The 137,219-nt window shown below is 58.9% G+C and overlaps 10 protein-coding genes across 14 annotated transcripts in view; 5 read left to right on the forward strand and 5 right to left on the reverse strand.

Moving 5' to 3' along the window:
- Window positions 1–4,157: 4,157 nt before the first annotated feature.
- Window positions 4,158–41,649, forward strand: TCF20 (transcription factor 20; the record flags this gene model as incomplete). 2 transcript variants are annotated; one of them, XM_084255770.1, is made up of 4 exons in its annotated part: window positions 4,158–9,794; window positions 30,239–30,332; window positions 36,999–37,048; window positions 41,632–41,649. In XM_084255770.1, the coding sequence occupies 4 exons, from the start codon at window positions 4,158–4,160 to the stop codon at window positions 41,647–41,649; spliced, it is 5,799 nt and encodes a 1,932-aa protein (XP_084111896.1). The 2 variants fall into 2 exon arrangements, with proteins under 2 accessions (XP_084111896.1, XP_084111895.1); XM_084255769.1 differs by lacking the exon at window positions 41,632–41,649 and adding an exon at window positions 37,801–37,884.
- Window positions 41,650–46,311: 4,662 nt separating this feature from the next.
- LOC311184596 (cytochrome P450 2D17-like) lies at window positions 46,312–50,248 on the forward strand (the record flags this gene model as incomplete). The annotated part of the gene is made up of 9 exons (XM_084254732.1): window positions 46,312–46,500; window positions 47,123–47,294; window positions 47,950–48,102; window positions 48,173–48,333; window positions 48,599–48,775; window positions 48,895–49,036; window positions 49,246–49,433; window positions 49,848–49,989; window positions 50,070–50,248. 9 exons carry the CDS (start codon window positions 46,312–46,314, stop codon window positions 50,246–50,248), a joined length of 1,503 nt encoding a protein of 500 aa, XP_084110858.1.
- Window positions 50,249–59,847: 9,599 nt separating this feature from the next.
- LOC311185183 (cytochrome P450 2D17-like) lies at window positions 59,848–63,870 on the forward strand (the record flags this gene model as incomplete). Of its 2 annotated transcripts, XM_084255687.1 has the most annotated exons (9): window positions 59,848–60,036; window positions 60,666–60,837; window positions 61,371–61,523; window positions 61,594–61,754; window positions 62,068–62,244; window positions 62,404–62,545; window positions 62,755–62,942; window positions 63,370–63,511; window positions 63,592–63,870. In XM_084255687.1, the coding sequence occupies 9 exons, from the start codon at window positions 59,848–59,850 to the stop codon at window positions 63,768–63,770; spliced, it is 1,503 nt and encodes a 500-aa protein (XP_084111813.1). In that variant the 3' UTR covers window positions 63,771–63,870. The 2 variants fall into 2 exon arrangements, with proteins under 2 accessions (XP_084111813.1, XP_084111814.1); XM_084255688.1 differs by lacking the exon at window positions 61,371–61,523.
- A 2,961-nt stretch (window positions 63,871–66,831) lies between these two features.
- NDUFA6 (NADH:ubiquinone oxidoreductase subunit A6) lies at window positions 66,832–69,165 on the forward strand (the record flags this gene model as incomplete). The annotated part of the gene is made up of 3 exons (XM_084256252.1): window positions 66,832–66,970; window positions 68,334–68,449; window positions 68,981–69,165. 3 exons carry the CDS (start codon window positions 66,832–66,834, stop codon window positions 69,110–69,112), a joined length of 387 nt encoding a protein of 128 aa, XP_084112378.1. The 3' UTR covers window positions 69,113–69,165.
- Window positions 69,166–70,365: 1,200 nt separating this feature from the next.
- Window positions 70,366–72,932, reverse strand: SMDT1 (single-pass membrane protein with aspartate rich tail 1; the record flags this gene model as incomplete). Its single annotated transcript, XM_084256404.1, has 3 exons — window positions 70,366–70,470; window positions 71,419–71,559; window positions 72,747–72,932. The coding sequence occupies 2 exons, from the start codon at window positions 72,930–72,932 to the stop codon at window positions 71,422–71,424; spliced, it is 324 nt and encodes a 107-aa protein (XP_084112530.1). The 3' UTR covers window positions 70,366–70,470; window positions 71,419–71,421.
- A 2,244-nt stretch (window positions 72,933–75,176) lies between these two features.
- On the reverse strand, window positions 75,177–75,956 carry PHETA2 (PH domain containing endocytic trafficking adaptor 2; the record flags this gene model as incomplete). Its single annotated transcript, XM_084254937.1, has 1 exon — window positions 75,177–75,956. The coding sequence occupies one exon, from the start codon at window positions 75,954–75,956 to the stop codon at window positions 75,177–75,179; it is 780 nt and encodes a 259-aa protein (XP_084111063.1).
- Window positions 75,957–80,484: 4,528 nt separating this feature from the next.
- Window positions 80,485–86,450, forward strand: NAGA (alpha-N-acetylgalactosaminidase; the record flags this gene model as incomplete). Its single annotated transcript, XM_084254887.1, has 9 exons — window positions 80,485–80,500; window positions 80,942–81,122; window positions 81,558–81,729; window positions 82,105–82,282; window positions 82,567–82,661; window positions 83,356–83,517; window positions 84,511–84,708; window positions 85,401–85,544; window positions 85,906–86,450. 9 exons carry the CDS (start codon window positions 80,485–80,487, stop codon window positions 86,038–86,040), a joined length of 1,281 nt encoding a protein of 426 aa, XP_084111013.1. The 3' UTR covers window positions 86,041–86,450.
- A 5,905-nt stretch (window positions 86,451–92,355) lies between these two features.
- WBP2NL (WBP2 N-terminal like) lies at window positions 92,356–104,890 on the reverse strand (the record flags this gene model as incomplete). The annotated part of the gene is made up of 6 exons (XM_084254888.1): window positions 92,356–92,382; window positions 92,524–92,711; window positions 101,144–101,236; window positions 101,433–101,574; window positions 102,886–102,994; window positions 104,829–104,890. 6 exons carry the CDS (start codon window positions 104,888–104,890, stop codon window positions 92,356–92,358), a joined length of 621 nt encoding a protein of 206 aa, XP_084111014.1.
- Window positions 104,891–108,531: 3,641 nt separating this feature from the next.
- On the reverse strand, window positions 108,532–120,263 carry SEPTIN3 (septin 3; the record flags this gene model as incomplete). 3 transcript variants are annotated; one of them, XM_084255875.1, is made up of 10 exons in its annotated part: window positions 108,532–108,597; window positions 110,583–110,676; window positions 110,955–111,006; window positions 112,741–112,837; window positions 114,471–114,566; window positions 114,783–114,900; window positions 116,044–116,181; window positions 117,169–117,250; window positions 117,656–117,784; window positions 120,077–120,248. In XM_084255875.1, 10 exons carry the CDS (start codon window positions 120,237–120,239, stop codon window positions 108,532–108,534), a joined length of 1,035 nt encoding a protein of 344 aa, XP_084112001.1. The 3 variants fall into 3 exon arrangements, with proteins under 3 accessions (XP_084112001.1, XP_084112000.1, XP_084112002.1); XM_084255874.1 differs by having other exon boundaries at window positions 112,741–112,840; window positions 120,077–120,239; XM_084255876.1 differs by lacking the exon at window positions 117,656–117,784 and having other exon boundaries at window positions 112,741–112,840; window positions 120,077–120,263.
- Window positions 120,264–137,171: 16,908 nt separating this feature from the next.
- The window catches only part of SMIM45 (small integral membrane protein 45), a gene marked incomplete at its 5' end in the record, with an annotated part of 439 nt that continues 391 nt past the window's right edge, over window positions 137,172–137,219 (reverse strand). The window contains one exon of the mRNA XM_084255071.1: window positions 137,172–137,219. This exon is cut by the window's right edge and continues 391 nt beyond it.

Genomic DNA, 137,219 nt, shown 5'->3' on the forward strand with positions numbered 1-137,219 from the left:
GCCCTGCGCGCCGGGTCCTGGTGGGCACGCGCGGCCCGCTGGGGCCGGGGCGGGAGCCCGTTGAAGTGTATCATTCAGGACTCAGCTAGGAAAAGGGAAGCCTCGGCTCAGGCGTGGAGGGCTGGCCCCCCCGCGGGGGGATCCGGGACGGTCGGGACTCCTTGCCTCTCATTCTGATGCACCTGCGAGTGGTTCTCAGGCACCTGGAGGCCGCTGTGGATCCGCGTAGGCTGCACCCCCTTCCAAGTCAGCCACTCCTTTCCTCCTGCCCTCCAAATCGCTCTCCCACTTCTCTGCAAACTTGAACCCAGCACCCTGCTGGAAGGGGGTTCTAGAAAGCTCGCTCCCAGCGTGTGACTTTACAAAGAGGGTGCTCGTGATGCTGAGCTGGCAGCTCGTGCTCTCGGGACACCAAGCCTTGGTGGCGAGAACGGCATCTCCCCAGAGAGTGGAGAGGAGCCGTGACTAGCCCGGGCCTGAAAGGCACGAGGAGGAAGCAGCCCCAAACCTGGGGAGAAAGTGGGGGTGCACTGGCCAGCTGGAGCGCGGCCACCGGTGGGAGGCCCCGGCAGCCTCAGTGACGGCAGGGACACGGCCAGGAAAGCCAGTTCCTCCCTCTCTCCGGCCTCTTCCCAGCCAAACTGAGCCAGAAGCCAGAGGTCCATGGAGCTTCTTGACAGTCTCTGTGGTGCCGCCTCCCAGGGCCTCGGTGGGTCGGAGGGTGAAGAGTGAGCCTGGGCAGGCCGCACGGCCACCCGACGGGGTGTAACTGGGAGTCTGTGGGTGGTTAGTAGCTTGAGGATGAAAGTATTTTTGTCGAGGCAAGGCAGAAGAACGAGCAGAGAATCAGTGGTGAGGCCTGAAATGAAAGAGGCGGCAGCTACTTGAAAAGATGAGAAGAAACTATCTCGAAGGCAGTTTGGAGAAGGTTTTCAAGAGGAGACTGGGCTGGGGAGCGGGACACACACGGGAGGAAGGAAGAGAAGGCCCAGGCTGGCTCTGGGCGCCACCAGCACCCGCCGCGGGCCGGAAGCAGTGGCTGCCGACGGGACCCCCGGCCTCCCGGGCCTGCAGCCCGGCCGCCGTGGCCCCTGGGGTGGGTGAACCACTTCCGCGCGTGCGGATTCCTCCCAGGACCGGCTTCCTTCCGAGTGTCCCATTTTCTCCGGTCCCGTCATTCAAACAGGGACATCCAGGAGGCCCATTCATCACGATGCTCTGTAGCCGTGACCGGGAGCTCTTTGCGCTCTCCCGTGACAGGGCGTCGCTCGCGGTCGCACCAGCTCATCCCGGACGCTAATGCTGATGCCCCGGATACTCCGGGGCTACATTTTGTTGCGCTTAGGCTTGGTTCTCCTCATTGTTTCACTTGGAACTCCTGAAAAAGATGAAACTCGCGCCCACTTTCAGATTTACCGGCTTCCTTTTGGAGGCATTGGACTGTGATTTTTTTTTTTCTTTTGTTCCATAAACCAGAACTCTAGCTGTAGGAAAGAAGGTCCCCTTGTAGGCCAGGGGCTCCCCAGGGAGGGCCGCCGGCAGACCTGGCGGGAATTGCACCCCCACCCGTTTCCCTCTCGGAGGTGGGGCTCTGGCCCGAGCCCAGATTCGCTGACGCTAAAGTGGCCTTTAGTGCGTAGTCCTTGGCAGCTCCTGTTCGGGTCACCTTGGAGCAAGTGGCCCGGTTGTTTACACCCCCCCCCCCCTTCTCAGAAGCCTGATTTTATTTACAGAAGAATTAATGAAACAACATGTGAAGTGTTTGTTTATGGAGAGATTGTCACTCGAGGAAGCTTTTCATCAAACTGCCAGCTTTCATCTTTTTTGTTCCGCCACCTTTTATCAGGCAGAGAAGCCGCTGGCTTTGAGAGCTGGGCAGACACCACTCACAGGGAACGCGCCGTGACAGGGTCGTCCCTGACAGTCCTGGAGATAATGAGAGAAGGGGCACGCCTCACAGCGCTGGGGGTGGCCACCGCTCTCGAGCTTGGCCTCTGGCGGGCAGTGGCAGCCGTCTGCTCAGAGGCCCTGGGGTGGAGCGCTGGGCGTGGCTGAGCGGGCCCTGCTGCCCGGGCGCCGTGACGCAGGCTGGGGGCGCTGGGCGGAGACCCAGGCTGCTGCCGAGTGGGCGCTGCACCTGCCCTGTGGAGCCGAGACCTGCAGGGCAGGAGGAGGTTTCCTTCAGGTGCTCAGATGCTGGGGAGACTTTGGGTCAGCTGATTCCATAATCACACTTCACGTCACAGTAGTAGCCCATGTCTTTAGTTAAGATATTTCTGGAAGAAATGGGTCTTCAGGTTTGGAGTTCCCTTCAGCAGTGGCCCATGTTGCCTCCCTGAAGTCTCCTAGTGCTCTCAGGTGAACTTTGTAGGGTATTTTCCCCTTGAAACTGGTCCTGCAGAAATTTGCAGGCAGGCCCTGGAGCGTGTTCCAGCGCCGCTGTGGGTCGGTCATACTGTTTCCTCTTCCGCAGCCCCGTCATCCGTGCACCGTGCTCCCACCCCTGAATGCGGCTAGCCTACTTCTCGAAGGCCTAGTTCCTTTCCCACTTACTGATTCCCAGAATGTCTGCCGTCTTGTCCTCGGCATATCAGTGACCGAGACCCGCAGCAAGGAGCCGCTGTGCCCGCAGGGCGTTGGCCCCGAGCAGGAGATGCCGGCACACAGGTAGCATGTCCGTCTGTTGGGAGTGAGGGCTGAGGAGGAAGCCAAACAGGCGAGGGAGAGCGGGAGAGCCCAGCAGGGGCAGAGCTAGTGGGATTTGGAGGCTGGCCGGGAAGAACTTGCCGTGGGGGACAGTCTGCCCAGAGGCGGAGAAGGAAGGAAGGAAAGGGGCGAGCGTGTGGCCCTGGGGAAGGGCGTCGCACAGTTCGTGAGGTCCCTCTAAGTGCTCTGGCCACCCGGAAGACGGGGCCAGGGCAGGCAGGCAATGGGAGGTCAGAGGTAATGATGGGGAGCCACGGCAGAGCAAGGAACCCCAGCTTAACTCTTAAGGAACCACGGACTTTCCTGCTGGCAGCCCTGTTTTCAGGTACCCCTGAGGGGACAAGAACCCAGCTTCGTAAACTGTGGGCACCTTCGTTCGTGACTCCGCGCGTCATCTGCGACCCTGGCTTCTTTCAGAAGCACTTGATTATTCTACAGTGTGTGGGTGTAGTTTGGCCTGGTTGTGTTCGCTGCTGACTCTGAGGAGGAGACGGGCCCGAGCAAGACTTTGGCGAAGGGGGAAAACCCAGCCCTCGGTCGTTCCAGGAGCGCTGCGCTCCAGACTGCACGGGAAGGGCAGGAGCGCTGGGCTTGGCCGAGTCCTCCCCGCCTCCTGGTCACTTCCTGTGCCGTCCTCTCTGCTGTTCCCTCCCCTCCTCCAGAGGAAGGGCCGGTGCCAGCTTTGTGAGTATTAGGTTGGCAAATAAAAGGCCTTGGGGTTAGCAGTGCCGGAACACAACGCCGACCAGAACCTGAAGAACAGTCGCTGCTGTTCTGACTTGGGCCGCCCCGCCCTTCGTGCCTGAGCGGGTGCCGGGGTGCAGTTGGGGGCTGCAGGAGGCCCATCCTGAGTCCGGGCATCACCACAGCTAGTGGAACCTGCGCTGGGGTCAGAGTTGAGCATCTTGGGGTGGTGATGACAGCCACCCTCCACCATGCGCCCCAGACTTCAGGGGCTGCTTTGTCCCTGGGCCAGTTCTGTGTCAGGAGGGGTGGCGGCGGGCGGCCTCACCGGTGACCAGTGCGACAGGAAGGAGCACCTTTCTCCCCTGCCATAACTGGGAAATGTTGTAAATTGTTGCTTTTATATTAACAGTAAAAACACAACCCCACATTTTAACCCAAATGAATTTTGGGGACTCATTCATCTAGTAATGAGGTTTTCACTGTTCTGCACTTGTATTTGCCCAGAGTGTGCGTCATATTCCCGTAGACGCCTGCCTCGCTCTTCAGGCTATTTCTCTGCTGCTTTGCAGCTTTGGAAGTGGGTCAGAAATAAAAGGCAAGGAAGCAGACCAGTCAGCTTCATCTGGGCATCTGAACCACAGTGTCCTCTCCGGCATCTGGGCTTGACGTTATTTGTGCTGCAGAGACGCGTGTCTAATAATTTTCCTTCTCCTTCTCTTGGTTTCCAGGAGGGCTGCTGGCCTGCTGCTGTGCTGCTGAACAGTATGCAGTCCTTCCGCGAGCAAAGCAGTTACCACGGAAACCAGCAGAGCTACCCGCAGGAGGTGCACGGCTCGTCCCGGATCGAGGAGTTCAGCCCTCGTCAGGCCCAGATGTTCCAGAATTTTGGGGGTGCAGGTGGCGGCAGTGGCAGCAGCAGTGGTGGGGGACGACGAGGCACAGCGGCTGCTGCAGCGGCGATGGCTAGCGAGACCTCTGGCCATCAGGGCTACCAGGGTTTCAGGAAAGAGGCCGGGGACTTCTACTACATGGCAGGCAACAAAGACCCAGTGGCGACAGGAACCCCGCAGCCGCCTCAGAGGAGGCCTTCTGGGCCTGTGCAGAGCTATGGACCCCCCCAGGGGAGCAGCTTCGGCAATCAGTACGGGAGCGAGGGGCATGTGGGCCAGTTTCAAGCACAGCACTCCACCCTGGGGGGGGTGTCTCACTATCAGCAGGACTACGCGGGGCCTTTCTCCCCAGGGAGCTCGCAGTACCAGCAGCAGCCTTCCAGCCAGCAGCAGCAGCAGGTGCAGCAGCTGAGGCAGCAGCTCTACCAGTCCCACCAGCCCCTGCCGCAGAGTACCGGCCAGCCGGGATCCAGCTCATCCCACCTGCAGTCGATGCAGCGGCCCTCAACCCTGCCCTCCTCTGCCTCCGGTTACCAGTTAAGAGTGGGTCAGTTTGGCCAGCACTACCAGTCTTCTGCCGCGTCCTCCTCCTCCTCCTCCTTCCCCTCGCCGCAGCGCTTCAGCCAGTCGGGACAGAGCTACGACGGCAGTTACAGCGTGAATGCTGGGTCCCAGTACGAAGGCCACAACGTGGGTTCTAATGCACAGGCTTACGGAACACAGTCGAATTACAGCTATCAGCCTCAATCCATGAAAAATTTTGAACAGGCAAAGATTCCACAAGGGACCCAGCAGGGGGGGCAGCAGCCCCCGCAGCCACAGCCCCCGCAGCACACCATGCAGTACCCCAGTGCTGCCCCCAAACTGCCCCTGCAGAGCCAGGTGGGGCAGTACAGCCAGCCTGAGGCGCCCGTGCGCTCCCCCATGCAGTTCCACCAGAACTTCAGCCCCATTTCCAACCCCTCCCCAGCTGCCTCTGTAGTTCAGTCTCCAAGCTGCAGCTCCACCCCGTCTCCTCTTATGCAGAGTGGGGAGAACCTCCAGTGTGGGCAAGGCAGTGTGCCCATGGGTTCCAGAAACAGGATTTTACAGTTGATGCCTCAGCTCAGCCCAACCCCCTCGCTGATGCCCAGTCCCAATTCTCATGCAGCCGGCTTCAAAGGGTTTGGACTGGAAGGGGTGCCCGAGAAGCGCCTGACAGACCCTGGCTTGAGCAGTCTGAGTGCCCTGAGTACGCAGGTGGCCAATCTCCCCAACACTGTCCAGCACATGCTGCTCTCTGACGCCCTGACCCCTCAGAAGAAGACCTCCAAGAGGCCCTCCTCATCCTCTAAGAAAGCAGACAGCTGCACCAACTCTGAAGGCTCCTCACAGCCAGAAGAACAGCTCAAGTCCCCACTGGCAGAGTCGCTGGATGGAGGCTGTTCCAGCAGCTCCGAGGACCAGGGCGAGCGGGTAAGGCAGCTGAGCGGCCAGAGCACCAGCTCTGACACCACCTACAAGGGGGGCACCTCCGAGAAGGCCAGCTCCTCCCCTGCACAGGGTGCTCAGAACGAAGCCCCCCGGCTCAGCGCTAGCCCTGCAGCCAGAGACGAGGCCGCCTCGCCAGGTGCTAAGGACGTGGCCTTGTCATCCGAGGGCAACCCAAAAGTCAACGAGAAGACGGTTGGGGTGATTGTCTCCCGGGAAGCCATGACAAGCCGGGTAGAAAAGCCTGGTGGGCAGGAGAAGGGCTCCCAAGAGGATGACCCTGCAGCCACTCAGAGGCCGCCCAGCACCGGCGGGGCAAAGGAGAGCAGTCACGTGTCACTTCCTCAGCCAGAGCCTCCAGGAGGAGGGAGCAAAGGAAACAAGAACGGAGACAGCAGCTCCAATCACAATGGAGAGGGCAGCGGCCAGAGCGGGCACCCTGCCGTGGGCCCCGGTTTTATAGGCAGAACTGAGCAGAGCAAGTCTCCCGGGAGCCTGCGTTATAGCTACAAAGATAGTTTTGGGTCAGCCGTGCCGCGGAACGTCAGTGGCTTTCCTCAGTATCCTACAGGGCAAGAGAAAGGAGACTTCACTGCCCACGGGGAGCGAAAGGGTAGAAATGAGAAGTTTCCCAGCCTCCTCCAGGAGGTGCTGCAGGGCTACCACCACCACCCAGACAGGAGGTACTCCAGGAGCACTCAGGAGCATCAGGGCATGGCTGGGGGCCTGGAGGGAGCCACCAGGCCTAACGTCCTAGTCAGTCAAACTAATGAATTAGCTAGCAGGGGCCTTTTGAACAAAAGCATTGGGTCCCTGCTGGAAAACCCCCACTGGGGCCCCTGGGAAAGGAAATCCGGCAGCACAGTTCCTGAAATGAAACAGATCAATTTGGCTGACTACCCAATTCCCAGGAAGTTTGAAATAGAGCCACAGTCCTCAGCCCACGAGACTGGGGGCCCCCTCTCCGAGAGAAGGTCAGTGATCTGCGACATTTCCCCCCTGAGGCAGATTGTCAGAGACCCAGGCGCTCACTCGCTGGGGCACTTGGGTGCCGACGCCAGACTTGGAAGGAACGAGCGTCTCAACCCCAGTCTGAGCCAGTCGGTCATTCTTCCCGGTGGGTTGGTGTCCATGGAAACCAAGTTGAAGTCCCAGAGCGGGCAGATAAAGGAGGAAGACTTCGAACAGTCCAAACCCCAGGCCAGTTTCAACAACAAGAAGTCCGGCGACCACTGCCATCCTGCCAGCATCAAGCATGAGTCTTACCGGGGCAACGCCAGCCCTGGGGCCGCGGCCCACGAGGCCCTCTCAGACTGTGGCCCGCAGGACGGCCGGCCCGCGCCCATGCGGCGCATCCCTGGCAGAGTCGGTGGTCGGGAGGGCATGAGGGGCCGATCCCCTTCTCAGTATCACGACTTTTCAGAAAAACTGAAGATGTCTCCTGGGCGGAGCAGAGGCCCAGGGGGAGACCCTCACCACATGAACCCGCACATGACCTTTTCGGAGAGGGCCAACAGGAGCGCGCTGCACGCCCCCTTTGCTCCCAACTCGGAAAGCCTGGCCTCTGCTTATCACAGCAACACGCGGGCTCATGCTTATGGGGACCCCGGCGCGGGCTTGAACTCCCAGCTCCATTACAAGAGACAGATGTACCAGCAGCAGCAGGAGGAGTACAAGGACTGGGGCAGCAGCTCTGCTCAGGGAGTAATCGCTGCCGCGCAGCACAGGCAGGAGGGGCCGCGCAAGAGCCCCAGGCAGCAGCAGTTTCTGGATAGAGTACGGAGCCCTCTGAAGAATGACAAAGATGGGATGATGTACGGCCCGCCCATGGGGACTTACCACGACCCCAGCGGCCAGGAAGGCGGCCGCTGCCTCATGTCCAGCGACGGTCTCTCTAACAAGGGCCTCGAACTGAAGCATGGCGCCCAGAAGCTGCAGCAGGAGTCCTGTTGGGACCTTTCTCGACAGACTTCTCCAGCCAAAAGCGGTGGGCCCGTGGGAATGTCCAACCAGAAGAGGTACGGGCCCCCCCACGAGGCCGACGGGCATGGGCTGGCCGAGTCTTCTTCGCAGACCTCCAAGCCCAGTAACGTCATGCTGAGGCTTCCGGGGCAAGAGGATCATTCCTCTCAAAACCCCCTCATCATGAGGCGGCGAGTCCGATCTTTCATCTCTCCCATCCCCAGTAAGAGACAGTCCCAAGAGGTGAAGAACAGTAACGCTGACGACAGAGGGCGCCTGCTCCACCCTTCGAAAGAAAGCGCCGACAAATCGTTCAATTCCTATGCCCACCTCGCCCACGGTCAGGATATCAAGTCTGTCCCTAAGAGGGAGGCTGCCAAGGACCTCCCGAGCCCGGACAGCAGGAACTGCCCTGCTGTCACCCTCACGAGTCCTGCTAAGACCAAAATCCTGCCCCCCCGGAAAGGCCGGGGGCTGAAGCTGGAAGCTATCGTTCAGAAGATCACGTCTCCGAACATCAGGAGGAGCGCCGCCCCCAACAGCGCAGAGGCCGGGGGGGACACCGTCACGCTCGATGACATTCTGTCTCTGAAAAGCGGCCCTCCCGATGGCGGGAGCGTCGCAGCCCAGGATGTGGACCTAGAGAAGAGAAAGGGTGAGGTGGTGTCTGACCTGGCCGGGCCGGCGAACCAGGAGCTGAACGCAGAGAAGCCCCTCGCCAGGTCTTCCGAGGAGTGGCGCGGCAGCGGGGACGACAAGGTCAAGACCGAGGCACACTCAGAAACGGTTACTGCCGGGAAGGAACCCCCCGGTGCCACGACGTCCGCAACCTCACAGAAGCCCGGGAGTAACCAAGGGAGACCAGATGGTTCCCTGGGGGGGGCAGCACCTTTAATCTTCCCTGACTCAAAGAATGTACCTCCGGTGGGCGTCCTGGCCACGGAGGCCAACCCCAAAGCCGAAGAGAAAGAGAGCGATACCGTGACGATTTCCCCCAAACAAGAGGGTTTCCCCCCAAAGGGATATTTCCCATCAGGAAAGAAGAAGGGGAGACCCATTGGTAGTGTGAATAAGCAAAAGAAACAACAGCAGCCACCGCCACCGCCTCCTCAGCCCCCTCAGATTCCAGAAGGTTCTGCAGATGGAGAGCCAAAGCCAAAAAAGCAGAGGCAAAGGAGGGAGAGAAGGAAGCCTGGGGCACAGCCCAGGAAGCGGAAAGCCAAGCAGGCCGTTCCCATCGTCGAGCCGCAGGAACCTGAGATCAAGCTGAAGTACGCCACCCAGCCACTGGACAAAGCTGACGCCAAGAACAAGTCTTTTTTCCCTTATATCCACGTAGTAAATAAGTGTGAACTTGGAGCCGTTTGTACAATCATCAATGCTGAAGAAGAAGAACAGACCAAATTGGTGAGGGGCCGGAAGGGTCAGAGGTCACTGACCCCTCCGCCCAGCAGCACTGAAAGCAAGGCGCTTCCCGCCTCGTCCTTTATGCTGCAGGGACCTGTGGTGACAGAGTCGTCTGTGATGGGGCACCTGGTCTGCTGTCTCTGTGGCAAGTGGGCCAGTTACCGGAACATGGGCGACCTCTTTGGACCCTTTTATCCCCAAGATTATGCAGCCACTCTCCCGAAGAATCCACCTCCCAAGAGGGCCACGGAGATGCAGAGCAAAGTGAAGGTCCGGCACAAAAGCGCTTCCAATGGCTCCAAGACGGACACTGAGGAGGAGGAGGAGCAGCAGCAGCAGAAGGAGCAGCGGAGCCTGGCTGCTCACCCCAGGTTTAAGCGGCGACACCGCTCGGACGACTGTGGTGGGGGCCCTCGGTCCCTGTCCAGGGGGCTCCCTTGCAAAAAAGCCACCGCGGAGGGAAACAGCGACAAGACTGCTCTGGACTCCAAGGCCGCCGTGCCCACCGCTCCGGAAGGTGGCCCCGAGCTGGAGTTACAAATCCCTGAACTACCTCTTGACAGCAACGAATTTTGGGTCCACGAGGGCTGTATTCTCTGGGCCAATGGAATCTACCTGGTCTGTGGCAGGCTCTACGGCCTGCAGGAAGCGCTGGAAATAGCCAGAGAGATGGTGAGTACGAGAAGTCCGTTACCGGCTTATTCTCTCGTTACCTCGTTTTGGTTCCATGTTTTCCACCTTTCATTACTTGTAGCCTTGCTTTTTATTTGTGCGTATCTCATGCTGAGTCCTCCAAATTAAAGCCTCTGTAGACCCAAATGATGGACAGAAAATCAAGTAATTTGCAAAATGTGTTTAACTTATTTTTATCAAATGTTACATGTGGGCGCTAGCTAGCATGAAGGCAGAGGTGCCGGCCCCTCCCCACCACCTGATTCCTCATTCCCCTGCTAAATAATTTCCTCGTACTGAGTGATAAGCTTTCGTTGCTGTTTGTGTTATTTCGCAATCCTTTCAATTTTCCACCATTCACTGCTTGTACTATTTATGAAGTGTGCTGTGTTGTATTTCTCCTGAAAGTTTTCATCTGTAGAATTACAAGTTCATGGTTTTATTTTCTTGGACCACGTCTTTCTAATCCAGGCTTATCCATCAGGATATTTATTTATTTATTTATACAAGAACCGGGGTACAGGCCAGATGTGGGGGGGTGAGAGGATTCACCAGAGACAGAGTGGGGAAGAGAACAGGCAGACTGACGAAATACACTGCTGAGGGGAGCAGCAGGTGAGGCAGGAGAGGTCTGTCTCGCCATGTGGGACCCTCGCCGGTGGCTGGGAATCAAACTGGCGCTGCAGAGGCTGTGGACACCTTCACGGCACTGCACTCAACCACCTGCGCCACCAGGGGAGGCCCAGGATATTTGTTTCTTTATGTCTGTTTCCTGACTGTTACCCTGGGGCTTTCGTCATAGACGACATCATTTACTTCCTCTGTTGAATCCTTTTCTCCTGGATCCTGTAAACCTTCCCCTTCTTCATATGAGCCCTCATTTAATGGAATGTGTCATTCTTAGTCATCTCTGGCATAAAGGTGCATGGGAGGTAAACAGATTGAGATCACATATATCTGAACATGTTTAGTTGAGTCCTGGGACGGGTATAGGATTCTAGATCTGAAATAATTTCATCTAGTGTTTACTCCTGGCTTGTCTTCTACCTTCCAATGTTACATTAGAGAGGACTGGAACTGTTCTGATTTCAGTCCTTAGTATGTGTCCTGTCTCTCTTCTGGCAGATTGGAGGGTCTTCTCATTTTCTCTGGGATTCTGAAATCTCAAAATGGTAGGCCCGATGGTAAGGTCTCTCCATTCATTGTGCTAGCCCCGCTGAGCTCTCGCCATCTGTAAACTCATGTCTTTCAGTTCAGGAAGTTTGTCATGTGTTGTTTCTTCTTTGATACTCTGTTTTCTCTGTTCTCTCTTGGAATTTCAGGAGGTATTCTACCTCCTGGGTTGATCCTGTGGCTTTATATTTTTGGCTCAGTTCTGTGTTCTACTTCTCTGCCTTTTTGTTCTTATTTCTCCAGCTTTCTTTGATGTTATTGTCTAACCTTCTTCTACTGATATTTTAAGAGCTTCTTCTTTTCTGAATGTCTGAGGGGAGAAAGTTGCCTGGTTGAATTGGGTTGAATTAGGGATCTACTCCTTATAAATTTGGAGCTATTGCCCTGGTTTCTGCCTACACACCCCCTCCCTCCCGACACACACATACACCATTTCTATGCCTTCCCAGACTATGCCTCAGGTGGTTGGCTTTCTGGTGGCTTCTCCACTATACACATTTCCCTCTGCTTCCTTTCATTTGGCTGAGTCACTTACTCTCTCTATTCAACTTCCACCTTCCAGAATTTGGACACTTCTTGTGTGTTTTCTGCTCTCCTATTCATCGTGTCCTCATGAATCAGCCATAATAATAGTACTGGACAGTACTTTATACTGTCCTCCCCCTCCCCCCAAAGCACTGTTGTATTTTCCCCAGAATTTGCAACAGTATCTAGCAGAAGAAAGCACTCATGAACTATAGTCAAACATACAATGTGACATATTTTTGAAACTAGAAACATTTTTTTTTTAAAAGATTTATTTATACAAGAACTGGGGTACAGGCCAGATGTGTGGGAGGGTGAGAGGATTCACCAGACACGGAGCGGGGAGCAGAACAGGCAGACTGACGAAATACACTGCTGAGGGGAGCAGCGGGCGCAACAGGAGAGGTCTGCGTGCCATGTGGGACCCTCTCCGGCTGGCCGGGATGGAACCAGGCGCTGCAGAGGCTGCGGACAGCTTCAAGGCGCAGCGCTTAACCTCCTGTGCCACCAGGGGTGGCCCATAAAACTAGAAACATTCTAATTCAGCCTCACAAGAACTTGCTCTTCTCTCTAAGACCCACCCCCCCTACACATACTCTTTTTTTCTCCTTTCCCTTTCTCCTTCATCAACACTATTCCCAGACCAAGTTTGAGGTCTGTTTACTTTTTAGATACAATGACATTTAAAATGCAAGCTCTAAAGGGACAAAGCCCGTAAGGCCTTAAAGTACAAAATTCTTTAAATAGCCCTGATCACTCAGTAATCCATTAATCATCATCTTACCCCCGTGGATGATCTGCTCACCACCTTTCCTCTGAAAGTTATGGTTCTTAGTGGGTTAGTTCGTTTTTGTTTGTTACTTTCATGTATGCCCCTGTCAGCTTGCCAGTGTTTCAACATAAAGTGTCATTAACGTCTCAGTATAATTTTAATGTGTGAACTTTTGAACATTCTGTAGCAATAATTGGTAACCAGCAGCTATGGTCACTTCTACCCAACAGATCCTAGAGCTTGTGTCTCAGTCCAAACCTAGTTCATAGAAGTAGAAGCCCCTGAGTCACAGCTCCCTCCTTCCCCAAGCGGCTGGTGAACAGCGGGGCTGCCTTTTCAACTCATCAGGAATGCATGTCTTCAGAAAGTGACAATGTGGTCTACTACTTGTCAGCTCTACCCCAAAATAAAATCTGGAATGTTATAATTGGAACAAATACACAGTGTGATAAATCGGTCTTTCTCTAACCCATCCCCCAGAGCTTTACCCAACTAAATGGCTAAAATAACATGAAGCACTTTAGGTAGAGAACGTTGAACGTAGTTTTGTTTTTTAGTTACTAGTTGAAGCATCAACTGTTTTAAAAGTACTTCAGGTTAACTATGTTCAAAGGGACAGAAAAATTGGAATGTTTCATTTAAAGGTGAAAGGTATAAAAAGCAGGTGATTTCACCCCTGCGCTTCCTGTCCAGTAGAGGCCCTAAGCGTAGATTTTTGGGCTTTACAGCAGCTTCATCTGGGCTGTGGATTCCACCAACTCCTTTAATAACAGCTTTCAGAATACAGTTGACTAGTCTTTAAATACAGTTCCTACTGTAACTGTAAGGTTATTTCATTGTACGGACAGTCCTGACTTAAGATGGTTCCACTTACAATTTTTTGACCTTATGACGGTGTGGAAGCGGTGTGCACGCAGTGGAAACCGCACTTTACACTTGGAGTTCTGCTCTCTTCCAACATGGGGGGCGGCGGTCGCTCTTCCGAGGCGGGGCAGTGGCCCAGAGCAGCAGCTCCTGGCCAGAATGAGGTCACGAGGGCTACCTCCTTTCTGCCAGCTGCTCTGCAGCCCCCTCAGGAGAGAGGGAAATTGAGGGCCCTGCTGCTGTGCTGCTGTCACACGCAGTTCACTGGCGTGCAGCGCTCGGTGTGCATTTGCACCGTTGCACTGACAGTCGTTCTGTTTTCACGGTTGGCATCGGGTTCAGGAATTATGTGGGCTACTCACTGCTTTTTCACAGAATAGGCTGTGTGAGATGATTTTTCCCAGCCACATAGGCTAAGGGGTTCGGAGCACATCGAAGGCAGCTCTGGCTAGGTATGCTGTCGATGGGGTGGCTGGATTAAATGTATTTTTGATTTCGGGTATTTTCAACCTCAGCTGAGTCGATGGATGTCAGGAGTCAAGGAGGGTCAGTTTTGTTCTGACTGTGCCAGAGCCCTTTAAAAAAGACTAACCTGGGGCCTCCCCGGTGGCGCAGCGGTTGAGCGCTGGGTTGCGAAGCTGCCGGCGACCTCTGCGGCGCCGGTTCGATCCCCGGCTGCTCCCCGGCCACCAGAGGAGGGTCCCACATGGCGCGCAGACCTCTCCTGCCGCCCGCTGCTCCCCTCAGCAGTGTACTTCGGTCCTTCTGTCTGCTCTGCTCCCCGCTCTGGCTCTGGTGAATTCTCTTACCCTCCCGCGCTTCTGACTGTACCCAGTGCATGTATAAACAAAAAAACAAAAACAAAATAAAGAAAGAAAACATGCCTCTATAAAAAAATAAAAATAAAAAAAAAGTTAAAAAAAAATAAAAAATAAAAAAGACTAACCTGGGCCTCCCTGGTGGTGCAGGGGTTAAAGTCTCAGCGCTATCAAGCTATCACCAGCCACTGCTGCAAGAGTTTGAGCCCCAGCCAGGGAGCTACATGGCGCAACAGACCTATCCCTCCGCTGCTCCCCTCAGCAGTGTATTTCAGTAGATCTGCTTGTTCTGCTCCCCACTCTGTCTCTGGTGAATCCTCTCACCTCCTGCACCTCTGGCCTACACCCCAGTTCTTATATGCGTAAATAAATAAAAATAAATCTTTAAAAGATAATAAAAATAAGGACTTTCTTATCCCTCAGCTTCAGTCTACTTACTTTACACCCCTCTTTTAAAAATAGGATACTAGCTTTAGATGTGGAGTTTAATTTTTCATACATTAGCACATCTGTCTTATTCTCACAAGCCCCCCAGTGAGATAGGAAGAGAAAAAGCCATCCCCTGACGCTCAGAGCCTTTAGTGACTGACTCGTGCTCAGGTAGTCGAGTCCAAGGATGTTTTGATCTTAAAAACTACTTAAAAAGTTACACTTCTTAGTAAATCAATAAGCTTTGAATTTTTTTTAAATCTCATTTTGTCCACCACGTGCCTGCGGGGATGCTGCCTTGAGGGGTTTGTCCCAGCGAACGTGTCCGCGCGTCCCTCAGAGAGCACGGCCCTCGGAGGAAGGGTGAGGCGCTGGGCAGGGAGAACGAAACTTAGTGATTCCTCTAAGTTATGCTTCTTGGTTCTCTGCGCTGCCTGGTTATTCGCCTCGCTTTTACCCCTTTTCTCCGTGTACTCAGGACAAATTAAAATCACACGAACTTGCCTTTTCTTGAATCTGATAGATGGCGTTGAGCTTGTCGGGGCCGCACCGCGTGCAGGTGGTCTTGGGCCGTGGCCTGTGCCCTCGCCGGGGCGAGGCCGCACGTGTTTCCTTAGAGAGCCAGCCCAGCCCGCGCGGCCAGCGTGCCCGAGCAGTAGAACACGGAGCCCTCGCGCGACGGCAGCTCCTGCCCCGCTGAGTGTCTGTCACACTGCTCCGGAAGTTGCTGGAAACTGGAATGTTCACGCACAGACAGCCTTCCCATCCCCTTCTGAGTGTGGGCCTTGTCCCGGCTCTGCGGAGTCCTCTTCGATTCTCTGCCCTCCGCGTGTTTACCCGGGTGCCCTGACACGCCAGCCGTTGGTGGCCGCCCGCTGGGTGGAGTGACAGGAAACTGCCTCTGTCAGCAGTCGCGCTTTCACCCGTCAGTCACCTTGACACATTCAGGCCTGTGAGTGAGGGCTTCAGGCTGGCTTGGGAGGCAGGGACCTGGGGTGTGCTGGAGCCCCACCCCCAGCTTGCCCTCCTGGCCTGCCTTGCTCCCGTCCCCCGCCCCCCCCCCCCCCGCCCCGCCAGCTCCTGCTTTGTTTTTAAACCCCGTAGTAGATGTTAAAGCTGGTTAATTTTTTTGGATGGGCCACTACATTAAAGACTGTATTTAAGGCTTATTTTTAATATAAGCTTAAACAATGGGTAAAAATTTCCCTGCTGCTTCTGATGGCTAGCATCCTGGATTTACTTTAAATTGTGACAAAAGCACGAGGTGACAGGTGTAAACACATTACTAGAGCGACAGCTCAGCCCAGCTCCCTCTCTGGCTGCCCTTAAAACAAAGGCCTTATCCCTGATGAATCCCACCCCTCTGCTCCCTCCCTGTCCCTGGCACTCCTGTCCCTGCGCCCCCTCCCCCAGCCGCCACAGCCTCTCTGCCCTCACAGTTCTCCCAGGCCCACGCCAGCTCCTCTCTCTGTGCCCCTGCCTTTTAGCAAAAAAGTTGCATCATTATTACCTGCTTTTTCTTGACATGTGCCTGTGTGATCTCTCTACACCCCTGCCTGATGGCCTTGAGACTAGCTCTCCAGGGCAAGTGTTCGTTTTCTTTCAAGATTAAATTTAAGGACTCATGAAATTTTCAGTTGTGAATTTTATTGCAGATACTGCCTTACAGAATAAGTCATGACAGATTAAAAGGCTGAGTTTGTCTACAATCTACTTTTTTTTTTTTTTTTTTGAGGGGCAGAGGGTTGAGGAGAGAAGCGTTGCGCCTGATTTTAAAATAAAGCTCACAAGGAGTGACTGTCCACTGAACGCGCCGAGGGCCTGAGCAGGAACGCGGGCCGGTCACTGTGTGCTTTGAGCCAAGTAACTCATCCCCGAGATGCTAAACTTTTTTTACTATGTTACACCTGCTGATGTGCCCAGCACGAGGAAGTCGATCTTCATTGCAGTCCCACACGCCCGAGGGTCCTTGGGGGAAACCTGCGGGTCCCCAGCCTTCCGGGGGTGGGGCCGGGGGTACAGGGCAGGCAGGAGCAGCCCCTTGCCCACGCGGCTCCTGTGGGGCTTGGGTTTCCCAGGAGATGCAGCGCCCTGGTCCCGTGGCCAGAAAGGGAGCCCCTCCCCCCGCCCGAGCCCGAGCAAGACCTGCCGGCGGTCTTCTTCCGGCCGTCTTCTTCCCACCGCCCGTTTGTTGGGAAGTGTGGTGGGGAAAACCCAGTTCAAGAGCTGCCCTCAGAGGTCCTCCTCCCTCTCAGCCTCTGCAGCTGCGTAGGGGGGGCCGGGTGCAGGGCCCCGAGTCTCCCTGCTGCTTCCTGGGACACTCTCTCAACCTCTGTCCATCACCCTCCCCTGCAAGACACAGGAGCTGGTAGATAGCACCCTGGAAGAGGGTTGTGTGGGGTTAAAGGCTTACCCGCTGGCGGTGGGGGGGTTTCGCTGAGCCCCTGGGCCCGCCGCCTGGGAACCCGTCCTCGCACTCCCGGGGCTGGGATCGCCCTCGGCCTGGGCCGTGTCCGCCCCTCAGACACTGACCCTCTCGGATAGGAGAGTCGGGTGGGTGTGAAACAAGCTTTGTCGTTTTCACTCCTGTGTGCGATATTCGTTTCCATCATAGAGACGTGGGCGTTGCCTTCTTCAAAGAAGGGAAGCAAAAGGGAGGGAATGAGATCTGCTCTCACGGTGGCCGCAAATGTGTGTGATGGCCCTGCCAAGGGCCCCGGGGCAGTGGAGAGGTGCGGTGAGGGGGGATGTGCGGGCTGGGGTGTGCGGGCCTCCGCGGGGTGTGCGCTCCCCTTCCCCTCGTGGCATCGTGCGGCTGCCAGTGATTCCTAAGCGCGGGAAGGAGGTCAGGGGGCGCGGGCAGCCCACGCACCCGAGAGGCTGTGGCGATGGTGCGGCGCGGCCAGGGCCGCGTGGCGGCAGTGGCGTCGGAAGGGTGGCTGGGAAGGAAACGGGAATTACAGTTGATACAGTCCGGAAACTGACTAGGTGGGCAGGTCCCAGGAAGTGGCAAGGGCTGAGGTTTCTAAGGCAGCCAGCGAGACACGAGACACGGCAGCAGGGGCGGCGAGGCAGGAGGGCGGCTTCGCAGCGGGCGGGGAGCCGGCCGGAGACGAGGAACCCTGGCGGGGAGAGGTGGTGGCTCCAGGCCGCGTTCTATGGGCTGGTGCCGCGGCGGGCGCTTCGCTCCTAGCCCAGGCTGGTTGGTTTTCATCTCGCTTTCCTCTCAGGTTTCACGGAGGTGATTTAGATCCACGTTCTAAGAAAATGAGAGGGAACTAGGAAACGACATCTGTGTGTTGTTACTTTCTCAGCCACACAGAGCTCTGAGCAGGCATCGGAGATGTTCAGTTGTCCCAGTTCTTGCCTGAAGTGGGGCAGGGTGGGCGAGGAGCAAAGGGAGCTTGCTGTCTTGGGCTTTCGGATTTTGTTGGGGCTCTGCTGGTGACCCTTGGAAGTCGGAAAACAAACCTTGGGTTGCGCTGGAGCCTGGAGCCTGAGCCCCGGGGGTGCCTGGAGCAGGCCAAACCCCATCACCGCTGTTCACAGGGGCCCGCTGGCCCCGGCCCCCGCAGGCAGGCAGTTCCCGTCGCTCCTTGCGGCGCCCAAGGCTGCACCCCACCCCACCCCCCCCCCCCGCCCTGGGCAGAGGCAAGCGGCGAGAGCGTGCTGTCCAGAGCGTTTCTTTTCCAAGGCCTGTGATGTTGGGAATTATTTGTGAAAACACTGGTTAGAATTTTAATCTTTGTATAAAAAACACCTGCGGAGGTGTTACACCGTAACAAGGGTTCCAGGGGAGAGAATGAACCAGAGGTGGGGGTCAGCCTAGCTAGACTGCAGGCCAGAGGGGCTGGTGAGGCCAGCGGGCCGGGCCGGGCTGCCTGTGTTGCAGGGGCGCCGCACGAAGTTGGCCCCGCGTGCTGTGGCGCGAGCTCCAGAGGTGGGTCACCTCAGGGTCCTCACGCTGGTGACTGTCTAGACTGGGCTCTGCAGGACAAGACCTCACCACACTCTGGGCTCAGCTTCCAAAGCTTCTCCCCAGCGAATAAGCCTCACCCCACAGCAGACGTGCCGGCCTGCGCCCTCCCTCGGTATCCCCGCCCCAGCCAAAACCTCAGGCGTCTGAGACGCCCTCTGCCAGCCGTTCCTCCAGGCCTGGCATGTCCAGATCGCATCGCTTTCTTTCCAGATGAGATCTCTCGTGCCTCCCTTGTTCTCCCCCTTGGTCCTGATCGCCATCCCCGCCAGCCACAGCATCTTCCCTCGTCTCCCCGCCCTGAGTTCACATGACAGCGTTTAAGTGGACGGGTTCCCAGACACGAGCTGCTCACCACAGCCCTCCCGAGGGCCTGCCGGCCACAGCTTGCCCTGGCGGCCTCCTCGGTCCCCGCCCTGGTCTCCATCCTGGTCTCCACCCTGGCCTCCTTCAGCGCGCCCCCGAAACCATCTTTCTAAAACTCAGCTGTGACCACGCCAGAGCCGGCAAGGCGACGGGTCACCGCCCCCACACGCCTTCCCGCAGCCAGCGGCTGGCCGGCGTCGGTTGCTTGCCAGGAACAAACCTGTGCACATCATTAAAGCAAGACAGTGTGTTAGGCGCAGGGCTGGCGGCCGATGAGGAGGTGGGTTCCGTGCCTGCTGAGTCTAAGACGCCTCTTAGACACCCCAGGAAGTGTGACCCAAGCAGAGTGAGTTTCTGATGTTTCTCACAGCGGAGAGCAACCCCAGCCCCACGCAGATCATGGACCTGAAGACGCAGTCTGTGGCCCCAACACGCTGCTCCTGACATGGACAGGGGCGTCAGGGAGGCCTCCCCACCCAGAGTCGGGGTACATTTGGACTTGCCAATGTAAGGGGTGCCTGGAGAACAGACCCGAGAGCCACCAGGCCCTACTTTCCCACGCTCTTTGACCTAGTGGTCTCGCTGCTGCCCCCCACCCATCCCCATGTCCCCCACGGGTGGAGGAACGCAGCTGTTCCGTTCAGCGCAGCGCGGCGTGCCCCCCAGAGGGCTCTGACAGGTGCCAGGGCTATTAGCTGTGCGTGCACAGCAGGGTGGGAGCTTTTGCGAGGTAGGCACTTAAGGGGGACAGCTTTTGCCTTGTAAAGCAAAGCACCTCCGAGGGGCTGCCTCTACAGTGAGGGAACCGCACCGGTTGCTGACCCACATTCCCTTCTCCAGGCCCTTCTGACCCTGCCCCCTCCTTCTGGACAGAGAATTCCATTTAAGGCGACCATCTTGGTGCACCCACATCAGCCGTGTCAAGGTCCTGTTTCTCGGCTCTGGAGGAGGCTGCGTTCGCGCCCGCCCCTTTGGCTCTTGAGCCCCCAGAAAAGATCAGGCCCCCACACACATGCACACAGGCCCTCGAGGGCCTGAGACCACCGGCAGGACCAGAGCTCGGTTGCCTGTAGCGCCTTCCTCCTCTGACTGGGGGCTCAAGAAGCCCCGCGGCTGTTGATGGCATCTCTAGCCATCTCCGTGGCATGGCTGAGCCCGTCTTCTGCTTCCCGCCTGCATCTTGCTCGCTCATGTAGGAAACCGCCCTCCCCCTTCCACTAGTTGTTCACCTCCCCGGGGCAAGCGGCACCGGCACGCTGCCCCGTGAGTCTCTGCGGGCGGCCGGTCTGCGCTGTGGACGCGCGTCAGGTCAGGCTGGCACAGGTCAGGCCAGGATCAACCCTGAGCGCGTGGTGTGGAGCGGGTGGGTGCCGTGGGCGGGCTTCCGGACCGGGTTTGATTCGGGGTTTCGACCAGGGTTCTCCTTCCTAGGGCAAGGTTTCAGGAAGGGAAGGCTGGAGGGTTAAACAGCGAGACGGTGTCCATGGGGGTGACGTGCAGTGTCCTGTGAGGATTCCCACACCCTGTGTGGCTCCAGGAGGCCTGGCTGGGAGCCCTGGCGGGTGGGGAGGCTGGCTTCAGAGGCGCGGCCCATCGCTGTGGGTCGCTGCCTGGGCGGGAGCTTAAACACCCCAAGACAGCCTGGTGCTTCAGAGCTCCCCTCTGCTGAACTCCACCCTGCCTCGACAAGGTTGCTGCCTTAGGGATTGGGGGCTGCCTGGCAAGACTTTGACTTGTAAATCGATAGCTGAGATGAGTGAGCGTGAAGTGGCCATGGATGGAGGAGGGAAAGGATAAAGGCGAGGAGGCAGAGAGGCCGCAAAGATAAGGAAGACACCCCAGAGCCGAGCGCCTGGCGCCCCGGGGAGCTTCCGTTGAGTGTAATCGGGCAGCAGCACCGTCTTGCTAAAGGGAACCAAGGGGAGTGTCAGAGCAAGTTTGTTGTTTCTGCTACTAAGACCCTAGCGGTTAAGTAGGGCGCCTCGAGGACAGCGGCTTCCGCCCCTGACCGCTGGGAGCCTGGAGCCAGTGCTGGGCGGAGGCCGTGGGGAGACGCCCCTTCCCTGGCAGGCATTTCTTAGAAAAGATGCCTTTGGGGCCTGAAGCTGCCCGCAGCCTCTGCAGGACCGGTTCGATCCCCGGCTGCTCCCCGGCCACCGGAGGAGGGTCCCAGATGGCGCGCAGACCTCTCCTGCCGCCCTCTGCTCCCCTCAGCAGTGTCCTTCGGTCCTTCTGCCTGCTCTGCTCCCCGCTCTGGCTCTGGTGAATTCTCTCACCCTCCCGCGCCTCTGGCTGTCCCCAGTGCTTGTATAAATAAATATATAAATCTTTAAAAAAATGTAAAAAAAAGATGCCTTTGTAGGTGCAGACAGCACAAGAGGTAGTCATTTCTGTCCGTAAGCCAGTGCGCTGTTTGAGCAAAGGGTAAAATAAAAATAAGTTAGTGTGTCGTCTCGCACGACTTCAATTTCAGTGTTTTAAGCCCTGCCTCTGAGCATTTACCTCCCTGCCCGGAGGAGAGCCCTTCTGCCTCCCAGGCGCTGCGGGCCCCGCCCCGGCCCCTGCTCCACTGGGCTTTGCCACTTTGGGGGGCATGGAGGGGCTCCGGCACTCTGGGGGGAATGGAGGGGCTCTGGCACTCTGGGGGAATGGAGGGGCTCCGGCACTCTGGGGGAATGGAGGGGCTCCGGCACTCTGGGGGGAACACGCTGGTCGCTCCTCAGCCTCCTGGACGGCCCCTCCTTTCTGACTTCTTAAGGGGCACAAATCCCTTTTCTGCTTAACGTGTAGTGACTCCCCTAGACGAAATATGTCATGTGCTCAACAAGGCCACCCAGCTTCCTTCTCGGCTGTAAAGGAAGCCCTGTGATCGATTTTAACGGCGTGTGTACCTGTGGGTGAGACCGAACACGAACTGTTTTAAGCAAAAACCCAGGTCTGGTGCGCGCAGAGCACCTCCCGTGGAAGCGGGCCGGCCCTCCGAGGAGGGGCGCGGGAGGCGTGTGTGTTGACACCATCCACGCTGCGCGAGAGGAACCTCATTAGCCCAGAGCCCGACTTCGTGACGCTGTAATATTCTGGAAGGGTCTGAAGACTGGTTTTAAATTATGGCCAGTGGATGGATCTTGTTGGGAAATTGCTTTGGACTGCCTCCATAAATTTACCGTTGAGCCTAAAAGACTGTAAACCTAGGAGGAGTGGAGTAAGGGAATCAAGGAGCATTTAAAGCCCAGCGAGCGGCCCTAGCCGGGCAGCCACCTCAGCAGCTGAAGTTCATTTCGTGCGTGATACTTATAAACGGAAACGTTCAGCTCGGGGGCACCTTGGTAGGAAGAATTGCTGGTGCCTGTGCTAGGACTGACACGTTTGGAGAAGGCTGGCAACACCGAGGGGCGAGGAGCAGCCAACTACGGCCCGGGCTTGTGTGCAGAGGCCAGTGTCCCGATGCTGGCGGGACCGCGCTGGTCACCGCCCGCGGGTCACCCCCATGCTGGTGCTGCGAGGCCTCCCCGCCTGCGCGGGCCCAACCCCTCCCGCCTCTCAGGCAAGCCTGGAGGGCGCTGGCTGTTGGGGGGCAGCCATTTCACGGAGCTCCTTGCTGGCACTTTTTTCCTTCTGCTCTTAGACAGGGTGTCTCAGAGGCACCCTGCGTGTCATTTCCCCTTGCCAAGCCTCTTCAGGGCCTGTCAGCTTTGCCCTCATTGCGTGTCTTAAAAGAGTCTCCACTCCCCTCCTCCTCCCAGCTGCCATTTCCCCATCTCACAGCTGAGAAAGTTGAGGCTTGAATCAGTGGGCTGGCTGAGGTCACCCAGCTAGTCAGGGGGCGCCCCAGAGAGCACCCCGCTGCTGCTTGGGCGCACAGCTCAGAGGAGAACCTCCTGCCCAGCTTCCTCGCTGTTTCCTCAGTTCGTGTCGAGGCTCTTCAGACCGCTCTATTTGGGGCAGGAACCAAGAAAATGGCACCTCCCTGACTAGAAGGAGGCCGACCGGGCGCCGGCGGCTAACTGGAGCGTGTCTCGACTGCAGCGTGCCCTGCCCTGCCCTCCTCTGCCCTGCAGGATAAACAGGAAAACGATACGGGGCAAACTTGCCAGCGGGGCTCCCCCTCTTGGTGCTGTCTCTGATGTACATCGCCTGCATTCCCCGCTGTTTGTCCATTTAAAGCAAGTTTTAGGTTCTGTCTTGAACTTATTTTCTCTAATAAAGCCTGGTCTCTACCTAGTAGCTTATAAAAATGTTTCTAGTAATAGAATCATTCCTCTGAGAATGACTAGTTTAATTCAAACTGGTGTGAGGGCCTCCCTGGTGGCGCAGCGGTTGAGCGCTGGGTTGCGAGGCTGCCCGCAGCCTCTGCAGCGCCAGTTCGATCCCCGGCCACTAGCGAGGGTCCCACAAAAAAAAAAAAAAAAAAAAAAAAAATTCAAACTGGTGTGGACGAATGTGTTCCAGAACGGTTGTCTAGCTTTACCTGCAGTTGCCAGAAGTCATCGTTGGCACTTAACCCACCCCGGGCCATTCCACTTGAGCTTTTGCTTTAAGTCCAGGACATTTTATTCTACCACTGGGATGTTTCTAAGAGCAGCTTTCAGAGCCAGGCCCCAAGTGTCCTCTTCATCAGCACCCCGATGCCTGAAGCGCCCCCTTTCCTGGGCCATTGCCCCCACCTGATACCAGCTCTTGCCAGGCTGATCGCCACAGATCTCTAAATGCAGCCTGTTGGGTGTTCCTCCCCACCCCGCCTCTTCCAGACCTCCCTCACCCGGAGGCAGCCGTGGTGGGCCCCACCCCCAGGACCGAGCCTCGCTCCAGCCCTTCCGTCCCGAGTGCTGGGTCCCACAGGGAGGATTGCTCGGGTGCCCTGGTGTCCCCCTCCCCTTGGCCTGAGCGCCGAAGCACTGAGGACTATTTACATCATAACACTTTGAAGTTTGGGCCTCTTAACTGGAGCCTCTGGAGAGCCCGGCAGGTAGAGGAGAGAATGAGTAGAACTGACAGTGAAGACCAGACTCATCCGAGTTCTTGATAATTTTCCTCCAACCCATTTTCAGTTTCTGAACTTGGAGTTTTATGCTGTAGACTCGGAATCACCTGATAATCAGGCAAGTTGACAGTCCCGTGAACTAGCCCGGATCCTGCCGGCCCTCCCTATTCAGCGCTTGGCGGCCCTGGAGAGCAGCACCACGTGGCTGCTCACCTCAGCCAGCAGCCCCTGCACGGCGGGTGGCGCTGCCCTGTCTGCTTACCCCGACACTCCCGCCAGGCGGAAATCTGGATTTGTAAAGCAATAGAGAAATGTATGCGATCGGGCCTTCGAGGAAAGACACCCTTTCCCAGCTCGCCTTGGGCCTGACCACTCTTCTTCAGAAGCCAGAGCGAGTGAGCCCGCGGCCTCTGCCCTCGATTCTCCTTTGTGCCCCACGCTGTGGCTGAACTGCAACCTCTTCTGCTGGGCGGATGAGGAAAGACAGTGAAGAAGGAAAAGTCCTTCACCCCACACCTCCCCTGATTCAAAGCGTCCCCACTTCACTGTAAACCCAGAGGCAGTTCGAAGGGGACTTGGGGTGCAGGTTTTCCTCGCCCGCGGAAACAGAAGGCCCAGGAGACGCGCTGCCAGGCGCCCACAGAAGGCCCAGGAGACCGCCGCCGGCTCCCTGCACTCCCTGCCGGACTGGATGCCCCAGCCCCCACCCACTAGGCCAGAGACACTTTCTAGGTTTATGCTGCGGGTTGAAAAGCTCCCTAGAGAAAACAGTGTTTTTCTGGGTCAGCAGCAGACCCACTTTCTGGGTTTATAGAGAGGAATGGGGGGGAGGGAATCTAAGAGGGTGATTTTATTCCAGATTATTTTTATACCCAAAAGATACTTATCAGATTAAAGAAAGTTTGCACATATATGGTTTTCACGCCTGGTTTTGATGGGAAACAGGTGCCAGGGTGCCAGGAGGCAGAGCGGAGCTGTCAGACTCCAGGTGTGCTAAGGAGCAGCCCCACCTGCTGGGTCTCAGCCCACCTGGCAGCCGGGACCAGAAGTGGGGGGTAGAGACGATTATAGATGATTCTGATGTGAGCGCGAGGGCTTATGTAACCAGGGCAGGGAGGCCCTGAGTGAACCGTGGCTGGAAACCTGAAGCCTCCCAGGAGATGCCGTTATGGGTGACGCCTGGGCGCTTCGCCTCACTCTCTGCTCAGCGTACCTCGTGGGGTGGTTTTCTACGCTTTTCGTGTCCTGCTGAGTGTTTGGCTCATACTGGGTCGTGTAGCTCACTATGTAGTGCCTTTCCTTCCAGCGTAGGGATGCTTCTCACGTCTTTCAGGATAGTTCCCACACACCTGTATGGGTCAGACAGTGAAGGCAGCAGAGAGGTGCCGTGTTCAGAGACATGGCCCCAGGCTGACCACTCACCCCCTGCGGGCCCAGCGGCGGAGCCGACAGATGGCCGCAGAGCGGACAGCCAGGCCCACGAGCGCCTGCTTGTTTTGGGGCTTATCCTACAGAATCAGTTCCAAGAAACAATTTCTTATTTTTTAGTAGAGTAGGCCCTACTGGGTACATGCTGTGTCCCATTTTGACATCAGTAAGTGCCAACGATAGGACACATTGTAGAGAAAAGTTTTATCTATTTTTATATAAGCCCTAAGAGTTACATCATTTTCTAGTTTATAAAACACGTGCTTGTTTCTTTCATGCAACTGTATGAGGAAGGCAGAGCAAAGGCCGTAGCGCCCACTGTGCAGATGATAAAGTCAAGGTGATTTCTCCGGCTCTCACGCGAGCTCACGCTCGGATTCTGCTCCGCTGGCCCTTCTGCTGCTTCTGCCTGGGCAATATTCACATTGTTCGGCCACGGTCATTCTGGAGAGCCGGGCGAGCCTGCAGCTCTCGTCTCGGAACAGATGCCCAGCTGTGGCCGGGACTGCCGCTGACATGAGCCATGCGTCTGCCCTGGCGTCCCCGTCACTAAGACGTGTGTGGAACGGATTCCGTTCCTGAAGTCGATGCATGTGCGGGAGCAACTACGAGGCCGTATGTGCAGCTTTTAAATCCCTGACACGAGCTGGGCACCCAGGGCTCTAAGAGGCTGGCGTGGAAGTTTGGGGGTGCACTGGGCTGTGGTGTAGGTTTCGGGGGCTCTTGCCCAGCCCTTCTCCTGAGTCGGTGAGAATGAGGACCCGCAGCAAAACACCTCATCTGGCTCCCGAGCCTTCGTGCGGGACCGTGAGGAGATTACTTAGTCTAAGGAAGCCAGGCTCCCACACGGAGTTTCGTGGGTTGCGTTGGCCAATACCTTGAGGTGCTCCTGAGCGAAAATGAATGGGGTGCAGAGCTGCATCTAAGAAAGAGGCTCCTGGGGCCTGAAACGAGGCTCCCTGTGTGTAGACACCATGTGGCTGGGCGGGCAGCAAAGGCTGCCGGCCTAGATAGCGGGAGAGCTCTTGCTGGTGGCCGAACACACACCTTGCCCCCATCCTGCGACCCGCCGCTCAGCCCCGCACCCCGTGGGAGGGCGGCTGCCTCCGCTCCTCCACCTCGGGCTTGCCTGCCGTCACGCTCTCCCCAACGCCTCGTCGCAGGGCCTACGGCGTGCGTGCACCAGGCCTGGGGATGCAAGAATGAATCTCACAGCTGGGGGAGGCGGACAAGCACAAATAAGCAATTACCATGAGCATGAGCGGAGTGCGAGCAAAGCGTGTGTCCCGGGCAGCGCGGGGTGTGGCCTGTCCCGTGGAGCCCGGTGTGGGCAGCCTTCCTTTGCTGCGTCCGTGCCAGGGAGACTAAACCACTGCTGGCGGTTCGGCCCCGCCATTCCCCTCTGCGGCTGCCGGCCCTGCCCCGCTTGGTGACAGGGCGAGGACGGACAGCGCCACGCAGGCTACCTCCTGTTCAGACTTGTGCCGAGACTAAGAGTACATTTATTCTTTAACTTCCCAAGGTTCCAGTATCAAGAGATGTAGGATTCTTGTTAGAAAACCTTAATAAAAACCTTTATTTCCTTTTATAGTCAGTAAAAAATTCACTGGAGAAATTGGACTGTTGTGTGTTTGGAAAATGATGCCCCACTGTGTGTCTCATTTGCGTGGGAAACCGCACTGCGTGGATCTGCCTCTCCTAGGAAAGGACATCATTGGGCTTGAGGCAGTGGCACCCACAAAACCAGGGAATTCTGTGCTGGATGCCTGTTGTCTCTGCAGTATGGGGAGGGATGGGGCGCATCATTGTTCCAGGTAAAGTTAAAGAGTAACATCTCGCTGGACGTGGCCTCGCCTGGGCATTGATTTTGGAGATAGAAGGAGAGAGCAGAAGCAGGAGACTAGAGGGGAAAGTTTCATGTTCTGTCTTGGGCACCTGGACGTACCTTCCAAATGTTGAGGGGACTAGAGTGCAGCTCTGGTATAAAGACTGTTGAACTTGGAGTTCAGGGAGAAAAGCCTGATCTCCTAGGTTGTTTCTTCTAGTTATGTGACCTTCAGGAAGTCACATTTCTTCTAGTCTCTTGCTTCAACCAGAAAAAGCGTGTTGAGAAAGACCCGTGTCCCTCCCAGTGCAGCAGCCAGAAATTTGCCTCATTAAAAGGGAGTGAAATTGTGGGTGTTTCTGTGAGGGAGAACTTTGTATCTTTGAAGAATGTGAAAGGAAAATGAAGTAAGAGTCACTGCTCTTACTGTAAGATTCTCAGGGCCTCCTTCCCTTCCTTACTAGTTTTCTGTCACTAGCAACACATTACTGCAAACTTGGTGACTTAAAACACACACTTGTCAGCTCTGCAGGGCCATGTGGGTCTCACCGAGTTTAAATTAAGGTGTCAGCAAAGCTGAGGCATTTTCTTCTTAGTGTTTCTGCCTCTGCAGGCTGCCTGCATCGCTTGGCTCATGACCCCTCCATCCATCTTCAGCCAGCAGCGCTCCATCTCCCCGGCATGCTCCCAGGGGTCAGCGCCCTAAAGCCACAACTCCGCCTGCCAGTGCGCGAGGCTGCACGTGTGGCCTCCGTGACTAGACTGGGCCACCTCGAAGCCCAGCACACCCTCCCTGTCTCACTGTCCTTGATTAATTTTATCTGTGAAGCCCCTTGGCCATGCAAGGTCACGGGTGAGGGATGAGGCTGGACATCTTCGACACCAGGGGGGCGTTTCTACACCGCACACCTCATGACCTAGACTGGCCTGTGTGGGGGGACAGCAGCATAGAGGCAGCGCTGAGTGGCGCCTGAGAAACCTGGAATCCTGGTCCAGCTGGTCCCTGCCTCTTTCAGGGGCTTTGTTTTCCTCATCTCAGAGGCCGGGGGTTGAAGTTGAACCAGCGATTTTCAAGCTGTAACACATATCAGAACTGCCTGGGGCCTCCCCGGTGGCGCAGCGGTTGAGCGCTGGGTAGTGAAGCTGCCTGCAGCCTCTGCAGTGCTGGTTCGATCCCCGGCTGCTCCCCGGCCACCGGAGGAGGGTCCCGCATGGCGCACAGACCTCTCCTGCCGCCCGCTGCTCCCCTCAGCAGTGTCCTTCGGTCCTTCTGCCTGCTCTGCTCCCCGCTCGGCTCTGGTGGATTCTCTCACCCTCCCGCGCCTCTGACTGTACCCAGTGCTTGTATAAATAAATAAATATTTTAAAAATTAAAAAAAAAAAAAAACTGCCTGGGGACTGGTCACAGCACAAATTGAGGTGGGACTTGAGACTAGGCCTTCTATTAATTTTTTATGTGGTAAAATGCATTTAACCTCCCTACCCTGTCTAATTCCTGCAAGCAGGCCGAGGTTAGCTGCTCCAGGGTCACGTATACACCTGCCACCGGAGCGGGAGGGGGTGGCGAGGAGGTAGCTGCTACTCTCAAAACCATAGATGACTGAAAGTGATCCTGATCTACCATCCAAGTCTTCCCCTGGAAAGCTGCAAGCCTTCAGCAGCCTCCAGAGTTCCAGAACAGAGCGTCAGACAGGTCCTGTCCGTGCAGTTGTTGTCTAGGGAGGAACTTCTGGTGCTGCGTTGCTCCGTCTTCCCAGAACCCCCAGAACTTGCATTTCTAACAAGTTCCCAGATGTTGCTGGTCTGAGGACCACACCTTGAGAACCACTGAGGTAAACATTCCCTGTAAAGTCCTTTCTGCCACGCAGGGCGGGTGCAGTGCAATAAAGGAATTGGGCCTCTTAATTAGAAATTTTAATTGATGTAATTTCCTGGTGGGGGCCATTTTGCTCTTTTTTCTTTTTTTCCCCTTGATTTTGCTTTCTCGTGAAGAAGACGAGACTTGTGATCCGCGGCTGGTTCAGAGCAAGGGAGCACCGAGGAGCCCTGCCGAGAAGAGGGGCCAGTGTGGAGGGAGGAGGCCGTCGGCCGAGTACGGCTCCTCCTTTGCTGGCTGCAGCTCCAGTGGTGGCAGGGCCGCTCTGCGCGTGGGGTGCCTTTTGTGGGTGTCAGAGTGGACTGTCTAGTGTGTGTCTGGCCCTGTCGTTTGGATCACACTTACTGAGCACTTTTGGTCCAGCCCATTTGGGCCTGGGTCAGCGCGTCCTCCCTCCGACAGCTGTGGGGGGCAGGGCTGCGGGGTCCTGCGCTCGGGCTGTGGGAACACGAGTACCTGGGAAGGGGGTGTCACTCAATGGGGAGTTTTCAAAGTCCTCTCCTGCAAGTCACACTGACCCCTAGGGCGGCCTGTGTGTGGCACGAGCACCACCCCTTTGTCTCTTTGTCCCTGGGGGGTGCGGGGTGCACGACTCTCCACCAGTGTGACGCTCAGGACTGCTTGCCTTTCAGTGTTCGTAGACTTGGGAACAAGTGTCTGCCTCCCGGAGAGGCTTCTGGGTGCCTGGCCACCTGGAGAGCTGCCCTTCCGAGCAGGTGGGGGTGACCTGCGTGATGGCCCCTGGCAGGACAGGGTGCAGCACTCCCAGCCCCACGCTCGGGGTGAGACGTGTGCCCGCTCTGTGAGAACCTGCCCATATAAGGGGGAGCATCTGATGACAGAGCAACGTCTCCCTTAGCCAGAAATCCATGGCAGATTTCCTAGTGCATTTAAAATAGGATTTGTGTGTAAAAATACCATGTGCACACAGCCCATATTCTCCGAAAGGAGAAATACACTTGTATTGGGCATTTGGGATAAGTAGAATAAAAATAAAATCTTACAAATACGAGAATTGAAACCAAATTCCACTTTTGAGTCTGTAGGTTGATATATAACTCTCCTGTCCTCCCCCTGCCCTCCGCCCACCCAGGCTGCACAGCGCGTACAGTGGCGGGCCCTGAGGTCACTCCGGCCTGGTGAGGAGTGAGACAGGCTGGGGGCCCGGGTGGGCGGACACAGGATGGTGAGGGGCAGGCCCTCCTTGCCCCTGCCTTGTTCTGTGTGATTTCTTTGTGAATGATTATGGGGCAGGGCCTGGAGCCTTCATGCTGGGCCCCTCCAGGGTGTGGGCAGCTTGTGGGGTGGGGGTGGGGGGGTAGAATCAGCGGGTCGTGGGCTGGGCTGGGCTGGGAGGGCCGGGGAGGCTGGGGCCGGCTGCTGACGTGCCTGACTTCTTGCTTCCTTCCAGAAATGCTCCCACTGCCAGGAGGCAGGTGCCACCCTGGGCTGCTACAACAAAGGCTGCTCCTTCCGGTACCATTACCCGTGTGCCATTGACGCAGGTAAGAGGCAGCCTTCTCCCCCCGTGGGGTCCTTCTTGCCTCTCCTGGCCCTCTTCTGTTGTCAGTGCTCACGGAAAGCAGAGCGGAGACTCTGGAGAGGAGTGCAGTGGGGTAATACTCTCCTAAACTTCTGTTCAGGTCGCGCGCACGGTGCCCCCCTTCTGTGTGCAGCTCAGTGGTTGTAGCTGGTCCGGGGTTGGGCACCTCATCACACTAAATCGTAGAACATTCTCATCACGTAAAAAAACTCCCGCTCGCTGGTGGTCACCATGCTCCCGGAGCACCTCCCCGGCAGCCAGGAGTCTGCTTGCTGTCTGGGGCCGGCCTGCCTGGGCCTCTCACAGGGAGGGCGTCGGCCGCCTGCGGGCTCCGGACGGGCTTGTTACCCCGTTGGCAGCCGCATCAGTGCTGCTTTCATTTTTAGGGCCCAGCAATATTTTATTATGAGGCTGTGTCATTTTATGGTCACTCATCAGTTGATGGACATTTGGGTGATTGCTGCTGTTGGACAATGAACGAAGCGTTGGGCTGTGAACTTGCACGTACAAGACCGCGAGCGGGTTTCATGTTTTCTGTCTTCTTGGCTGTGAACCGGGAATGGAATTGCTGGACCCAGTGGTGACTCCGGTTAACCTTTTGAGGCGGAGCCAGACTTTCCCAGGTCACATCTGGCCAGCGGCGGGAGGACTCCGGCCACTCCATGTCCTCACTGGCCCGTGTCCGCGTCTGCCCCCCTCCCACTGTGACCAGCCCGGGGCCGTGAGGTGGCAGCTGTGGCTTGGGTCGCGTTTCCCGGGTGGCTCGTGGCGCCGAGCACCTTCCCGTGGCCCGACAGGCGGCGGGTGTCTCTTCTTTGAGGAAATGTCTCTTCCAGTTGCGTTATTTTAACTTGTGAGCTGTAAGAATTTCTCTGTATTTCTGGATCCAACCCCCTTATCGCGTACATGACTGGGAAATGTATCTCCCGTTCCGAGTCGTGTCTTCCCTTATCTTGATGGTTTCTTTTGCGGCACAAAAGTGTTCAATTTGGGGAGTTTATTTATTTTTTTCTTTGGCCGCTTGTTGCTTTTTCTTACATCTCGGAAGCCGTTGCCGGACCCGGAAGCGTGGCTGTCGTGCCCAGTTTTCTCTTCAGAGTGTTATGGTTTCGGCGCTTCCACCTCGGGCTTTGGTCCCTTTGAGCTAATCCTCGCACGGGACGGGAAGCGGGTCCAGCTCGTTCTTTCCCGCCAGGTTCCGCTTGTCCCGGCGCCCTGGTGGACACTGGCCGTGCGTCCTTGATGGTCCTGGCTGCACGGACCACAGCGCGGCTTTGTCCTCGACTCCCCCGTCCCAGTGTCTTAACTTGCAGCTTTGTGGAGGATTTTGAAATTGAGGAACGTGAGTCCTTCAATGGGTCATTTTTTTCAAGATTTTTGTTTTCTTTCTGAATCCTGCGCTAGTCCTTGTGGATTGTGGGCTCGGCGTGTCCGTTTCTTTAAAACGTGCCGTGGAAACTTCGGGTCGTGCAGACCGCAGATCGCGCACATCGCGCAGTGTCTCGGCTGTATCACCTCCTCCACCTCACGATCCCGGGCTGCCGTCCCTTTTCCTTCAGCCTTTTGTTTCTCCTGACCTTGTTTTGTATTTTTTTGCATTGTAATTTTGCACTTTTATTACATTTATGTCTGAGTATTTTGGGGGGCACTATCGGGAATGGAATGGCCTTCTTAACTTCTAGATTGTTGTGCATAGAGATGTGGTCATGTTTTGTGGGTTGATCTTGTGACCTTTAACTGCTTAACTCGTCGGTCGGGTCTAGTCGCTTTGAGTGAATTTTGTGTCCAAGGCATGTCGCCTGGTCGTTGACTCCTCCTTACAAGTCAGACACTTCAGCTTCCCTCCCGTGGCTGCCCCGGCTGGACCTCCACAGCATGGACGGGGTGGCCAGCTCGCCGCCCCACCTTGTCTTGGCCTCTCACTGTGATGGAGGCAGTTGCGGGCTTTCACACGAGTTTGACGCAGCCGAGAAGCCCCTCCTGCCCCTAATTGGCTGGTGTCTTTACCGTGAAGCACTGTTGAGTTTTGTTGCTCCTGTGTCTGCTGGGGGGGCACCAGGGTGATGTCCTGGGTGTGCGGTGACTGTGCAGGGCGCACGCCCACTCGGGCTTCGGCAGCCTGGAACAATCCCTTCTTCCTCCAGACGCATGTCTCTGGGTGGATGTTTTCACCGTTACTTTTTGAGCCTCCCTTCACCGGCCTGCACAGTGCTCGGCCAGGCTAGAGGGCCGTTGCCGCCACCTGCTTCTAGGTGCTGGGGGGTTGGGGCTGCCTCGGAGGCAGTGCCTGTCTCTCAGGTGGGTGATGTGGAGTCACGGGGCCAGGCCCACCACGCGATGGAAATGGACAGAGGCCGTTGCTCAGGGAGCAGGACCCAACCAGCCTGAAAAAAGTTGAGCTCATCTGGCCCCTGTGTTCACACACCCCCTCAGGTGTCTCTCCCTGCCTCCCTCTTCTTTTCTTTCCATGTTTCTGGAGGTGGGAAGAGCAACTGCAAAGAACAAGAAAGGTACAAGGTACAGGAGAATGCCCGCCGGAGCTGGATCTCGCGATGCTCCCACGCACGCGGGCTGAGCGGCCCTGCGGACCGGGGTCGTTAGTCTGCCGTCCTCGCCTCTTGCCCCGTTGTTGTGTCCCAGTTGCTCTAAGCCATGGCCTGGGGCACAGCCTGGGATCCTTCTCCCCTGTCCCCGCAGGCCTCAGTTTCCTTTTCGTGATACTGCCCTTACCTACATCAGAATGTTTGTTTTCTTTTTCTAGTTTCAGCTTCCTGGTTTTTATTTTTGTTTTTTTAAAGATTTATTCATTCATGCACACAAGAGCTGGGGTACAGGCCAGATGCGCGGGAGGGTGAGAGGATTCACCAGAGACAGAGCGGGGAGCAGAACAGGCAGACTGACGAAATACGCTGCTGAGGGGAGCAGTGGGTGAGTCAGGAGAGGTCTGCTGCACCATGTGGGATGCTCCCTGGCTGGGGATGGAACTCGTGCTGCAGAGGCTGCAGATAGCTTCATAGGTTGCATCTTAACCCCTTGCGCCACCAGGGAGGCCCAGCTTCCTGGTTTTTAGATGAAGATTTTTTGAGGATTAAGTTTGGGGCAGTGGCTTGTAGGTTCTGTCTGGGGATCACACACAATTGGCCGCCCCGAACAGTGGCTGGTAAGATATGGCCTCCTGGCCACAAGGTTCAGCGAGCAGCAGGGCTGTCCTGATCTGCGCCCTGCAACACAGAAGCCGCAGGCCACGCGCAGCCACCGCCCGTGTCACCACCGCATGTGGGGCAAGTAGACATGAACTTTTTTTGTTTTCTAGAAATTGATTTAAACTTAAATTTAAGTGGCCGTGTGTGCTCGTGACCAGGAAGCAGGGGCTCCTTTACTGCTAAGGGGCAGTACATCAGTGGTGTTTGTCAGCCTGTCATAGGTGGCTGCCCCACAGCTGTTGGCAACTGTTGGTCAGCAGTTGCTAAGTAGCCAGTGCCAGGAGACTGCCTGGGTCAGTAGAGGTCAGGGCCCAACGCTAGGTCCTGCCCCAGCTTTGCACCCCGTGTGGACCTTGGGGGCCCAGGAGACGGCGTCACCGGGTGGCCGCTATGAGCCAGATGCCTGGCCTGCTCACGGGCTGGCAGCGGGTGTCTCCCCTGCTCACTGCTCTCCTCTTGAATGCCCTCTGCGGAGCTGGGTCTCTGTGTCCAGGGGAGGCCCCCCTGACTGGCCTTTCCAGCTCTGACAAGTGGGGTCCCAGAAAGAGCCGCATCTGTGGGGTAAGGAACTGTTGGCATTTTCGTCGCAACCTCACTGTTAACCATGCAAACCTTTAAAGAGCCATTGGAATTTCAGAGCAAACTTTTATTACTGGGGACATCTCCATGGAAGCGGAATCTTTGTTTTGTGAGCCTCTGTGGCTCCTGCGCTTGCCCGCCTGATGTGGGTCCTGCATCTGTGATGTCACGTCGGCTGGTCTGCTCCTTGTGTCGTGGGCACAGGCCACGCCCCAGGGGAGTGCAATCCCAGGCACCGTGCGCTGGTTAAAAAAAGAAAGGCTTCATGTATTTAATACAACGCCACAACAGTCAGGACCAGAGGACGGTCCACGGAGCAGCTCATGCATAATTCCGCTGTGCTGGGAGAACCTTGCCGCGGGCTGTCTGCTTTCCCCTCCTGAGGAAACGGCTGGGAGTTGGCGTTCTGAGCCCCCCTTGCAGCAGCCGCTGCGTTGGAAAGCTGCTCTCTGGGGTGCAGGCTTTGATCTTGCAGTGGCAGGTCCAGGGCCCTGGAAAGGTCGTCATGAGTGACCAACGGCCTGGCCCTCCTGGAGGTTCTGCCTCCTACCCACGTGGGCCCCCGAGCCTGAGCCTGCCTCTCAAGCAAGGTGGCGTGAGACTGCCGCCCCCTGGGTCCCAGCATCCCAGCCTGGTTTGCCTCCATAGCTAGTTAGTGCAGGCCTGAGGCAGGGTGTGGAGGAGCTGGAGATAATGACTGGTGCAGGCAGACCCAGGGGACGCGGCGCCATCTCTCCTGGAGCACCTGTTCCAGTGTGTGCTCACGTGTGGGTGCCAAGCCCCATGTCGCTTGTTATGTGGCACTCTGCAAAAACCCACCTTGCCTAGACCTCAGCTTCAAGAGAAGCGTGAACACAGAGCGCTCTTCCCGCGGGTGGTTGTGTCCCGGAAGCCATCATGTTGACAGGACGGCCTGGGAGATGACCCAGCATGCCGTTAGCTTTGACTTCACGGGCTGGAAGTGCTGACCAGGCCCCCTGGACAGTGTGGGATTTTGCCAGGAGCTCAGAGAAAACAAGTCGAGAGACGGGGCGGCTGGCTCTGGGCCTGGCATTCTTCGCTCTTCCCCCCGCAGGGCCTGGCTGAGGCCGCCGAGAGCCTCAGCTGTGCCCTCGCGAGTAGCCAAGCTCTCTGGCTGTGGCTCTCGCCCGCCAGGGACATGAATCACAGCTCCCGGTGCCTGTGGATGTTACAAGAACAGCTGCAAGCCTCTGTCTGCAGCATTCCTGCCAGAGGCTGGGCTCCCGACTCCGGCGGGTTCACTCAGGAGACTGCCGCTTCCAGAAGTCCCTGCCATTGGCTCCAGGGTGCCTTTGGGCAGACTTGTGTTGTCTTATTTCTTTTCTGCTCTTAAAGGGGAGGGCTGTGTCCCCTGGCTGTGGACACGTGTTGCTGGTGGCGCTTCATGGCCGGTCACCGCGCCTGGGAGGGGACTGGCCACCCCCGCCTTCCCGTGGCACCTCTTTCAGCTGCCCGGCCCCACTCTCATGTTTCTTTCAACCCTGTGGCAGAGGGTGGCTGAGCCCCACAGCGCTGTGCAGCTGCTCTGTGGCCTGGCGGGAGCTGCCAGCGAGCGGCACCGGAGCAGGTAAGAGGGCGCTTCTGAGCCGCAGCGCACGCCCGGCTGCTGTTCGTCAGCTCTGGCAGATTGGAGCAGCGGGGGACCTTGGTCACGCCACGTACTTGTGGGTTTTAAATTAACATGTTTCATTTACTGCCGTGTTACTTGCTTGGGAGGGCAGGGCAGCAGGTCCTGCTGCCTTCCTGGGCCGCGGGCTGGCCTGGGGCAGGGGCAGCCTCTCCAGGAATTCGGGGGCTGCAGGGAGGGAGGATGCCAGCTTGGCCAGATTACCAGAGGGTCTTTTTTGCCTCATTTAGGTACGGAAGGGCCTCGAAGGTTTTCGTTCGTGCGTTCCCTTACTTATGACTCCCTCTCTTGAAATCTGCACGTCCACTGGCAGCTGATGTGGACCTCAGTTAAGACCTGAGTTAAATTGCAGATTTAACAAGGCTAAGTAGCGTGGCTGCCTCCCGCCACGGCGCCGGGGAGCTCGCTGAGAACGTGCCATCAATATTTATTAGCATCCTGCCTCCGCATCTTGCACCGCTGACCCGGCTGTCGGTCTGCGGGCGCTGTGGTGCGCAGGGTGAGCGCGTTAATTACATTTCCTCCCTGCCTTGCACACCTGCCTGCGCCACAGGCCGCTCACCTGGGGCGGAGGTCCTGCCGCCGCCGCGCCGCTGTCCCCTGATCAGAGCCAGACTGACTCATTTTCCTCCGGGATGAAGAGCCCCGCGTGGGTCTCTGTATCCTGGGAAGCAGTCCGGGTGGCTCGTGGGGGAGCTGCTCCCGGGTCCCCGGGGCCCAGCCTCGTTCTGTCACTAGAGCCCTTGTTCCAGGCGTCCCCGCAGGGAGCTTTGACGTGGGCCTGGAGGCCCTGACCTGGGATGGGGGGTTTAAAAAAATGTGTCTGGAGTTGTAAGAATATGGTATCATGGGGAGGCAGGGATCCCCTATAATCTTGCTATTCAAAGAGAATCACTTGACGTCGGTAGGTTTCCTTTGTTTTTATTGCACATGAGGCATCTTTGTGAACTCAGGCCCGTGTGCGTATGTGCGTGTGTCCTGGTTTCCCAGCAGCCGCCCGTCCCGAGTGGTGAACTGGTTGGAAATGTGGGCTGCTTAAGGGACTGATGCTCTGTCGTGCTGAGGTGCCACAGTTATATGTGGGTGTCTCTGATGGTTCCTGTCGGAAGTCAGAGTAGGGGGCTCCATCTCCACATCTGACCCCGTCTGGCAGCGCGAGCCCACACCCCGGCTCTGACTGTCCCCTCCTGTCTTGCAGATTGTTTGCTGCATGAGGAGAACTTCTCGGTGAGGTGCCCCAAGCACAAGGTGAGTCAGCGCGAGCGCCTGTGTCCCCCTGGGCTGGGGGTGAAGGATTCCCTGGAGGGTGCGAGAAGGTGGCTTGGGGGCAGGGCAGGCCCCTCATCCTGCCCAGTTTAGGGGCTGGGAGAAAATGGGGGGCCGTGTTTGTTCACTAAGTGATATGAGAGCAAACTCAGTGAAGCTGCTGATTTCCACCGGTTTTGGGGGCCCCTAGAGGCGAGTCTGTCTGAGGATGAGGCCGGTGGTCGGCTGCCACCCCCTCCTCCCGCAGCTAATTCAGGAGGCGCCCAGGGAACTGGAGAGGGGGCGCGGGCGGGCGGGCTTGTTCTGAGGCGCCGTGGGCCGGCTTGCGCCGAGCAGGGGACGGGCCTGCGGCGCTCCTGGCTGGGGTCACACTGACACCTGGTGGTCGCTGGCCACTCGGGCTCCATGGTGAAGCTGAGCTAGAAAATACTAGAAAGAGGTCATCCTGACAGCTCTGCCCTCCGAGCACTTGGGAGAGATGCTTGCTTGTGCTTTTCTTTAAAAATGGTTTCCAGAGACGGATCTCGCCGCATTCTCTTCATTTTACTTATGTTTTTTTAAACTTCCCATTTAATGGTCCCATTTTGCCTCAGAAAACCCTGTCCGAGCACGTCCCGTTTGTCTTCAACACTGACTCTCTGCTTTTTCTTTCCTTCTCCATGTGCCGCTCCGCTCCTCCCCCGCCCTCCCCGCTCCGCACGCGCCCCCTCTGTCTCCCGCCTCTGCGGCCTCAGCCTCCCCTCCCGTGCCCTCTCCCCCCGCTGCAGAACAGGACAGCGAAAGGCAGCCTCAGCACAGAGCAGTCGGAGCGGGGGTGAGGGGGGCAGTGCGCGCGGGATGGAAAGTACAGCAAGCACAGGTGAGTCGGCGCAGGCGCCCGTCCCCCTGCCAGGCCGAGCGGGGCCGCCTCTGCCCGCCCGCGCCCGCCACGATGCCCACGCCAGGCGGAGGGTTGTCCCTTAGCCGCTGGGTTCCCTGGAGTGTCTGGGAAGGCGGGGGCCTTCAGCACGGCCTCGGAGCCGGCCTCGCGGGGTCCTCGGGGGCCGGCGCTGCTGCCCCTGCCCAGCTCCGGGCGTCCCGCGGCGGCGGCTCCTCCTCCACGCCGTATCTGCTCAGTCCATTTTACTCCAAAGCGCTGAGGCGAGCGGCGCTGAGCGTGTGCAGGGAAGCGGGATGGCCCGCCCGGCCCTCGCCCTCGCGCAGCAGTGAGGGGGGCGACCGCAGAAGGAGCCGGCAGCCGGCCGGGCCTCGGGCTGTCTGTTAGGGCTTCTGTCCTGTGCAGCCCCCGCCCCGGCGCTGGAGCCCGGCTGGAGGGGCCGCTTCTCCTCCTGAGTATCCAACGGCTGTGAAGACTGTGTCTCCCAATGTCGTTGTCCTCCTCAGTGTGGGGGTCCCTCCCTCCTGCTGTGTGAGGGGCGGGGCTGGAAGGGAGGGGCCGCGCTGGGCAGGGGACTGCATGGCGGGTACCAGCCACCAACCCAGGCTGCGTGGGGGACCATGTGCAGCGGCCAGTGGGCTTCCAGCACCTCCGGGCCCCCTGACTCCACCCCTCGCTGCTGAGCAGTTCTCAGGGCAAAGAGCATTTTGGGTGGTTTTCGGTGGAAGTGCCGGCTTGCTGTGCGCTCCGGGCGTGGCCCTGCCTGGCCTGGCCCTGCCTCTCCCGTGGGGCCCTCTGCCTGGCCCGGAGGCGGGAGGCGGGAGCCGTTCTCAGACACGGTGTTCCCAGAAGGAGCTCAGGAGGCACCGGCAGTTTGGTTTCATCCTGGTACGCTACCTGTGTCTGAGAGAACTCTGGGCCTGGGCAGCCTCCCGGGAATTGTGCTCAGCATCTCTGTCCTCCGCTCACCGCTCACTTTGCTGTTCGCCACGGGGAGGCTGTGGTCCTTGTTCTAGTTGATTCAAAAGAAATGCAGGCACCGAGGGGGGCTGTTTTCCCTCCTTTGCAGCTCAGGTCGGTCACCTCGGGAGGGAAGGAAAGGACGGGCATAGTGCACCCCCTCTGCCCACCTGCGTGTCTCTCCCCTTATTGCCCCGAAGCTGGACCCTCACCCTGGGTGATCTGTGGGTTTCTGTGGGCGATCACATTCTGCAGCCCATGGGACTGGAGACTCCAACCTGCCCCCGGAACACTTGTCTTGGGGTCCGTGCCAGGGCCGGGCTGTCAGGTGCCCTGGCAGGGCCGGGGAACAGAAGATAAAGAGTAGCCGCCCACTCGCACCGCGCTGTGGGAAGTGCTGTGTGACCAGGCTCCTGTCCCACGTGTGAGAGGAGCAGCGGCCCACCCGGCAGGCAGCGACGGGGCAGGGCCAGGCGGCCACTTGCTGGCCTGGCCTGCTGCTTGGCTGAGCATGACCGGAGCTGGAGGGGTTGAGGCTGCCAACTGGGCAGCGGTGCCTATCCAGCCCCAATCCCAGGACTCTGGGCTGTGCACCTCTGCCATCGCCTGTTGGATGGGCCTCCTGCCCATTTCTGGGAGCAGCTGGCAATGTGGCCAGCCGTGCGCTCCTTGTGCTGGCTCTGGGTGGTGGGCAGGCTCCAACAGTGAGCCCCGGACATGTCCTGTGGCAGAGAAGGGCCCCCCAGGGCTCAGCCTCCTCCCAGCAGTGTCTGTTTGCCGCGTTGGAGGCTACACACCCCAACTCACATGAAGAGATTGCCCCGACCCCACAGTCGCTACTCTGCACAGGCCCAGCCTCTCAGGACCGGAGCGCCACCCCAGCAAACATCCCTCCCGTCCTGCCCCTCCTTTCTTCAGAGGTTCTTGTCAAATTTAGAATCAAGTCCAGACTCCACGGTGCCTCTGAACCCTCAGAAGTCTCTGGAAGGCTCAGATAGGCCGGGCTTCCTCCCCAGGACTAGTGCTTCAGACCTCTGAGCTGGTGCTGCTTCGTCTTCCTGACAGACGCCACCTTCCCCGAGTCTCCGCTGAAACGGCCCCGCCCGCTCGTGCCTGTCTACTACCGGGCGTCAGGCACTTGTGCTTTGTCATCCAGTTGGTTACTTGTCACCTGGGTCCACTCCCAGTGGCCGCTGGCTCCCCAGCATCTGCTCCCTGCTCATGCTGGGGCTCCTGTCCCGCTCAGCTGGGGGACAGGACCACATAGCCGCTGAGGAGAAGCGCAGAGTCCCTGGAGCCCGTCAGGGAGTTTACCAGGGGGATCCTGTCCCCCTCTGGCCAGCCATGCACCTCACCTGGCTTCTGCATCTTCACTTCCGAGATGGGGGGCAGGCCCGACAGTGCCTGGTGCTTCATAGGAGCATAAAGAACTTCTTGCCATTCTCCCTGAGGAGTAGTTTTTAGAGTTCCATAACTCAGTAGTTTTTATAACTCAGAGAAGTTCGGGTCCCGTTACATCCAGGGATCGTGTGCTCAGAGCAGTCTGATGGGGATGCAGACCGGAGACTGCTGAACACGGCAGGGGTGGGGGGTGGGGGACTGCCCTGGGGCTCCCTCAGAGCACAGTGCTGTGGGGCCTCTGGCCTCTGCACCCTAGGGACTGTCTGGTGCTGCCTGAGGCCCTCCATGCTCCCCACCCTGTCAGCACCTTGGCAGAGAGTCTTGGCTTGCTGGGGGGCAGGGGGGAGGTGGTCAGAAGGCCGCTGTCCCCTTCACACTGGCAGCCTGAGCCTCAGCAGCAAAGTGTGGCCGTGGTGGGTCTCCCTGTGAGGGGTGCGGGGCCTAAGCCGGCACTAGGGCCTCCACCCCCGAGGACAGGCCGGCCACTGGCCACGTCCCCAGGTGGGCTCTGCCTGTACAGGCCTAAGAGTGAGCGACCTCATTCTGCTGTTTCTGCCAAGCGCCTTCCTACAGAGGTGCGTTTTCTGCTGAGCAGTGAGGGCGGTCGCCTGGGCACGGGCGGGAGGTGTGTGCTGCCAGTGGCCTCAGCTCAGCAGCACACAGCAGCCTTTATCTTGCCTGTTAGTCGGTTTTCTGAGGTACGTCTGTTGGCGAGGAGACCCGCCACACCAGCTCCCCAGAAAGCCAGTGCAGGCGAGGCTGCCGCCGCCGCCCTGGGCTTCTAGTTTATTCTCTTTGAACTTAATTCCTTGGAAATGCCGTCTCCCTGAGACTTTGCCCACGTGATGACCAGGAAGCATCGAGGAGGCCCCTGCTACAGCCTCCACATGGGCTGCTAGGACGTCTTCCAGGTCCGGAAGAGGAGATGCTGGAGGCAGGGGCCACCTGGAGGGCGCGCCCGAGGACAGCTGCGGTTGCTCTCTCCCCTGCTCCCCGGAGGAGCGTTAAGGGTGCAGAGTGGGTTATCAGCTTGAAGCTGCAGTGGGGGGTTCCTGTGAGGGGGTCCTGACGGTTCTCACAGCTTGACTAGGCAGCCGCCGGGGCGGGGCCCTGTGCCAGGCTTCCTGGGAGCGCGGCCCGTCCCCGTCCCGCAGCCCTGCCCAGCTCTTGTCCCTCCATGCGCTGGGGGCAGGCAGGCGTGAGACCTGGCCCGGAGCCACCCCATCCCCCCCCCCAAGAGGGGGCTGCTGCCTGGGAGTCCTCGCAGCGCCCGCGGGGGCCGGGAGCCGGCCCTAGGACCGGCACCTACGTGTGCCCTGTCTTGCAGGTGAGACTGTGGAGATGAGAAGGTGGTGGACACTCGCCATGGAATGGGATCGTCCTACTGAGCAGCCGCCCCCGCCCGCCCCCGCCGTGCCTGCCCACGCCAGCGCCTCCTTCCTAAGTTCTTACATCACACTCAACCCGGTGACACCACAGCAGAGACCCAAGAAGTCGGGATGGCTGTTTCCATGGACACAATCTCCATAGTGACAATGTGGGGGGAGGGGGGAGGGGAGGGGAGACGGGAAAGGGTGGGGGGAATGACAGGGAGGGATAAAAATATATATATTATAAATCTATTTTTAGTCTGGAAAGACTTTGTCTAATGAAAGGTGCGCTATCCCTTTTGATTCTATTTTAAAATGACCCGGTGGAGAATTCCAAATTCGCTCCCGCAACAGTGAAATCTGAATACGAAATTGAAGGAACACACTCATCTCCCGAGGACGCGCGTGGCGGCGGCCTGGAGCTCGGCTCCCTGCCCCTGCCGGTGCCCGGCCGCCGCCCCACCGAGCGGCCCTGGTCGTAGTCGGTTTGTCACAAGTGGGGTGCTTGGGGGGGGGGGGACTCCATGTTGCCCGGCGTGAGAGGATGATGTTTCAACACAAATAAATTTTTTTCATTTCCAGAAACACTATTTATTTATTATTTTTTAAATTTTTATCTTTTGGGGGAGATGAAATTGGCAGATGCCCCAAGGCCACAGCTGTGTCCCGGGTGACTGTCCAGTGAGCGCCCCGAGCGCCCCGAGCGCCCCGCCGGGTGGGCGGGAGTCCGAGCTGGAGCGGGGCGCGGGGCGGGCGGGTGGGTGAGCGCGCCGGGGGTGCCCGGGGGCCCTTTTTCTTTTCGCTTTCGTTTTTGTAAGGAAAGGGGGGCCTGTCTGCGGAGCAGCCCCTCGCCACAGGATTCTTTATGTTGTGCTGTTTTGTTTGTAAATTGTATAATTTTTAAATACCTGAGTTTTAAAAAAAGAAGAAAAAGTACAAAAAAATCTTGTTAAGGCCTTAAGAAGGGGTTAGTGCATCTTTCACGGGTCACTCGGCCATGGGGAGAAAATAGCTGTTTCACAAACAGTTTTATTTAAAAAAAAAAAAAATTCAAAAAAATAATAAACTTCATTTTAACCTTGTTTCCTTTTCCGTGTAGTGTGACGTGCGCGCGGCCCTCCCCGCCCCCGAGCCCCCCCAGGAGGCTTGGCTCTGCCACCCACAGCCCCCCGGCCTGGCGGGTCGGCCCGGCGCGGGCCGTGGGCGCAAGGCCTGGAGCGGCGGCGGCGGGTCCCCCCCGCCCTGGGAGGCCTTGTTTCCCGCCAACCTGACTTTAAAGGTTGTAAAACAACAATGCGGCGCTAGTGGACTCGCGGGAACAGAAAGGCTGGCGGGGATCTTGGGGAGCCGGGAGAAGCCAGCGCCGCGGCCCCCTCCTCCCGCGGGGCCCCTCGGCGCCCCTTCCCACCCCCCTTGGCGCCCACACCGGGTCAGCGACATGGACGGTCCAGGCGGCGGGGAAAATGTCCGGAGGAAAATATTTCCCTGCCAGCAAGTGCGTCCTGGACGTGCCGCCTCGCCCTCCGCCCGGGCGCCCCGGCTCGCTGGGGCGCAGAAGGGGGCGCGGGCCCGCGCGGCCTCGGGAGTGGCTGTCCGCGGACAGCAGGAGCCCGCCGCAGCCCGCGTGCCCTCCTGCGCCTGCTGGTTCTGACTTCATGGAATGTTGAGGGGCTTTCTGGATTTTTGGAGCCATTTTAGTGGGGAGCAGAAGGAACGCGGCCTGTGCCCCCCGCCCGCACGTGCACAGCCCCCCACTGCGCGGGGCTGGGGGCCCGGCGTGGGCGTGAGGCTCCCCTCGGGCCGTCCGCGGGTGACCGGCCCACAGCCCGGGCCCTCGCGCCGGCCCAGCTCGCCCCTTGCGGAAGGCGGGCGCGGCCCGGGCCCACTCGGCGGGAGGCGCCCCCGCTCTGCGCCGCCTGCAGGGAGCCCCGGGCGGGGGAGCCCGGCCTGGCCGCGGACCTGCCCCTGCCCCTGGGAGGTGTGATCAACCGAAGAACACGAAGCCGGCGGGCCCGAGCGCCGCCTCCCGGCTCCGACCGCTCCTCGGCCCGGCCTGGGCCCCGCCCCGGCCCGGCGCCCCCGCGCCCGCCCGCCGGCCCCCGCCGGCCCCGGCCCCGGCCCCGTCGCGGTCCCCGCGCCGACGAGCAGGTGAGGCCCGCGGCGCCGCGCCCCCCGGGGCTGCGGGGGCCGGGCCCGTCCCGGGGGGGGCGGGGCTTCCTCCGGGGGGCCGCGGGGGGGCCGGGGGGGCCGGGCGGGCGGGCGCGCTCTTTCCCGGCGCCCCCGCGGGGGCCGCCCCGCGCCTTGGGGGGCCCGGGAGCCCGCCGGGGCGCTCGTCCGCCATCTTGGCGGGGCCGCGCGGGCGCGGGTCTGGGGGCGGTGGCCGGGACCCCTCGGGGCGCCCCCGCAGCCCCGGCGGCCGCGCCTGACGAGCCCGCGGGGCCTGAGCGTCTGGGGGGGGACGCTCGGCCGCTGGCCCGGGGCGCGGCGCGGGCGGCGCGGGGCGAACTTTGAGCCGGGCCCGGCGCTGCCGAGACTCCGCCCGCCGAGCCGCTCCCCGCGCTGGCGAGGCCGCGGCCTGGAGGACCGGCTGTCGGCGCCCCCGGCCGCACTCCTTGGGGTGCGCGTCACATTTCCAAGGCACGGGTCACGGGCCTGACAAAAACGCACGCCCTCCGCCAGCCGCCCGCAGCCCCGGCCCCGGCCGTTCTGGGGCCGAAGTCGCCGCCGGCCGGGACAGGAGCTTGGGCTCAGGCCCGGGGAGAGGCCGCAGGCTGGCCCTGGAAGTCCCTCGCGGGCCGGTGGGTCTTGCCTTCCCGGTCTGTGGAGTGGCCTCAAAACTGGTCTCCCTGCTTCCCAGGGACCCCAGAATCCCGTCTTCCCCGGATTCTTGCAGAGCCAGAGTGTCCAGCTGCCTCCCCCTCTGCCCGCGTTACCCCCTGCACAGGCCGCCGCCAGGCCAGGCCAGGCCAGGCCATCTTAACTGCCGGGGCCGGGCCAGCTGGTCTTCGCGGCTGCGGACCCCCAAAGCACTCTCCTCACTGCTGGCCTGGCCTGGGAGTGCCCTGGGGCAGGGCCCAGGGGTCCCCCCACCCCCAGGCCCAGGCCACGCCCGTCCCTGGGGCCAAGGCCAGCTGCAGGAAGGGCCAGGACAGGAGACGCTCCAGCTGTCTTCAGAATAGAGCTTGTCTCCCGCCCGGGGCTGCGCAGGCTGGGGACGGGCCCTCCGCCCTCGGCCCGCACCTCCCGTGTGAGTGGGTTTTGGCTCCAGAGTTCCCATCCCTTTCGGGGAGGAAGACTCTGCCTCCGATCCCCCCCTGTCCAGCTGCAGGTGGGTGTGAGGCCGGTGGCCGCGCCCCTGCCCTTCATGGTGCGGTCAGCCCCCTGCTTGGCGGGAGCAAGAGGCCGAGTGAGAGGGACAGTGGGGCAGGCACGGCTCTAGGCGGGAGGCGGCGCTGGCTGGTGTGGCTGCAGGGAGGCCGCTGGCCTTAAGGACCACAGAGGCTGAAGGGAGGGGGCTGGAGCAGGGGACCCCAGCCTGGGAGGCGGGGAGGTCCGGAATCCCCTCTTTGTGGTCCTCAGCCGGACCAGGAGGGCACAGGAAAGGACATGCTCCCCGCTGGATTCCCAGCCCCTCGCCTTCCAGAGTTTGAGGGGCTGATGTTCAAGCGCAAATGGTCAGAGGAGGCGGCAGCCGCTGCTCTGAGGTCAGACACCCACGCCCGAGCTGACGAGCTGACGGCTGCTCAGCCAAGGGAGAGCCCCCCAGCCCCACCCGGCGCTGAGTCTCCTCACAGCCATGAGATCCCGCCCGGGGTCCGGGGAGCCCAAGGCCAATCTGCAGCAACCCTAGGAGGGTATCAGGGTGCCAGGGCCTAAACCGCCCTACTGCCCCCACCCCCAGAGTCATCCTTGCCAGGACCAGGTCGGCCCAGTGGCAAGGCCAGCAGCCAGGGGGGCACCCGCACCTGCAGCCCCAGGAGAGTCGGGGGGCAGAAGACCAGTGCTGCGGCTGCCTGAGGGGCGCAGTCTGTGGCGCGGGATGAACGTGGAGTCAGCGTTCCCGAACGGGCCGTCCTGGGTGTCGGTGGACTGGGCTGCGGAGCTGCATCAGGGAGTCAGTGACGCTGGGAGGTGAGGGGACGCCAGGAGCTCTGCCCACGCCCAAGCCTCCATCACTGTCGCCCCCTGCAGTGACCAGGCCGAGCCAGCAGAGGAGGCGGGAGACCGATGCCGGACAGGGCTGTTTTCTGGGGACAAGGGTAAAGCCACTTTAGGGTCCACGAGCCTGGCGGGAGGTTGGGGCCAGGTCAAGTCTGAACACCCCTTCTCTGAGCACACAGGCCAGGAGAGTGGGGTGAGTGACCTGGGGGGGACTTGCCTCTTTCCCCCACTCCTATCCCCACCTACGCGCTCCTGGGCAGGACTGTGGGACACCCTGCGCCTCCAGGCCCCTTTTTCATCTGGCTGCCAGTCACCCCCACCGTTGGCTCAGAGCAAAGGCCAGGCTCAGCTCTGTTTATAGAGGGCCTGGCAGGGCGCCAGGTGGGGTGGTGGCAGGGCCTGCCTGTCCTGGTCCGGGTGCCTGGGTGGAGACAGGCCAGCGGTGCCCGGAGGAGCCCGGTGAGGCCCGAGGAGCCATGGCGCTGCTGACCGGGGACACGCTGGGGCTCCTGGCCGTGGCCGTGGCCGTGTTCCTGCTCCTCGTGGACCTCATGCACCGGCGAGCTCGCTGGGCCAGCCGCTACCCGCCAGGCCCCACGCCTGTGCCGGGGCTGGGCAACCTGCTGCAGCTCGACTTCAATAACATGCCGTACTCCATGAGCCGGGTGAGGAGGGGGCGCGTCCTGGGGCCTCTCGAGGGGCAGGCCCGGGTGGGGAGAGGCCGCGGGCTGGACAAGGACTGGGCCCACAGGGGCGCCAGAGGCAGAGGCCCCGGGAGGCGGGCCCTGGTGAGGGCTCAAGGACACGCGCAGTTTTCCAAGGAAGGTCAGAGAGGGCAAAGGCCTGCGTGGGGTGGACTCCCCAGCTGGCCAGGCTGGCGTGGTGTGAGTCGGGTCTCTTGGACTCTGTGGGGGCGAGGACAAGAGAATGGGGAGAGGACGCCCCGCTTCAGCACCTGTGACGTCAGGGGAGAGAAGTGCCGTGACCGGTTCAGACTGTGCGCCCGGGGGGTTCTTGCTCCTCGCTGCTCATCCTGCGGCCCTCGCTTGCTTCACCTGTAACATGGGCGCAGGCACCGCTCGGCGACCCTGGCCTGCAGCCGGCGCGCGCCGGTGACCAGCCCCAGCTGGAGGAGGGATGCACCACGCGGGATGCGATCCCAGGCTTGGGGTTCAGATGGAGCCCACGCACCCCCTGTCTAGGCAAACCGGGGAGCCCCGGGACGAGGAGACCGGGACTAGAGCAGGTGGGCTCAGGCCCGCCTGACCCCACGACCCTCGGCTGCAGCTTCGGGGCCGCTTCGGCGACGTGTTCAGCCTGCAGCTGGGCTGGACGCCCGTGGTGGTCGTCAACGGATTCGCGGCCGTGCGAGAGGCGCTGGTGGACCGCGGAGAGGGCTCCTCCGACCGCCCACCTGTGCCCTTGTTCGAGCACCTGGGCTTCGGGCCGCGCGCCCAAGGCAAGCGGAGGGGGCAGCGCGGCGGACCCCGTGGGCCCAAGTGGAGGCCGCGGACAGCCCCGGCGGAGCGTCTGCTGCGGCCCTGCGGGCTTCGGGGAGGATCGGCGGGGCGGGCCCTATCGCGGGTGGGCGGGGCTGACGGCGCGGGCGGAGCCTTGTGGGCGGTGCCCGAGGTCACTGGGGGCTCTTCCTGCGCCCCAGGATTCAGGGGGTCGGGAAAGAGCAGAGGGGCGGGCGCGGCCTCCTGATCAGCTTTTTGCCGGGATGGTGACCGCCGCGACCACACTGGCCTGGGCCCTCCTGCTCATGACCCTGCACCCCGATGTGCAGCCTGAGCCCAGCCTGGGGACAGGGGGGGTGTGCGTGAAGGGGAGACCCAAGCGCGCGAGAGCTGTGGCCCCCGGCGCGGGGCTCCTGCCCGCGGGAAGCAGAGGCGGGGCTGGCGTGGGCGGGGCCTGGACGGAAAGGGGAGGGGCCGAGTGGGCGGGGCGGGCTGGGAGGAAAGGGGTGGGGCCTGGACCGAAGGGGCGGGGCGGGCTGGGACCTCGGCCAATTGGGCACGTGGGGGGGCGGGAGGAAAGAGGGATGAGGCGGGGCAACAGCGCGCGGGGGGCGGGGCCAGCGCTCAGCCCCGCCCCTCCCCACCCCGCCCCAGGGGTGGTCCAGGCGCGCTACGGGCACGCGTGGCGCGAGCAGCGGCGCTTCTCCGTGTCCACCCTGCGCGACTTCGGCCTGGGCAAGAAGTCCCTGGAGCAGTGGGTGACCGAGGAGGCCACCTGCCTCTGCGCCGCCATCGCCGAGCAGGCGGGTGAGAGCTGGGGGCGGCGCGGGGGGCCGGGCGCGGGACGAGGCCCCCCCTGACCTCACCGCCCCCCCAGGGCGCCCCTTCAGCCCCGGCTCGCTCCTGGATAAAGCGGTGGGCAACGTGATCGCCTCGCTCATCTTCGGGCGCCGCTTCCAGTACGACGACCCGAGCTTCATGAGAATCGTGAACATGATGGAGACGGCCCTGAGGGACGACAACATTCTCCTCCAGCAGGTGCGGGCGGGGGGCCAGCCCGGCGGGGGGACAGGCGCGCCCCAGGACTCCTGGGCCCGAGCTAGTTACACCTGGAAGAGCATTTCTGCACACGAGGCGGAACAGGAACGTTGGCAGCCCAAACAGTTCAGAGTTTAGGTCTGTCCTGACAGCTCTGGCCCAGGAAAGAGGGCCGGGAAGGGCACTTGGGGGAACAGGTGGACGGTGGGTGACCTGGAGGCAGCGGGGCTCATGGTGCAGCAGGACCCCAACCCTGGCCCCACAGCTGCTGAACTCCATGCCGGTGCTCCTGCGCATCCCCGGGCTCGCGGCCAAGATACTGGAAGGACCGAAGCTCTTCATGAGCACCCTGGGTGAGCTGCTCACTGAGCACAGGCTGAGCCGCAGCCCAGACCAGCCGCCCCGAGACCTGACCGACGCCTTCCTGGACCAGGTGGAGAAGGTGAGGCGTGGGTTGTGGGCCCAACGCCCGGTGATCAGGCTCTGAAATGGTAGGGGAGAGCTGGAAATATTTGGGGTCTCCTACCTCGGCCCTGAGCCCACCCTCTCTGCACCATCCAGGCCAAGGGGAACCCAGAGAGCAGCTTCAATGAGGAGAACATGCGCATGGTGGTGTCTGATCTGTTTTTTGCCGGGATGGTGACCACCTCGACCACACTGGCCTGGGCCCTCCTGCTCATGATCCTGCACCCCAATGTGCAGCGTGAGCCCAGCCTGGGGCCCTGGGGAACGGGGAGATGCATGGTAGTGGGAGCATCTATGCCCCCAGCTTGGTTCGGCCTCCGGGAGTTCTGATCAGAGGCCCACAGCTTAACCGGTCCCCGTGGGCCCAGTCCCCTGTCCGGGGTCAGGAGGAGGTGGGCGTGGGCCTGTGCCGGGTGCTCACAACTGTGGGGACGCTTGTCTGTCCAGGCAGAGTCCAAGAGGAGATCGATGAGGTGATCGGGCAGGGGCGGCGACCAGAGATGGCGGACCAGGCCCGCATGCCCTTCACCATGGCCGTGGTCCACGAGGTGCAGCGATTCGGGGACATCATCCCTCTGGGTGTGCCCCACATGACTTCCCGAGACATCGAAGTGCAGGGCTTCCTCATCCCCAAGGTTAGGCTGCCCCTGCTCACCCCGTTGCTGCCAGCCGCTGACGCGTGGCCAGGCGGCACCTGGACTGCTCCCGAGCTGCCCAGTCAGAAATTCCATTGGACCCGGTGTGCAGCCTGGTGGGGATGAGAGCAGAGGCGGGGCCTGCCCTGTCCACACCCAGCCCCAGTCGGGTGGGGAGACAAGCTGAAGCTGCCAGCGTGGGGGAGCCCCGGCACGCAGGACAGGTGGCAAGGACGCCTCTGGGGGCAGGCTGCTCACCGGCTCTATCTCGGGGACACAGAATCTCCTAAGTTTCCTGGAGTGCCAGGTGTAGTGACCAGGAAGCAGCTCTGTGCCCCGGGGATTTGGCGGGGGTGGGGTGTGGTATCTGGCTCCCCCAGCCCAGAGCACACCCATGCCGGGCCTCTCCCCCAGGGGACAACGCTCTTCCCCAACCTGTCCTCGGTGCTGAAGGACGAGACCATCTGGAAGAGGCCGCACCGCTTCCACCCCGAGCACTTCCTGGACGCCCAGGGCCGCTTCGTGAGGCAGGAGGCCTTCATGCCCTTCTCAGCAGGTGCCCGGGGAGCCCGGCCGGCCGAGGGACTCGGGAGGTGGGGGGTCCCCTCTCGGCTCACCTGCCCCATCCCGCCACAGGCCGCCGCTCGTGCCTCGGGGAGCCGCTGGCCCGCATGGAGCTCTTCCTCTTCTTCACCTGCCTCCTGCAGCGCTTCAGCTTCTCCGTGCCTGCGGGGCAGCCCCCGCCCAGCGACCGTGGGGTCTTTGCCATGCTGGTCACCCCCGCCCCCTATCAGCTGTGCGCGGTGCCCCGCTAGCGGGGGGCAGCCGGCCCCCACCCCACTCCTGTGCCGGGAACCCCGCTGTACAATAAACCAGCCTGTGGCTCCGGCCTGACCTGGTGGGCCCGCACCCCCTCATCCTGGAGTCACGGGGCCTCCGCAGCCTCCCCAGCCAGCCCACCCCTGCCGCTTGCGTCTGTCCTGACCTTTGCGCTGTTCCGGGGTGGCGACCTGAGCCCGGGCCGCTGTCACTCTCTGCCCCGTCACGTGGAGGCCGGCGCGGCTGTCCTGGCGGCTCACGGTTCCACGCAGGAGTCTTCCCCGGGAGTCGGGCAGAGCAGAGGACTGGAGGGACCGAGGGAGTGGACACGGACACCTTGGGTGTGAGGGGCTGTGGCAGAGTCCCCAGAGCTCCCCAGATGTGGGATCCCCCGCAGGTCACGCTCAGCAGGCTGATGTCGGGGCGTCGGTCTCAGGGACAGGAGGTGGCCGGGCTCGACCAGGCCGAGGCTCGCATCGGCCCCAGAGCGACGTGGGGTCAGCACCTAGCCCGGCGGTGACATCCTACTGCAGAGGCCATTGCTCTCCAGGAAGCGCCCTGGAGAGGTCATGGTTTGTGGGGTGCGGCTCCTGATGCCAGCGCCCCGGGCTGACTCGCCGGCCTTGTTGTGTCATCATGGGATGGGGCCGGACAATTATCCCAAACCGGGCCAGGGCGGGGGTCACCGTGCCGCCAACCACGGGTCCCGGTCCCCGGCGCAGGTCCCCGGCGCAGGACGGTGCGCCGTCCCATTTGGATGAAGTGTTGAGGAAGCTCCGCGCGGTACCCGCGGGAGCCGTGTCCGGTCCATCCCCCCAGCGGTCCGGTAAAGGTCCAGGGCTCCGGACCACGCGGCACTGCGGGGCTCTGTCCGTTGCCCGCAGCCGTGCTCCGGGGCGTCAGGGGTGGCCCGAGAACGCCGAGCCTGCGCTGCCGCCCGCCCCTGGTCTCGGAGCAACGTCTCCTCGTGTAGACGTGAAGCCCGTCAGTACAAAACGGATGGGGGGTGTTTCCTTCTGTGACTTTTGGGGCGTGTGTTTTGTTCCCTGACTGTCTGGCGTTTCGTACGCAAGTTGGGTCTGGCTCTTCTGAGACGTGATTGGCCGGCTCTCCCTCTCTGGGGCCTCTCGTCCTCTGCTGTCCTGTAGCCGTTCATGTTCACGAAGTGCAGTTTCTCGGCGTTTTCTGTCTCTGTGCAGGACCATGGCAAGAAATTATTTCCAAGCAACAGTTTGCTGCCTGACCTGTGTAGAAACGAAGCACTAGGGAGCCAGCTCTTGAGGAAAGAAAGTGAATGTTCTGCCCTGACGACCCTGCCGGGAGAGAGAAGGCAAAGCTCCAATGTGTCTCCCCAGCGTGGAGGCCAGGACAGGTTTAATACAAGTGGGGGCTGGAAGGAAGAAAAGGAGGAACCCGAGGGTTATGTGCTTAGAGTTTGCACCATGGTGGCAAAGTGATCCTCGCTAGATCGCAGCAGACACAGCCAAGGCCCCGAGGGAGGGACAGAACCGGAGCTCATGCCAGGACCAAGCCTCTGGCAGGAGAAGCCGGAAATACTAAGTGAAAGTGTTTGTAGCGATTCAGGGGCAGCATAGCCCACAGAGGGGGGCTGGCCGCTGTGCAGGCTCAGACACGTGCCAATACAGGGGTTCTCATGCCCAGCGCTGCACTGGTAAGGGGGCCTGCAGACTCGGCTTGTAGGCCAGAGGTTGCACTGCCGAGAGCTTTAGGGATCCGTGTGCAAAACAAGGAAACTGGTGCATCCCGAGGCCCAATACGGAGCAGCTGCAGCCTGCGTCGGTGCCACTGCTATGAGGCTTGGCTATTCAGAACCCCTGCCCTGCCCATCTCAGGACAAACCAAAACAATGGCACGCGCTCACAGCATGGAGTTCGCCCCTGTTATGCCAAAGGGCACCCAGGGCAGGGCTAGAGAAGATAAGCTAGCAGGCTGTGACCTCATTCCAGCAGGAGCACATGCCCAGCGTTGCATCTAGTGGTCAAAGGTCGCCTAGCGTGGAAGTGGGCACTAGACTATGAGCCGATAAGACGAGAGATAGCATGCAGAGGGGCCCCTGAGCACCCACTACAACTCTGGTACCCAGGCCCGGGAGGGGGACTGACTCCCTGACACCAGAGAGGGCCCGTCGGTGCCCTCCTGCCCCAGTCCTCATTTATCCTGTGCCCTCGCCCATGCCAATTGTCTGATACTCCCACGGATGCCAGAAAACAATCTGACAGTTTATCCCTGTCTATAAAAATTTTAAATGTGAAAGTAGAATATGCCACAACTGCTGGGGAAAAAAGAGAAAGTAAACAGAATACAACTGCAGAATATGACAAAGGGCACTCGAAGTAACAAATTAGTTGAACGCCTCCCTGGTGCGTGGGGGTAAAGTCTCAGCGCTATCAAGCTATTGCCAGCCTCTGAGGCCTGGGTTATCCCCTGCCAGGGAGCAACCCACATGGCGCAGCAGACCTCTCCTGTCTCCCCGCTGCTCCCCTCAGCAGTGTGTTTCAGTCAGTCCACCTATTTTGCTCCCCACTCTGTCTCTGGTGAATCCTCTGACCTCCCACCCCCACCAGCACCTCTGACCTAAACCCCAGCTCTTGTATGCATAAATAAATAAATCTTAAAAAAAATTATAGACCAATATCCTTCAGGAACGCTGATGGAGAAATTCAACAAATGCTAGCCAATTACAATTAATGATTTATCACAAAGGTCAAGTGGAATTAATCCCAGGTATGCAATAATTGTTCAATATACATAAATCAATCAATGTAATACATCAACAAAATACAGATAAAAATTATATGATATCCGGCCGCCCCTGGTGGCGCAGTGGTGGAGCGCTGGACTGCGAGGCTGCCCACAGCCTCTGCAGCGCCGGTTTGTTCCCCAGCCACCGGCGAGGGTCCCACAAAAAAAATAAAATTATATGATATCAATTGATACAGAGCAAGCATTTGATAAGATTCAACACCCTTTACCTTAAAACCACTAAATAATATGTGAATATGGAGACCTATCTCAACATATTAAAGGCCATATATTACCAAAAAAGAACAACCAAATAATACTTAATGGTGAAAAACCAAAAGCTTTCCCTTTTATTTAGGACAAGATGAAGATGTCCACTGTCATTGCTTTTTTTTTTTTTTTAAGATTTATTTATTTATTTATACAAGCACTGGGTACAGTCAGAAGCGCGGGAGGGGGAGAGAATTCACCAGAGCCAGAGCGGGGAGCAGAGCAGGCAGAAGGACCGAAGCACACTGCTGAGGGGAGCAGCGGGCGGCAGGAGAGGTCTGCGCGCCCTGCGGGACCCTCCTCCGGTGGCCGGGGAGCAGCCGGGGATCGAACTGGCGCTGCAGAGGCTGTGGGCAGCTTCGCAACCCAGTGCTCAACCGCTGCGCCACCGGGAGGCCCCACTGTCATTGCTTTTTAACATCAGAGACGTGGCTAAAGTCTTCAGACACTGACAGGAAATAAAGGGACTCTAAATCAGGAAAGAAGGGAATGATCATGAATCGCAGATGACATACAGAAAATCTTAAATACTTGGCCAAAAAGCTTTTGGAAACAAGCTATTAGATGCACACAACAAAATGGCAGGCAACAAAATCACCATGCAACAACCCACAGTCTTTTTTTTTTTTTTTAAACTGTGTTTTTCTATTTTATTTTATTTATTTTTTTTAATTTTCTAGAGGCATGCCTTATTTATTTATTTTATTTATTTATTTATTTGTTATTTGTTTGTTTGTTTGGTTTATACATGCACTGGGTACAGTCAGAAGCACGGGAGGGGGAGAGAATTCACCAGAGCCAGAGCGGGGAGCAGAGCAGGCAGAAGGACCGAAGGACACTGCTGAGGGGAGCAGCGGGCGGCAGGAGAGGTCTGCGCGCCATGTGGGACCCTCCTCCGGTGGCCGGGGAGCAGCCGGGGATCGAACCGGCTGCAGAGGCTGCAGGCAGCTTCGCAACCCAGAGCTCAACCGCTGCACCACCGGGGAGGCCCAACCCACAGTCTTTTTTATACAAACAATAAGCAAAGGAAATTAAGGAATACCTCCATTTATAATTGCTTCACAGAGAATCACATACCTCAGAATTAACCTACTAAGATAAGAGACCTATAAAGTGAGAATTACAAAACGTTACTAAAAGACAATGACATAAGGAGATGGAAGGATATCCCATGCTCACGGATGGGGAGAATCAATATAATCACGATAACTATCTTGCTGAAAATAATATATAAATTTAATGGAACCCCCCATCAACATGCCAACAATATTTTCCAAAGAAATTGAATACAAAATATAGGCTATATATGGAACCAAAAAGACCTCAAGTTGAAAAAGTAAAGCTGAGGAAAAGGGAGAAAAATGAAGGAATCCTACTGCTTGAGCTCAAATGTTACACTAAAGCAACACTGCTAGAAACAATATTGTATTGGCACAAAAATAGATACACGGATCAATGGAACAGAATTGAAATCCCAGAAACACACGCACACACATTATGTCTGTGATAAAGCAGCTATGGGGGGAAACGACAGTCTCCTTATATTTTTTAAAAATTTTTAAAATTATTTATGCATACAGGAACTGGGGTACAGGCCAGAGGTGTAGCGGGTGAGAGGAGTCACCAGAGAGATTGGGGAGCAGAACAGGCAGACTGACTGAAACACACTGCTGAGGGGAGCAGCGGGGAGACAGGAGAGGTCTGACGCGCCATGTGGGTAGCTCCTTGGCTGGCCGGGGATCAAACTCATGCTGCAGAAGCTGCGGATTGCTTCACAGCGCTGTGCTTGCGCCACCAGGGAGGCCCCCGCCTTTATCTTAAACATGTAAAAATGGAAATACTGTGCGGCCCAGCAGCCCACTGGACACCATGTGGACATGAAGCCACCAAACACCGCACCCGTCCGTTCCGCAGCGTGCTCAGCTGTCACGCCTGACGGCTCAGACGAGGAAGGCGCGCAAGTGCCCAACGAGGGGAGGCTCCTCACGGAGACCGGCTCCTCCCACCGTGGATACTGCTCGGCCATAGGAGAGAAGGAGACGCCGCCATTTTCAACACAATGTGAAAGGTCCATGCAGGGGCCAGGAATGAGGAAGCCCACGCAGAAAATAGCAACATGGCCCTGGCACCAGGACCACTGACACCATCAAATGCTGCACCTCCCCCTGCAGTGACCTTTAGGGCTAACCGTCCCTAGGTCCGGCTGGGCAACCAGCGCGCAGGGGGAGAACAGCAAAACCCTACCTGCTGCACCTCTCCCCGCAGTGATCTTTAGGAATGGCTTTCGCCACGGTCCCTAGATCCGGCTGGTGCCCAGCGCGCGGGGAGAGAACAGCCTGAAGCAGAGGAAGTGCAGCGGAAGTTCCCTGAAAAGGCAGAAGCTTATCAATAGATAATGACCACCAAGAACCACTACAAGAATGCTAAAAAATCTTATCCCAAAACTTTAATCCCTTATCTGTCTTTCTAAACTTCCTCCTTTCTTCTATAATGGTCATTGTTTGTTATGTAGATCACCTCCCTGATGGTGATAGGCTGAGCCCATGAGCAAGCTAATTTCTTTGATATTCATTCCTGTGCTTTTGGAAAACATATATATACTGGTCACAAACTCAAAGAAAATCACACTCAGATTTTCACTCTTGAAGTGTGTCTGTGTGTCATTTCTTTCGCCGACGCCCTGACCACCCTGCACGCTTCTCTCAACCCTGAGGTGGCCTCATCGTCTACTGCTGTGCTGGTCCGCGGCAATCAAACGGAAACTGACGCCATAGACAGCAGAAAAACAACTCGGCTCCACGAGAAACAACCTTGTTCCGCCTAAACCTGCTTCCCCCGCTGCCAACCCAGTTGTCCTGCCTCACCTCTCCTCACCCTACGAAAGGGCATTTCCCCCCACAACAGACTCCCTGTGGGGGTCGGCGAATCTCGCTCGGGGCCCAGTAAAGTTTCTCCCTGTTAGAAACTGGCCTGGCTTCCTCTTTACCGCGCCGAACATTTCAAAATGGAGGGGGTCTGGGAGAATTATTTGTAGTAAAGCAATGCAAATAATGCAAACAAATAGCGGACATTTGCAGAGCAGATAATTTCACAGCCTAAAATGCTGTCCAAAGTCAGGGGTGGCTTCTGGTTTCAGCGGGGCCTCAGGTGCCCACAGAGCAGGAGCCGCCGGGCCGGGAGGGTCGCTGGAGGCCCAGAGCCCTGCCTGAGGACCAGACAGGCCCGTGTGCCCCCAGGGGCAGGAGCTCAACTTTCGTGGCTGAAATAAATAATCGAGGTAAAGACAACCAATGAGAGCATCTGCGTCTGGGCCAGCGCCGTAGACGTTCCCCGGCCGCCAGGCGCGCACGGATGAGGTCGGAACCCGCGGAGCGAAGGTCAGGGGACTGCTGGGTTTCTCCTGCTCCAGGGAGGATGTCGGGCCGGGCGATGCCGCTTCCCCACCATGAATGTGCTGTGAGGTGGCGCTGCAGGCTGGGTGCCCTGGTGACCGGCGGGGGCATCAACTGACTCTAGGCCGAGGCCCCGCTTTGGGGAGGGTGGTGGAGAGGGGCACAGCCTGGCTTTTCTGCATGATCCAGGGGGGTGCGGGGGGCTCTCTCCGCCCCTTGCACCTGCAGGACCTGCAGTCTCTGCCACACCCTGGGGAGGAGCACGCGGGGGTGACGGCAGGTGACAGTGGAATGCCTTGTGCGGAAAGCAGAGGACAGATTACTGAGCAGCGTCAGGACCCGAGCGTAGGACCCTTTCCACTAGGGAGGGCTTGACCCTCCCACGTGGGAACTCCAGGGACGTGGGGCCATGACCCGCCGCCTTCCCGACTGCTCAAAGCAGGAGCTGCCAGGATTGACCGCTGTGTGCGGAGTCAGCAAGTCAACGGTCAGCTCCGCGCGCCTCACACAACAGACAGCAAATGCGCGAGGTCCAGGACTGGGGGCGAGTTCGGTGCCAGCCACGGCCGCCCCCTCGGGGTGTGTTCTGGGCAGGCGGTGGCCGCCAGCCTTCCCTCCCCAAGCAAGCTCACCGCTGCCGGCGAGGGCACCCGGGGGCACACCCAGCAGTGCCCGAGGCTCCCGAGGGGCAGCAAGAGGCCGGAGTGAGAGTCCGACCTGGAGGAGGGGGTGACGCCGGGACCCGATGTTGCACCCACGGCAAGGCCAAGAGCAGCAGACGGATGAGCAGGAGCACAGGCCCGCCATGGCGAAGCCTTGCGAGAGAGTATAATTTGTGTGGAGCGAGCTGACCCAAGAGCTCTGAGTACCTCGGGATAACAGCATCGCTGACGCTGGAGACGGCCCGGCTGCAGCTCTTGCCAGCATCCTGGAGGGGAAGTGCCGGAAGCCTGTGAGTTCATCGGGGCTTCACAGAAGATCGTGGCCTCAGGCTCGCGCCAGGCCCCGCCACTGCATTCAACACTGCGCTGCAGGCGGTGATCAGGTAGATCCTCAGCTGCGCTTCCCTGCAGGACATGTTGCTTGGTTTGAGGTCACTGCCAAGAATAGTTGGGAACCCGAGAAGAAGAGGCGGCAGGAAATGCGAGGAAGAGGGTCCTAGGGAGACAGACTGCCCTGGAACCCCAGTGACGACTCAAGGAGAGACGGGGTGGCTGGACTCCCCGGCAGCCAACGGGGAGGGCCTGCCCCCTTGGCAAGGGCTGAGGGCTGGCTCCTGCTCCGGGGGCCGGGGGCTGGGGGAGCACTACCAGGCCCAGGCCCAGGCCGCCAGCAGGCAGGTCAAGTGCGCCCTGTGGGAACCTTCCCAAGTGCGCACTTGGGAACCAGTGGCCGCTGCAGATCGAGGATGACCCGCGCAGCCGACCCGGAGGAGGCCCAAGAGGAGGCCGGCCGCGGGGACACTTGCAGACGCCGCAGGAAGGGGAGTGGAGATGAGGACGGAGAAGATGCAGCTGGCACCCCCGCTCCCCTGGACGCGCCCCGGCTCGGAGATGTCCGGCTCTTCCGGCTGGAGCCTGCGAAGGGGCCCCGCGCCCACCTTGCTCATGCTCTGGTTCTAGACTGTTCCCCGCTTCAGAGCAAGACCCCGCTCCACCCAGCTCAGCTCAAGAACCTGTCAGTGTGGCCGGGCTCGCCAGCCCCGGGCCAGGAATCCTTCCCCCGGGCATCATGGCACGGCCAGAGGAGGCGTCCTCCTGGCCCCAGAGGGGAGGATGACCTCCCGGCCCAGGGCTGTCTGGACTAGCGGAGGGAACCCCTGCCGCTGCCCCCTCCTTCTCCAACGGATTGTTCTTTCAGGAGTTGGGCTGACGGGCCGGAGAGCGGGTCTGCAGCGGGATGGCGGGGTGTGCCTGCCACAGCCGGGAGCCCCAGCGTGTCCCTGGTCAGCCGCGCCGTGGCTCCTCGGGGCTCACCGGGCTCCTCCGGGCACCTCTGGCCTGTCTCCACCCAGGCACCCGGACCAGGACAGGCAGGCCCTGCCACCACCCCACCTGGCGCCCTGCCAGGCCCTCTACAAACAGAGCTGAGCCTGGCCTTCGCCCTGTGGCCTGAGGTAACGTGGGGGCGACTGGGCAGCAGAAAGATAAAGACTTTCTGTACAGACACAAGTCGGGTGATGGCGCAGGCAGTATCCGGAAACAAAGTGGACAAATGGACAAAGCAAAATAGGGCAAGGCTGTCGCCAGGTGGGGTGGTGGCAGGGCCTGCCTGTCCTGGTCCGGGTGCCTGGGTGGAGACAGGCCAGCGGTGCCCGGAGGAGCCCGGTGAGCCCCGAGGAGCCATGGCGCTGCTGGCCGTCACGGGGAGGTGGCTGGGATGGGGGAGGGGGACCCATGTAGGAGACGCAACCCACAGAGGCCCCTTCAACGACTGTCCCCCCACCCGGCTGCCAGGTTGTGTGTGTGTGTGTGTGTGTGTGCGCGTGTGAGAGAGAGCCATGTACCTTGAGTGTGAGTGTGCGTGCCGGTGTCTGTGAGGGAGGGGGGCGGGTGTGTGTGTGTGTGGGTGTGAGTCCCCACGGTGGTCGCGTGGGTGGTGTCTGGAGACGGTGAGTGTGAGACGAGCGTGTCTGTGCTCTCGGCGTGCAGTGTGCGGACAAGGGGACAGGTGGAGACGCGCAGACCCGGAGTCCGCTCCCCTCACCCGGGCCAGGGCCCTGTATACTCAGGCAGGTGCCGGGACGTGCCAGGTGGGCCCTCGGGGAGGCAGGGAACCTGAGCAGGGAGGGCGCATTCTGGGGCCGGAGAGGTGGCCGGGACAGGTCTCAGCACGCCGCCTTCGTCCTCAGACACGCAGCCCAGGGGAGCGAGGTGGGTCAGGGGCGGAGGTCCTTCCTGTCTGCCACCCCAGCTGTCAGCTCCCCGGCAGGCAGGAGGGCGGGACTGTGGGACACCCTCTCCCCTCCTGCCCCTTTTGATCCTCTGGCTGCCCAGTCACCCCCACCCTTGCCTCAGGGCACAGGGCAAAGGTCAGTCTCAGCTCCCTTTATAAAGAGGGCAAGGCTGTCGCCAGGTGGGGTGGTGGCAGGGCCTGCCTGTCCTGGTCCGGGTGCCTGGGTGGAGACAGGCCAGCGGTGCCCGGAGGAGCCCGGTGAGGCCCGAGGAGCCATGGCGCTGCTGACCGGGGACACGCTGGGGTTCCTGGCCGTGGCCGTGGCCGTGTTCCTGCTCCTCGTGGACCTCATGCACCGGCGAGCTCGCTGGGCCAGCCGCTACCCGCCAGGCCCCACGCCTGTGCCGGGGCTGGGCAACCTGCTGCAGCTCGACTTCAATAACATGCCGTACTCCATGAGCCGGGTGAGGAGGGGGTGCATCCTGGGGCCTCTCGAGGGGCAGGCCCGGGTGGGGAGAGGCCGCGGGCTGGACAAGGACTGGGCCCACAGGGGCGGCAGAGGCAGAGGCAGAGGCCCCGGGGGGCGGGCCCTGGTGAGGGCTCAAGGACACGCGCAGTTTTCCAAGGAAGGTCAGAGAGGGCAAAGGCCTGCGTGGGGTGGACTCCCCAGCTGGCCAGGCTGGCGTGGTGTGAGTCGGGTCTCTTGGACTCTGTCGGGGGCGAGGACAAGAGAATGGGGAGAGGACGCCCCGCTTCAGCACCTGTGACGTCAGGGGAGAGAAGTGCCGTGACCGGTTCAGACTGTGCGCCCGGGGGGTTCTTGCTCCTCGCTGCTCATCCTGCGGCCCTCGCTTGCTTCACCTGTAACATGGGCGCAGGCACCGCTCGGCGACCCTGGCCTGCAGCCGGTGCCCGCCGGTGACCAGCCCCAGCTGGAGGAGGGATGCACCACGCGGGATGCGATCCCAGGCTTGGGGTTCAGATGGAGCCCACGCACCCCCTGTCTAGGCAAACCGGGGAGCCCCGGGACGAGGAGACCGGGACTAGAGCAGGTGGGCTCAGGCCCGCCTGACCCCACGACCCTCGGCTGCAGCTTCGGGGCCGCTTCGGCGACGTGTTCAGCCTGCAGCTGGGCTGGACGCCCGTGGTGGTCGTCAACGGATTCGCGGCCGTGCGAGAGGCGCTGGTGGACCGCGGAGAGGGCTCCTCCGACCGTCCGTCTAGCCCCACCTACGAGCACCTGGGCTTCGGGCCGCGCGCCCAAGGCAAGCCGAGGAGGGCGCCGCAGGGGCCCACGACACGCAGATCCCAGCGGAGCGGGTGGTGGACAGTCCGGGGCGCGTGGGTGGGTGTGAAGGGCCCGCGGGGGCGGGAGGCTCCGGCGCGCTGGGCGGGCCTAGGGCGCGCGGGGTCCTGTCCTGCCGCTCGGGTTCAGGCTGCAGGTAGAGCAGCTGGACATGGGGAGCAGAGGGCGGGCAGCGCCTCCACAGCGAAACCCACAGCGGGCCAAGCCCAGACCACAGGCGGGAGCGGGGGCAAGCGGGGTGCCCGGCAAGCCCCGCGCAGGCGCGGAATGAGAGAGGGTGCGGGCGGCTGGCGGGTGTGGGCGGGGCCTGGACGGAAAGGGGCGGGGCTGCGGGAGGGGGCGGGACCGGAGACGGCCAACTGGGAGCCCGCCAGGCTAGGCCTGTCCAAAGGGTGTGTAAAGGGAAGAGGCGGGGGGCGGGCCGGGCCCCAGCGAGGGGCGGGGCCAGGGCGGGGCGGGGTCAACGCTCAGCCCCGCCCCACCCCGCCCCAGGGGTGATCCTGGCGCGCTACGGGCACGCGTGGCGCGAGCAGCGGCGCTTCTCCGTGTCCACCCTGCGCGACTTCGGCCTGGGCAAGAAGTCCCTGGAGCAGTGGGTGACCGAGGAGGCCACCTGCCTCTGCGCCGCCATCGCCGAGCAGGCGGGTGAGAGCTGGGGGCGGCACGGGGGGCTGGGCGCGGGAGGAGGCCCCCCCTGACCTCACCGCCCCCCCAGGGCGCCCCTTCAGCCCCGGCTCGCTCCTGGATAAAGCGGTGGGCAACGTGATCACCTCGCTCATCTTCGGGCGCCGCTTCCAGTACGACGACTCTCGCCTCAGCAGACTGCTGGGCCTGGTGGAGCAGTCCCTGAAGGAAGACAGCAGTTTGCTTCGCGAGGTGCGGGAGGAGGAGCCCCGAGGCTGGGAGGGGTGCTCTCCGCGGCCAAGAACCCCGAATGCCACCGCGTGTGCGCGGGGAGGATTTATGCAGAGGAGATGGGGGTTTGGGCCCGCGGCTGCCTGATGGAAGCGGGAACCATTCAGAGTTTAGGTCTGTCCTGCTGGCAGCTCCGGGCCAGGAAAGAGGGTCAAGAAGGGCACTTGGGGGGAACAGGTGGACGGTGGGTGACCTGGAGGCAGTGGGGCTCATGGTGCAGCTGGACCTCATGGTGCAGCTGGAAGCAGCAGATGCCCCATCTCTGGCCCCACAGGTGCTGAACGCGATCCCAGTGCTCCTGCGCATCCCGGGGCTGGCTGCCAAGCTGTTCGCAGGGCAGAAGGGCTTCATGAACATCCTGGATGAGCTGATTGCTGAGCACAGGATGAGCCGGGACCCAGACCAGCCGCCCCGAGACCTGACCGACGCCTTCCTGGACCAGGTGGAGAAGGTGAGGCGTGGGTTGTGGCCCAGGAGGTGAGACCGTGGGAGGCGGGGCCTGTGTGACACCTGACTCCGTGGTCAGACACCTAGCATTGGGTTCAGAGTGAGAGGCCATTTTGGGGTCTCCTTCCCCAGGCCCTGAGCCCACCCTCTCTGCACCATCCAGGCCAAGGGGAACCCAGAGAGCAGCTTCAATGAGGAGAACATGCGCATGGTGGTGGCTGATCTGTTTTTTGCCGGGATGGTGACCACCTCGACCACACTGGTCTGGGCCCTCCTGCTCATTATCCTGCACCCCGATGTGCAGCGTGAGCCCGGCCTGGGGCCCTGGGGAACGGGGTGATGCATGGTAGTGGGAGCATCTATGTCCCCAGCTTGGTTCGGCCTCCGGGAGTTCTGATCAGAGGCCCACAGCTTAACCGGTCCCCATGGGCCCAGTCCCCTGTCCAGGGTCAGGAGGAGGTGGGCGTGGGCCTGTGCCGGGTGCTCACAACTGTGGGGACGCTTGTCTGTCCAGGCAGAGTCCAAGAGGAGATCGATGAGGTGATCGGGCAGGGGCGGCGACCAGAGATGGCGGACCAGGCCCGCATGCCCTTCACTATGGCCGTGGTCCACGAGGTGCAGCGATTCGGGGACATCATCCCAATGGGCGTGCCCCACATGACTTCCCGAGACATCGAAGTGCAGGGCTTCCTCATCCCCAAGGTAGGCCTGCGCTCTCCTCCCCGATTGCACCTCCTGTCCCTGCTGGCTGCTGGCGGGTGGCCAGGCGGCACCTGGACTGCTCCCGAGCTGCCCAGTCAGAAATTCCAGTGGACCCGGTGTGCAGCCTGGTGGGGATGAGAGCAGAGGCGGGGCCTGCCCTGTCTACACCCAGCCCAGGTCGGGTGGGGAGACAAGCTGAAGCTGCCAGTGTGGGGGAGCCCCAGCATGCAGGACAGGTGGCAAGGACGCCTCTGGGGGCAGGCTGCTCACCAGCTGTGTCAAGGGGACATGGAGCTTCCAGAAGTTTCCTGGAGTGCCAGGTGTAGTGACCAGGAAGCAGCTCTGTGCCCCGGGGATTTGGCGGGGGTGGGGTGTGGTATCTGGCTCCCCCAGCCCAGAGCACACCCATGCCGGGCCTCTCCCCCAGGGGACAACGCTCTTCCCCAACCTGTCCTCAGTGCTGAAGGACGAGACCATCTGGAAGAAGCCGCGCCGCTTCCACCCCGAGCACTTCCTGGACGCCCAGGGCCGCTTCGTGAGGCAGGAGGCCTTCATGCCCTTCTCAGCAGGTGCCCGGGGAGCCCGGCCGGCCGAGGGACTCGGGAGGTGGGGGGTCCCCTCTCGGCTCACCTGCCCCATCCCGCCACAGGCCGCCGCTCGTGCCTCGGGGAGCCGCTGGCCCGCATGGAGCTCTTCCTCTTCTTCACCTGCCTCCTGCAGCGCTTCAGCTTCTCCGTGCCCGAGGGGCAGCCCCCGCCCAGTGACTATGGGGTCTATTCCGTGCTGGTCACCCCCTCCCCCTATCAGCTATGCGCGGTGCCCCGCTAGTGGGGGGCAGCCGGCCCCCACCGCCCCTGTGCCGGGAACCCCGCTGTACAATAAACCAGCCTGTGGCTCCGGCCTGACCTGGCCTGCCGGGCCCTCTGCTCCGTCACGCGGCTCTAGACCTGCGTGCAGGGCCGCGGTGGCGCTGGGTGTTCCTCGTGGCCAGTAAGGCTGTTTCACCAAACACCCTCTGGGCTCTCTCTGCTCTGACCTCCTAGATTATAACCCTCTTCACCTAGAACCCTTGCCCAGGCGGGGCCTCCTGCTTCCTCCTGTTCCAGCCCGCAGTGCTGTTCTGGTCCCAGCTTTTCTTTTTCCTGAGTCACGGCCAGTTCTTCTTAAATAAGACACAAAATGCCTATGCCACATATTTAAATTTCTATACTACAAAGTCATGAAGGTGAAGACAAACAAGAAATAGGTATTTGCAGTCTATGTGGCAAAGAATTACTACAGGGACTATTAAAAAGCATTCCTACGAATCGATAAGACAACAAATGAAAGAGGGGCAAAGAATATGAAGAAATGTAAGCGACCACATAAATAGCTCAATTTCATCAGTAATCAAGGAGCTATTATTTTCTCCACGTAAATTGGCAAAAAAAAAAAAAATTGAAAGTGACAATATTAAATGCTGAAGTGGATGAAGGAAACCAGTGTTTTCACTGATGAGAGGGCAATTTGGAAATATCTATTAAAATGCACATCCCTTTGCTTCAGCAATTCTATTTCTATTTATCTCTTGCAGAGAGCCTATCACAAGAAGGCATAAATGAAGCATGAGCGGGGATGTTCCGCATTTTTAACGCAGAGTTGGAAACGACTTACGTTTATGAAAACACTATAGGGTTATAGGACAACCTCCAACTAAAATGAGGCAGATCTAGATAAACTAACAGAATAACCTTGGAGACTTTCTAGTGGAAAAAGTAAGTGGGTTTAGTAGGACTCATATGTAGATATCAGTTCTCCCAAAAATCTCAGCCTAGAAACTCAACCAAAAAATGGTAAATTAGCACATTTTTTAAAGAAGATTTATTTATTTATACAAGCACTGGGTACAGTCAGAGGCGCGGGAGGGTGAGAGAATTCACCAGAGCGGGGAGCAGAGCAGGCAGAAGGACTGAAGGACACTGCTGAGGGGAGCAGCGGGCGGCAGGAGAGGTCTGCGCGCCATGTGGGACCCTCCTCTGGTGGCCGGGGAGCAGCCCAGGATCGAACCGGCGCTGCAGAGGCCGCGGGCAGCTTCACAGCCCAGCGCTCAACCGCTGGGCCCCCGGGGAGGCCCAACACATTTCCTGCTGGTTAAGAGACATGTTTAACTCCAAGCCCTGACCCACCAGGTGGGTGGGGAGAGACCATGAGGAGTCCCGAGGCATCGCGTCCCGTGCACGCAGGTTACTGTGAGGGGCCCGGGGCTGGTGTGGCGCTCGGGCCGCATCCCCGCACGCCCGGCCTCTGGATCCCGGGGGACAGCGGGTGGGGAGCCCCGCCCGGGGAGGCCGGGCGCAGTCCCGGCGGGCGGCAGGGCAGGGCGCCGGGCTGCCGTCCACCGCGCTCTGCTCCTGGAAACTTCGACGGAGGTTCATGCCCGGCAAGGCCGCTCTCCCGGGGCAGCAGCCGGAGCGCCAAGGTCGTCGTGGGGGCCGCCTCCCCGGGGGACCCCGCGCGCCCCGTCCTCCGGGAGCCGGAGCAGACCCGGAGGAAGTCGCAGCTCCGACGCCGGGAACGGGGAGCCCCCTGCGCAGCGTCGCGGCGGGCGCCGGGGAGGGGCGCAAAGGAGGCGCCCCCGTCCTTGCCAGCCGGGGATGGAGGGAAGACCGGTGAGACGCTGCACCCCGCTCCTGCTACTCGGCAATCACCCCGCGTGGCTGCGCGAGAGCCTGGGGCCCGGCCCGGGGAGGCCCCCGCCCGCCCGCGCGGCCCCGGGTCGGGGGTCAGAGGGGCCCCCACCCGGCGCTCGGGCCCCCACGCCCGGCGCCCGCGGAGCCCCCGCGTCAGCGGCGAGGAGCGGCGGCAACCGAAGGCGCAAACCCGGCCCCTGGGCCCGGCGGCGGGCGGCGGCGGCGGCCGAGGCCGCTGACGGGATCCCGGGCCCGAGCCCTCCCGGGCGTGCGGGACGGGCGGGGCGGGGCGGGCTCCGCGCTGAGGCGTCGCCCGGGAGTTTCTTTTCATTCATGAGGCGGATTCGGGTGAGGGCGCGGGCGCGAGGATTCCCCGGGGAACAGGCGGGGCCGCGGCGCCCAGGCCGCTGGCTCCCAAGGGCGCGGACGCCTCAGAACGCGGCAGGGGGCCGCTGACCTTTAACCTTCCAAGGGGAAAGGCGCCCCGCCCCGCCCCGCCCCGCCCCGCCCCGCGCGCGGCCCGGCAGAGCCCCGGGGGCGGCGCCGCTCGGCACGGCAGGTGCGGGGCCTGCGCCGGCTCGGCGGCCCCGCTGAATGGGGTGCTCCAGCGCCGGGCCCGCCCGCGGAGGCGCCTCGGGAGAAGGCCGGGAAGGAGACACCTCGGGGACCGTCACGGAGCCCCCCGACGCCAGACCAGGGGCTGCTTTTCGCAGAGATCAGAGTCGGGGTGCCGAGGTCCCCGTCCGGAACGGGGTGACGGCGAGACCCGCCCCCGGCTGGGGAAGAGCCCCAGGAAGGGCACGGCCAGGATGCGGCCGTGACGCCGCGCCGCCGCCGCCTCCCCGGGGGCACTCGCCAGGGAGAAGCGGCTGAGGGCCCGGCCGGCGCCGCCACGCGGGTGGAAGCTCCGCGAGCCCGCGAGCCCGCGGGAGCGCCCCGAGGCGCGCCCGGCGTGCGAGCGCCCCCTGGCGGCGCCGGCTGAAACGGCCGCCCAACGGCGTCGCTCGCGTTTCCTCAGACGAGCACGCGCGGCTTTCCCGGCCCCGCTCCTCCTCGGCAGAGGCCCTTCAGCCAATCAGAGGGCCCCCAGCTCTCCTCCCTCCCACCCGCCGGGCTCGGGGGCGTGGCGTCCAATTTTAGCCAATGAGAAAGGACCTCCGCCCCTCGGCCGCGCTCGCGGGGCGCGAGGGGTGGGGCCGGGAGCCGGCGTCGCGAGCAAGATGGCGGCGAGCGGCCTGCGGCAGGCGGCGGCCGCGGCCAGCACCTCGGTGAAGCCCATCTTCAGTCGGGACATGAGCGAGGCCAAGCGGAGGGTGCGCGAGCTCTACCGCGCCTGGTATCGGGAGGTGCCGACCACTGGTGAGAGGCGGCGGCGCCGCGGGCCCCGCAGGCGGCCGCCCAAGGTCGCGGCTGTCGCGGCGCCGCGGAGGTCACAGCCCGGGGCTGGGGGCTCCGCGCCGGGGAGGAGGGTCCCCGCCTTGGCGAGCCCGGCCGGACGGCGGCGTCGGGGTCAGACAGCTTGTCCAGCGCCCGCCCCGCGCTTCTAGGGGCCTTCGCCCGCTCCGGCTTGTCCCAGTATTTTACCCGGCCCGGACGCAGAGCCGGGGCTGTCATCGACGTGCCGGCCGCAGGAGCCGGGCCAGGGCGCAGGGCCAGCCGTGGCGGGTCTGCAGCCCAGCGGCAGTCCGAGCCCCTGACCATGGCCGCGGACGCCCATTAGGGGCCATGAACAAGTGGCTTGGGCTTGCGTGATCATCGGGTTCCCACATGCCCAGAGAAGGACACATTTCCCAGAGAAGTGACTTTCCCGAGATCACCCAGTGGCTCAAGGGTGCTTTATCCAGTTCTTGCACGTGAGGTGCCTTACCTCGCCCCCTGTGCTCTCCCAAGCCTCGTTCCCTCCTTACCTGCCCCTGAGTCCTCAGGAAGCCCCCCCTTCAGCCCCCCCCCACCTGCCCCTGCTCCCCTGCCCCTGCCTTCACTGAGATATCAGAGAACTAGCCTGTTCACCTGAAAGATGAGAATTTAGCTGCCCAGGTGCAGACGTGTTGTCATCTTGGCCCCCCTCAGCGCTGCCGTGTTCTGGATGAGAGAAAAGTTGGGGCAAATCCCATCTAACTGTCAAGGCCCTACAAATGTCAGGGACTGCCACCATTTTGATTTGATTTAGTGTGCTCGGAGATTGCTAGTCTGAGAGGGAAGGTGTTTTGAAGGGAGCTGGAGCTTCACAGCCGCCTTCAGCACAGCCACTTCCCTGTGTGTGAGAAGCAGTAGAATGTGATGGGCCCATGGATTTGCTCCAGACTCTGCTCCTTACTAGCTGTGTGACCTTAAGCAAGTTATTTCATCTGGCCAGGCCTCAGTTTCCTCATCTGTAAACTGAGGATAATATTAGTACCTTCTTCAGAGCGCTGCCTTATTGAAGAGGGTGATCCGTCTAGAAAGTGCTTAGCATAGGGCCTGGCACTTAGGTATTCATTAAGAACAATTCGCCCGGGTGGAAGCGTAGGCTGTTCCTATTTGCCTCCCTCAGCCTTTCTGTCTCCCCAGATGAAATGCAAGCTCTTGAGAGCAGGTGCCACGTCCCGCGCTCCTTCACGGCCCCCAGGGATCCAGCAGAGGGCGAACGGGATGATGGGGAGCCCACGCATTCAGTGAATATTCCTTTTTAAAAAAAAAACATGTTTTATGTCATTTTCTCCGCATCATGTTTGCTCTTCAGTGCACCTGTTCCAGCTAGACATCACTGTAAAGCAGGGGCGGGATAAAGTCCGGGAAATGTTTATGAAGAACGCCCACGTCACCGACCCCCGGGTGGTGGATCTCCTGGTCATTAAGGTAACTGACCCTGACTGACTCTGAAAAGCAGCAGCTGGGTCAGCAACTGTAGTTCAGTGGGAGGTAATCACCTGGTTAAAGGGGGAAACTCCACCAGGGCTTGCATTTTCAAACTGAAGAGACATGGAGGAAAGTGGGAACTCTTGCAGCCTTGCCCCTGAAATCACTGCTTCACCTGGTTGCCAGCTTACAACTGGCAGTTGGCCAAGTCCTGTGTAAATGGGATCAAATCCGGGGCCGGATTCGATCTCTGCTCAGCCACGTTAGCATCACTGGGCACTTCACCCTGGTGTTCACGGGGCATGCTGACCACAAGTCCCCTCTCCGAACTAGTACGGCACAGAGTTAGAGACTATTTGAAAGGCCTCAGGTACCATGTAGTCCAACTGTCTCATTCTCCAGATGAAACTCTGGTCTGGGCATGTTACTCCACAAATCCATGCCAGATCAGGGGACAGAGCCCTGACCATTCAGCACCACATTCTTTCCCCTCCACTGCGCTGACTGAGACCTCTCCCCTCCCTTGTGCAGGGAAAGATGGAGCTAGAGGAAACGATCAAGGTGTGGAAGCAGCGGACACATGTCATGCGGTTCTTCCATGAAACAGAAGCGCCAAGGCCACAGGACTTCCTGTCCAAGTTCTACGTTGGCCATGACCCATGAAGCCACTCAGCAGAAAGGTGCATGTTGGTTTCAGTATTTTACAGCACAAATAAACTCGCTTCATGTAGAATTCTATTGGTGAACCAACGGGAAGCTCTACTTTGTCGTCTCTCTCTTTTTTGCCTGAACAAGTGTGGCCTTAGTATACACACCACCTGTTCTCTCCCTTTTCCTGAAGTGCGCTGTTTCCTGTAAATTAGATTCTCTTTTCTCAGAGCCTCGCGTGTCGGTAAACAGGAAAGATGAGGCCATCTGCTCAGAAACTGCCACACTGGGTATGAGGCTGGATGACTTCGTTAATTTAGCTGTGTTTCTACAGCCTCCAGAATTGGATAGCTTGGTGTGACGGCACAGACGATCCAAAATTAGCCAGTTCTTGCTGTGAGAGAGGGATCAGAGCAACACTAGAGGACAGAAGTAAAGCCGACAATCTGGGCTATTCTTCCCTGGGCTCCGAGAAAACGGCTGCTCAGAGGCCTGGCCCCTCCGCGTGCACTGGTCCCTGAGAGGAGATTAACTTCTTACTCAATTAGGCATCTTGCTTAGGGGCCCAGCTGCATAGTGCACACAGAGAGCGGAAACATTCCTGCTGTTTTTGCAAACTGGGGCGTAGTTCCAGCCACAGGAGAAAACGTGTTGACAGGTTAAATACCAGATATTTACTCTGGATGGTGGTCCCTGCTCTTCCTTCCTGGACAGTCTAGATGCGGGACTGGGGTTCTTCAGGATCTAAGATACGGCCACCCTTTGGAATCCCAAATTTTTCAGCATCAGCAATTCCATCATTATCTTTTTATCTATAGAACCCAAGTTAATCATCCTAATAATGACATCTCTTGGACTTTTAAACTAACAAAGTTCATGACTGGCCTGTGATACCTAAGTGGTGTTACTCAAGGCAAAGCATGAGGCTTAGTTAGCCGACAAAGCTTTACTGGGGGAAAGCAGTTTCTCTTGGGCTTTTGTAAATAATGAAAATGGCCCCAGTTTCCTATAATTACACTGTGGATCCACAGGCGCCTGGAGATCCCAGATTGTAAATCAAAGGCTGCGATGTTCAGCTGATAGAGAAAGGACAGCAGGAACGAGAAACTGCCTATTTGTACGGAGAAGCTTGAACCGTCATTCAGTCAAACAGCTAATAATTATTACATTTATTTATAATTTAGCACATCTCAGGGAACCTCCCAGACCTTAAAAATCTGGACAACAGTCACAGACCACACAGGGGCCTTCACTGGAATTGGCAGGTTGGGGGCTTTCGGGGACCCTTCTGCTGCTAAGAAAGGAAAAGCGGCTGCAAACATCACCAGTTTTCTCAAGGGAGGGCTTTCCCCTTTCTGCACCTGCTCCATGCCCTGTAAAGAAGGAAACACCGATGAGTGAGGCAGCACAGCAGCCCTGGATCCACACACTGAGTGGGGTTCCAGAGCGGCCCTAGCAAACACGGCAGGAGAGAGGCAGGCCCGAGTATGTTTGATGACTCAGTCATACATATTTACTGACCGTCCCAAGCACTGTTGGGGGCACAAGGGTATAATATGTTCCCTGCTGGCCAGCAGCTCATGGTCTAGCAGAGTTTGTGTGTGTTTAAACATTGGCTACTGAGGGTCACAAGAGGTGAGTGAGGGGTAGAGCAGCATTTTCATTCCTGTATATGCCGGAATGAAGGAAGACTTCTAAGAAAGCAGTGAGAAGCAGCCTTCCAACTAGGAAAAAAGGGTCACTGCTTAGGGCTTGTAGTGTGTGTAATTCAAGAAATAGTGAGTTCTGGAAGTAGGTGTGGTTGGGAATGTGGTAAATGAGCCAATCCAGGTGTGGGTCTTGGGTGTGAGCACATCACGGGCATAGCAGAAGTCTACAGATGCGGCCAGATGGGGCGCGTGTGGCGGCAGGTGGGAGCTGCATGGGAACCAGGCCTTTGTACAGACTGCAGAGCTGACTGGTGAGGACCTCGGCTTCTAAATTTCAATGTCGAGCTGCTAAATTGACGCTGTTTGTGGTGGGTGTGTGAGCATATTAAAGTGATGAGAAAATTCGTGGGTTGAAAGCATGAGGGTACATAAAAGGCAAATGAAAGGCTGGCTGGGATCTGACCTAGTTGGAAGACACCCCAGTGAATTTTTAAGTCACTAGGAGAGCTTTCCTCATCCAACAGAGAAAAGACGAAACAGAAACTTTAGCCAGCAAGTGAGTGCTGCTGCCTCACTGTGTCCACACTGCTGCTCCCAGGCCAAGCCACATCACAGTTCAGACACCTCACCCCCTTCCTGCTTCAGTCCATGCAAGGGAAAGGCAAGTCTCACCTGCTAATCATCGTCGTCGTCATCCTCTGGGACAAAAATGTCATGCTCCTCAAGTAGAGCAGCAAAATTCTTGCTAATGAGGGTCCCGACATAGAGAAAGGGGATCACGATGGAGAACACACGGAGAAGGCCAAAGGACATCTGGAGGGGTCAGAGCGGGACTATGAGCTCCAGAGCTCTGGCAGGACCACAGAAGGTCTGGCCGTTTCAGGGGCAGTCCAGTCCCTCCTGTGGACCCCAGACCCATCATAACCAAGTGATTTTTAAATTCCTGGGAAAATTCAGGGCCATTAAAATGCATATGGGAAAGAAAAGTATGAGAGATTCAACATCTAAAATCAGGGCACAACCTGGTCATTACTTGCAAATACCTATAAACGGTGAGAAAGTACTAAGAGCTGGACTGTGACATAATCTATACAGTTCTTTAAGTAACAGGTTCCCTGGTGCCTGAGAAATTTGATTTTTACCACATTAAACAGTGAAATCATCTGTATTTTGAAAAATGATCACGGTGTAAGGTAAGGGAATTTTGATAAAATCTCACCATTTCCTTTTATCCTACAAAGTTGGGGTTTCAAAAATTTTTTCCAGCTATGCCTTCTCTTCCTCAACATGCACCCTGCTTTTTTTTGCTGTCGATGGGAGCTAACAGGCCAGACTAGTTTAAAAGAATTCTGTTTTGCTTTGTAACTCTCACGTAGCCCTGGAGCCGAAAAGAAGCTTGTTTGGATTTAGAAACTGCATTTTACTTACACAAACCCCAGGAGACAGATGGCACGTGAGAACACTCGGTGTTGGGACCTGAATTCCAGAACCTAGTTCGGCTGCTAGCTTTGGACACTGGCCTAACATTTGTAAAAACAGTAATGGAAGTAATTCCCTGCACGTCTCTGAGGACGGCAAGTCAACGGGAATGAAATACCAGCTCAAAACTCATGAAAAATGTAAGCCGTCCCACATACCCTCTGTTCACAAAGGCCTTTCACCTCATCCACTGAGGTAGAGCAGAGGAGCCCAAGTTTTGTCTGTTCCACGGAAGGCTGCGGGCATCTCGAGCACCCCGCTCCCCGTGACAAGCTAATGCAAAATACCGTCTTTCTCAGCTCTGTCTCCACCGCCCCCGCTCAACCCTCGGACCTAACCCGACCCTTTCCTCCCACCTGTCAAAATAGGCTCATTAGCGCAAAACCGTTGTCCTTATTCGGCCTTCCGGCCTAGGGCAGTTGACGATTGGCCTCTGCTCCTATCAATCAGCGCGACCCGCACACACGCCCTCCAGTCATTGGCCTCGGCCCCCTTCGCCCCACCTCCAGGCCGAAACTCACTTTCACGGGCTTGGGCAAAATGGCGCCGCTGCGAGTAACGATGACTGACCTCGACGGAACCAGGCTCCCACCTGAGCCGCCCTGTCCGGCGGAGACATCGCCTCCTGGCCTCAAGGTCGACCCGCTCCGGAGGACCCGGGATCGGACGGGGACCAAGGCCAGCCAGCGAGCGGCTCCAGACGCCATCTCCTAGCTCCGCCCCCAGCCCAGCCTGGGTGACGCCCTCGGAAGAACGCCGGCCCCAGCCTCGCGAGACTTCCAGGACCAGACGAGAGGGCCAGCCCTCGCACTTGCGCAGTGCGCCCACTTCCTGAAGCCGTGGGGTAAGGCCTCTGTCACAGACGCGGCGGGGTGACGTCACAGGGACGCCTGCGCTCTCGCCGCCGGTGGCGCCGTCCGCTCGGGCGGGTCGGGGGGCCGCGGTGCCTGCGTTGGTTCCGCGCCGGGCACAGCCTGCGCTTGCGGAGCCGGTGTTTGGTGAAAGGAGAACTGACTCGACTTGTCCCTCAAACACTTGTATTTTTCTGACACTTTAACGACGTGATTCAGAGGCGTCGGCCGTAGCGCCGTTACTGGGCAGCCCCGATATTGAGCGGGTGCCCGGCTGTGGGTCCTCACCCGCGCGCTTACAAGGACTTATGAACACTCCACTGCAGGACACACACGAAAGGTTCATAAAAGGTTTATTTACAAGGGAAAAGGAAATAAGGAAAATGGACAACTCAGGGGGAAAATAGGGAAATAAAGTCTTTCATGCGTCCTACCCGATCCGCCGACCTGGAAACCCAAAGGCCCTCTCCGAGCTGGCCGGACGCTGCGAGCTGGCGGGGAGCCAAAATGGGGGACCCCCCCAAAGCCCACGTGTCTGGCTTTATACCCACCTGGCTGCTGAACCCCACCCTCAGGTCCCAGCCACCTTCCCTTGGGTGGGGATGGGATGTGGAGTTCCCAGTGTCTTTGGCTTTGGCCTGGGGTGGGGGTGGAGTCCACACAGCCTGTATGGAATCAGCTTTAGGACATCCTTTTCCCCCTAACACCTCCAGAATGTTTTGGGGTTTATTTCAGGCCAAGGTGTATATGACAGGCCAGATGGAAAATACACCTTACAGGAGAGACGGAAGCAGGTGGTGGTTGCAATAAACTGTGGGAACCCAGAGGAGTAGAAAACTGCGTTAATCTTATAACAAGTGCCGCAACCATAAGAAAGGCGACTCGTGCGCATAAGACAGGTGTGGCGGCGGGTCCTGGCCCCGGGCGGCAGCGGGGCCTCCTGGACTGAAGACACTGCGGGCCTCTGGCTCTAGACCTGGCCGCCCAGACAGCCCAAGGCCCCAGTAAGGGACAGGGAGGCTAGAAAGGGAAAACTGTGTAGAGGGGAGGGGGGGCGCTTCCAGCCCCTGGCTCTGCCACCCCCACCTGGCCACATCGCCTCCCAGTGCAGGGAGGAGGGAAACACTGGTGAGAGGAGCAGTGAGGTCTTGGCAGATACCCACTGGGTGGCAAGCTGGTCTGTGAAGGCGCTCCCAGAGGGCTCAGGACCAGGAATACCTCTTGGGGAGCCCAGTCAGGAGAGAAGAGTTTATCAAAGGGTTCTGGGAATTCTGTGCCCAGATTCCTAGAAAGCCCAGGGCTGAGAACCCACCCAACAGCCTGGCTTTCCCAGGAGCCACACCGCCTCTCGCTTCTTCAGCTTCCCAAGGGCAGCTCAAGGAGCTGGTGATGAGGATAGGACAGGCTTTCTGATGACCCAGGAAAGCCACCAGCCCCTCCTGGGCAGAGAGCAGCACCATCCGTTGGCAGGGCAGCTGGGTGGGGGTGCGCGACATGGCAATGCTTTCTGAGCAAAATAAATCCCACTTTGTTGGCCAGTCTCCCTTCCTCTAAAGGGCCCCTCCAGATCGTAGCATGGGGGCCCAAGCCCAGTCTTCCTACCACTCAGGAGAAAATGGGCCCCTGAAGCCTCCATGACAATAAATCTTTCTCTGGCAATGTCTGCAGCATCCCTCAAGTCAACACGCAGCCAGCTTTGGTGCTTAAATGCACGCGTGACTCCCCATGTTGGAAACTGGCTGTTGAGGTGCGTAGGGTGGCTGGCAGGGCTGCCTGTGGCCGTGGGCCAGTCCCCTCTGGCTCCGCGGCACTAACATCCCCCAGCAGGGCAGCTGAGTCCAGGCAGGAGACTCGGTCTTGCTCCGCGGTGCTGAGCAGGCTGCCTCTCTTCGCTGGGCCTCAGGAAGTAAAGGGCTTTGAAGGGATGATTCCTCGGTCTCCTCCAGGCCTGAGGGGGGTCTGGGACGTGGAGGAAACCTAAAAAGCACGAAGGAGAGAACCCCTCCCTCAAGACAGCAACTTTAGAAACGAGTAAACATGAAACTGAAAAAGCACTGGCCCCGGGTCCTGACCAGCAGGACAAAATCCGAAGGCCCCAGCTCAGGGCCTGGCCTGCCCCTTGAACGCTGGCTGCCTCTTCTGGGCCCTCTGCAGCCACCCCCGCCTGAGCGCCACGATCTCCTGGCCGTACCACTCGTGCAGGGTAGAGAAGCAAGAGCTCTCAGGGGACACAGGGCTCTGCCCCCTGCCCAGGAGGAGGCTGGCAGCGCCCTGCAACTCGCACTCTACCGAGCCCCGCCCAGCTGGCCTGCTGCCCCCTTCTTCAACCAAGCCCATGGGGCTGCAGTCCCTGGAGAGGGAATGGCCGTTCTCCAGGCCCAGGGGCCAGTGGTCAGGAGGCTGGGGTTTGCAGCGGCTGCTGACGGCCTTCCTGGATGAGCGGCGGTGCCAGGCCAGGCGGTGGCGGGCCTCCCGCAGCTGGCTTTCCAGCTCGGACACCACCAGGCGCATGTAGCCAAAGCTGGCCCTGGACAGAGCCTTCACCCAGGCCTCCTGGGCCACCGGCCCATCTGCCGCAAGCAGTTGGGGGCGCACCCCGGGGGCATCGAAGCGGATAGCGAAGGCAAACTCCTCGGGCACAGGCGCCTCGGCCAGCTCCACCGTGCAGCCCTCCAAGACCACCAGGCTCAGCGGTGCCCGGCCCTCCGGACTGTCGAAGGAGAAGAGCAGATTGCCCTTGAGGACAAACCAGCACCTCCGTCCACCGCCACTGGGCGTGGGAGGCGTGCCCGGGCCCCCCCAGGTGCGCAGGAAGCCCGTGTGGTCTGCAGGGGAGCCGCTCAGGGCATAGTGGGCCACGCTCCTCTCGTTCAGCTTCATGGCTCCCAAAAGAACTGTGAGGAGAGAGCGGAGAAGCGAGGCTCAGAGAGGGGGGCGCCGGGGGAGACCAGCCCGGGAGGCCCGCGGCTCTGGGTGCGGAGCGGGGCCTGCGCCGGGGTGGTGGTGAGGCGGCGGCTGTGAGCCTGGCGGGCGGCTGCAGGGCCCTGCCTCCCCCCTCCCTCCCCCCCCCCCCCCCCCCCCCCCGCCGCCAGAGCAGCTCTCCGTTTCCCTTTCTCCCCACCGGGCTTCACAAACTTGGGTTTCTTCCTCCCCGGGAACGGGCACCGGCAGCGAGAGCCCCTTGGCGCGGCCGGCCGCCACCTGACGGCTCAAGCAAGGCGGTTCCCCGAAACCTCCAGCTGCCCGCGCTGCCCCTCGCCGCTGCCCCTTCCGCGCCTGTAACCCCGGAGCGACACCCCGGCCTCGGCCTCGGCCAGGACCGCGGCCTCTCACACGCGACCTGCCGCCCTCCGCAGTTTGTCTCCAGGTCAAACTACGAGCCTTCTCGGAAGCAGCCAAGGGGCCGAGAGCAGACCCGGGCCTCGGCGGGGCTTTGAGCCGCCCATTCAAGCCCCAAAGAAAAAGGCCCCAAGGGAGCGGACATGGACCCAGCCCCGGAGAAACCATTTTGTTTCAACCTTCCCTCTGCAGGACCCCCGGCTCCTGAGGCCGTCCTCGCGGGGCTCCCCTCCTTTGCTAATGGCAGATGCCCTTGGATAAGGCTCTGCAGCCCCCGCAGTTGGGGGGCAGGAGGGGCAGATCTGCTGCCTTCCTCCAGCGGTGGGGGCGCTGCAAGGGGGGCCGCTCAGGGGCCGAGAGTGAGCTATGAACACGGGCATGGCTGGGCAGGACTGACCTCAGCCACGGAATGTGGGTGCCCCGCGGGTCACAGGTGGCCCCGAATCCTACCCTCCTCCTGACTCAGGGAAAACGGAGGCCCGGAGCAGTGAAGGTGAAGTGCTCAAGGTCAAGTGGGAAGCACAGCTTGGTCTCCTGACTCCCTCACACCTTCTGGGGTGTTTCAGCAGTGACCCACTTACCAGCAGAGCCCCGTGGGTGGGGGCAGGCCCCCCTTGTCTGGAAACACTGCTCAGTCCTATGACCACGTGCTACCCGGCACCTGCAAGACAATTCTCAAACCCAGTCAACCCAACCTAACGGATGAGAACTCCCACCCAACCTTGGGGGCCCCCTGAGGCCACTGCCTCCTCCGGGGAGCCCTCCCTGACCTCTGACCATCCATCCACTCAGCAAGCCAGGCACTTGGGAGCAACTGAAGGGGCTGGGCCCCATAGTTCAGGCCGAGACCTCATCTCCCTGCCCTCTGCGGCAGGGTCAGCACTAAGTGCTTAAAGTGTGGGCTTCAGTCCCTGGCCCCAGAGGCCTGCCCCTCCCTGGAACTAAGGGGGGGTCCTAATGGTCAAGGTGGTCTGGGAAGCAGCCCCTCACTTCTGTTTTCTTCACCCCACAGTGATCTCCTTTGTGTTTCCAGTGCTGTCCCAACCCCAGAAGGTCAAGGGCGAGTTGGGGTGTGGCCCCCCAACCCCAGTATCCTTTCCAGTGCAGGCTCTGGGAGGCCCTCGCAGGTATTTGTTGAATTACCTGGGTGTACAACACCTGGCAAAACAAAGACCCTCCCTCCTGGACCCACTCCAGCCGGGTGACACTAAACACCCCAAAATAAATAACAATAAACTAATTTAGAAATTAATTAAATCACAACTAGCACAAGGCCATGGACACAACAGGGCCTGGGCTGGAGATCACAGTGCTCACACGTGGCCTCCCTCCCAGCATCCGGAGGAGGGTCTGGAGCTCCCAGAGTTGTCGGGGTCCCCTCCGCGGGCCCGGGAAGGGCGCCCCCTCTGCCGGGCTTCGGGGCGGACGGCACACCCAGCGGGAGCCCGGGCACCGCGGGTTTGGGGAGTCTTTTGTTGGGGGACGGCGGGCTGGGGAGGGTCCACCGCGTGGACTCCTGGTCCGCCGTCTCCTTCGATCGGGGGTCGGTCACCGGGAACTCCCCGGCGCGCCGCGGATTCGGGGTGCGGCTGCCTCCGGCCCGCGCATCGGACTCTCCCGCCACGTCCCCGCGGCCACGCCTTCCCGGGGCGCCTCCTCCCGCGCCCGCCGGCCCGGCTCGCCGCCGCCCGAGGCCACCGGGCTGGGCGAGCCCCTCTCCGCCGGGCTGCGGACGTGGCTGCGGGACACCCCGCCCCGGCGGGCGCCTCCAGTGACCGCCCCCGCCCTTCTCCGCCCCGGGCTCTCCGGCCTTGGGACGCGCCGCTGCCCCGGGATCCACCGAGGGGGAAACTGAGGCCGGGGGGGCCGGCACTAACCTGAGTCCGGAGCTGCTCAGCGCTGGGCGGCCTCGAACCCAGGTCCCCACCCCCGGCCGCCGCGCGGGGCCCTCTGCTCCCCCTGCAGCGCCCCCGCGGCCCGCCCCGCCGCTCCCGCAGCCCCGGCCTGGGCCGGCCCAGGCCCCGACGCCTCCTCTGGGCGGGCTCCCACCCAGCCCCAGCCTCCAGCCTCGCGCCGGCTCCCCGGGGTCGCCCCATTCCTGCTTCTGGGACTCGCCTTTCCCAGGGGCCCGCGGCCGCGCTGCGGGGAGGGGCGGGAGCGCGCGGCCCGGACCCCCGCGCGCCGTTCCCCCCGAGCCGAGGTCCCGGCGGCCCCGCAGCCTGCGGCCCCGCCCGCCCCGCCCCGCCCCGCGGCGCCGCGACCTCCGCGGGGGCTCGGCCCAAACGTCCCCTCCGGGCCTTGGGCTGGACCGGCGCCCGCGGGCTTCCCGCCCCGCGTCGCCTCCCGCCCGCCGCGGCCGCCCCGGCGGCGTTCGCTTAGGATGGGGAGCCTGACGGGCTCCGCAGCCGCTCGCAGCGGCGGGGACGTGCGGGGCCGGGCGGCGGCCGCGGGCCGCGGGCGGCTGCGGTTCCCACGGACCGGCCAGAGCTGACGGCGGAGATGAGGCGCCGGCTCGGCCCCGCCTGGGGGAAGCGCGTGCCCGGCCCGGCCGCGGCGCTCGAGGAGCGGCGGGAGGCCCGAGCGGGCGGCGGGGGGCGCGGCGAGCGCAGACGCCGGCGGGAGCCCGCGGGGCCCTGAGGGCGGCTGCCTGGGCGGGCGGGGCGCGGGGCGGCGGGGGGCGCGGACCCGGCGGGGCGGGCCGGGGTGGGGGGCGGCTGCCGCCGCGATCCCGGGAAAACGCGGTCAGGGAGGCCTGGGGGCAGCGCCCGGGCCCTCCGCGCCGGGTGTGGGGGGAGGAGGGGGACGGGGCCGCCGGGTGAGGGGGGAGGAGGGGGACGGGGCCGCCGGGTGAGGGGGGAGGAGGGGGACGGGGCCGCCGGGTGAGGGGGGAGGAGGGGGACGGGGCCGCCGGGTGTGGGGGGAGGAGGGGGACGGGGCCGCCGGGTGTGGGGGGAGGAGGGGGACGGGGCCGCCGGGTGTGGGGGGAGGAGGGGGACGGGGCCGCCGGGTGAGGGGGGAGGAGGGGGACGGGGCCGCCGGGTGAGGGGGGAGGAGGGGGACGGGGCCGCCGGGTGAGGGGGGAGGAGGGGGACGGGGCCGCCGGGTGTGGCTGAGCCCCTCACGGGGGGCGCCACGGCCCGAGGCGCGTCGGGGGCAGGTGTTCGGCGCGGGTCAGTCACACCTGAGCCCCAGTGGCCGCCGCGGGCGGGGATAAAGCGTCTGGCGCCCGCGGCCGCTCGGCCGACGCTCGAGGGCGGGGGGCTGGGGGCGCCGGCTGGGGCGCCCCGCTCCCTCCCCGCCCGGCGGCGCCGCGGCCCCGCGTCAGGACGTCCCCTCCGGAGCCCCCACAAGGCCTTGGCGGATTCCACGCCACGGCTACCCCGCGAGCGCCCCCAGGGTGCGGGGCCCTGTCCGCGGCTTCGGGACCCGGGGTGCGAGGCCCAGCCTCGCCCGGGCGGGGCACAGCCCGGGGCCCGCCCGCCGCTCGCGCCCGCCCCGGGAGCGCGCAGAGCCGGAACGGGGCGGGGCCTCGTGTGGGCGGGGCCCGGCGGTGGGCGGGGCCGGCGTTGCTAGGCGCTTCCGATTGGCTCTTCCGGGCAGGTCCGGCCCCGCCTGGGAACGCGCCGCCGCGCCCGGAGGTCGCCGCCGCCCGCAGCAGCTCGCGAGTCGGAAGCCGGCGGGGCGTCTGCGCCGGGCGGGAGGTGAGCGCGCCGGGCCGGCCCCCGCGGGCGGGAGGGTCCCCGCGCGGGGCGCGGGGGTGAGAGGCCCAGCTCGGGGAGACGCGCCCGGCCGGGGCCCGCGCCTGCCTTCCTGGACGTCTCCCCGCCGGTCGCTCCGGCCCTGAGCCGGCGGGGAGCCACCCTTGGGCGCCGGGGCTCCCTGCGCTGCCGAGGGGGGCGAAGTCTGAAGTCCGGGACTCCTGTGTGGCACTCCCGCGGGGGGCGGGGGGCGGCGGGGCCCGAGAGAGGGAGCCGAGCCCGGTGCGTTCTGGCCTGTCTCAGCTCCCGACGCCGGCACTCGGCGGTGAGAAGAGCGGACGGGGCAGGTGCTGCGACGCCGAGGCCGAGCCATGTCGCTGCCCGCAGGTAGGGACGGGCCGACGGCGGGGACGCTCTGGGAGGGCGGGGCCCTGCGGGGTCGGGGCCGCCAGCTCCCATGGGGCTGCGTGGGGAGACCTGTTTCTGCTCTCGGAGCTGGGTCGCGAAGAAGATGCTCCCGCCCCGGAGTTCCCTCCAAAGCGCCCTCGTCCTTGGCGGCGCCCCTGTGTGACCCCTAAAGTAGGGCCCCGCCCTGCAGATACGGAAACTGAGGCTGGAGAGGGAAGGGGCTCACCCAGGAGAACCAGGGTGCAGTGCAGCCTGGCTGGCCTGCTGGGGCCGGTGGAGAACAAAGAACCTGAGGTCCGGTTCTGTGTGAAGCGGATCTAGAGGACATGGGGGCCCCCCAGGCCCATCTGCCCCTCAGTGCTGTGCAGGGGCCTGAAGCCGCAGGGGAGTCAGTGACCCCTTAGCCCGGCGGGGGCTGAGGTGGGGGCCGGGGCCACTCACATCATCCCTCCCGCCGCCCTGCAGTGCTCTTGCTGGCCTTGGTGGCCCCCGTGCTGGGGCTGGAGAACGGGCTCCTGCGGACGCCGCCCATGGGCTGGCTGGCCTGGGAGCGCTTCCGCTGTAACATCAACTGCGAGGAGGACCCAAAGAACTGCATCAGGTGAGGAGGCCTAGGAGGAGCCTTGCCCAGGCTCCCCCGTAGGGGGAGAGGAGGCAGGGTTAGAGTCCCCGGAGCCAGAGCGCCTGCAGCCAGAGGTGACTCTGCAGACCCTTGGCACGCAGTCTTGTGACCTGCTTGGGGCCTCATCGGTTGTGAGATAATCAAAAGGAGGGAAGAGTGGAGATAAGCCAGACCTGAGTGCCTCCCCTGGCCCAGACCTGCCCCTCGTCCCCAGCCTGGGGGCTAGCACTGCTGCCTGCTTCCGCCCCAGGACACATTCCCTCCCGTCACTTTACCTGTCTCATGAGTCTTAGCTGGCCCCGGATCGTCTAACCTAGATTCACACGCAGAACACCTGAGAAGGCTGAAGAGCATTGGGGGGCAGGTGAAGGCCACTCTGCGCATTGAACTGCCCCCTGCCCTGCCCCTCCCCAGTGAGAAGCTCTTCATGGAGATGGCTGACCGGCTGGCCCAGGATGGATGGCGGGACCTGGGCTACATCTACCTCAACATCGACGACTGCTGGAGCAGCGGGCGCGACGCCCAGGGCCGCCTGGTGCCTGACAGCAAGCGCTTCCCCCATGGCATCGCCTTCCTGGCTGACTATGTAAGTGGCCCGGCCCGCCTTTCACCTGGGCTCGTGTCCGTGACCCTTGCTGGGGAACATAACTGAGCTGCTGCTTTGGCCCACTGTGGGGTTGAGAACCTGGACGGGCATCTTATCCAGTTTGGGGTTTCACAAGTTTCTCCAGTAGCAGAGAGCTGGCCCTCCGGGTGGAGGGGACGGCAGAAGCAAAAGGTCTGGAAAGCAGAGCAGCCCGGGAGGTGTGTGTGTTGGAGGGGCAGACCATAGCGGTGTGGAGCCAGGCCAGCAGGCTGGGCCCTCTCCTGTGGGTGGGGGGGCCACAGAAGGCTCCTGACCTAGGCAGACGTGCCGGCGGCGGCAGAGTCCTCCCGAGCCCGCTGTGTCTCGCCCGTACAGGCTCACTCCCTGGGCCTGAAGCTGGGCATCTACGGGGACTTAGGCAACTTCACCTGCATGGGTTACGCGGGCACCACGCTGGACAAGGTGGGCCAGGATGCTGAAACCTTCGCCGAGTGGAAGGTGGACATGCTCAAACTGGACGGCTGCTACTCGACCCAAGAGGAGCAGGCCCTGGGTGGGTCCCACGGCCGGCCGGCCATCAGGGAGACGGGAGGGGGCCCCGGAAGGCCCGCCAGAGCCGCAGTTCCCCTCCTCACCCAGGGGCTGGGGGCGGGGCGGTCTTGGCTCCCTGGCCTCCCAAAGATAGGTTGGCACCACGTCCCCGGCCAGGAAATGATTGCGGGGCACCCCTCTTTTGCACCTCCACTTCCTCACATTTTCGTGGGAAAAGGCTTGAACTGAGGCCTCACATTTCCTGTGGCTCCTCGGTCCTGAAATGTGGGGGTTACACTTCTCTAGGGTATCCCAAGATGGCTGCTGCCCTGAACGCCACAGGCCGCCCCATTGCCTTCTCCTGCAGTTGGCCAGCCTATGAAGGGGGTCTTCCCCCCAAGGTAAGCTATGCTGTGTGCCTGCCTCAAGGCCCCCGCACCCGGGCACCCTCGCCTCCCAGGTGGTCAGGACAACTCTCACTAGTTGCCCAAGGGTGGCTTTGTAGGGTCACCTGTACAGGGCGGGGGCCTCGGCCAGACGGGGCTCTTAGAGAAAGGCGGCCTTTGTCAGGTGAAGGGCCGGGCCTTCAAGGCGCGGGAGCCACTTGTCATGTGTCAACCCAGCACAAAGCAGGGTGTCAGCATCTGGGAGTAAGTGGCCGGGAGAGCCATGGGCTGAGGACAGGTGGGGCCCAGCCGCTAAAGCCTGCGAGCACCTCTCCAGGGCCCCCCAGTACCAGGGCACTAGAAGGGGTGGGGTCAAGCTTGCAGACCAGAGTGCAGGCAGAGCCGGGGCGCTCCCTGAGAAGGCCAGGGCTGTGTGCGGCACGAGGGCTGCAGCTGTCCCAGCCCACGCACCGTCCCTGGCCTGGCCCAGCCAGCGTGAGGGCAGAGTAGCTTCTGGTGCCAGCACACGTAGAGGGGAGGCCACCCCACCCCAGCCCCCCTGAGGCCTTTCTCATCCTGTAGGAGCCTGGGGCCTGTTCTCTGACCCCCATCCTCACCCCGTGTCCCCTGCTGAGCCTCCCCAGCCCTGGCCTCCAGGCAGCTGGGTGTGGTGTGACTGGCGCTGCACTCTGCCTTGCCCCACCCCCAGGTGAACTACAGCCTGCTGGCAAACATCTGCAACCTCTGGCGCAACTATGCCGACATCCAGGACTCCTGGGAGAGCGTGCTCTCCATCCTGGACTGGTTCGTGAAATACCAGGACGTACTGCAGCCGGCGGCAGGCCCTGGACACTGGAACGATCCAGACATGGTACCAGCGTGGGCCCCGGGCTGTGTCCCGGGCTGCTCGCTGCCTGCTTCCAGAACAGCCTCTCTGCAGTGTGCCCTTGAGCCAGCTGCATTAGATTCACCTTGGGAGCCGGTTTCCAATTCTGTTCCCCGGGCCCCACCCCCACCTCTGGGATCAGAATGTTGGGGGGCACATCGGCTAGGAATGCTCATTGTTAACAATCGCCCCTGCTGTTGCTGGAAACTTGAGCGTTTGTGCAGGACCTTCCTCTGCAGGGCAGAGATCACGTCACCCGCTCTCGCATCTGTCCCTCGCTGTCCTCGCCGGCTAGTCCAGTGCCCCGCACCCCGTTAGCCTCCCACGGAGCCTCTGCAGGACAAGCCGGGCCCCTCTTGCCTCACTCATAGCCTGGAGATGCGCTTTTGCAGTTTGCCTTACAGCGCTCTAGCTGTTTCTTCGCTTAGCCAGCAAGCATTTACTGCCAGTGACAATTACAGTAATTTCCAGGCCAGGCCGAGAGGTGCCTGGAGAAAGAGAAGCCCGGCTGCCCGAGGGCCCCAGCCCAACTCTGCCACTCACCCTGGGTCCTTTAAAACGCTTGGCACAGCCTGGACCTCCCCTGGGTTTAAAGTGTTGCCTCAGCGGTAACTGGACCCACGCTCCTGGGGCCCGGGGCCCCTGCTGTCCGGGCGCGCCAGGCGGAGGCTCCGTGGGAGCAGGGCCCGGTGGGGCTGGCTTCCCGTCCCACGCCCGGCTGCGTTTCCTCACTTGCATCCTCCAGTGTAGAGAGGTTTTGGCGACGGGACCCCCTGGGTCATCTGAGCAACATGGCCGGGGCATACAGTCACCCCCTCGTTCTTGTTGAAATAAAAACGGGCTCAGCTAGAAAGTGGCTGGCCCGCCCCAAGGCCACGCCTCGGGACAATGGTGTGGGCGCCCTTCTCTTCTCCGGCCTCAGGCTCCGCCCGGGCTCGCCCGCAGAGCTGACTCACACGCTCTTTCCCCTGCCCCCAGCTGCTCATTGGGAACTTTGGCCTCAGCTTCGAGCAAGCCCAGTCCCAGATGGCCCTGTGGACGGTGCTGGCGGCCCCCCTCTTCATGTCCACGGACCTGCGCACCATCTCGCCCCAGAACATGGGCATTCTGCAGAATCCACTCATGATCAAAATCAACCAGGATCCCCTCGGCATCCAGGGACGCAGGATTCTCAAGGTACTGCCTGTGGAGGGAGTGACGAGGCTGAGACAGGGTCCGCCTGAGCAGGCTGCACGCCTCCGGCAGGGGAGGCGAGGATGGGCCCTGATGTCCGCTCGGCGCCCCCTGATGGTTGCTTTCAGTGGAAGGCTTAGCTGGGAGCTTGCTCCCGCTGTGCCCCGTTTGCCCAGGGGCGAGCAGGGCCACTCAGGGATCCTGGGAGCCGTCAGCACGCGTGCTTGGGAACAGCGAAGCAGGGGTCTGGCGCATCTGCAGCGGCGGAGCTGAGTGTCCCCCAGGTGCTGGGAGCACACCTGACGCCAGCAGCCTTCACCACTTGTCCAGCAGCTGCGTGTGCTGGACATTCTGGATACTCTTTCTCCTTCCGTCTCACCGATGAGCAAACAGGGACTTGCAGAGCCTAGGGAGCTGGAGCTCGGCTGCACCCTCAAGGCACACCAGGGCCTGGCCGGGCAGTGCGTCCGCGAGCCTGCGCTCTGCGCAGCCGCCGTCCACGGCTGCCCTGCCCGTGTCGTGTGTGTGTCGGGGAGCGTCTGCTGAGTCAGGGAAGGGAGGAAGGAGGTAGCGTTAGATAAGCTGGGGTGCTGAAGAGCTATGGTATCCCCCCAAGCTTCCATGTGATGCAGAACTCAACGGAGCACTGGGGAGGGGATTTGGGGGCCTGCCTGAGCAGCCCTCTTCTGTGCCAGGACAAGGCCCACATCGAGGTGTTCCTGCGGCCCCTGGCCAACGAGGCCTACGCTCTGGTCTTCTTCAGCCGCCGGACGGACATGCCTTTCCGCTACGGCACCTCCCTCGCCCAGCTGGGCCTCTCCAGCGCCAAGGTGTATGAGGTGAGTGCTCTGCTGCCTGCGGCGCTTCAGGTTTGCAAGACGCCTGGGGAGGCCGCTGCAGAGGCAGGCCTCACTCCCGTGGGCTCTGGGCCGTGGTCCTCTGGCGGTGCCGAGGGGCAGCTGCAGGCACTGAAGCTGGGGCTCGGGCCTCAGGCTCTCGAGGGCTGGGCTTTCCCCCTGCCTGTGTTTGCCACCTGTTGGTTTTGGTGGTGGAGAATTAATGGGGAGATTCAGGGTACCCACTCTGGGAGGGCACAGTGGAGGCTCAACACAGACAGGCCAAGTCCAGGCTTGTATGTCCCCCGACGGGTCTCCGCCAGCCGTTCTTCCAGGGGCACTGCTGCCGTCCCTCCCCCTGTAGGCCCAGAACGTCTACACCGGCAACATCATCAGTGGCCTCCAGGATAAAACCAACTTCACGGTGACCGTCAACCCTTCAGGTGTGGTGATGTGGTACCTGTACCCAATCAGGAAGCGGGCACAGTCCCAGGACTGAGAAGCTGGGACACGTGAGAGGCTGTGGTGGCCCCCCGGAGCCCGCATCATGGAGCCTCTGCGTGTGGGGGCCAGCAGTCAGGGCTCTCTGCTACCCAGGCCTGCTCGGTGACCTGATCCCACCAGACCCCAAGTGCAACCTCAGGGCCAGGCCCCACGCTCTGCCTCACTGTGAACCGCCGTGGCAACCTGGGTGATTTCCTAGGGCCTTCCTGGCCTCTGCCACAGAAGTGCTGAGCAACTTGGCCAACCGCCTGGTCCTCACAGCCCACAACAAGATGCCCGTTGGGATTCTTGCCTCTGACACCGGGTATTGGAAATTTTCTTCTAATCAGGTTGGGCCTCACCTCCACCAGGACGTCCACGGCCCGTGGCTGGCTTTCCTGCCTGAGAAGGCCTGGCGGGCTGACACCGCGGGGGGGGCCCTGGCTCCCGCAGGGGGTCACCAATAAAATCGTTCTTAGCCAAGTAGTTGTAACATGGACCTGGGGCCGCAGGCAGCCTCGGCTGGGGACTCCCGTGGCAGTACACGGGTGCCTGTTTCAAAGAGCGCCTCACGTGGAAGACGCGTGCGATCTCCTGGCCCCGCGCTCTGCAAGTGATCTGCTAGACATGCCAGATGCCTCCAGCAGCAGTCCCTGCCCTTCCCAACTCAGGGGTGCTTTTGTCCCGGGCCCCGTGTCTGTGCCCCTTCTTCTCCCGACACAGGTGTTACAGGGTCTGCTGGCCACATCCCCACCACCAGGCCCTAACACTGCTCAGGGGAAGCATCTGGTCTGTGCAGGAACTTCACATCATTGTCTGCTGCCTTTTAGCTCGCACAGTTCCTGACAGGGCTCTGTCCAGTCGTGCTCTGGGCTGGTGCGCGTGAGGGATCAGCTCCGCTTTCTCCCTCAAGGCCCCTGAAGCTTGTCCTCTGCCCAGCAGTGCCCCGGCCTCTCCCTGATTTCTCCGCTCTAACCTGATTGCAGTGGGGCTTCGAGCCCCCAGCAGTGTTCACGGCATGTCCAGGGGGTCTTCGTGTCGTAAAATACATTTCCTGCTGCTCCTCCTGTGGACAGGATCTCAAATCACAAGCCTGGCCATTCTGGACTGCCCACCTCGGGCCCTGCTGCCCAAGCCCCTTTTTCAGCGGAGGCCACAGGCACCTGGCCTCCGGCAGAAGCTGGCAGCAGGCAGACGAGGCAGCCCAGCGGCACTTCCCGCCCCGCAGGCACGCCCTCCCTCTGGGCAGGGGGTCCCTGTATTTAAAACACAGTGTGAGGAATTTTAGTCTCGTGTCACCGGAGCTTTGGCCTCTCCCAGTGGAAGTCCTGAGGCTGTGGGTCCCTCAGGAGAGCAGAAGCCTCCCTCGAGGACACCTGTCACCCTGAGCACAGCGCCAGCTTTAGCTCTTGCTGACAGTGTTGCTCGAGCCGAGTGGAACACTCGGGGAACCTTCCTCTTGCCAGCCCAGGAAAGGCCTTCCCACCGCCCTGTGGCCTGGGGACACTGGTCAAGCCCACACCCAGGCTTGGGCGCTGGGAACAGCCATCAGCCCGGTCTCGACCCGTCTGCTCCTGTCTTCCAGACCCAGAAACACCATGTGCCTTTACTAGCCGTGTGACTTGTTCTTCCGTCTGGCTTGTTCTCTCCCGGCCTCTGTTCTCCATGCACACCCTGCCAGCCTCCCAGGATGCTGTTCTGCTCCCTTCTCCCGAGCAAGTTAGGGACTCTATTATTTTTCCCAGGTCAAGGCTACCTGGCTTGAACTCAAGGGTACCCCTCCTCCTTCTGAAAGACACTTCATAGTTATTTACAGATAGCTAGAGAGATTTTCAAACAAAAATAAAGCAACCCAGGGAGCCCCCGTGTACGCACCCCACAGCTCCAGGAACCGTGCGCGCCGTCGTTTCCCGTCCCTCTTCCCACATGCACTTGATCACACGTGAGCTGGTGCGCTTGAAGGCAAATCTCAGCAAACTCGAAACACCACAGTGTATCTCTAGTAGATGGGACCTTTAAAAATACATATGACCTTGGGCCTCCCTGGTGGCACAAGGGGTTAAGACAACCTATGAAGCTGTCCACAGCCACTGCAGCACCCGTGCGATCCCTGGCCGGCCGGGGGGCAGCCCACATGGCGCAGCAGACCTCTTCTGACTCGCCCGCTGCTCCCCTCAGCAGTGTTTCTGTCAGTCTGCCTGTTCTGCTCCCTGCTCTGTCTCTGGTGAATCCTCTTACCCCCCACGCATCTCTGGCCTGTGCCCCAGCTCTTGTATGCATAAATAAATAAATCTTTAAAAAAAAAATACATATGACCTTAATAAAATTTTCCTATCCAGCAAAATCAATTTTAAAGTAACCTAATTGCCAATCTGTTCATTTTTGCCAACTATCTCAAAAATGTCTTTCTATGGCTTGTATGAAACCAGATCCAAGCAAGGGATCAACACACATGGTCCAGTAAGAACCACTGAACACTTGCGCCTCTATAAAAGCAATGAACAACCTGCCACGTGTTTTCAGAATGAACTGTCACAAGGCTCTGGAAAAACCGATGGTGTGCAGCAGCCCGGAGACAGCACTCAGGCAGAGAAGAGCAAGCTTTGTATTGTTTAACTTAAGCCCACACCAGGTGTCAAGTCGGCTATTTTAAATACATTCAAAGACTAAAGGAACTCACGTCTAAAGGGCAAGAACAAGGACGACATCTTATCACACAGAGTATCCGCAGAGAAGCCCAGAGCACAAGAGGGCAGCACCATGGGCACACGGTCAGCCCATAGGCTCGCAACTTACTCTGGCCCTCTCCCTGAGAGCTGGAGGACAGGCTTCCCTGACTCAGGTGAGTGCTCCCTCGGGGTGCAGCGACTTCAGCACTGAGAAGGCCCATCTCTCCCGGAACGAGGCAATGCATGAGTGGAGCAGAGCACCTGCAGAGCCCCGCCAGAAAGCCGAGCCCAGGCGCGTCCACGCTGTCCCACGGGGTCATCCCAAGGGAGCGCACCATGCAGTGCCCATCCCAGACGCCCTGAGAAACAGCACAGGTGTGCAGCAGCGAGCAGGCTTTAATGGGGGTGCAGAACCAGGGTGAGACCAGCCTCTCTGGTCACAGCATCTTCTCTGCTCCTCAGGACACAGGTGGCAAGGAGGCCTGTCTTCTGACAAGATCCCAGACACCAGTCTCCCTCCCAAGCTGTTCTATAAGGACTAGTTACGACCTCTCTGGCTGGCTTGGTGCTGGTTTTCAAGCATCTTCCAGTCTTGAGAACAGGAGTCTTCTCACACTCCTCTGTGGTTCCAGGCACTGGGTGTAAGGGAAGGCACCTTGGAATTAAGCTGCCCCCCTTTACACCAGCTGTCCCCTCTGCCCAGGACACTCTTCCCCACGTATGTGCAGGACCAGTCCTTCACCTACCTCCCTTATTCCTCAAGAATTTACTCGAATATTACCTTCTCAACAGGCGTCTCCTGCTGTCTGTTCTGCCAGCCCCCCAGCATTCCTGTCTCCCTTACCTGCTCTCTAGCTTCTCAAGTTCCTGCCAACTTCTCTCTTTACTTTTTTCTGTAGTTTGACTATGTGCCTAGTAGGGGCCTTATAATATGCACTGACTTTCTGACTGTGTCTGGTAAGTCATCTGAGAGAAGGAATTTTCATGTTTTGATCACTGGTCTACCAAATGCACAGGAGAGGCAGGCGAGACTCTCAACAAGAGTGTCAATGAGAGTGGAGACCCACGTTCTGAACCTCCCGCCACTCACTGGCCGGCTGAGTGCTTTAGCTGTTTGCTTCCCTCTCATGACATGGGTCCAAGCACCCACATTGCCGGGCTCTGAAGGCACATGGGATGAGCATACAGCGAGCAGCTGGCCGGCCCCCGACAGTCACTGCCCCTCTCAAGTGCTTTGCCTCCCACGCTGTACGTGCCTGTATTCAGGCGGCATCGCTAAAGCAGCTAGTTGAGCAGAGCCTTCACGTCTGTGCTGTGAGGAGGTCATGCTCAAAGAGCTCAGGCTTCTCCCTTTCCTGTGCCAGCAAACTTGAGGGCAGTGGGCCTCATACCCGTTACGTGACAGCAGAAGATCTGCTTTCAGTCTCTGGCCTCATGAGAAACCCTCCGTTGACTGCACTGACAGTCTAGTTTCCAAACACTCTCACCACCAGGGGCAGGCACACTGCAGGGAAAGGGGCGCAGAACTCACCAGGATATCAGATACGTGCAGAAGATCAGGCCACCACAGGCACAGCAAACTCCTGCGGGCACCTGTGGAATGACAGAGGTTGCCAGGAGCAGGGTCCCCATTCAGAGGTGAGAGCACCAGGCTCTAGAGTCAGCCTGAATCCATGTCCTGCCTCTACCACTCAACAGACCTGTATTCCTCCATTTCCTAAGGTCTCTAAACTCTGGTAGGCTTAGCAATAAAATGAAAATGTTAGCAGTGCCCACCTGACTGGATTGCTGTGAGGATGCAGTAAGGTCAGCTTATGAAGCCTTTGAGCACCCACGAAAGCGTGCGCATGACAGTACTTGATCACGGGTCCACTTTCAAAAGCCTGGAAACACCAGGTAAGTCCATGGGCGCATCTGCGGTCTGGCAGTAGAAACCACACAAACCAAGACTAGAGGTAGGAGACGTGAGACATCCATGCCTTCAAGACTGTTCAACTCCACCAGCCAGGAGGATGAGAGCTTTCTTTTAAATCTGAAATTTTAATTTCTAATCCTTCCTCACAGTCTACCAAACAAAGCTGACTCTGCAAATCACTCCCTTCAGCAGGTGGCCAGCACCCAGTGTGTGTAGAAGCAGTTAAGGAACACACAGCAAATGTTTACAAGACACCCACTGTGTGCTGTGCGGACCACAGGGCCCCTGCACTGGAATACATCCTCTGCTCTCAAGCGGCTCACAGGTGATGGGGTTGATGAGCATATGAGCCACCCCCAAAGGATTGACATCAACTCACCAGAAACATGCAGAGGGAATTTGTAAGTCCAGCAGAAGAGAAATTACCCCAATGGCGGAGTTCAGGAAGCTTCTCAGAAATATCTCCTGGCTGCCTTGAAAGATGAATGGAAGGCAGCGGGGAGGACACAGCCACAGACCACGTTCCATTCTGCGCGGCTAGATCGCATGGCTGGCGCGGTCACAGGTCGGGACTGATCGTACAGCACCGTGAATGCAGTCCTCACTTCGCATTGACAGGCTCTTGAAAACTGCTACTTTACGTGAAACAACTGATAAGGAGAACAATTTTATCCTGGGCTAATTGACAGAAACAAGAGTTAAGGTCCTATGGCTTATTTCTGATCACAGAAACATCACCAAACTTCTAAATGAAGACCTAAAACACTTCTAATATTAAGCAGTCATTTGTATTCATTCAGTCATTTTTCCAGTCCACTCACTTCAGTTCAGGGATAAGGGAGGCCAGAGTCTGATCTGGGGCAGCTCAGGGCACAAGGTGGGATCCAGTCCCAGACAGGCATAGTCACTCTCTCTCACTCAGACCGGGACAACGCAGACATGCTAGTGAGCTTGACACGCACATCTGCGGACGGGGGAGGAAGCCCAGGCAGACACAGAGTGGCCCCGGTCAGGAACCAATTTTTTCCCTCAATGTTATAATGAAATGATGATGAAACCAGCTGTTACTGAAACAAGGACTTGCTGTACTGTTTACTATACATGTTGGAGATGACTTTCGCCTACTCTATTGCCCATCTTTTAGCTTTTATCATACAGAAGTTTAAAATTTTGATATAGTCAAATATATCACTGCTTTCCTTTCTTACTTCTTTTTGGTCTTCTTAAAGAAGGCCTTCCCTTCCTATAGACATCATTTTCAGTGGCTGCATAATATTCCACTGTATGGCTGTCCTATAATTTATAAATTTCTCTCTCCCTACTAGAAATTTAGACTGTTACATCCATATAAATAATGCTGCGAAAAACAACTGTTTAACTTAATATTTCTATAACACATATCTTACATCATGCCTAGAAAGCTGAGCATAATGAATGTTTCTTGAATGGGAGAAGGAAAGAGGCAGAAGTTCTTTCACACTCATATTCAAGGAATGTTGAAAAATACACCTAATGTCAACCAAATTCCTGGGGAATTAGCCCTACAATTCTACTGCTCCTTTAGCCCATCTCATCAAGAATTGACTCTGCTTCCAAAATCTAAGCATGAAAGTAAGTTTCAACAGCCCCATAAGATTGTCCTGCAAAGGTGAGAGAGATACCTGGGATGGGTCTTTAATCATGTTCCTCAGTCCTCCTCCTGACTTCAATTTTAGGAAGCCACTTCTGCCTGGTGAGTCTTCCAGGTTCACTTCTTAGAAGGTGGAATATTGGCCTGAGAAGAGGTAGAGGGAAAAGAAGTCTCATCTTTAGCAGGATGGACTACAACTTTTTGACTCCTGGCTCTACTTTCAACAGGTAAAGGTTCATCTTCCAGAGGTGGGGCATCACTTCCAGCAGGCAGGGCTTCATATACTGTAGGAGGGGCTTCACTTCCTTCAGGTGGGGGTCCATATTCTGGTGGTGGGGGCACAAATCCTGGTGGCGGGAATCCATATCCTGGTGGTGGGGGCACAAATCCTGGTGGTGAGGGCACAATTTCTGGTGGTGGGGGTCCATATCCTGGTGGTGGGGGTCCATATCCTGGATGTTGGGGTCCATATCCTGGTGGGGCACCATAGACAAAAACTGGGTACGCTGAGAACAAAAAAAAGTTCAGTTACTCATTTCTTAAAGTGATAACTGAGGACAAGGAATAAGTTCGGAGGAGGGAAATGAAAAAATAATGCTGAAGCTAACTGAGACACAAAGAGAGTTCAGACACATTGATGCTATGACTAAATTCTTCAGCCACCACCAATTGAAAACTATCATTTTCTATTGTAGAAGGACTTAAATTAACATGAAACAACCCCAAAGTTATATCTGTACATTTACAGTTGTGCATATATTTTACTTAATTAAGCACGTTTTGATTATGAAAAAACTAATATATGCTCTATGAGGAATATGTATTTGTAAAATAAAGACAAATTTTAGGAAGTCATTTATAATCCCATCATCAAAGACAAACATTATTTTGTTGTATTTCTTTGTAGGATATCTATTAATGTATTTTTTAAAGATTTATGTATGTATACAAGAGCTGGGGTACAGGCCAGAGGTATGAGGGGGGGTGTGAGAGGATTCACCAGAGACAGAGTGGGGAGCAGAACAGGCAGATCTACTGAAATACACTGCTGAGGGGAGCAGCGGGGAGATAGGAGAGGTCAGCGCCCTGGCCGGGGATCAAACTCATGTCACAGTGGCTGGTGATCACTTGATAACAATGTGACTCACACCCTGCACCACCAGGGAGGCCCCTCTGTTAATATTTTTTACACAAGCATGATTATAGTAACTGTAAAATTTTATGACTTTCACATTATCAAAGTTTTCTTTATATTAACTTCATAAATCAAAAGCTAGATAATATTTTATCATATGGATAGGTGCTCCTTAATTCCTGTATTGTAATTTTCCAATTAATAAACACAGATTTTATTTATTTCCTTGGTTACATTTCCAAAGTGATTTAACTGGGTCAAAGTGAATGGATAACTGTCAAGTTATTTTGCTGTAATCCATATTTACATTTAAACTAACTAGAAAAAAATTTAAAAGATTTAAAAACTTTAAAGATGCTCAAAGAATGAAGGAAAATGTGGAGATGTCAAGGAAACAATGTATGATGAACAAAAGAGAACTAACCATAAAGATATGGAAAACCTAACCAAAAAAAAAAAAGGAAATTCTGGAGTTGAAAAGTCCAACTGAAGGAGTGGGGGGCTAGTGGGCAAAGGCTGACAGCCATGAGGCTGGCAGGCAGGAGCTGGCAGCCACAGGAGAGGTATAGGGAAAGAACAGCACTTGTGGTCACTTCACACCTCTGGGTGTGATGAGGCAAGGGGGTGATGAGGCAAAGTAGGGCAGTGGAAAAGTACCACAAAGTAGAAAAAGGGCCCTGGGAGTTTTTGAGAGCAGTGGAGAGTCCCTGAAGCCCTTTAAAAAGGAAACAGCACCCTAGCAATGGGGGCTCCTCCCTTGGACCCCCTCCTGCTGTCAGGGGTCTTTCTTGCCATAAACCTGAGTTTGCTAATCTTCAGTCCGGTGTGTCGGTAATTATTCCTCAATTGTTGGAACACAAGAACCCACCCGATTGGCAACACAATAACTGAAATAAATTCACCAGAGGAATTCAAATTCAGATCTGAGCAGGCCGATGATAGAATCAGTGAAATTGAAGATAGGACAAAGGAACTTGTCAAGTCTGAGGAACAGAGAGGAAAAAGATTGAAGAAAGGTGAGCAGATCTAAGGGACCAGAGGAAAACTATTAAGCACACCAATATACACACTGTGGAATCCCTAAAAAGAAAAGAAAGAGAAAGGGGCAGAGAGAATATTTGAAGAAATGAAAGACAGGATATAAATACCTGAAAACTTAATGAACTCCAAGTAAGATGAACCCAGAGATCCCTGCTAAGACGCATTACAATCAGACTTCCAAATGTCAAAGACAAAGGAAATTTTGAAAGCCACAAGCAGCAAATCATCACATACAAAGAAATCCCAATAATGTAATCAAAAGATTTCTTATCCAGAACTGTGGAGACCAGAAGGTAGTGGGCTGATACATATCCAAAGTGCTCAAAGGAAAAAAAAAAAACTATCAAACAAAAAGTCCTACTCAGTCAAATTCCTTAACAGTGAGGAGGGACTGAAGCCACCCCAGAGAGATGGCATCTTGGAGGTCAACTACCAGCATACCTAGCGGGCAGGGAATGCCTCAGGGAGCCCTGCAGGGTGATGTGCAAGAACACCACACAGCAACTCACAGCTGTGCAGAGAAATAAAGAGCTCAATGTAGGTAAATAGTTGGCAACCAGAAAAGTTAATATTGTAACAATGGTTTGTAATTGCATTTTAAAAATTTTCTACATAATTCAAAAGACTAATGTATAATTTTTAAATTGTTAGCTTGAAATTTAAAATAATTTTAACTTTGGCTTATAATTCCTGAAATATAGGTCTGGAATGTTATCTGGAAAATGTTATCTGGAAAAACTTCAATACCCTACACTCACAGTAATGTATAATAATAACAGAAAATAAGTAAACAGAGTACTTACAAAAAACACAATAAACAACGGGATCTAACAGACATCTAGGACACTCTACTCAACAACAGAATATGAATTCTTCTCAAGTGCACATGAGATGTATTCAGGATAGACCAATGTTAGGCCAAAAAGTAAGTCTTAATAGATTTCATATGATAAATAGGCAAAGTATCGTTTCTAGTCACAAAGGTTGAAGCTAAATAACAGAAGGGAAACTGGAAAATTCACAAATGTGGAAATTAAACAACACACTCCTAAACAATCAATGCACCCAGCAAGGCATCACAAGAGAAACTGGAAAGTACTGAGAGAGGAACTAAAACAAAGACATAACACACTAAGACTTACAGATGCAGCAAAAGCAGTACCAAGGGGGAAATCTACAGCTGTAAGTGCTAAGATTTAAAAGCAAGTCTCAAATCAACAGCCTAACTTGACAAATCAAGGAACTAAAAAAAGAAGAAACTAGACCCAAGGGTAGCAGAGGGAAGGAAGTAATAGAGATTGAAGCATAAATAAATGAAATAAAGAATAGAAAAATAGAAAAAATAAATGAAACCAAAAGGTGGTTCTTCAAAAAGATCAATAAATTGATGAAATTTTAGCTAATATTGATCAAAAAAAATAGAGAAAACTCAAATTATTCAAATTAGAAATGAAAATGGGGACATTTTACTACAATTTGACCAAAAGAAAACATATATTAGGGTCCGAGGAGCAACCAGATGCAGCCAGTTACTGGTACATGCAACAACCTAGCTGAATTTTCAGAGAATCAGGGTGAGTGTAAAAACCCCATCCCAAATGCCTACATCCTGCATGAGTCCTTTTATGTAACATTCTTGAAATGGTAAAATTATAGAAATGGAATAAGAAATGGAAAACTATTAATTGCCTCGGTCAAGGAGGAGAGAATGGGAGAGAAACAGGTGTAACTATAAGTCGTAACTGTAACAGAAGGGATTATACTTGTGGTGATGGAGTGGTCTGCATTTCGATTGTAGCAAGCAGTTGTACTATTGTACTGCAGTTTTGAAAGATGTTACTTGGGAAAGAAACTGGATAAAAGATACAAGGAGGTTTCTGGTATTATTTCTTAAAACTGCATGTGAAGCTATATCTCAAAATGAAAAATTTAATTAAAAATAAAGTTCTAGGGCCTCCCCTGGTGGCGCAGCAGTTGAGCACTGGGTTGTGAGGCTGCCCGCAGCCTCTGTAGTGCCAGTTCGATCCCTGGCCACAGGTGAGGGTCCCACAAAAAAAAAAAAAAAAAAAAAAAAAAAGTTCTAACAATAATACAAAAGGAAAATAAGAAAACAATTCCATATTCAATAGCATCCAAAAGAATAAAATACCTAGAAATAAGCATAATCAAGGAGACCAAAGACTTCTGCACTGGAAACTATAAAACACTGAAAGAAATTAAAAACCTAAATAAATGAAAACACTTCCCATGTTCATGGATTAGAAGACTTAATATTAAGGTATCAGTTCTTCCCAAAGTGAGTTACAGATTCAATACAATATCTATCAAAATCCCATGGCCTTTTTTGCAGAACAGGGAAAACTTTTTTTTAAATTTGTTTATTTATGCATATAAGAACTGGGGTACAGGCTGGAGGTTCGGGAAGGTGAGAGGATTCACCAGAGACAGAGTGGGGAGCAAAACAGGCAGATTGACTGAAAATCACTGCTGAGGGGAGCAGTGGGCGAGTCAGAAGAGTCTGCTGCGCCATGTGGGTAGCTCCCTGGCCGGCCGGGGATCGAACTTGTGCTGCAGAGGTTTCCAGATAACTTCATAGTGCTGTGCTTAATCCCTTGCACCACCAGGGAGGTCGAAAAGGGAAAACTTATTCACAAATTGATATGGAACTGCAAGGGACCATGGAGAGCCAAAATCCATGTTGAAAAAGAAACAAACTAGAAGGATCACAATTCCTTATTTCAAAACATACACAAAGATACAGAGTTCAAAACAATGTAGCAGTGGCATGAGGAAAGACTTCTATAACAATGGAGTAGAACTGAGAATCCAGCTATAAACCTAAATAAACATCTATGACCAACTGATTTTCATCAAGAATGTCAAGACACTCAGTGGAAAATGAACAGTTTCTTCAGCAAAGGATGTTAGGAAAACTGTATAATCACATGCAAAATTTAAGTTGGACCTTAACCTTATTCCCTATGCAAAATTAATTTCTAATGAATCAATGATGTAAATATAAGAACCACAATTACAAAACTTAGATAAAAACTTAAGGGTAGGGCCTCCCTGATGGCGCAGGCGATTGAGTACCGCACTATGAAGCTGTCCGCAGCCTCTGCAGTGCTGGTTCAATTCCTGCTGGCCTTGGAGCAACCCACATGGCAAGCAGACCTCTCCTGTCTCACCCACTGCTCCCCTCAGCAGTGTATTTCAGTCAGTCTGCCTGTTCTGCTCCCCACTCTGTCTCTGGTGGATCCTCTCACCCTCCTGCACATCTGGCCTGTGCCCCGGCTCGTGTATAAATTTAAAAAAAAAAAAACAAACAAAAAAACCTTAAGGGTAGAGCTTCATTACATTGTATTTGACAGTGTCAAAACCACGGAGACAAAGAGCAGGTTAGAGGATCCTAAGGGGCCTGAGGAGGGGACAATGAGAAATGCTGGCTTGGTGGTTTGGGTGTTAGGCACTAGAGACAGCTGATGGCTGTAAATAATACACATATATTAAATACCACTGAGCTGCATAGTTTTAAGTGATTATAATGTGAATTTCAACTCACTAAAATAATTTTTATAAAACCTTAACAATACTACTAGATTTTGAATGTTAGATTTTAAAAACTAGGGTAACTATTGAGGTCTGTCTGTACACAAAATTTAAAGCCCACAGACATGCACATCATGCAGCAAGGAGGCAGGAAATGGCTATTCCCACTAACTGGAGCTGCTCAGTTTCCCCACATGTTCATACATTATAGTTAAAAGCAAGCCTATGAACTGAGGTCCAGGGTTTTCATCTGGAAGCGAGGGCAAGGAATCAACCATTTCCAGCCCCAACCCTCCAAACCTCTGCTGCTTCTCCTGCGGCAGCACTGGAGCAAGCTAGCAGTTGAAGCGATCTTTAAGTGCCTGTTATATTTTCTACCTCCGAAGAAAAGCTGCCTGGCATGTATTACCTACACAAGGCGCCTGCGAAGTGCACATCATGCTCCCCGGTGCGACCAGCACAGTCAGGCTTCTAAGTGGGACTCCTCTGGAGGCTGAGAAGAAAAGGCAGTTGTCAACCAAATAACCAAGTGAATTACATCCCATGACATGCGTGTCCAACAATACCCCAGGACCTCTCCTGCCTCACGCGCTGCTCCCCTCAGCAGTGTATTTCGGTGGAGCTGCCTGTTCTGCTCCCCACTCTGTCTCTGGTGAATCCTCTCACCCCCCTGCACCTCTGGCTTATACCCCAGTTCTTGTATGAATAAATAAATGAATAAATCTTAAAAAAAAAAAAGATGTACAACCTGAACATATGCAAGAGGAAACAGACTAACCCAAATGAAGGAACGTGCTACAAAATAAGCCTGTATTCTTTTTTTTTTAAAGATTTATTTGTTTGTTTGTTTGTTTGTTTGTTTGTTTATTTATTCATACAAGCACTGGGTACAGTCACAAGCACAGGAGGGTGAGAGAATTCACCAGAGCCAGAGCAGGGAGCAGAGCAGGCAGAAGGACCGAAGTACACTGCTAAGGGGAGCAGCGGGCGGCAGGAGAGGTCTGCGCGCCATGTGGGACCCTCACCCGGCGGCCAGGGATTGAACCGGCGCTGCAGAGGCTGTGGGCAGCCTCTCAGCCCAGCACTCAACCGCTGCGCCACCGGGGAGGCCCAAGCCTGTATTCTTTTTAAAATGTAAATGTCACGAAAAACAAAAAAAGGTTGAGTCCAGATTAAAGGAGACCAAAGAAACAGAGTAACTAAATTCAATGTAATACCAGACTAGGGCCTCCCCGGTGGTGCAGCGCGTTGAGGGCCGCTGTGAAGCTGTCTGCAGCCTCTGCAGCGCCGGTTCGATTCCCAGCCGGCCAGAGAGATTCCTACATGGCACGGCAGACTTCTCCTGTCTCACCTGCTGCTCCCCTCAGCAGTGTCTTCGGTCCATCTGCCTGCTCTGCTCCCCACTCTGTCTCTGGTGAATCCTCTCACCCTCCTGCACCCCTGGCCCGTACCCCAGCTATTGCATAAATTAAAAATAAATAAATAAATAATGCAATGTGAGACTAGATCCTGGATTACAAAAAAAAAGCTAGAATTTGGAAACAATTTGAATTTGAATATAAACAACATGAAATAATAGTATTGTTTCAAAATTAAATTTTCCTGAATTTGGTAAGTATACTGAGGTTAGACAAGAAGGCTCCTACGAATTACACACTCAAATATTTAGGAATAAAGGAAATGACCTTTGTGACTTACTCCCAAACAGTTCAGTAACAACAAAAGCAAAAAAAGAATAAGGTAAACAATTGTGGGAAATGTTGACAATGGGTGACTGGAGATGAGGGGTCCATGGGAGTTCACTGCAATATTCTTGAAACTTTTTTTTTAAAGATTTATTTATCTATACAAGAACTGGGGTACAAGCCAGAGGTGTGGGAGGGTGAGAGAATTCACCAGAGACAGAGCGGGGAGCAGAACAGGCAGACAAACCGAAGACACTGCTGAGGGGAGCAGCGGGCGAGACAGGAGATGTCTGCTGTGCCATGTGGGTATCTCCCTGGCTGGCCGGGAATCGAACCTGCGCTGCAGAGGCTGTGGACAGCTTCACAGCGCAGCACTCAACCCGCGGTACCACTGGGGAGGCCCTTCTTGCAGTTTTTTATAGATTTTTTTTTTCAAAAAAAAATTAGAGAGAAAGTAGGTTTAGGATTCAAATACCAGCTCCATTGCACTTGCTAACTGTGTAGCTTTGGGAAATTATATATCCATCTCTGCCTTAAGTTTCCCCAGTTATAAAATGAAGAAAATGATAATACCTACATCATAATGTTTTAGTGAGGATAAAATAACCCACACATGTAAACGCATTGGACACCCCCCAGTGTGTGGTGAGCACTCAGTGTTACCAGTACTGATATGTCTAAAACTGAATTTATTTCCTCTCCAACTTAGATTGTCTCATACCATTGACCATGGTTTATAGCACCACAATCCAGCCAGTTTTCTAGGCTAGAAACTACATAGCTCTGTGTGTCCCAGAAATCTGTCCATTCCCCTACCACAGCCCGTGTCTTAGAGCCAATAATGTACTTGCATATGCCTGTCTCCACTAGACAGTGTATGTCTCTACTAGTCTGGAGTTAAGGGTGGAAGGCAAGGGAGCATTCCAGACAGAGCAGATAGCACGAAGTCTCTGAGATAAGAGAACAAGGCACAAAACAATCTGGTTGACTTGGAATACAAAAGGCGAAGAGAAAGCGGGGCATGAAGGGAGGCTAGAATGAACAAAAAGATCATAAAAAAGAGTGCTTGGCTTCAAAATACTTCCATGACATGGCTGCTACAGGGCATGGCAGAACCTCTTCTCTCCTCATGAAAGGTAGCAACTAAGTCTCAAAGACTCGAAGGCAAAGCACAGAGAAGACAGAGCTCATGCCAGAGCAAGAAGAATTAAGGCAGCTGGGACTTTCTGCCCTGAAGTCAATAATATCTGAGGCCATATTTAACTGGACAGAAAATTATCGGGTACTACAGGGAGGCGCTGCATCATCTTTGCGCTCCCGTCACCCAGTGTGATACATGATACGTAGTAGGCGGCTCAGGAAATACCTGTTGAATAAATGTGCCACTGCCACTGCCTGACCAGAATTGAGGAAATCTCCACTAGATAACAGTCCTACTTCAATTCCACACGCCTCAAACCCCCAAAGTGCCTACCAGATCATTAGCATTGCTCACCAGCAGAGGCCGCTTTCATCAGCAACTGGCCAAATTCGATGGCACCTCCTTTTCTGAAGGATAGTTTAAAAGTAGCCTGTCCTTCCCAGCCACCTGGGGGTAGAAATGGCACACACTCACTAAAAGGCTGGCAGAGCTGGCAACAGATGGACACCACAGACACTGAGAAAAGTGCTGCCCAAAGAGACAGGGCAGTTTTCATTTAAATGCCAATGTGAACCAAGTCTGAATCTTAAACCTTCTAGAAGCTTTTGAGATGAGCAAAACACTTCTGAGGGAGAATACTTACCATCCGGAGCTGCATGAATGGTTCCTTGAATGTAGTTGGGAGAAAAGACTGGTTGTTCAATGGAGCAATTACTCAACAGATCAAACGGCATCATGAACGAAAGCATGGGGTCACTGGCTGCATGTGAGGTTATGAAGATCACCTGAGGGAGGAAAGAAACTTTGGGAAAGGGATGCAACTTGTCCATGGATAGAGATTTTCTAATTTTTTTTTAAATTTTATTTATTTATTTATACAAGCACTGGGTACAGTCAGAAGCACGGGAGGGTGAGAGACTTCACCAGAGCCAGAGTGGGGAACAGAACAGGCAGACTGATGAAGTACACTGCTGAGGGGAGCAGCGGGAGGCAGGAGAGGTCTGCACACCATGTGGGACTCTCACCCGGCAGCCAGGAATCGAACCAGAGCTGCAGAGGCCGCGGGCAGCTTCACAACCCAGCGCTCAACTGCTGCGCCACCAGGGAGGCCCCATGGATAGAGTTTTGTTAAGAGCAACCCTAAGGGCAAGACTGCTTTGAGGGCCTCCCTGGTGGCGCAAAGGGTTAAGCACCATACTATGAGGCAATCCACAGCCTCTGCAGCACAAGTGCAATCCCCGGCCTGCCAGGGAGCAACCCACATGGCACAGCAGACCTCCTTTGACTTGCCCACTGCTCTCCTCAGCACTGTATATCAGTCAATCTGCCTGTTCCGTTCCCCACTGTGTCTGGTGAATCCTCTCACCCCCCACACCTCTGGCCTGTACTCCGGTTCTTATATAAATACATAAATCTTTAAAAAAAAAAAAAACATTTTGGGGCCTCCCCTGGTGGCACAGCAGTTGAGCTCTGGGCTGCGAAGCTGCCCGCAGCCTCTGCATCGCTGGTTCGATCCCCAGCCACCGGCGAGGGTCCCACATGGCGCACAGACCTCTCCTGCCGCCTGCTGCTCCCCTCAGCAGTGTACTTCGTCAGTCTGCCTGTTCTGCTCCCTGCTCTGGCTCTGGCGAATCCTCTCACCCTCCCACACTTCTGACTGTACCCAGTGCTTGTAATAAATACATAAATTAAAAAAAAAAACACTTTGGGGCCTCCCCGGTGGCGCAGTGGTTGAACGCTGGGTTGCGAGGCTGCCCGCGGCCTCTGCAGCGCCGGTTCAATCCCCGGCTGCTCCCCGGCCACCGGGCAAGGGTCCCATATGGCGCGCAGACCTCTCCTGCTGCCCGCTGCTCCCCTCAGCAGTGTACTTCGGTCCTTCTGCCTGTTCTGCTCCCCGCTCTGGCTCTGGTGAATTCTCTCACCCTCCCGCGCTTCTGACTGTACCCAGTGCTTGTATGAATAAATAAAAAAAATAAATCTTAAAAAAAATTTAAAAAATTAAAAAAAAACACTTTGAAAATCTATCTAATTTCTCTCTCCATTTTTAAGGAACACAAATGCAGAATTAATCAGATGAAAGTAGAAGTAGAAGTTACCCGGTATGAAGTGAGAAACAACATCCCCCTCTTTGTACCCTTAAAGAGATGGGATTCCTCTGGCCACTGCAGGAAGGAGAGGTCCACATCCTCACAATGCTTCAAGACACTGTGGGGAAGAAAGGGCAGACAGCAGACATTTAGAAGTTATGCAAATTGACACACATGAAGATCTCAGCATAGATATCCAAGAAGAAGATCTCAGTAATGTTAGCTGCCCTCCAAGGCCACTACCACTTAACTGGAAGCACAGGTGTACAATTTAACGACTTTGTACTAAGCAACTGTTTCTTAAATAAAACACCAAAAACATAAGTAACAAAAGAAAAGGCAGATAAATTGTAACCTTCTCCCCAACAGAGTATGCTAAAGAAAGGACAATTAAGACTGGAAACAATATTTGAAAATCCTATATCTGCTAAAGGTTTAATATCTAGAATATATAACTCAAATATCTAGAATGACAACTCAAATGGTTGTCAACAAAAAGGCAATCCATTTAAAAACAAGGGGGGAGCCTCCCTGGTGGCGCAGGCGAATGAGCGCAGTGCTGTGAAGCTGTCAGCAGCCTTTGCAGTGCCGGTTCCATCCCCACTGGCCGCGGAGCAACCCACATGGCGCAGCAGACCTCTCCTGTCTCACCTGCTGCTCCCCTCAGCAGTGTATTTCACTCAGTCTGCCTGTTCTGTTCCCCACTCTGTCTCTGGTGAATCCTCTCACCCCCCCGCATCTCTGGCCTGTACCCCAGTGCTTGTATGCATAAATAAATCTTTAAAAAAAATAAAAACAAAGGGAGCCTCCCTGGTGGCAGAGGGGTTAAAGTCTCAGCACGATCAAGCTATCACCAGCCACTGTGGCATGAGTTTGATGCCCGGCCAGGGAGCTGACCCACATGGCACAGCAGACCTCTCCTGTCTCACCCGCTGTTTCCCTCAGCAGTGTATTTCAGTAGATCCACCTACTCTGCTCCCCACTCTCTCTGGTGAATCCTCTCACCTACCCACCTTCCCCCACCTCTGGCCTACACCCCAGCTCTTGTATGCATAAATAAAATCATTTTTTTAAAAAATCAGGAAAACGGCAAGGATGCCCACGGTCTTCACTGTCCAGTATTAGAGGTTTGGCCAGAGCCACCAGACATCAGATAGGGGAAAGAGGCGAATCCAAGTCAGAAAAGGAAAACCTGAGAAGTCACCCAGCCACCTGGCACCAGCGGGGGACGGGCAGCGCCCTAGCCCAGGTCAGGGTCACCGAGCTGTCAGCGGCCCGCTGGGGCCCCAGAATTGAACCGGGTCCTTGGGGACCAGGGAGGACTGTAGTCTGGGCCACCCCATAAATCTGCCCAGAAAATGCCCTAGGGGAGAAGGAAAGGATGCGGACTTGAGCCCTGGGGCCTGCCCAACGGAGCTTCCGACAGACGCACCCCGTGGCCCGGCCGTGCCCGGGAGCCCCCAGCTCAGCCCCGGCAGCTCTTCCTTTGGCCCGGGTGTTTCCCCTTGAGGAAAACCAGGCGTTTTTCTTGGTCGAAGGATAAAAAGGGGCCTTCAGGGGCCCCCAAGAGTGGAGCGGCCTCCCAACATTGGGAGAGAATGCTCCACACACAGCTCCTCCGCCGCCCCAGAGCCCAGGGCCTCGCCCCGGGTGACGGCCTCCGCCCCGACAGAGGTCACAGGCTCCCAGGGGTCCGCCGCCTGCCAGTCCGCGGTCAGCACCCCCACGCGCAGGGGCGCGCTCCCCCCGCCCCCCAACCCACCCGACCCCTCACCCGGTGCAGACGCTCCGGACGCGACGCCGCACCAGAGCCGTCGCGCATGCGCCCCTGGCGGGGGGTGGAGCCGCGCAGGCGCAGGAAAAAGGCGGGAAGGATCCTGATTTGCTAAGCGCTGGCGAGCCGCCCCCCGCCCCCACCCCGCCCCCGGCGACACCCCGCGCCCCTCAGTCACCTCTCGCCGTAAGGGATGATGACCCCGCGGCGGTTCCCCGTGTGGTTCTGATTTACCGCCATCGGCCCGGCCCTCCTGCCGCCCCGCGGTTGGGAAGGGGCGGGGCCTGCGCCGGCCGGGGGCGGGGCTCGGAGTGGGCGGGGAGGGGGGGAAGGGACATTGTGGCGCAGGCCGGGGCGGCGGGGGGCGCTCGTGAGCCCCGCGCGGGGTGCAGACCCACCCGCGAGGGCGGAGGAGGGGCCGGGCCCCCGGCCTGCTCTGGGCTGTGCGTGGTCGCCCCGCGGGGCTGCCCCTCTGCTCGCGGGCTGGACCCGAACCCCGGCCCTGTCCGCGAGCAGGTGGAAAGCGGGGAGCCCCTGGCCCTCCAGGCCGCGCCGGGAGGCTGCCGCCCCGGAGACCGGTCCAGAGTCCTCCCCTCTCCTAAGGGGGCAGAACCTGCTTCCATCCGAGAAAGCCTGGAATGAGCCGGTTTCTGGTGAGGCTGCATCCGGAAAGGGACCCATAGGACCCAGCAATTCCACTCCTAGGGGGGCAGGCCGTGAGGGGGGCAGGCCGTGAGGGGGGCCTCCCAACCCCGCGCGAGTCGTCGATGCCAGCTCTAAGGTCGAGGGTCTGTGTCCACCGTTATACCTGCCCGGCCGCCGCCAAAGGTGGGTCGGGTGTTGGGGGATACTTTCTCCTGGAAGTGCCTCGAAGGCTGCAGTGCTGTACACGTGCTTATTTTCTTTAAACTTCACAAATAGCCCCGGGAGCCTTCGGGCCGAAGCGGGCAAGGCCTCCTGCCTGCTCTATCCCATCAAACGGAAGGTGCTGTCGGTTACGAGATGCAGCTTTTCAAAATAGACCACTAAGAAAAAACAGTTGCCAAATACTGACATGTGATCAGTTGTAAGGTGTGTCCTGATTTGAGAGCTATTTTGAAGTACAATTAAAAGCATTTAAATAGTACCTTAAAATGTGTGGAGATTCCTCAACCTATTAAAGATAGAGCTTCCATAGGACCCAGCAATTCCACTCCTAGGTTTTTACCCAAAGGACACAGAAACATCCATTCCAAAGAGCACCTGCACCCCTATGTTTATAGCAGCACTGTTGACAATAGCTAAGCTTTGGAAACAACCCAAATGCCCAAAAATAGATGACTGGATCAAGAAGATGTGGTCACACACACCATGGAATATTACTCAGCATTCAAAAAAGATAAACACATGCAGTTTGCAGCAACATGGATGGTGCTGGAAGGGATCATGTTCAGCGAAATAACCCAGAAAGAAATAGAAAAATACCGGATGGTCTCACTCATAGCAGGAATCTAGAAAACTTAAATAAGGGACCAGGAAAAAGAATAACTATAAGAAAGAAAAAAATCAAAATCAACAACTATGAACCAGAGACACACTATGGGGGGGGGGGCGGGCAGGGAAAGGAGGGATTGGGGTCAAAATCAGGGAGTTGCAATTGTATGGGGAATATAAAAAGAAAAAAAAGAATATTTTACAGAACCTTATATATTACCACATTGCCACATAATTAAAGGCTAAAATTGGAATGGGAAAAAAAATAGTACCTTAAGAATATTTAATGGTACTTATTGAAGTACTGTTAGGACAAGTGAAGTTTATTGTAGAAACTGCATGAAGGAAGCAGTGAGGCAGGCGTGGCAATCCAGCCCCTTCCTGCCTTGGTGACTAAGTGCACAGCCTTGGGCGAGGTCATTATGCCGTCTGGACCTCAGTTTCCATGTCTGCCTGAAGGCACTGGACCAGAGGACTATTAGGTTCTTCTAGTACATCTTATGTTCACCAGACTGCCTGGTCCTCAATTTTTTTCACCTCTCTCTACCTCAGTGTGGTGTTGCCACTGTAGTCCTCGCCCTCATCACTTTACTTGAGTGACTCCAAGAGCCTTTGAGCCCAGTGTTCATCTCTACCTTACAGAACACTGAGGCCCCAAACGTGGTTACATGTGGTCGTCACACTCAAGTTCAGAGACGCATACAGGTGAGAGGTGGTTTTCTGGCTACAGAGGACAGTGTCAGACTCAAAGGGAAGAAAGGTTGGTTTAAGTTCAAGAGAGGTGAGAGACAGGCTGGTGCTTCAGGTTGAAATTCTTAACTATTCTTAGTGTTCACTGTAAAATAGGCAGATCTCTAGACAAGATGCGCTCGTAGGCTTAGTTTTTCTGCCTTCTAGGAAAAGAGGGGGGAAAACCTGAAATTGGATGAAAAGAAATGTTTTCAACAAGAGAGACTGCAGCAAAGCCAACACCCCTCAACACAGGTGTGAGACCCCACCACTTGTGGGTTTAAAACCCCTGGAATAAGGGCTGGTGTCCAGCCTCACGCCAACTGAAGATGAGCTGACCTCACCGCGTGTCTTCCAGCTCTGGCTTCTGTGGCTACTCCTTCCCCAGGGGGACCTTGTCTCACCCCCACACATGGGTGAGATGATGAATAATGGCTGATTTGGCCAAGGAGTGATGCAAATAAGACACGGCCAGACAGTAATTGTTCAAACAGCAATGTTTAGTTATACAACACATAAAGTCTAGCAACATTTACACAACCAGTTTGAGTGTCTCTTGGCTTGTTTTCAATTGGGAAATTGAACCATAATGTCACCAAAAGTTTGGCTGGGACTGGTCACATTTAAGAAATGGGTCGTTCTTGCATCCCCTAGGCTTGGGCCTCTTGCTCCATCAGGACTTGGTGTTAGATGAATGGCCCACAAGTCACCAGCCTTGAGCAAGTTGTGTCCAGGTGGTGGTGGGGAAGGGAGGCAGAGGGGGGTTCCATAAAGACACTGTGGGGGGCAGTGGCAGCGACATTCGCAAACATTCATGCATCTGAGGGCGGCTTTGCCTCCATCGGGTATTTCCCCCGAACCCGCAGTGGCCGGCTGTGGCCAGGCTACCTCATTACTCATATTACCGGGGCGGGGGTGGCAGTACTTGGGGTGGGTGAGAAGAGACCCTTCTTATTGCTAAGTAGACAAGGGTACTTTTTTCTTTCTCAAGTTCACAGCTCATGCGTTTCTGGAGTTCCATGTGTTTAATTCCTTTTTTGAGTGATAAGGAAGTCAGCTCCAGAAACCTCTCTATGGGAAAACCACTCTTCTCAGGGGCTTGGTTATGGGAGGGTGTGAAACCGCTCTCGGGGCCAGCCACAAGTGATTTTTTTCAAGAAGTGACCCTAGACCTTGCTCCCTCCCACCTGTAATGACCCATCCTTATAGAGAAGCTTTAAGCAATGAAGGAGACACCCTTGTCCCACACTGGGGCTCACACAGCTGACGTCAACACATCTGACAAGCAGAAAAGTTGCTTTCTTGACCCTTTAAGGAAGCCAAGAGCAGCTCATGCAGATGAATGGATAGGGAGCAAGGCCATTCCTTTGGGGATGGTGACGAGTAGCTGGTATGGGTTTGCAAGAGCAGAAGAAGCTCATGGCGAGTTCTTTCACCCTACGGATGGACTGGGACCGGCTGACAGACGATGGAGGAGGGCAGTGCTGGCAAGAACTCCATTCCACTGGGAGGAGAGGGTGGTTTGGATGAATGGAGGAAGCAACTGTGCTAAAGAGGCAGCTGGCCCCTCCCGCCTGCTGGGGGTGGTGGGCTGGACAAGGACGGCACTAAAAAGAGCCCGGCCCTGCAGCAATAGCAGCTGAGAGGAATGGAGGGAGAAGCCGCGCTTGAAATGGCCTTCATTCAGCAGAGGGGCAGGGGGTGGCTGGCACAGGTGGAAGGACAGTGCCCAGGAGGCCTTCTCCCTGCAGGGGGGTTGAGAACGGTTGAGGGTGTGGACACCAGCAGCTGGCAGCAGACATAGAAAATAGCTTCTCCAGGAGGGCTCAGGTGAGGGTTTAGGGGCGCCATCCATCATTCTCCTACTCAGCCTCTCCAGTGCCCCCGCCCCCGCCCCTAGATCTTCCCTGCTAGGCCTAGACCTCCACTCCCATGTCCTCATACGCGCTGCTTGCTGTACGTACCAGGGACACCCCCCCCCCATTGAAATGTGGTGACCTCTGGGTTCTGACCCTGCTGCTGTTCTGCCCTGGCAGGTGCCCACCCTGGAATCCCTTTGTGGGTGAGGACAGATGTGGGTTGAGTTGGTACAGGGTCTCCAGGAAGGACAGAGACCGTGGGTTCTGGGTTCCTGGCCATCTGGTCACCCACTTCCTCCCGGTCCACTGAACACTGGTCTGCAGCCTGTGTGTCCCTAGCACCTGAGTGGTAAGCAACCGCAAATGCTGGGATCTGCGAGGCCCAAACACCTAGGGCCGGAAGGGGAGGTCAGGAGAGGTTGTTGTAAACTCTGGCACTTTCCCTTGGCTGAGGCTACACTGTTTCCCCAGCCCTGAATCAGCCACCTCACACACTAACGGAGAAAGAGCCACTTGTTTCTCACACCAATAGGGGACACACAGAAGCGCTAATAAGTGCAGGGCTGCAGGGAACAGCAAGGAAAGGCTAAATGTATGTAATGTCTACAGAAGTGGGCGGGCGGGGGATGCAGACAGACGGACAGAGATGCAGTCGGCGTCAGCACGAGAGTGAGAGCGGAAGAGGAAGAGGCAGCCAAGGGCCCGTGAGCAGGGGGGAAGCGAGGGGCCCGCCCAGGGGGGGTGGGGGGGAGTCTGATGGGGAGAAGGGAGCTGTGGTTTTAAAATTTGCCAGTGAAGCCAAACCAAGGAGAAAGACAAATATTGTGTATTGCTTTGCCTTTAGACTCAGTTCTTCTATAACTTAATGCCGAAAAACTGGCGGGCACGGGAGCCATGCCAGCCGCCATGTGTCCTCCGCCTGGCCGCCCACAAGCCCGGCGCCGGGCCACAGGGGCTGCTGCTCAGGCCTCGCTGGGGGGCTGGTTTCTCTCGGGGCCTCAGTCCGGACCGACCCATGCTTTCAGCTGGGATTTTATTCTGAAGGTGGCCTGAAGTTGTTTTTGGAAGTAGACTGGGCTTACACCCTAAATGCAGAAAGGAAGCTAAAGCCTTAAAGGAAGCGAAAGAAGCCAGGAGGCAAGTGTCAAGGAGGGGAAGTGGGAGCAGCGGGCAGGCGAGTGGGTGTGCACAGGGCCCGGTGCTGCGGGCGGCACAGACCGAAGGGCTGAGCTGCTCTCCACCTCGGGGCACTGATTCCTCCTGCGGGAGCCCAGCTCTGGCCTACCCCTCTCCCTTCCCACGCCCCGCCTCACCCAGGAAGTCCCAGCCTGTCCCCCAACTGTCCCCAGCTCACAGGGAGGGGCCACTGCTCAGCTCCCCCCAGTTCCCAGGTGAAGCTCGGAGAACCTCTGTGTCTCAGTGTGGCGGCAGGCTCAGGGGTAAGAAGGCGTTACCTGTGGCTCACCTGCTCCCATCATTTTTAAATGAAACCTCCCCCAGACCTTTTGAGCGAGGCTCACGGCTTTGTTCTGGGACACAAGGAAAGAGGACAGATAATGGACAGCCATGGAGGAACCAAACTTACAAGGGACTTTCCAGGGAGGGAAGTGAAAATACCTCACCCCTGCACACACGCGTGCACACACACAGGGACACACGCACTTTCTCTTTCTCTCTCTCTCTCACATACACACACACACACACACACAGACAAGATGCTTCACAAAAAGCAGACAGGCCTGTGGGACAGAGTAGAAAGGAAGGAGGTGGTTGGTGGTGGTGCTGGGATGCGTGTGTGGAGAGGGGTGTGATGGTCAGAGGAGGTGTCGTCATGGGTGACTGTCGTGGCTGTCCTCTGTGTCCACGCTCACCGGAGGGAGGCCCCCGTTGTCGTTGAGCCGCTTGGCGCGGTAGGTCTCGTAGTGGATGTTGTGTGTCACTTCCTTGAGGTCCTGGAGGTGGGTCCTGAAGGACACGGGGAGAGGGCAGAGGGGTGCCATTAGGGGCGGAGGGGACGGCCGCGTCTGAGGCCGGCACATCACTTCAGTGGCCAGAGCCCAAGGACTGAGAGCTGCTCAGAATAAAAGGAGCCAGTGACGCTTCCTCAGCCCCTGCTGCTTCCTGCCAGGAGCTGGGAGCAGGGCAGAGCGCGCTGGGTGTCTGAGGAAGTGGACCTGCAGAGATGGCCTCCTGACCCCGAAGAATTATACCTGCCACCTACCTGTTGGGGGTGGGGGCCTTACCTGATGACAAAGTCTCGCAGCAGGGCAAACTCACAGTGGCTGAGGTTTTCCACTGTGAACAAAACAAAACAGGTGGTCGTCTCACCGGTGTGCCATCACGGCAGCGGGGGAGCTCTGCTCAGGCCAGGGTGGCATGCAGGTGGGTGGCGGGCAGAGGCCAGCCCCGGACAGGGCACCCTCACCCCTCCAGAGCTGGCTGGTCTGGGGGCTCAGGAAACTGGGTTGTGTTCACTGGACAAAGACTTAGTGAGGGCCTCCCTGGTGGCGCAGGGGGTTGAGCACAGCACTGTGAAGCTGTCCGCAGCCTCTGCAGTGCGGGTTTGATTCCCGGCCGGCCAGGGAGAAACCCAAATGGCGCAGCAGACCCCTCCTGTCTCGCCTGCTGCTCCCCTCAGCAGTGCATTTCGGTCAACCTGCCTGTTGTGTCCCCCACTCTGTCTCTGGTGAATCCTCTCACCCTCCTGGCCTGTACCCCAGCTCATGTATAAATAAATAAATATTAAAAAAAAAAAAAGACTTAGTGAGCGGCTCCGTGACAGCCTGCCCCAGACACTGGGGTGACAGCTACCAAGGACTATTCTTTTTCTTGTTGGCAGATGAGGAAACTCACGGTACACCAAAAATCTAAGAAAGCTGCCAGGGGCCTAAGACATGGCTGCATACCATAGGAGCTTATACACCGACTGAAAGACAGTAACAGAGGAAATGACGACTGAGCCTTCTGAAAAAGGTCACACCCTACCCAAGGACCCTCCCTCAACAAAGACTGAGTGCCTACTGTTTACACAGCACTTGCCAGGGTCACGGGGGCCAAAGAGCAGTAACACACGAACCCTCCTGTCCTCACAGTCTCTGAGACAGTCTCATAAACAGTTCCTAGTTGAGGAGCCAGGTAAGAACCGCTATTTATAAAATATTCTAACAGGGCCTCCCCCTGGTGGCGCAGCGGTTGAGTGTGGGGCTGCGAAGCTGCCCGCAGCCTCTGCAGCACCAGTTCAATCCCCGGCCGCTGGCGAGGGTCCCACATGGTGCGCAGACCTCTCTTGTCGCGCCTGCTGCTCCCCTCAGCAGTGTATTTCATCAGTTTGCCTGTTCTGCTCCCCGATTGGACTCTGGTGAATCCTCTCACCCTCCCACGCTTCTGACTGTACCCAGTGCTTGTATAAATAAATAAATCTTTAAAAAATATATATATTCTAACAAAGGGTCATTGGAAAATGAGACAGCACAGGACAGGGAAGGCATGTCCTTTGGGAGTCTTACTCCAGCCCCCCCCCTCCCCCCCCCGCTCAAGCACCCTTGGACAAGACACGCAGCCTGGGACTGTCCCGGCTGATGTTCTGAGAACAGCTGGCTCCCCACTCCTCGCCGGGTTATATGCTGGATGAGGCCACGGGAGCGATTTTCTGAGAACTCTCAGAATCATTCTCACCTGCCCTGGGATCACATCCATCTACAAGAAGGTGAAAATGGCGACATCTGAACAAGCCGTAGCAGCTTGCTGCAGGTGAAGCCCTTTCTCTCCAGTTTTCCGCCCTCATCAGCCTCTCCAGGTGCCGCCCCCGGACATGCTGACCAGGGCTCAGGCTCAAGTGTGCCACCGGCTCTCTGCGCCTGCCTGGGAGTCGGCTAGCCTGCCTGGCTTCCCGGCTAGACTGCAAGCTCGCTACGGCAGGGTCTGGCTGGCGCTCGTGTGGCATCTCAGCTCCCAGGACTGCCTTAACCCAGGGGTGCTGAATAAGTCACCCTGACAGGCAGCAGCACCGGCTGAGAGGGGCGGCCTTACCTTCGATGACCCCCCAGGGGGTTTTCCTGCCGAGCACGCGCTTGCCGTTCACTTGGTACTCCTTGTCGCTCCCCACCACGGCGAAGGGCATGCTCTCCTGCTGGAGGGGCGGACACAAAGGGCACACAGGTCACCCTCCTCTGCCTGCCCTGACCGCGCCCGGCCTCGCTGCCCGGCCGCAGCCAGCCGGCTTCCCTCGGCGCGTCACACGCCCCACAGAGCTCTGCACACTGCCGACAGGAAGCGATCCGTGAGCTCACTTGGGCAGAGAAAACTCCCCTGAAACCTACCCCGCTGGCACCCAAGTGACGGGAGCACCCCTCTGTCCCCCGTACCCCGCCGGCAGAGGCCCTGGTCGGCTCACCGCCCGGGGCTCCAAGGCCTGTCTGACTCCCGTAGGCTCCCCCCACGTCAGGGAGGGGCCGTCGTCAGGAGCCAGCCTGCTGCTCCCAAGCCTGTTTGATGTGGGCTTGTTACTGCGACCGTCCAGGACGACTGGCATGGGCTGGGGGCACGGTGTGGGCAGCTGTCTCTGAAAGCTAAGTTGGATGTTTCAGAAAGACCCGGCAGAGTGTGTTGCTTCTGCATCACGAGTGGACTGACCCCCAGAGCAGAGCCCTGGCCCCCACGTGAAAAGAACGTCCAACGAGTGTGATGTGTTTTGTTATTTTATCTTAATAATTTCAAAGGACATTGTTTCTAAACCATTTAAGATTTATACGCGTCATTTTAAAAATGATTTGTTCAGGGCCTCCCCGGTGGCGCAGCGGTTGAGCGCTGGGTTGCGAAGCTGCCTGCAGTCTCTGCGGCACTGGTTCGATCCCCGGCCGCTCCCCGGCCACCGGAGGAGGGTCCCACAGGGCGCGCAGACCTCTCCTGCCGCCCGCTGCTCCCCTCAGCAGTGTCCTTCGGTCCTTCTGCCTGCTCTGCTCCCCGCTCTGGCTCTGGTGGATTCTCTCACCCTCCTGTGCCTCTGACTGTGCCCAGTGCTTGCATAAATAAATAAATAAATCTTTTAAAAAATAAAAAAATAAAACTTGTCTCTGCCACTTGATAAATCAGGGCAAGATAGTTAACTCTCTGCTCAAGTTCCTCAGACTGTGCAACTATAAAAAGAAAAAAAAAAATGATTTGTTCACTTCAGTCGACTTTTTCATCTCACCCGCTCAGGTAAGAGGTTCCTACTTGAATATCCACACTTGAGCCCAATGGCCAGGAGAACCAGGGGTCCGAGGAGGTGGCCTCTGTGCCCCTGTACCCAGCAGCCACTGCAGCTGTTTTCCCTTTGCTTATTGGAGTTCTGTTTGAGATTTAATTGTTTTAAAGGGTTCTTTCTCCTAGGAAGAGTTTATGAACTCCCTCACCTGACCTCTGCACTTTACAGAGGGGGAAACTGAGGCAGGGTGTGACTAGAGCACACATACCTACGACTCCAGCCGGATGCTCTTCCTGCCTGCTGCCCTTCCAGCCCCCCACACCTGGCTTTGGGGACTTCGTTGAGTAAAAAAAGACTTTGGTGTTGTCTGGAGACGGGCGGGAGCATGGCTTCCTGGGTGCAGGGGGGCCTCTGTGGGCTCGCAGTCCTGGCCGGTGCCCCAGTCCATACCCTCCCCCGCGGCACCACTGCGCTGGGTCAGGCGGGCGGGGCGGGGGGCGGAGAGGAGCAGGCGCAAGGACAGGCGGTGCGTGACGCGGGGGCACCTGTGTGGGGGCAGGTCCCACGCACCCACCCGGATTTTGTCGTTCTCCGCCTTGTCCTCCAGATCCTCATCAAATTCCCTCTGGGGGTAGAACTCAATGCCGTGCGCTTCAAGCTCCTTGCGAACCTAGAGGCGGGGAGAAGCGGGTGGTCAGGTGCCGGGGCGTGGGAGAGGGCAGGCGAGTGTGGGCGGGCGAGTGTGGGAGGCCAAAGACGGACTTTTGGTCCCGGATGTGACCAGCCGCAGCCTCTTTCAGGGCTAAGGGGGAGCCGGGTGGGAAGTGGGGGGGTGATCACCAGGGGGAGGGAGGACGGGAGAAGCGATGGGGGGGAAGCCCCTCACCCTCTGCTTGAACTCAGACTTCTCCTCCAGGGTCATGGTGTCAGCCTTGGCGATGACAGGGATGATGTTCACCACTTTGCTGAGGTGCTTCATGAACTCCAGGTCCAGCGGGCGCAAGCTGGACCCAGAGGAGGCGGCTGTCAGAGCCCCGCGCCGCCCCCTCGGCCGCCGCCACCATGGCAGGCCACCCGCAGGCGGAGGCCACTGCCCCAGCAAGAGGCTACCCCCCGTGCCCCCCGTCCCCTGACACACACCCACTGCCTGCACCTGCAGACGCCCTCACAGCCTGCGGGGGCCTCTGGCCCCTTGGGCCACTCCGCCCTCTCCCTCCTGGTGGCTCTTCTGACCTGGGGGCTATTTTCTCCTGAGGACAGCTGTGGACTGTTGTCATGCTGTTCCTGTGTCTTCACCTGCCCACAGGACAGCACTTCTCCATGGTCCCTCCCAGCCCCCATAATCCTGCAGGGCCCAGCAGGGGCCTGGCCATCCCTTTTCTGAGAGCCCAGTTCCCCCCAGACTCTGGGACCCCATTGGGCTCTACTTCATGGTCCAGGGGCTTGTGAGGTCGGGCTGGCTGCATCTTGGTCTGACCCCAGGGTCAGGTTCTAGGGGAGATAAAGCTAACCTGCGAGGAAGTTCCTGGCCCCCTCCATCAACACTTGCTAAGCACTTGGCTCCTCCAAAATGCAGGGGCTGCATACATGGCCCAGCTTCCCAGAAACGGACCTCTGGCCAGTGCCGGGCCCAGTAAGAAGTGATGTGGGCCTCTGTCCCCAATAAGTGCTCCCGGGTACATGCCCGTGCCTGCTCCTGGCACCCCCTCACACCACACACAGCCCCACCCACCACCCTCAACCTCAGGGCACATCCTGAGCATGCCCACCCTCAATCTGGACACCTGCTCAAGCTGGACTGGCCCCCTCCTAATGCCCCTTCCTAGCTCCAACACCGGCCTGGCCCGAAGCCCTGCCCCTCTCCCCACTTCTCCCTTCCTGCTGCCCCACCCCAGCCTGGCACAAAGCAGACATCCCCTGAGGAATGCGGAGCCCTCCCCTCACGGAGATGCCTCCTCCCGCGGTGCCGGGACACCAGTGGGCCACCCGGGTCAGCTCTGCTCTCCTGGCAGGAAGGTCAGGATTTTCTGGGCAAAGTCTGGGGAATCTCAAGGTCCCAGGCCACGTGGGACTGCCCCGGCCGAGCCCAGGTACTGCTGCCCACCAGGAGCGGGCGGTCCAGCCCGGCCGCAGGTGCTGGCACTCACGAGTGTCCCGTGGGGGAGATGAAGTAGAGGCAGCAGTGCACGCGCGTGTCGGGGATGCGCTTCTTCCTGGCGATGTTCACCTCCTCCTTCAGGAACTTCTCGTACTGCTCGTTGATGTACTTCTCGATGGGCTCCCAGCTGGGGGCGGGGAGGGCAGAGAGCCCGTGGACATCCCAGAAGGACTGGCCTGGGAGCTCGGCCTGGCCGGGGGCCCCCACACCATCTTTATGCACAGGTCCCCCGGGGTTGCTAGGACCCCTGCTGGCTGTGCTCCCTCCGCCCCCCAGGAGCATCTCATTAGCAAGGGCGGATGCCCCCCCAGACCTGCGCTACAGAAACCTGCATCCCCACCACGCCTCCCCCCCTCACTTATCAGCTGGGAGACTCTGGGGGAGCCTCTGCCCCCCTCTGAGGCTCTGTTCTCTCTTAAGTAATAAGTAAAACAAAGTAACAGGCGCTCAGGGGGCCTGTGGAAGGGCCAGAGAGGACTGCTGTGTGGAGCGGGGCCCACAGTCAGCGCGACCCTGGCCGCCCTCCCTTGCGCTCAGGCTCTGCTCTCCTGTTTCCTGGCCCCACCATGGAGCACACAGCCTGACCCACCAGAGGGCAGCCAGGCACTGCCCAGAGCACACCCCACCGCAGAGGCCCAGCGGCCCCATCCCTACTGGAGCGCACCCGGGCCTGGAACCTCCCACCCAGACCTGGGCGCCCCCTCCTGGCGGGGCGCTGACTGCAGCTCCGCTCTGCACACTGCGCACGCGCACGCTCACTGCCTCCTGTTTTTCACTCTTCTCTGTATCCAGGGTTACAAGGTCTGGCCCACAGGCCAAACCCTCTGCCACAGCCTCCGGACAGCCTGGAACGGCCCCCAGGGCCTGGTTCTGCCCAACCTGCCCCGCTGCCAGCTGTCACAAACCCACCCCCACCTCCAGGCGCTCATCAGCTGAAATCCCCTGGGCACCGGGCCTCTACCTCCCCGTCCACCCTACAGTCCATCTCAGCCTCCAGCAAGCCTCCTGCTCAGCCCCTTCCGGAGGGCGCGGGTGTCAGCAGGACTGAGCCTGCGCCTCGCTCGCTCAGCACCTGCCCCGCGGGTCTAGGTGGAACCCCCCCGCAGACATATACCAATTTTCATTGTTGATCTGGTCTCCAAAGCCTGGTGTGTCGATGACAGTCAGCTTCATTTTGACCCCTCCTTCTTCTATCACTGGGGGGGTGAACAGAAAAGGCACCGGGGAGGTCACCTCTCCCGCTGATGCTAGGGGCCCTGCCGCCCTGCCCCAGGTGACTTCTTCAGGAACAGTATTGGAAAAGAGGCGCTCAGGGGTCTCCCCACCGCCCACCTCCCTTCATGCTGTTCCCTGCACCTGGAACGCCCTCCCGCCTCTCTAGCCCCACCCGCCCTCATCCACCCAGTTCAGCCCACTGCAGCGCTTCCCACCCCCCCTCCTCTCCTGGACTTGGGGACCAAGGACCACTCCCTGGGGTTTCAGGCTTCATTCTACCCTGTCTGGAGGTGGCCTTCTCATGAGTCTCACGCCCCCAAAGTCCTTTCTTTCCTCTTCTGGCCGAGGCCGCGCTGAGAAAGGGCACAGCCCCTCCCAGTCCTCACCATGCCCGATGGCCTTGATCTCCACGGTCTTGGGAATCTTCTCCTCGCGGGCCCAGCTGGAGGCCTTGCGGCTCACTTGGGATTTGAAGAGCGTGTTGACCAACGTCGACTTGCCCAGTCCACTCTGACCTGCCGCGAGACGGGAGGGTGAGCAGGCAGGGACCCCAGCCCACCTCCCGAGCCGACAGCGCCCCAGCAGGCGAGAGCTGGGGGCAGGAGGGCTGAGTAGGGCGAGCAGGCGGGAGCGGCTTCCTGCAGAGGGGCGCAGGGGACCGCAGTCGGACTCCACATTCCCTCTTCCCTGGAGCGCCGGGCCCCTCAGGAAAGGGAGTGGCAGGCTCAGCATTCACAGAGGGTCACGGTCTTGGGTTTTGGGCTTTTTGCTGGAGCTGGGTTTCCCACCTTTAATAACACAGTGGGAACAGATCACTTTACATTCTGCTACCGCCTCTTCCTGCAGACTCGCACGCGAGCAACACCTGCCTCACACCTTACAGCGCTCCTGGCCCCACAGCGGGGCGCCCTCACCCAGATGAGGGGATCCTGGAGGACCAGTTCCCACCTACAACTCATAAATCCCGGGCCAGCCCACAGCGCCGCTGGCCCAAGTCACCCTCGCAGGCGGCGGTTAGCGTCCCGTGGAGGTGACCGCCGAGCCTCGGGGCTGGAGGAGGAAGCTGTGCGAGCAGGATGCCCCCTTCACCTCCTTCGCCCTGGTTCCCTAGAGCCTGTGTGACCCGCACAGGCGCCACACCCAGGAGAAGCTCCATGGCAAAAAGAAAAAGCGCCGAGCCCCGCTGGCCTGAGCAGCGCAACTCAAACCTGCGCGTGCAAGATCCCACGGGCTGGCCGCACAGGGTAAGCACAGGCACCATCTGGACGCCTGGGGGAATGCAGGGTCCCAGGCCCAGACCATGGCTCAGAATCTGCATCCTAACCGGACTTCTGCTGCATCGTGCGGTCCGTGAAGCTGAGACACTCCGGAGCATTCTCGTGGCTCCAGGAAAGGAACAGGGACGAGCCCAGGTGGGCCCACCCCGCCCCAAGTGGACTGGCTATGTGGCTGCTCTGGCCTTTAGCCTCTGCTGACAGGGTGGTGGGGGGAGGTGGCAAGTCAGGGACGGGTCTCACTGAACCGCCGCGGTGGCCAGCTGGAGCGGGTTCTTAAAAAGGCCGCATCTGGGCTCACACTGAAGGCGCCTGGGGCTGGGGGAGAACGTCTGCCCTGGGCACTGCGGGGAGAAGCGCATCCTGGGGCTCACCCTCCTCCGTCTGGGTATTTCCCAAGGTCACTTGGTCACTGTGTATTTTTGAGTGGCAAGTGCTGCGCTCGGAGGCAGCAGTGAACAGGACCTCGCGGCTCATCGCGAGGGAGACCCCAACACAGGCCGTGGCGATGTGTTGTGATAATCACCCTGGAGAGCTCACACAGGGCCTGACCGCGCACATGAGGGGGGCTAGCTCAGTCTCTGGGAATCACGGAGGACTCTCAGGAGGAAGCAACAACCAAGCTGAAAGCTGGCAAAGGACGTCAAATAACCCATGAGAAGCTGGGACAGCATGTGCGAATGCTCAGAGGTAGGAGGGGGCATGGCAAGCCCGAGAGAGCTGTCCCATAGGGGCGAGGTGTGGAATGCCCCTTGGGAAGCATCCGAGCAGAGAGGTAGAGCGGGTAAGACAAGGCACCTGCCTTTCTCCTGAAGAGAAAGGAGGGCTTTGAAGAGTTTGAAGTAGAACAAGGGACTTGATGAGTTTTACAGGTTGCAAAAACCATTCAGTGGCTGGTGGACAATGAAGGGGACCCGGCACCAGCAGGGAGAGAGTCACACAGGATGGCCTGGGCCAGGCCACCTGCCACTGGTTCCTGAGATAAGAAGCCGCGACCAGAAAGGAAACCAAATATGTCCCGACGCACACCGTTTAGTTCAATTGATGTTTGTTGACAGCAACATCTTCTAGATGATTCACACTCTGGCCCAGCTCCTTGTCCTTCAACAGCACGAGTCTGGCGGCCGAGGCAACCCAAGCATGAGCCGGCCCGGCCCAGGGGGTGCTGGTGGAGATGGAGAGGAGCGGCGAGCTGGAGAGAACTACGAGGTCAAGTGGGCAGGATCCGGTGATGGATGGATGGGCGGAGAAGGGAGGGGGAGCAGGGAGAGGGAAACCCTGATCCCTGTTGCTAGGAGTGAGGCAACACCTCGCGGAGTCCGGCGGAGCTCCCTTCCCGGTACCTGACAAGTGCCTTAGTGACCATGTCCTGGAAATTCTGTTTCAAAGCACTACCTGGCCCCGCTCCTGGAGGTGAAGGTCACTGCCGACACCCTCAGGCCACGCACCTGAGAGCGAGGCTGCCCGTGTACACCCGCCCACAGCACCCGGCCGCCTGCCACCGCACCGCAGGGGGCCCCGGGCCTTCCGTACCGACGACCATGATGTTGAAGTCGAACCCGGTCTTCATGGTCTTCTTGCGCATCTGCTCGATGATGGTGTCGATGCCGATGTAGCCCAGGAGGCTGGAGTTGATGCTGACGGGCTTCATGGGCACTGCCGGCTTAGGCCTGGGCTCGGGCACCAGCTCTGACATGGCTGCGTCCGTCCTGGTCTCTGTGAGCCCTGCACAGACAAGGCGGGCAGGGTGGGCCGGCCGGAAGCAGAGGCCCCAAGGACGTGCCAGGACGAGGACGGGACGGGACTTCAGAGGCCATCCCGCACACGGGGGAGGCCGTGGGGAAAGGGCGTGCCTGGGCCTCAGCGCCGATCCCGACGGCGCCCGGGCCCCTTGCAAACACGCCTCCCGCCTCCAGCACCACGTCCAAGTCTAATCCCTGCTTCCTGCACCTCGGCGCGACCGACATTGGGCCGGAGGGCTATTGTGGGGGGCTGTGCTGTGCATTATAGGGCGGTCAGTGGCCTCCAGCAGATGCTGATATTAGCTCCCCAGTGTGACGACCAAAAACATCTCCAGACTGTGCCTAATGCGCCGTGGGGGCAACAACGCCAGCAGTGGCGGCCCCTACTCTAACCGATGTCTGGGGTGATTCCCAGCTGAGTCCCACCTCCTCAAATAAAGGGCAAAGACCTAGGGGGCTGGGCCTAAGTCCATCACTGGCCTCAGGTGCTCTGTCTCTTAGAAGCAAATAAGACTCCCCCACACCCCCAGAGTGAACACTGTCCCTGACTCCCAAACTCCTGTCCCCTCAACCGTACGTCCGCTGCCCTCAGGCGCCCCGACACCCTCCTGGCCATGGGTTTGAGTCTGCGGGAGGCATGAGGCCCCCTTCTGACCAGCAGGGAGAGGGTGACCACCCAGGGGGCCAGTGAGCTCTGGGTGCTGGGGGCGGTGGAAGAAAGGAGAGGCTGAGGAAACGGCCCGGTCGGGCAGACCCTGGCTGTGTCCGCATACGAGGAACCCGCGCGTCCTCCTCGGCACCGCCGCAGATGCCAGCTTAGGGCACGGGCACCCATCCTGAAATTGGGTGTGTGTCAGCAGGGAGAGCCTGGCTCTGCCTGCCAGCCGCAGGGACATGAGAATCCCTCCCCACAGGGCCTGTTCCGTCATCTGTGAAGGGCTGAGGGTCACAGTTTAGCTGCCGGGAGGGTGATGTGAGGCCCCAGTGCACAGAGCAGCTGGGAGCAGCGCCTCCTGGTTCCCGACCCGCCTGCCCCATCCCTTCCCCTGAAGCTGGCCTGTCGGGAGGGACATGGACAGTGCACATGACGGCACTGGTTACGGTGGTCCAGATGCAGCCTGTGGACTCCATGCCGTCTCTGTGCACTCTAGAGCCCCCTGTTCATAGTTGCCACCCTGCAGGGGCTCGTGGGGACAACGGATAGAGTGGCAGATGGGGAGAGGGGACAGGCGTGCCTCCCTCCCCCAACCCCCTCCCCTCCCACAGGCCCACCAGGAGTCCGTCCTTGCACCCTGCCACCTGGCCCTTCCGCGGGTACTGACAAGACTGTCTCCCCCTCTGGGAAACTTTTCTCCCTGTCACTCTCAAGCAAAGCCAAAGCTTACAGAGCCTCGGGGCCTCCTTCTGCAGCCCAGAGAGCAGGTGTCAGCCAGGCGGCTCCTGACAGCAGCAAGACTGGCCCGCCTGCAGCAGCTGACTCCCTGCAGCCCGGATGCCCCCACGCGCACGGCCACTCGGCACACCTGCACTGGCACTGGGGTGATGCCCCTCTCCCTGCCCCTGCTGCTCACCCTCTCCATTTCCCTCCTGCCTGCACAACTGGGCCCCTTTATCGCCACCATCTCTGGGGGGAGGGTTATCATACCCCATTATACAGATCTGAAAAGTGAGCCTTGCATTATTGACGCGAGTTTTTCTAAGTATTCCTGTAAAGTGTGTGTCCTCGCCTGGCCCGGCAGCCGCAGCAGCCCACAAGATCACACCCAGAGGCAGGCCTGGCTGCCCAGGAGCCCACACACCAGATCCCGAGGCCCCAGGCAGGGGCTGGGGCAGTCGCGCCTGTGAGCAAGCCACCTCACCTCCACCTGCGAGCACATCCTGGCACCCACTATGTGTACCTGCTGGCACGGTGCCCCACCAACTACGTGCCAGCTACACACCAGTCACACGCTCACCACCACCACCAGCCGCAAGTACTGTGAATGGGTCCCTGGGCTACTGTTGCCGGGGACTCTTTGCCCACCCCAGCCGGGGCTCGCTCCCACTCCTCATTCCCCTGCTGTCCCAGGCTGCCCCAGCCAGCAGCCCTGGGTGATGTGGGTGCCCCTCCTCTGTGCTGCCTCGGGCCCCTGAGGACCCTGGTCCTCATTGCATTCAATCTTTCACTCACTCACTCAGTCAGTCCAGGTCACAGCTACGACTCAGGCCTGGTCAGCTGCCCACGTCGCCAGTCTCTGTGGTCAAACGGAACCTTCTCCATCCAAGCCGCAGGCTACATACCAAGAACGCTTTTGGACCTCAGACTTGGTCCTGGCCACCGAGGGCCACTGGCTGGGCTGGTGCGGGCGCCTGGCAAGTTCAGACGGCCCCCGGGCATGGGGCAAAGCCGCCCTGGAGCTGAATTTGGGAGCTGAAGCCTCTGCCCCGAGGCCCTCTCTGGCCCCTCCATGCCAAGATGGGCAGCTGCCCCAGTCCTCAGTCGTAGCTGTGAGCCTCGCTTTTCTCATGAAGGGGTAGGGCCTCCCTTGACGGGGAGCGGTGAAGGTTACACGGAAGCAGGGATATAAATGAATTTCCTTCCTCGGGGTGGGGCCGTGCCCAGTGACCTCTGTGCCCTGCACACTCAGCATGGATGAATGAATGCGGGATGAATGCATGAACCTTCCTTCTCCCCCAGATGCCACTCCCTTTGCAGGGCAACTGACCCCTAGTCTGCAAACGACTCATGTTGGCCACAGGCAAGGAAATGGATTGTTGAGAGAGACCTTCTCCCTCCCTGGCAACGGAGTAGAGGGGGGCTCTCCGAGGGTTGGAAAGGGCTCAGGATGGGGTCACAGCAGGATGTGGCTCAAGTCTGCCACCCTGCCTGGATGGCCCTTGAGGCCCCTCCTAAGCCCCTCCCTGCACCCCTGGAGAGGAGTGGATCTGTCTGCAGCATCCCCTGCCAGGAGCCACCTGCCCCACATATGCTCCAGGAGAGGCTTTGTCCACCTGCCTCAGCTCTGACTGAGTCCCCCACAGAGAGCACCCCCAGGCCAAGCAAGGACCCTGGTGCTTTTTATTATAGGCAGACGAAAGGCTTTGTCTTTGTCTGGCCCGGGGACCGCACCCCTCTGTTGGGAAGTGGCAGAGGGAGGGAACCTTTCCAGAATAGCACCTGCCTTGTGGGTGGGGGTGGGGGTTCTAGTCCCTTCCTGAGCTGGAGACCTTCCCCAGCCACCACCCCCCCACTCCCCCCACCCCCCCCACCCCGCGCTAGAGGCTTCGAGACTCCGCCCCCACAGAGGCCATTCCCGTCCACCCCAGCCCAGCTCTTAGAACAAGAATCACAAAACATATTAGTCCTCCCCTCTGGCAGGAGCAGAGGGCCCTGGGACACCCCCATCCCAGCCCTCAGAGGCCAACGAGTTTCCTTGGAGACCACCAGCTGGTGCCGGCCTCGGGCGCCCCGGGCGGTGGGGGAAGGGTCCCCGCCCGCGCACGGTCTCTGGTGTAGGTGCCCGGATACCTGCGCGTGGCGTGCGTGTGCGCGCGTGCCCGGGGGTCCAGCCGGGCTGTCTGCGCCTCCGGACCCCGCTCGTGCGCCCGAGGGTCTCGGTATTTGCCCCGGCCCCGGGGGTGCCTCTCTCCGGATACGAGCATCTTGAGGGGGCGCCGCGCCGCGTGTCCCTGCCTGTGCCCCCGCGCGTGGGTCCTCGGCGCGGCCGGCCTCCCCCGCGGCAGCTCCCCGGGCTTCTCGGGCCGCAGCCTCCTCCCGGCGTGCGGGCGGCCGCTTACCTCTGGACATGAATCCTCCTTTGTCTGCGCTCCTCGGGGAGATGCTCCGGGCGCGGGGCTGCGAGGCTGAGCCGGGCGCGGGCTCCCCCTGGGCCGAGCGGCGCCTGCAGCCGGGCCTCGCCCCTCCGCGCTCTCCGCCCCCCGCCCGGCCCGCGGCCCGGCCGCGCCACCCCTGCGCCCCGCGCCGCCGCGCCCGCCCGGCCCTGGCCTCGGCTCCTGGGCGCCGCGCTGCCCCTGCCCGCGCGCACCGAGGCCGCCGCCGCTGCCACCCGCGAGCGCCACGTGACCCGCGGCCCGCGAGGGCCCCTCCCCCGCCCGCGCCCGCGCCCGCGCCCGCGCCCGCACCGCACACGCGCGGGAGCGGGCACCGGAGACGCGCGGGGGCGCTGTGCCCGCGGCTCGGGGCGCCGCCCGCCAAGGTGCCCGCGGCCGCGGCCGGCCCCGCCCCTGGGCCCGCTCGGGCCTCTCGCCGGCGGGACCCGGCGCCCGGGCTGGTGGCCGCAGCCGGCGGCGGCGGGGCGCGCGGGGCGCGCGGGGCTGGGCGGGGCGCGGGCCGGGCGCGGTGGGGAGCCCTGAGTCAGGCCCGGCGCGCCGCGACCTTGAGCCGGTCGGGAGCTCCCCGAGCCGCGCTCACGCGTTGGAAAAGCCTCGCGTGCGCCCAGCGGGCAGCCGGGACGCGCGTCGCCGGCGCCTGGGCACGGGGTGAGCGCGGCCTCTGGCCGGAGGGTCGGGCCCAGCGGGGCAGAGGGAGCCGGGCTGTTCTAATGCCGGGTGGGGTGCGCACGGGTTCGGAGGGTGCAGCGGGAGGAGGGATGTGGGAGGACTTCTTGGAGCAGGGGAGCGGCCCCTGGAAGGCCAACGGGCAGGGGAGGAGGACAGGGCCTTCCTGGCTGGGGCAGCAGCCGACGGGGGTGAGAACCGCGGGGGGTTGGTGCCCACGCAGCGCCCACGCAGCGCCCACCCAGCGCCCCGGGGCCACCACCGCAGGGAAACTCTGGACGGGGATGTGATTCCAGGATGCAGAGGCTGGGGAGGCGCGAAGCCGGGGGACCCAGCTTAAGGAGCTGGGCTTTGAGAGAGTATCATGGGGGGCACAGCTGAGAGAGCCCAGGTCAAGTGCAGGAGCCCCTGGGGGGCGAGGGGGAGCCGTGGGAGGGGGGCTGGAGAGGAGACAGGCGCTGAGGAGGTGACTGGGCAGAAATGGAAATAGACTGGACGGCATGAAGGACAAAGGAGAGGAAGAGGGATCCCCAGTTTCTGGGGTGAGGGGGCCAGGAGCTGAGACAGCAAGATCAGAGAGGAATCAGCTCCAGAAGAAAAGAGCCACCTGTGGCCTTGGCCTGGAGTGGAGAGGGCTGGGGGCCGCCTCGGGCACCCTGCTGACTGGCCACAGATGCCTTGCAGAGGAGTGAAGACCAGAGCCAGGTGAGCCCCCCAGAGTGGGCAGAACCAGAGACCCAGAAAGCCCCAGTGAGCCTTGGAAGTGTTGAGGATGACTCTCCAAGGGGCCGTCCAGGATCTGGGCCCGGCCAGCTTACTGCCACCGGCCAGGCTCCGGGCTTGAGGCTTGCCCCAGCCTCTCAGAGACCAAATGGACTCCAGCTCCGCACTGACCTGCTTGTATGCAGCAGGACCCCGCGTCCCACCCTTCAGCACTAACGGGCTGGGGCCAGAGCCCAAGAAAGAGACTACCAGGGGCGACACCTTTAAAGTAACAGCCATCTCCCCGGAAGGCTGCACGTGGACGCCCCGAGGTCTCAGGTGAGGTCACTGTGCACCTGGAGAGAAGTGCTGCAGGGACAGCTTGCGCCGGGCAGGTGGCCACTTGTCATTCCTGCTCTGTATGTTCCCAGAAGGGGCTTGTGGTGAGAGCTGGACACACTTGCAGCTCATGTGATTACTCCAGCTCTTCAGGGAGCCATGGCAGGTGCTCAAGGCAGAGCTCAGCCTAATCGCTCCTCCACCAGGTACCCCCAGAAACCTTCCTTCCCGTGTCTTCCCTCAGCTCAACCTCTCACCAACAGGTGGGGACCCAGCTCCGGTGCATCTGTGTTCTACTGTGTGCTGCCGCTCAACCCCAGTTCCTCCTGCGCATTCTGCTCTGACCTTGGAGTCCCTGCTTCCTTGTCTACCTATCCAAGCATCAACCAGCTCCAGGCCTACGCACCCCAGCCCCCCACAGCCACCTAGAACAGCCCCACCCAGTTCTTGGCATTTACCTTTGACTTCTCTGTCCGGGTCCAGTGTGGCAGCAACTGCTGCTGTGTGGTCCAGGGCCTGGTCTGTGCTTCTGTTTGGCATCAGTGGTTCAGTGGCAAAGTCTCCAGTGGCTGGGTTTGGGGTGACCGGTATCACCCAAGCCCGGGATGGGCCCAGTCTGGTTCTGTCCAAAGCAGCGGAGTCTGCAGCCATGTCCAGCTTGATAGTATTTGCTCGAGCACAAACCACGGCTGTGTCTGACCTGGCTGTGCCCGGCTTGACGGGGTGTGGTGCGGCCCAGTTCACGGGCACGGCCCTAGTGGCTGTGTCTGCCTTTGCCCTGCCTGTGCTCACCCTGGCCCTGCCCAGCTTGTCTGGGTCTGGGAACACCGAGGCCACAAGCATGTCCGACTTGCTGGTGCCCACGGCAGAAAAGTCTGAGACTGAGCTCTGCCTGGTCTCCAGAGCGGGGCGCTCTATGCCTGTGTCCACTCTGGATGTGCTTGGGGTGACCAAACTGACAGCCAGGCGGGCTCTGTTGGTGGCCACTGCAGCTGAGGGTTGGGCGGTGCCTGACCCTGTTGTGTCTGGAGTAGCCAAGTCCAAGGCCATTGTAGTCCCCTGGGCAGGGCTGGTCGGGGTGGGCCTTTGCAGACGCAGCCGGGATCTTGGGAGGCCCCTGGACCTGTTCCTGCCTCTTCCTGGGGAGGCTCTGGCCGGCACGTGGTCAGTCGCTGGGACGGGGTGCCTCTGACCCGCCGATCCCCGCCCCGGAGGGCCTGGTGGGCCCTGGGTCAGCCGGGACTGGAAAGGGAGGGTCAGGTAGGAACTCACCAGTGGCTTCTCCGCTAATGGCGTCCGGCTGGGTTTGGCCAGATGTGGGCTCCCTGGGCCCTCAGAGTGGACCCTGCTCCCTGGCATGAGGGTCACAGACGATGAGCCTGCAGTGGGCAGCCTTCCTTTTCCGTGGATGGCAGCCTCCTGACCCAGAGTGGGAAACTCTCCCCAGGGAGAAGGTGAGGGGCACAGCGACCACGCCTGGCTGTTCTGGCGGAGCGTCAGGGAGATGGAGCTGAGTTTCCTGGGCGCTGGGTTGTCCCCGGGCTCGTGCAGGGGCACGCTGTGGGCCCTGGCCCCAAAGCCCGGACGGCCGGATGCCTGTGGGATGCGGCTTTGGGGGAAGGAGTCCAAACGAATGGTCTTCCTGAGGACAGGGGTGAGGGTGCACACCCCTCCCGGGAGCTTTGAGGAGCGGGCCGGGCACCCCAGCTGGTGGCTGCGGGAGGAGGGTCCGGGGCTGGGGGCTCTGTGCGGCTGCATCTCGAAGTCGTGCTCCATCTGGGGGTTCCTCTTCCCCTGCAGCAATCAAGGAGAGGTGAGGCGGGTACTGAGGCCTGGAGGCCCCGCCCTGCCCTCCGGGCAGGCAGCCAGCTCTGCAGGGACCCTGTGGGGTGGGGGACTGTCAAGTCCCGGTGGGGTGCCCTTCCTGAACCCACACACCTCACATGCTCAGAACCTCACGCACCTGGGTATGTGTGGGAAACAGCCCAGCAGTGGATGGTCTGCAGTGGGGCTCCCTCCCCCTTTGCTGAGAGCGGCCCCTCTCCAGGGACAGCTCCATGGCGGTCACATCCACCTGTTCGGGGACCCCAGAGAAGGGCAGTCGTTCTTGGAGGCCTAGCGACCTCGGCCTCTTCTAGAAGGAAACAGAGGGACTCCGAATTCCTACCCCAGCATCCAGGGAGGAGGCCAAGAGATGGCCCATTTGACTTGTGCAGGGTCAGCACCTGGGGCTCCTGCCCAGAGCCAGGAGCGAGCCCAGCTGGCCGGGCGCTGGGGCCACAGCCACAGCCAAGCTGGAGAGGCCTGGAGGGGATGAGCTGGCCACCGAGGAATAACAAGGGCCCACGGGAGATTTGTCCAACCTCTGCCCCTGGGAAACCTTGAGGAGCAGGCAGGAGGGGAGAAGGAGCAGCAGCTCAGACTTCCATGTCAAAAGAGGGAGGCTGGGCCGGCTGGAGGGGGTAATTCACACAGAAGGTGAGAAAGTGGCCTCTTTCGGAGAAGCCGGAGAAGCCGAAGCCGTGGGCCTCAGAGGCTGTCCTGGGGGCAGAGACACCCCCCACCCTTCTTGGGTTGGGCGTGTGCGGCCCCCAGGGCGGTGACTGCGGGTGGGAGAGCGTGCGGAGGCCCGGAGTGAGCAGCGAGTCCCCTCCGGAACACCGTGGCCCGCGTGGGCCGGAAGAAGGTGGCCCCGCACAGTGGTAGAAGCGGCAGGACCTCCGAGGGTCCGGGACTCTGGCTGGTGGTCTGTGTGGAATGAGCCTTTCTCCCAGGGGGCTGTGGGGTCCCCAGATGGCCAGCTGGTGCCCGCTCTGGGCGCCTTAGAACTCACCCTGGGGAATAAAGTCGTTTCTGTGCTCTCAGCCAGTTGTTTTCAGCACATGGTCCTGGGGCAGCGGGGAGGTTGGGTGGTGCTCCTGGGGGAGGGGACCTGACCCACAGCTGAGCCCCTAAGGTCCCGACGAGCCGTCCAGTCCCCACCGTGGTGCTCCAGCCCCTCATCCCTCTCCAGTCACATGTAGTAGCCAAAACCATCCTGGCCTCCGCCACCTCCACTCAGCACGGCCCTGAGCCTGCTGCCCGGCCCGGCCCCCTCAGCCCGGGGCCACCCCCGCTGCATGCCCACCAGGGGATCCTGGCAGGACTTCTGAGATCTGTCCTGACACCCTCAGATCTCCATCCCCTCCGAGTCTCCGCCTCCCATCCTCCTGCGCTCCCCATACAATGCCCACCTACCTTGATCAGAGAACAGGAAAGGCCGGGTGGTCCTCAGTCTGGAGTGCCGAGAAAGGTGCAGGCCCCTCACCTCATCTGCACCTGGCTACTCGCCATGGTGACCAACTCAAGGGCCTCTTCCCTCCAGTCCCCTCATCGACCCCCACCCAGCCTCCCGGCCACAGTGCCCACAGGCCCGGCCCTCCTGACCTGTGCCACCAGCTGCGTCCCCAGCCCCAGCGGGCTAGGCTCTGGGGCAGGGAGGGGCTGGCTTCCCGGGAGTGGGCGGCAGTGAATGCTGCTCTGAGCTTCTGGAATCCCGAAGGCCCAGGGGAGGCTCGTCCAGGCCAGGCTTAACCGCCCTGGACACATGGCCACCTGGGGGTGTGCCCATCCCAAATCTGCTCTGTCTCCCACAGGCTGACCCCTGGAGTGATGTCTCCAGAAAGAATAGGAACACCCCAAGTACGCGCACGCACTGCCAGCGCCAGCGCCAACCCCACTCTGCTTCTCCTCTCGCCCCCACACCCTGGTGGGTCTGGGACCCTCAAGCCATCCTGTCCACCCCCCTGAGGTCTTTCCTTCAGAAAGGAAAGGGGTTCCTAGAGGCTACAACAGGGAGTGCTCCTTCAACAGCTGCTCCCCAGACCCCTGCCCACGCCGGCTGGACCAGGTACCAAGATTCCGAGGATGCAAACGCAGCCCAGGCCTGGACCCAAGGAGACGGGTACCGGCCACTCTGGTGGGGGCCCGAGCAGGTGCTCTGTCCTGCCTCTGTCACAGTGACGGGCCCAATAACCACGTTGCACAGAGCCTGGCTGGAAGGAGCCTGACCGCGGTCAGCGGACCCTTACTGTGACGGGAGGTGACAGCGGCCGACCTCCTCGGGCCTCACCCTGTGCCCGGAACTGGGCACCGCCTCCTCCCGGCCTCCCCTTCCAGCCTCACGGGTCGCCTGCCTCTGCTGACAGGGACGTGCCCGCTGCGCGGGGCGTGCGGTCCGGTCTGGTCTGGGCGCCGCTCTCCGTAGCTCCTGCAGCCGAGCTGCCCAATGGAACCTTCTCGATAATGGGAATGTTCTATGTGAGTGCGGCCCCCTTGCCATAGCCATGGCGCCGCTGAGCCCCGCCAACACGGCCACGGCCGCAGACGAGCAGGCACTTTTGTTTTATTCCATTTAAACAGAGGCTGTCATATTGGGCAGCGTAACTCTGAAGGCCTGAATTTCGTTCTTCCCTGAGTCCCAGGGCCTGGCCAGAGCCAACCGCAGTCAGTTCGGCAGAATCAGTGACTGAAAGGAACGAATGAATGAGTGAAATGAACCAAGGATGAATATGTGGGCTTAGGAACACCCCTCCTGCTCCAGTCTCTCCCCTTCAAGCTCCAGCTTTTCAAACTTGCTGTGCCCTGGTTGCCAGGACAACCTGCAGGCAGGCCAGTGGGGGGAGGGGCTGTCTGGAGTCCTTGCTCCTTCCCTCCTGGCTTGGAGGCCTGAGAACCAGCCTGATTTGAGGAAGAACAGGGAGGTCACTGGGGGCCGAGCCAGCCCTGCCTGGACAGACCGGGTTGGGGAGCTGTTACTGGGCCCCCTGCCCTGGATCGCATCCCCTCCGTGAGGTGACGAGCCCTAAGCTGCAGCCGGACCCCGGCTGTTCGCCGTCAGCGGACCCTTACCGTGACGGGAGGTGACAGTGGCCGACCTCCTCGGGCCTCACCCTGTGCCCGGAACTGGGCACCGCCTCCTCCCGGCCTCCCCTTCCAGCCTCACGGGTCGCCTGCCTCTGCTGACAGGGACGTGCCCGCTGCCATAGCCACGGCGCCACTGAGCCCCGCCAACGTGGCCACGGCCGCCGAAGAGCGGGCACTTTTGTTTTATTCCACTTAAACAGTGGCTGTCATACTGGGCAGCGTAACACAGGCCTTCAGAGCCAGAGCTCTGGCCAAGTAACTCCTGCTCTGGCCAAGGGCTCTGCAGCTTCTAGCAGGTCCACTCCCCTCTGCTCCTCAGCTCCTTTTCAGGTGGGGACCAGAGGCCCTCCCGCAGTTTCTTCTAGCTTGAAGATCTTGATTCCTCCATCTTGCTCCCTGCCAGGCTGTTAGGGCCTAGAGAGCAAGGAACGAGCCTCTTGGTCTCTGCGCGGCCCTGCCCGCCTGCTGCCACTCTGCTGGTGGGGCACTGCAGGCCAGGGGTTCCACAGCTGGGTTCTGCTGCCCTCTCGTGGTCTAAACTGGCGGTGACCTCCTCTTCCAGCAGGCACAGAAGTAGCCTCAGTGGACAGAGGTTGCCCCAGCAGAGGCATCGTGGTGGCCTCCAGACAAGTGGCACGGGCTCCAGAGTCACCCTCTGTGTCATTCTGAACGAGTCACTTGTCTCCCTGAACTCTGGCTTCTTCATCCATAAGTGGGGGTGGCAGCCTCAGGAGGGGCTCAGTGGTGCTGCAGTCATAATTCCAAGGCCCAGTGGCTGATGCCAGCAAGGGTTTTTCTCCTCCCAGCCTCATATGCACTGTGGTTTGGGGCTTCAGAGGCTCTGCTCCTGGCCACCTTCGTGCTGACCCCGGGCTGATGGCGCAGCCCCTCCTGGAGAGCGCAGGAGGTTGACGGTTATTAAATGCTTCGGCCTAGACTCAGTTTTGGCTGCAAAGAATGAGTGGCCTGGCCCCACGCACCCCAGTGGCCAGGAGGTGGCCCCAGGAGCAGTGCCCGGCGCTTCAGGCTGCCTCTTTGGCCGCTGAAGGGGTTACCATGGACTCTGCTTCCCTCTTACATGGGCCCTTGTGCATCCCTGTGACTTCCACCCCAATTCCAGCTATTCCAGCTGTAGAGACAGGGAAATGGACTCACCAAGGTTCACACAATAAACCAATAATTGGGCACCCAAGACTCTGGCCTCCAAATTCAGAGCCCCTCCCACCCTTCGGGGGTGGGGTGGAGAAGGGCCCACCCAGGGTCCCCTATAAGGGTGTCAACTGAGGAGTGAGGCCCTGAGAGGGAGCCTGCAGTCTCCACCCTCCTCCCAAGCTGGCCTCCCAAGCCCTTCCTGCCCAGCCGAGGGGGTGGAACAATGAGAAGCTTGTGCCACCCTCTTGGGCCAGAATCCGAACATCGCAGTGGTTCCCACGCAGGCCCTGCACATTCCCGCCCCTGCCCGGTCCTGGGCCTAGACACGCCCAACATCCTGAATGGCTTCCAGATGGTGGCAGAGGAAGCTCCCAGGCCCTGCAAACCTCCCAGCGCGTCCAAACCTGAACGACAGCCTAACTGCAGGAAGCCTCTAAACTGCTCTAAAGTCTTAGTCTCTAAGCAGACACATAGCCCTTGGCAAGACTTCCAAAGAGAATGTCTCCTTTCATCCAAGCAGGTCCCTGGCCCATGCCAGGCAGGCTGCAGGCTGAGATGAGAAGACACCATTGCTGCCATCCACAGATACATGAGCAAAATCACAATGCAAGATTAGGGCTGTCACGGGAAAAGCTGCATATAGGGTCAGGGAAGGCTTCCTGGAGGAGGTGGCAACTGGAAGGTCATCAGATTCTCTTCCTAGACCTGAACTTTACTTGAAAAAACACCTCTGGTTGTTCTGTCCCTCCCACCACCACCTGGGGTTCTGTGCTTCAACCACATCCACCACTCACAGCTCTCAGCAAGAGCTGCCCTCCCTCCAGCCGCTGTGGCTCTGCCTTTGCCAGCTTCCCTTCCCCTTGCAGGGAAAACTCTTATTCAGCCGTTGAAGCCCAACTCCACAGTTACATCTTCCAGAAAGCCTCTCCTGACAACCCCCTGCCCTGAGAGTCAGGCATCTCTTCTGTTTTGCTTTCTGTTCCTCCCACACACTTCTCTTCCTGCAATTAGTTCTGTCATCTGTCTGGTAACACATTCTCTTGCCCTCCTTGATTCCCGGACTATTGTCTGCCCTGTCTTTGCGTTCTTGGTACCAGGCCTGGTGCTGGGGTAGAGCAGACACCGCCTACGCAAGGGGTCCTGGTGGTTAGCTGAATGATGCACACACTCACTTTCTGCCTCAACATTGGCCACAACCTCACAAGGCTGGCAGATTCTCTCCAGAGAACCTGACATGAGCTAAGCATGTGTCGGGCACAGGCAGGGGATATTGATGTGAACTTTCATCATCTGTGATTTTCAGGGCCTGGCACACAGAAATCGTTGGTGGACCCAATTGCACATCTAAGAGCTAAGGACATTTGCCCCTGAACTTGCAATTTAGAGGAACTGTTTTATAGGATTTACTGTTGTCAGGCCCTGACCTAGGTTGCTCCTACTACAGTCCTCTGGCAGGCCCTGGCAGCTGGGAAAATATCTGTCTTCATGGATGCTGGCTTGTTTCCACAGGGTCTGCCACCTGGGTCAACTCCTCCCTGCCCCCCATTAAAAAAATGCCGAGACATTTCTTTGTAGTATTTAGAACAAAAAATTTGTCTTTCATAAAAAGTCAAGCTTTCCCTTCTATCATACAACAAGAATAAAATGACCTCTTCGTGTTTCCCCTTTCTCTCTGGCTGCCAGGAAGCTCCAAGTCAAGTAACAGTATTACAGCAGGAGTCAGAATCCAAATATTTCCTTCCACCCCATGCTTGTGACTCTTTCAGCTGAAGCCTTCTGGCATCCTCTATGGGGAGAACAGGTGTAAATAACCATTTATGTAGCAAGTCCTGGAAGAAGACCAGGAAAGGATCCAGTTTTTAAAGCAAAAGTTTGGGTGAGTCCCTTCCATTCTGAGCCTCAGGCTCCTCTTCAGCAGCTCAGAGAGGGCACCAGTGAGGAGGCCTGACCACTGCCCCGGCCTCAGGCAGGTTCAGTCAGCATCCGCCCGGCTGAGGTTGTGAAACTTATTCACACCTCAGATGCTGTGTGGCCAAAATGTTTATTTTTAAAGTAGAGTCAGAAAAAGATTTTCTTGTGAAACCTCCTGATTTTTAAACGTCATGAATTAATTTGCATTTTTTCCAAACACTGGGTTGGACACACCAAAGTTGGCCGCAGGCGCCACACAGCTGAGGCCCTTCCCAGCTCAGCCAGTCAGGCCGGGTCCACTTCTCGCAGGTTTTTGGTGGCTTCAGGCTGGGACTGGGGTGCAGTTTACATCACTTCTAACCCTGCCTCCCCTACCCCCTGCCCCCAGCACCCCAGGAGAGCTGCCTCCTTCTGAATTGTCTAAACCAGGTCTTGGTGACCAGTCCAGGTGGGCCGGACCCTGCCTGGCCTCAGGTGACTGGTTGAAATGACCACTTGAATCCCAACTCATCCCTCCCCAGAGAGGGAGACAGATCTCCCCTAGGTGGGGCTTAAGACAGAAAACTTGCGGGGTTGTGGGGGTCCTGGCTAATGAAGTGAGCTGCAGGAGCAGAGCTGAAGACTGGCTTGAGAAGGAATGCTCTGGGTCTGGATGTGGGCTCTTGGGCTTTGGGTCCCTGCTCCTGCTACGGGGCGCCCCACCCTGGGAGTCACTTCCCCTCTTGCCCAAGCTGGCGGGGTCAGGGTTTCCTGACCCCACAATCATCAGTCCTCTGCCTCTGCTTGGGCCTCTCCAGTGCCACCTGCGACCAAGCACAGGTGACCCACTGAGCTTCCAGCTCTGCCTTGCCAGCCTTACCCCCACACCCCCACTCTGCTCAGATTAGCTTGGGTGCAGCTCATGATGTCTAGAACCTCATAGGGAGCCCAAAATACACTGGGGCTGGCACTGCAAGGGAAACTGAGGCAGGGTGGGACTGGTAACCAGTGGGTATAGCTGGTCTCCCCCATTCTTACGTGGGGAGACCTGAAAGGCCCAGGAAGGCCCTGCCTTCCAGTGGATCCTCAAGAAACCCACTCACCTCCTTCCTACCTTCCCCACCAGAGCCACCTGCTCTCAGGCTCACCCAGCTCTAGGTTCTGTCTGTGATTTGCTCCTCCATCCCCCTTGGTTTTCACCCAGCACTGCCTCCCCCTACCCCTCATACACTCTGCCCCTGGCTGGGGGGGCGGGGAGCTGCCTGGCAACCAGGGCACCCATTCCTGGAGTGTGCCTGGGGCTGATGAAGTTCAATCCCCCCACACCCCAATCTTTTTCAGGAACAAGATGCACACCGACTCCTGAAATAAAGGTGCTAGGGGCCGGTGGCTCTGGGTGGCTCAGGCGGTGGAGTGCAGCACTGTGAAGCTGTCCACAGCCTTGCAGTGTGGGTTTGATCCGGCCGGCCACAGAGATACCCACATGGCATGGCAGACCTCTCCTTTCTTGCCCGCTGCTCCCCTCAGCAGTGTATTTCGTCAGTCTGCCTGTTCTGCTCCCCACTCTGTCTCTGGTGAATCCTCTCACCCTCCCACACCTCTGGCCTGTACCCCGGTTCTTATATAAATAAATAAATCTTTTAAAAATATAAAAAAAACAAAGGTGCTAGGGGCCATGTGAGCCCAGGACTGCCGGGACCACCTCTTATGGGAGAAGGAAGCCCACAGGGAGGTGAACAGGACATAGGGGGATGGATGGAGAGGGGCACAGGGACCCAAGTGGGAGCTGAACCCTTTCATTTCAGCTGCTTTAGTTTAGTCCCTGTCCCTGCCAGATTCCTGGGCGGTAGTGAGGGGAACAGGCCCTGGCCCCCGCAGCCGCCCAGAGGGTGGGAGGGCAAATCGCCAAGAGTCATCAAATGCTCCACCGGGGGGAGCGGTCAGGGCTGTGAGACTCAGAGATGCCAGGGGTGGGGCTGGTGCAGCAGAGGCCCCAAGAGCACGGAGTTGGGGGTACTAGATGGTCTCAAGAGTCTCCCCACAGCCCAGCTTGACAAGACTGGCAGCTTTTGCCCTGCCCGCAACTTGTGAGCCATGTGTTTGGGAGCAAGACCTGGTCTGGGGTCAAGAATCCTGCCCAGACCTCAGCCTGCTGCCCTGTGGCCTTGCCTCAGCCAGTCCCTACAAAAACGGAAAAGCAGCTGTCCCCTTGCTCCCGCCTCGGTGCGCGGCTCCACGGGTCACACAGCCACCCGCTGAGGATGACGCTTCCCAGCCTCCCTTGCAGCGAGGAGTGGCTGAGCGCCCACGGGTGACCATGAGATGTAGGGGGGAGGAGGGGACAGCCAGCAGGAGGGGCGCCCCTCCACGCTCCCTGCTCCTCAGGGTGCAGATGGGCCCCCATTCCAGGCACAGACCAGCAGCAAGGGGAGCCACTAGGTCTGCTCTGGAGAAGCCAGACTGACCGCGAGAACTGAGACCAGGCTAATGGCCTGTGCTTTGTGCCTCGGAGCCCTCGCTGGTACACCCCAGGTTCCAGCCAGCAGTTTTGGTTGAGGGGAGGTGCTCCTGGTTTCCAGGCGCCAGAGACCAGAGACCCTCAATGCCCCACACTCAGGGGACAGCCCCCAGCGAAGGAGGACAAGCTGGTCCAACGTGTCCGTGGAGCTGCTCCAGCCCCTCGGTGGGGTTCTGTCCCTAAAACGGGGCCTATGGCGCTAGCTCGCTGCACACCCCTGCGAGAGGAGATGCACGCCGGCTCTCGGGGAAGGAGACACCCTGGGAGCCACCCCGGTTGCCGCGAGGTCTTTATTGTTGCAAGAGACAAAATGGGAAGCCCCAGCGGAGGAGAGGGAGAGGTGGCCGGCCCACATCTAAAGTGAGGGCTCCCGGGGGAGATCGGGGGCTGGGGGTTGACTGGGAGAGGGGACCACACATGACCACGTGGTCACGGCACCCCCGCATGACCCATGGGCTCAGCCCCCCACCCCTCCCACCTCTGGGGCCCCCACTCCACTCACATATATATGGCCTCCTCCCCTCCCTGCCCGCCCACCCTCGCCCCAAAGTTTCTCTCTCACACCCACACCCCTCCTCCCTGCTGTCTGGGCCCACTGCTCACCCCACACACTCACACACTCCAGGCGCAGGGCCAGGAAGGGGGCTTGGCTGGGCACTGGCCTCCTCCACAGGGTGTCTCTACCTCAGATCAGCTCGGGAGCAAGCCCGCCCACCATGGAGCTGCAGGGTGGTGCTGAGCCAAGTAGGGAGCTGAGTGTACAGCGGGGCCCAGGGAGCTCTGGAGGCTCAGGACAAGCAGGGGCTGCATGGTGCCAGGTAGCACAAAGGCACTGGGAGCGAGTGGGGAGTGTCCCCAGAGCCGGGCTGACAGGCATGGGGTAAGCCGGCTTGACGTGGCGAGCAGCTCCTGGGCCCACAGCAGCGACGGG

The sequence above is a fragment of the Talpa europaea genome (genome assembly GCF_964194135.1).
Source record: "Talpa europaea genome assembly, chromosome: 15".
NCBI lineage: Eukaryota > Metazoa > Chordata > Mammalia > Eulipotyphla > Talpidae > Talpa > Talpa europaea.